The sequence below is a fragment of the Phascolarctos cinereus genome, unplaced genomic scaffold (genome assembly GCF_003287225.1).
Source record: "Phascolarctos cinereus isolate Bilbo 61053 unplaced genomic scaffold, phaCin_HiC Scaffold_4;HRSCAF=312, whole genome shotgun sequence".
Classification (NCBI taxonomy): Eukaryota; Metazoa; Chordata; class Mammalia; order Diprotodontia; family Phascolarctidae; genus Phascolarctos; species Phascolarctos cinereus.
The window spans coordinates 726,369,324-726,487,455 of record NW_027555847.1 but is presented as its reverse complement, the minus strand read 5'-3'; the positions used below and the strand labels follow the sequence as shown (position 1 = coordinate 726,487,455).

Genomic DNA, 118,132 nt, shown 5'->3' with positions numbered 1-118,132 from the left:
CCATTCCTACCGCTCTGGTCTTCTTACATTTTCCCTGCCTCTCCAACCCAACTCTACTGACGCCCGCTATAGTTCTCCCCCACTTCCCTCAACACTCCATCTCCCAACTCTCTGTCATTTCAGTCATTTTCTTTCGTGCCTGCAATGGACCCCTTCTTTGCCTCCACCTCCTGGTTTTCTCTTCTTTCTGCAAGACTTAGCTCAAATCTCTCCAGAGAGTTCTTTGCCAGCCTCCTCCAGGCCCCTATTGCTAGTATATTCTCTTTGGGATTACCTCCCCTTTGACATTGTATGTACACAATTGCTTACATGTTTGTCTTTTCCATTAGAATGTGAGCTCCTAACTATTCATCACTTGGTCCTTTCTTGCTTTTGTAGTCTTCTCACACTGCTCTTGTTCACACACTTAGTGATAAAACAATGCTCTCAACCTATTACCTCTTTGAGAAAATGGGGACAACAAAAGCCCCTACCTTGTACAGTTGTTGTAAGGATCAAAAGACTTTATAAAGTACATTGCACATCTTGAAACAAAATATAAATGTAAACTATTATAATCCCCCTCAATGTTGGTTCCCTGAGGTTTATTTATGAGAATGGAGGTAATTAAGCCCAGTACCAGGCAGGTGGCAGTATGGGACTGTCCCTGGGTAGCAGTGATGGGATGTGGGATAGAGGGATGAATACAGCTGGCAATCAGCCCATATGCCTATTTCTGCAGCTGACACCTCCCACCCAAAGTGTTCATCTGCACAAATGGGGAATCTTAGCCAACAAGCCTGGACAAGATGCCTTCACTTCAACAGTCCAGTCTGTCCCATCCATTGGACCTTTCTTCACTAGATTCAGGGCTCTTAGTGACACTGAGAAAAGCCTAGATCTGGCATAGATTTGCATCAGTTCCCTCCCCCAATCCACTCCCTATACCAACCTTATGTAGACAGAGAATAAGAGGTTAATTGAAGACTCCAACTCCAGAATGTATTCTTCAGGAAATAGAGTCCTAGTGGGTTTTCACACAGCAGAACATGAGCCTGGTGAGAAGAGGGACTGTATTCCTCACAAGCATAAATATGGATGCCTTCCCCATGGACATTTTTTCTTTTTTTAGCATTTAGAAGCAAGAGGCAGCACCAGATCTCAAACTATCCTACAAGGCTGTCGTCCTTGTCATTTCATTGTTTTAATCAAATATTTGAATAAAGACCAAGGTCTAGGTCTTTGACCACTTGGCATCAAATATGGACCAGGTACTAGTGTGGTAGCATCAATACTGAGAATGCTAGGGAGTGTTGTTTCTGTTTATGTCTTAATCTGACCAGGTCCCATATATTTAGTGATTCAATGCACTAAGATTTGAGTGAGGCACACACACACACACACACACACACACACACACACACACACACACACATACATACATCTGTTACATCAACTTCACGTATACCACCCATATTTCCTATCAGAGAGCTATCTATTACAATAAAGGATTTTTAAATAAAAGAAAAAGGAGTGAAAAAATAATGAAAATCAATCCTTAAAAGTTTGAATTTATGGGTAATACTACATATTAATGGATTCACAACTTTTCAAAGTTGAGGGAAGTGTTTTCTAATATTTCTTCTTTAGGACCAAGTTTGGTAATTATAACTGTTACAGTTTCTTTCTTTCACCACAGTAATATTCCATTACATTTATGGTTGAGTTTTATTAATCATTCACCAATCGATGAGCATAAACTTTATTTTGAATTCTTTGCTATTGCAAAGAGAGATAAATTGTTTTACTTTTTATACATGTAAATGTAAACTATATGTCAAAATAGTAGTTGGGTAGTTTGAAAGAAAGTGAGGTAGAGCTGAGTATCATGTGATTCTAAAAAGTAAAATGATGTAGGAATAGGTAAGAAGAGTAATTATACAAATGAGATGTGAGAGGAAGAGCTGATGCAAAGGAATTAGATGGTGGAGGAGGGTGGGTAGTTAAAGAGGGAACAATACATACACATCTAGAAGGGTATAAAAGTCTTCTAAATTCAGAAAGAAATAAGAGGGCAAAGGAATAAGGAGGAGATAAGGATAAGGGAGGGATAGGGAATAGAATAAAGGGAGTTAAGAAGGATGTGTAGATTAATGGGAAAGGGATAAAGAGGGAACTATATTTATACATACATATGTATAAAAATCTACTAAATTAAAAAAAGAAATAAAAGGGTAAGGAGATGGGGTGGAGGGAGAGGATAAGGGAGGGATTCTTGCAGGGGGGGTAGGTTAAGGAGTGAAGAGGGACAGGAAAAGGGTGAGAATAGTGAGGAAAATAGGAAGGAGGAAAGGGAAAAGATGTGAAGGAACCAGATTCAGTGGTATTAGACCTTAAACCATATTGTTAGGTGACAGCATTGTTGAAGTGTAAAATGGAGACTTTTGATTATTTTAAATTAATTTTTTTCCTGTCTAAATAAAACCTATGTAGCCAAGAATAGAGAGAATGAAGAAAATTAGGGGAAAACTCTGTAGACAGTCTCCCAGATAGAGTGTGATTTGGTGGGAATATTGTGCTATAGGAAATGATGAGCTGGTGGATTTAGAAAAATATGGAAAGACTGGACTTAAGGAAGAGAAACAGATGACAAGTTGAAATAAGCATAATACTGTCTTAAGTGCTTGCATCTGGATGTGTATATATGTTTATGGATATCTATGTGTATGTGAATATATACATATATGCATATATGTGTGCATATATGTATATATGTACTATATATATGTGTGTGTGTGTGTGTATATATATATATATATATATACATACACATGGTAGCCTTGTGGGGGGATGGGGAAAAATAAAGTAAAAAGTGAACAGCAGGGACAAAAGAAAACATAAGGAAGCAAAGAAAAGATGGGCAGCTTTGAAAATAATGTGTAGTATTCAATATATAGATTTTCTTGAAATGGAAATTTATTGTCTTATATTGAATCTCATTTATGTTCTGCTGTGTACATGGCAATGTTTTTCTTTTCTTATTTTGTATATGTTTAAAATAATTTAAAAACTTTAAAAAAAAAGGAAAGAAAAATGCTTGTTTCCTCCCTTCCCAAACGGGTATTTTCTCTTGCCTCAACTCGCTCCTCCTTCTTACTGCCCTATTTCTCTGGCACCTCCAAAAGGTCCTCTCAGTCCACCAAAACCTTCTGCAATACTCATGGCACCTCATAACACAGCTCCTTTTCAGGCCCTTCTCATAATACCTCACCCTCAGCACTCCTCTCCAGCCCAACCGGACGCCTGGATCACCTGAACACACACTGTTCTTTCCCATCGCTGGTCCACCGTCGCAGGCGTTCCTGTGGAATCCCTACCTGGCCTGTGGTCCAAACTTTCCTCTCCCCTTTCCCTCCAGCGCCCAAAGCTCTTTTCTGCTATGCTTTCACTCCCCGCAGGAGCCCTCAGAACCAGCCCTCGGACAGCTCCGGCCAATCAGGGATGCTGGCAGGATTGGAGGCGGGGCCTGCGAAGCCTGGTCTCAGCTCCGCCCCCTCGGCCCAAGTCTATAACCCCACCTCTGCTAGGCTAAACCTCCGCCCAACTCCACGCCTGCTCCCAAAACCCTGCCCCTAGCCTTTCCCACCCTTGCCTTAAGGGGAAACTGGGGCCACAGGGAGTCAAACAGTTATCCCAAAGTTAATAGGGCGGTGGTCTGAACCCAGCATCTGCCCTCTTCACCTCCTGCCTCTGTCAGGAGACTCTGCAAGGGACAGGGAAAAATCTCTCCCTTCGGAGAGAGGAGCAAGCTTAGATTGGACACTAAGTTCTTTTAGGATCTTAATTAGAAGGAAAGTGTGACAGTGTGGCTCAGGGACAGATCAGTCCCACCCCTGCCAGAGAGGGGTAACCTAAAAGTCAGTATACTTCCTTCACCAGTATTAAAAGGGCATGCCTGCTCACCTATGGAGCCCTCACGGATGCTCCAGAGAAAAACAGAACAAGTTTCTTAGGACCTGAGGCTATGGGCCTGGAGGCTGTAAATCCTAAGGCCCTAGCATTGTAAATCTGAGCTGGAAATGACCTCGGAGGCCATTGAGACTATACCTTGCTTATGAAGAGGAGGAAACCCAGGCTTATGGAGGTTGTGCTTTATCTACATGGGAAGACTATAGTTTATCCCAGTCACTTAAAAAAAAATCACAGTTGTTGGGTTAGAGACTTCTTTAAATTATTCAAGTGGGTACAGACTTTTTTGGTCATTGGATTCAATCCAGAAGATGTGGTGATGAAAGTTGGCATGGACCAACCAGCAGACTGTTATATGATTTCTCTCAGTGGGGTAAAAGTTTCCGTTAGAAAAAGGCTTGACACCAAAAATTCAGTATCAAGAAAATTTATTACAGAGAGAAGTCCAGAGGATTTATACGTTTCTGGCCAGAAGCGGGCTCCACCCTTCTTCAGGAGGGGTGGGCCCTGAGTGCAAGGGCAAGTGTGCTTTTATGCCGTTGAATTTGGCACGAAACCTCCCAGGCCTGGATTGGTCCATCCCTTCCCAGGTTACACCTTTCCTTACATGTTTCCCCTTGATATGCTCAAGTATGTTCCCCCTCCCTTGGTCATATGTCCCATGACTTGTTAATGAGGCCCTAATTTTATGCAGGGTGTGTCAGATAATAGTAATGAAGCTCATTAAGCACACTAACATTTTTCAGTTGTCCTCAGGTTGACCCTAACTGGTCTGAGCTGGCTCGACCTTTGTCTTGATTTTGGGGTCTTTATGGAACCCTCAACTTACTTTTTATTGGCTAAGCCCGAGCCCACCTGCAGTGTACTACTTCCTAGAGCTGTTCTTTAAATCTCTGCATTATTCCACCTGTGGAAATGTAAGCCCTTAACATTTCCAACCTGACTGCATCTGGCTTGATGGGACAGGGCAACTGTGAGTTCCTCCTGCAGTCACTGCCTGTGTGCCCCTTTGCACTCCCACTATCTGTGTAACCTTGTCCTCCCATTGCCCATATGCCCCCCTGCACACCCACTGCAGGCTTAGCTATCTCTCTCATCCGGTGGCTGAGGATCCACCACCCTCTTTAGTTGAAGGAAGCCAAGTACTGTTTCAGACCCTGGCAGCAAACTCTCATCTCTGAACATTTTCACAGGTTGTCCTGTGTGCCTGGAAAGCTCTTCCTCCTCATCTCTGTGTCCTGGCTTCCTTCAAGTTCCAGATAAAATTCCCTTTATAGGAAATCTTTCCCAATCGTGTCTTCTCTTCCCATTTACACTGTATGTAGCTTGCTTGTATGGAGTTGTCTGCAAATTGTCTCCATGTGAGCTCCTCAAGGGCAGGGACTGTTGTTTGTCCCTCTTTGTAGCTCCAGTAGCACAGTGCCTGGTACATAGTATATACCCTTAATAAATGCATATTGACTGACTGAATGCTGGCCAAGGAGCGGGCTGGAGGCCCAGCCAAAGGACTATTCCACACACGACCACCCCAGAGCCCACTGCACAGAGGTCCTTGTAAGCTTCTAGCTCCTGCTGGAGGGGACTGTACCAAAAGCTGCCAACCTCGAGTCAGAGAAAAGCAGTTGATGTCTCTTTTAGGGCTTGGAGATCTCCCCTTGGTGGTCAACCCTAAGTAGTCCTTCTGAACTTGAGAGTGGAAAATTGCTCCTTCTCCTGTGTTATGACTATTCTGCTATGTTGTTTGGGGTCCTTCCTTTTGCCTTCTGAGCCTCTGCCACATGTTAGGATTGCCTTTTCTGCCTACCCAGATTCCCGCAGTGGGAATCTACACTTGTGTGCAGCCCACTGGGACCCAAGCCTCTGCTTGTCTGTCACTAGCTCTCCCACCCCCACCCTCAACTCTGAAGTCACCTGCTGCAGGGAGCAGTTGGACCAAGAAATTTGAGGAGCCTGCCAAGTTCATGTCCTGCAATCCTGGATCTGTGAACAGGAAACTTCTGTCTCTAAGAATTCCTTGTTACTTAGGGAATCCTATTGATTGCTCCAGGCTATTTTCTCCCTAAATCCATTCCATTCTCACAGACAGGGTCTAGTAAAGTGGCAGAGAAGAAAACAAAGAAGGAAATAAACATTTATTAAGCACCTACAAAATGCTGGCACTGTGCTAATTACATTGTCTCATTTGATTTCTCATAGCAATCTTGAGAGATAGGTGCTATTATTTTCTCCATTTTACATTTGGGGAAACAGGCGGATGTTAAGTTACTTACCCAGGGACACACAGTTAAGTGAGTGTCTGAGGCTGTATTTGAACTCAGGTCTTTGTTTCTCCAGATCCAATGCTGTATCCACTGCACCACCTAGCTAGCTACAAAAAGGAACAGATATTGATTTCTTTTTTATGAAGAAGAGAAAATATTTTCTTAGGAACCAGTGAAATCTGGTTTAGAGAAAAAAAAATCTCCAAGGGTTTTGCTTGCTTGTTTTAAAGAAAAATGCCTTATTAACTGTACTTTTTGTTTGTCTTGCCGGTGTTTGCTCTTTTCTCCCCTGAGCTTCCTCCTGGGCTCCCCTTTGCTTCAGTCTCTCCACTGGGAATTTGGCTGCACATTTCACAGGAGAAATGAAAGCTGTTCAATGAGAACTCCGTTCTCCTAGCCTCCTGATCTCTCAGCATCCAGATACCTTCTGCCACTTTTTCTTCCTTCATCCCTGGCATGCTAGCAGAGATAGCCCTTTTCTTTGCAAAGGCAAACCTTTCTACATGCACGATTTAATCCATTTCATCCCATCTTCTCTAGCAGATTGCTTCTTCTATCATCTTTGTGTGGGACAGCAACCACCCAAATCAAGAGTTTGGAGTCTGAATCAGAGATCAGAAAAGGTCTTTATTCTTTCTCATGAGAAAGGGCACAGCCCTTGTCGCTCAAGCAGCGGCAGCTAGGGAGTGCCCCCGCTGTCTGTGAGAAGTAAAGTTTTATAGCCCTAACACATGCCCCCTCCCACTCTCTTATGTCTTTCCCCCACTGGCTGGGTACTCAAGGTGTACAATCTAAACGCAGCAACTAATACCCAATAGAAGCAAACATACCCATGTTTGGGAACTAGATGTATGCATGTGCCAGGAAGCAGGAGCAACCAGGAACTGCCTGTGCTGACTTGGATTTTTGAGAAAGGGGAAACTCAGCTCAGGGCTTTCTAGAAAAGTAAAACTTAGGCTGCATTTAGCACAGTGCCTGGCACATAGTAAGTGCTTAATGAATGTTTGTAGATTAATTGATTGTCTCACCATGGCTTTCACTTCCTTTATTTAGACAGCTAGACCAAGTGCAAGACTTTAAATATATTGCTATTAAATTTCATCTTCTACAGTTATTCATTGCAATGTTCTAAACCGTTAAGATGTTTCTAGATGAGTCCACTGGCATCATTTTGAAGATATTTTTCTAGGTAAAGAACTTCAAATCTTCTGCATACATGATATGGAAAAAGCCAAAAATTATAAGCTAATCATTAGTTTAAAGTGACCAACTGGTTCAGAAGAATGAATCTGAGATGAGGATTTCTGGATGACATTAGTTCCTGCAATTTCATCAGATGGAGGAGCTCCCTGGTGAGGAAACTCCTTCTACTGATGCAAAATAGCAGCTGTCATATTATAAAAAATCATACTCTTTGAAAATAATGAGGCATATAAAGGCTGAATAAGTTACCCAGAATCACATGTGTCCAAAGGGCATATGTGAATCAAAGTATTCCTGATTGGGAGATCCATTCTAACATTACTACAAGGCACTGCCTCTCTAGATCACATCTTAAATTATAAGATAGGAGAACACTTAGAGCTGGAGTGCACCTAAATGAGAACTAGTAGAACTATGCTTGCCTTGCTATTGGGAGATTTGATAAATGCATTTCTGAAATTAAAGGGGTAGATAAGGGAGAAAACTGCTTGTGTATACTTAACATGACATACACCGAAATTAAAGGTTAGTTTTACTAAATAAGAGTTGTTTATTGTAAAAAAAAAAAAAGAATTAGGGAAGGCATAATGATGGCCTTCCAAGGTCTGAATGGATGTCATATAGAAGAATGATAGCATTGGGTCTAGCTAGCCAAAAAGATATAAGTAGGAGCAAAGAGTGGAAGCTAAAGAGAAGCTGCTGCTGTAGAATATCAAGTGCAGCACTTGTGAGCAGAAGTAGGGCTATAGCTGATTGGGCGTTTGAGTCAATTCTGGCAAAAATGAGATGAGCCCATAAGAATGTAGAGTCATGAGGCTACCTAACACCAAGTAGCATAGGTCAGAAAACCAGAGTAGGTTAAAACTTCCATGGAGATCAGTATTAGGATCAAGCTTATAAGTGACCATTACATGCATACTCCTGGTTATATAGGGAGAAAATTTCAAGAACAAAATTAATAATGATAAAAAGAATCTAGTTTTGTTTTACTAAAGATGAAGCATAACTTTTGTAGTCCCTCCTATCCTAGACAAAGGATACTGTTACTGCATTTTATTTTATTTTTGCTAGGCAATGGGGTTAAGTGATTTGCCCAGGGTCACATAGCTAGTAAGTGTTAAGAATTTGAGGCTGGATTTGAACTCAGGTCCTCCTGACTCCAGGGCCAGTGCTCTATCCACTACACCACCTAGCTGTCCCCTCTTACTACATTTTAAAAGGGAATAGAATCATAGAAAGAGTGAGTTTAGCTATATGAAAAAAAAAAGTAAACTCTCAAAGTAAGAGTGACTATGTGAGGGACAGAAAGGACTAAGAGAACTTTCCTGATAGATTGAGTAATTTACCTGTTACGAAAATGTCTAAAGACCATTTTGAAAGAACTAAATTTACATAAGCCTGTGAAGATAACCTGTGGAGAATTTTCAAGACACTTTGATTTGGAGAGAGTTGGCAGACGAGACTGTTATTCCATAATTTAAAAAAAAATTCAGCAGCTTCCATTAATGGCCAGGGTGATTTCATCCAGAATTTTTATCATCACAGACATAATTGTCAGAGATATATTTTTTGAAACATTTCTTCATATAATTTGTTATACTCTCAGTAAAATGTATAGTCAATAGAATTTGTGTCTGTCTAACTCTATGATTCCAGGGACTGGTGAATGAGATCATTAAAAATTTATAGGAAAAAAAAGTGTCTCCAATTCATTTATAAAATTGTATGAGGGTTCAGAGTTGATTGATTAACGGAAAATAGTGCATCACTAATAATTTGTGAGGAAATATGATACCATTGATTACTCAAGAACTCAGAATGAGAATTAATGAGAAAATTACTCATTAGCAGGTAGAGAGATCATGAGGACTGGTCACTGACTTGGCTGTCAACTAGTGAAAGACATTTTATAGCCTAATCAGCCCCACCTAGTATAATAAAGAACAGTTTTTCAACAACTATAAATGACACAAAATAGAATAAAGTGCTTTTGGAGGTGATAGGTTATTCCATGACTGGAAGTACACTAGTAAGGTTCAAAAGGGGTTCATTTCCAGATACATAAATAACTAACAGATGGTACCTAAGGTCCATTTCAACACCCAGACTTAGTGAAAGAAATAGATATTATGACATTCACATGGAAACTTACAAATATTGGCAATTAACAACACAATCTTTAAGGATCAATGCATATTTTAAAGGATCTCTTTAATTAGAGAATTTGATTTGGGAAGGATTTAATTATCCATCTTGTCCCGTTGTGCCCCAAATACTTACTCACTACACCATAGCTAAAAAGTGACCACCCATTCAATATTACCTGCCAAGGATGAGGCACTACATAATCTTCGTTTCCATTGATCTTTTATCTGATTTTCTCATAAATATCTCCTGAAGAGCCCAAGCCACAGCATAGACAGTATTGTAGATGGTGTAACTCAAACCAGACATAGTCATATCAAAAAAGCACAGAGGCAAAGTCTCCAAAGAAGCATTTGGTGAACATATCTCTTGCTCTGGGTTTTCTGGTCGACCTGGGCAGCTAAAAGCCGACAGCCAGAATCCCTTAAGTAAAATTTCATCTGGGTATTTGGAAGGTGTAACTGTCTTAAGAAAAGTCTTAAACCTAGGAATTTCACTCGTCATATATGAAAACATGAGAGCTCCATGGAAAGTATGACCATTAGCATAAAGGGGTCTCATGGTTATGTCCTAGTGAGATGTAGCAATCCACACATTCTGTGTTAGTAATAAAGGAACTTGTGGGTATCTCAGAATCATTAATAACTCTGTGTCACCATGGATGACAGTCACCTTGGTTGATGATGCTAAGATCCTGGGCATGAAAGTCTCATGTGATTTCATCTGTTTTCTCTCACTGACAGGGATCTTCTCTATGAAAGACACACAAATACCTTTCTTTACCATTTCCCTTCTCACTTCCAACAGGAATTCCTCACCTCCCATGTCATCTGAGGCAATCAGTCCTATCCAGTTCCATTTAAAATGTGCCATTAAGCGGACAACACCTTGGTGAAGAGAAGAGTCTTTGGGGGGCCATCTGATAGAGGCAAGGAAACTGGACCTTGTCATTAAGAATTGAATCAAATGGACCATAGCTGATCTGGATGAGAAAGAAGCATGGGTCAGTCTGTCCCATGGTTAAGCTGGGAGAATTGAAGCAAAATGCAAAATCTCAAATAAGTGTTTCTGTTCACACACACACACACAAAAACATGCAGACTTCAGTGCACAGTTTATTATAAGAGATGTTTTCAACTCTGAAAGTCTCTATATTTCTCTTTTTCTCTCTCTTTCTCCTCAAAAAGACAATTATTTAGTGAAGACAGGGTTCTGAAATTCTGAGGTTAGTTCTACTTCAGCCAATTTTTCTTTCCTGTGCTTTCCAAAGGAACCAGGATATATATCTTTGTTTGACTGCTGGCCCTCAATAGATTTCCAGATTAAACCTGTCACATGTTATTGATAGTGGGGCAATGTTTTCCTTTTTTTAAATAAAATAAAGTCACATGAATGGTATTGTTTTCTTTTGTTGTGTTTACATTAGATGATATATAATACAGCTATACATGTTTTACTGGATTTAAATGTTCAAATAAGAAAATCTAATTGTTTTCTAATGAAACAGGAATATGGAGTTCTGGCTCTATGAAAGCAGGACACTGAGAGTGAGAAAGGAGCTTAATGAAATCCAAAACAACTAATACCAAAGTATTCCCACTATAATGTAGGTGAGTAGTAGGCATTTAACCTATGATTGAAGATTTCCAATGAATATGACCTTACTACTTGGAAAGACATCCCATTCTTCTTCATGTACAAGTGAAGGCTTGTTAGGAAACAAAAGATCTTTCTTCCCTGTAACCTATATTTTCTTTTTTTTTTTGTAACTTTCAATAATTATTAATTTTCCTGCACCGTAGAGTACAAATGTAATCCCTTTTCCATATGACAAACTCTCAAATACCGGAAAACAGCCACCATTGTCTTTTGAGCATTTGCTGTTCTAGCCTACAATTTCTTTTCCTATTCCTTCACCCGGTCCTCATAAGCCATTGACTTATGACCCTTCACTATCCAAGTTTCTCTCCCCTGGACACTCCATTTTATCAATGGCCTTCATAAAGTGTGGATCAACAAGCCAAACACAATACTCAAGATGAGGTCTGTGGGCAGAGTACAGAGATAAATCACATCCTTATTCCTGGAAGCTACCCATTTTTAATGCAGCTCAAGATTACGTTAGCTTTTATGGCTTTCAAATCAGCAAACTGGCCCATATTGAATGAAAGAAGGAATGAACATATAGAATATTAATTGCTTACCCTGTTTCAGGCGTTGTGCTAAGTGTAGCGATACTAATACAAAAATCAATATAGTCTTTCCTTCCAATTGTCTATGTTTATATTGAAGAAGACAACACATATAGAAGAGTATTGACCAGGAAGGAATGTTTTGTTCTGAGAAGTCACTGGGATGGTAAGTGGAGACATGGAGAAATTTATTGTCATGTCCTTTCCATTAGTGGTAGTACAGATTTGACTACTATATCCTGATCAAAAGGTAGAAAACAATGAGTGTTAAAAGGGAATAGAAGCATTCAAGAATTAATAGTGTCAAGGAGGGACATATAAGATCTAGTTTGGGCTACATGTGAAGAAGTATTGCCTAGAAGAATTCTATAATTTGCCATTTATGGTTGGAGTTGGGGGCTATAGCAAAGAGTCATGGGATAAATATAACTGGTGAACAATGTAATTGGTCTTGATGACTATGATAATGATTTTGCAATCCACTAAAATATGATTTTTTAAAAGAAAAACTGCCACCTAATCCTGCCTGCCCCATTCAGTACTGGAAAAGTTAACTTTTAAAAAATTCAAGTAAAAGGTTTCAGAATTGTAATATTGAATTTTTTTAGGTTCAGAACAACACTGTAGACTGGGAGATCCATTTAGATCCTGCCTCTGTCATCCACTGTGTTAGCTGTAATCCTAATCTTATTTGCTTATTTGATGATAATACCATCTGTGCCTTTATCAAAGGCACAAATACCTTAGAACAGATATCTCAGATAATAATAACTTCGTATTGTTCAAACTACACTGCAATCATGCAATACCACTGCTAGGCCTGTATCCCAAAGAAAAAGAGAAAAAGACCTATTTGTACAAAAAAATATTGTAGCAGCAACTTTTTGTTGTAGATAAGAACTGGAAATTAAGATGCCCATCAATTGGGGAATGATTGAACAAGTTGTGGTATATGATTGTAATGAAATATTATTGTGCTATGAGATGACAAGTAAAATGATTTCAGGGGAAAAAAGTTAGAGAGGCTTATCTGTACTGACATGAATGAAATGAAATGAAATCAGGAGAACATTGTATACAGTAAGAGCAATATCATATGATGAAGAACTATGAATGATTTGGCTGTTCTTAAGAATACAACGATCCAAGAAAATCACAAAGGGCTCATGATGAAAAATGCTATCTGCCTCCAGAGAAAGAACTGATGTTTCAATACAGACTGAAATATGTTGTTTTCCTTCCTTCCTTCCTTCCTTCGTTCCTTCCTTCCTTCCATTCTTCCTTCGTTCCTTCCTTCCTTCCATTCTTCCTTCGTTCCTTCCTTTCTTCCTTCCTTTCTTCCTTTTTACTTTCTTCTTTCATTCATTCCTTTCTTTCTTTCTGAGCTTTTTGCACAAAATGACTAATATGGAAATGTTTTATATAATTACACATGTGTGACCTATATCAGATTGCTTACTGTGTCAGGGAGGGGAAGGGGAAGGGGAAAGGAATGGAATTTGGAACTCAAAGCTTTAAAAATGTTAAAATTATTGGCACATGTAACTAGGGGAAAATAATACGTGCGTGCGTGCGTGCGTGCGTGTGTGTGTGTGTGTGTGTGTGTGTGTGTGTGTAAAATGGGTGCATGCATACACACAAAATTTTTAAAAAATTCTCTCAGAATTGGCTGGAAAATAATTTTAAAATTAACTTGAATATGGAAATCAACTACTTTGATGTGAAAAATTAAAGCTCAATCTCAGAATAAGAAAGTGAAGTTAAACCAGATGCTCAAAAGGCTTGAAAAGAAAAAAATATCAAACATATCCAATTTACATGCAAGTCAAAATATCACCCTCGTTATGTCATTGATCCTCTTCTAGAACGAATGACGAGCAACAGCAAGTGTGCTTCATGAAGTCTCTAAACAGAGAGGACTTCCAGAGTAAGTATTGTGAATTAAACCTTGTCAGACACATTTCTTAAATACGCGCCTCACTACAATTATGGTGTTTGCTTTAATCTTATACTTCCCATGGTGTCTGTGTTTGTGAAGTGGAGGGAGCTAGGTTCTTAGGCGAGTGTTTTGTATTAACTATCTTTACCATGTTATCAGAGAGTAGTGGTCACTGCCCTTTGGGGATCCAGGCTGCCAATTCAGACAGGAATTTGAGATTACTGCTATTTCTCCTTCTCCTCCTTTTCCGTTTTTTCTTAATTTTATTTTTAATTTATGGAATAAAGTAAGCATTTCTATAATCTAGTGCAAAAAAAAGATGATGATACATGAAACTGAAAATCTACTATGCACAACTTGCTACTCCTTTCAAATACACAACAAATTTATCATGTAAATATCTTTTTTTCTTCCCTATCCCCTGTCCTAGAGATGGCTACCATTAGAGACAAATAGGGGTGTGTGTGTGTGTGTGTGTGTGTGTTTACAGTTATTTTATACATACTCCTGTTTATCAGTTCTTTCTCTGGATGTAGATAGTGTCTTTCTTCATATGTCCTTTATATCTAATTTGGATATTTGTAATAGACAAAATAACTTTTTCTCAAAGTCCTCCTTAAAACAATATTGCTCTTAACTGTATATGACGTTTTCTTGGTTCTGTTCATTGCACTCTTCATTATTTTGTGCAAGTTTTTCCATGTTTTTCTAAAATCATTGAGCTCATCATTTCTTATAGCATAGTACTAGCTCATCACAATCATATATCACAACTTGTTCAGCCATTCCCCAATGGATGAGTATCCCTGAAATATCCAGTTCTTTGCCACCACAAAGAGAGTTGCTATAAACACTTTAGAATATATAGGTTCTTTTTCTTTTTCCCTAATCATCTTTGGAAGTAGACCAAGTGGAGGCAGTTTTGTGGCGCAGTGGAGGACCTGAGTTCAAATCTGGCCTCAAACCAAACACTTGACACATACTAGCTGTGTGACCCTGGGCAAGTCACTTAACCCCAATTGCCTAAAAACAAAAAAAAAGGAAGTAGACCAAGTAGTAGTGTTGCTGGATCAAAGGGTACAGGTAGTTTAATAACTCTTTGGACATGATTCTATAATTCCAAATTGCTCTCAATAATGGTTGGATCATTTTAGAATCCCACAAACAGTGAATTAGTGTCCCAATTTTTCCTCATCCCCTCCAACATTTGTTGCTGTACTCTTCAATCATTTTAGCCTATCTGGTGGGTGTAAAATGGTATCTCAAGGTTGTTCTAATCTGCATTTCTCTAATCAATAATGATTTAGAGAATTTTTATATGAGTCTAAATTATTTTGATTTCTTCAATGGAAATCTTCCTATTCATAATTTTTGAATATTTATCAATTGGTGAATGACTAGTATTCTTATGGATTTGACAGACTTCTTTATATAGTTTAGATATGAGACCTATATTGGATAAACTGTCTATAATTTTTCCCCAAGTTTTCTGCTTTCCTTCTAATCTTAGCTATATTAGTTTAATTTATACAAAAACTTTATAATTTAATATATTCAGATTTATCCATTTTACATCTAATTTTGCTCTCTCTACCTCTTGTTTATTAAAAAAGTCACCTATCAGTAAGTCTGATAAGTAATATGTTCCATGTTCTTCAATTTTCTTGTAATATATTCTTTATATCTAGGTTGTGTATCTATTAAGGCAAGGAACAATGCCTAGTTTCTGTGCTACTGATTTCTAGTTTTCTGAATAATTTTTATAAAATAATACATTTAAATATTTTATATTAAATAATTAATTTCATATTTTAACATATTTTATTACTTTTTGAAGAAGCTGTGACTACTGTTTGTTCTGCATGGTTTTCATTTTTGATTTCTTGAATTATGCTTCCAGAAAGACAGACTTTTAAAAGCCTACTGTTTTTTTCAGTGATGCTACTTGACTCCACTTTAAAACTAGTATCACTCTGCTGTCATTGAACGGCCAATAATTGCCTCAACTCAAGCCCCAGTGACTCATTGCTTTGGTTCTGATGTCTTAGAAAGAAGGTAAGTAGCAATTACTTTATGCTCTGGCCAAAAACTCGGAGGCTTTTCCCTTCCCAGATCATAACTCCAAGTTTTTCCATATTTTTCCAAGTCCACCAACCCATCATTTCCTACACCACAATGTTCCCACCTTATACTGTCTAATCGTTTAAATCATTGATAAGTATGGCTGACATGCAGTGTAGTTTCTCCATTTTTCTCTTCTGATTGATTCTACTTTAGCCTTAACTTTTTGTCCAAGATCTCGATTACCACCCCGGCTCCTTTTTCCCTAACAAATTCTACTCCCTGATCTTTATTTTATGTTTGTGCGTATCTCTTATTTTCTATACCTCCTGACTTCTCTACTTTGCTTCTACCCACTACCTTGCCCTCCTGTTACTTAGCCTAGCCCCCCCAAGGATCCTTCCCTTATCCTCCCATTCCCATTAATCTAGACATGCTTCCATAACCCCCTTTCTCCAATTCTCTCACCCTCCTCTCTAAAGATTCCTCCCTTATCCTCTCACTTCCCTATCCCCTTAGCAAAAGTAGGTGTCCATAGCTATCAACTCTTCTCCCCCATCTAATTCCTCTGTTTTGGCTGTTCCTCTCTCACCCATTTGTATAAGATAGCTACTCTTTTTAACTGTTCCTAAACTGCTTTACTTTTAAAAATCATATTATACTCAGGTCTACCCCAGTCTTTCTTGTGAAGTACCCAATTACTCCAACAATCTTAGATTTTTGTTTTACATTTTACATAGGTAAATGGTAGACAGTCTGTCCTTATTGAATCCCTTGTAATTAGTCTTTGGTATATATCTTATATTTCTTTTGACTCTTGTGTGTCAAATCTTCTATTAAGTTCAGGTTTAAAAAACAAAAGCCTGGCAATTCATTAAATATCCATTTTTTTTCCTTCTGGATTATGCTTAGCTTTTCTAGGCATCATATTTTTGTTCAGGAGCCCAGTTCTTTTGCTCTTCAATATATAGTGTTCTAAGGTCTGCCATCTTTTAGTATCACCTCTCCTAGGTCCTGGTCAATTCTGATTATGGCACCATCATATTTAAATTGTTTTTCCCCTTGTTGCTCGCAATATTTTAATCTATGATATTCCTGTGGTTTTTCCTTGTAGAATCTCTTTCAGATGATGATTGGTGGATGTTTCTATTTCTACTTTCTCCTTTTCTGATGCTTCAGCACAATTATCTTTAATTATTTCTTGTATGATCATATCAGGATTCTTTTTTTTTCTCATAGCTTTCAGGAAATCCAATAATCTTTATGTTTTCTCTACTTGATCTATTCCCCAGATCAGTTGTTTTTCTTATGAGATGTTTCACATTCTCTTCTTTTTTTTCATTCTTTATATTTTATTTTATTATTTCTTGGTCTCTTATAACTTTGCTAGCTTCCCCTGCCCAATTCTGATTTTCAAGGAGTGGTTTTCTTAAGTTTCTGGATTTCTTTTTCTAATTGGTTGACTTTCTTTTCATAATCTTCTTGTTTATCTTGTAATTTTATTATTTTTATGTGTTTTTTTCCCTCAGTCTCTCTCATTTGATTTTTAAAGTCTTTTTAAAGTTCTTCTATGAATTCTTTTTGGACAGGTGACCATTTGATGTTACTCTTTGGGGTAAAAGAGGGTTTCTTTGCTTAAATATCCTCCTCTGAAGATGAAACCTGGCCTTCTCTATCCCCATGGTAATTCTCTATGGATTGGATTCTTTCTCCTTTGCCTATGCAATTTTAAAATTTGTAGCAGCTTGGTTTTTGTAATCATCTCCAGCCCATGGGAGGTGTATGGGAGATGGTGCCTATGGCCTCAGATCCTCCTTCAGTTCTCTCCTCTGGCCTGCAAATAAACCAAGACCTTCACCCTCCTGTAAGTGCCCACATCCCGTGGTGTTCCTGCCCCACTGCTTCTGCCCTCACCAAATGTTTGCACTCACCTCTCCCCTTCTGCATCTCTGCAGGCCAGCTGGGTCTGTCATTCTTTGTCAATAGGGGTTCTTCTATCTTCCCTGGCTCAGATACCCAACTCCCCTCTCTGTCTTGGGAGTAAAATTTCCTGTGGCTGGGGCCAAGGCAGCATTCCAACCGAGCTAATCCTAGGGCTTTCCACTTGTTGTTAAAGTGAACCTAGCCTGGAGGTGTTTGCTTTTCAAGGGGACCAAAGCTCATCCTGGAGTTTTTCTTCAGATCTTCTCTGCTTGTCCCAGGAGGACCATTATTCTGCCTCAACTCTCATTTATTTTTACCACTTTATGTTCACTCTGAGATGAACATAATTATTATTATAATATTATCTCATTTGTGGGAAAAAGCTGAAGAGCCTGGAATTTTCTAACCTACTGCACCATCTTCCTAGAATCCTCTCCAGGTTAAAAAGTTCAATGAAGAAAATGAAGCTTTTACCATGGAGGGGGAAAGGAGGGAGGTGAGAGGGAATGAATGAATCTTATTCTCATTGGATTTTGCTTAAGGAGGAAATAACATACCCCTTCAATTAGGTATGGAAATCTATGATACCCTACAGGAAAATGGGGGGAACGGGATAAGAAAGGGGGATTATAGAAGGGAGGGCAGATTGGGGGAGGAATAACCAGAAGCAAACACTTTTGAGGAGGAACAGGGTCAAAGGAGAGAATGGGGGGGTGGGATGGGATGAATGGAAATATAGTTAGTTTTTCACAACATGGCTATTATGGAAATGTTTTGCATGACTCCACACGTATAACCTGTATTGAGTTGCTTGCCTTCTAAAGGAGAGCTGATGGAGAGGAAGGAAGAGAGAGAATTTGGAACCCAAACTTTTGAAAACAAATGTTAAAAATTATTTTCACGCACAACTGAGAAATACTATATACAGGCAAGGTGGTATAGAAATTTATCCTGCCATACAGGAACATAGAAGGGGAAAGGGATAAGAGAAGGGGAGCGTGATAGAAGGGAGGCAGATCAGGGGGAAGAGGTGTTCAGAATGCATGCCATCTTGGAGTGGGGGGGAGGGGAGAGATGGGGCAAAAATGTGGAACTCAAGATCTTGTGGAAGTGAATGTCGAAAACTAAAAATAAATTAATTAATTTAAATAAATAAATAAATGTACTTTACCTGTTAAAATATGAACCTTTTTAAACATCATTGTATTGCCAGGTTACAAACACTGTAACACTACTAATGTTGACCCTGTTCTTGACCTCACTTACATGTACACATGCTTTCTATTGCTTTACCTAGTAACATGACCTCAGGCCTGTGAGGTTCTTTCAGCTTAAGGCTAAGGATAACAGTGTTCTGTATATCCTAAACACTGGCATAAATACACAATATTGAACTACAACCTTTCAACCACTAGAAAAAAAACATTTGAAGACGCAAAAATTGCAAAATTTTGAGTGTTTTTACATTGATCTTTTGTAAATGCAATTAGCAGTATGTTTTGTATGTATGATTTGATAAATCCTTGAATTACATTAAAAAAAGGGATACCATAGACTATGAAATAATATCAATATTAGACACATATGAACCGAGAGGTACCGCATCCAGATTCCTGGGGGAGAAGTTAAGTGAGTTACAGGATGACATAGACAGCAAAACTATACTAATGGTTGACCTCAACCTTCCCCTCTCTGAACTAGATAAATCTAACTACAAAGTCAAAAAGAAAGAAGTTAAGTAGATGAATAGGATTTAGAAAAGTTAGATACAATAGACCTCTGAAGAAAACTGAAGGGGGATAGCAAAGAATATATATTTTTCTCAGCAGTACATGGCACCTACACAAAAATTGATCAAGTATTAGGGCATAAAAGCCTCACAATCAAATGCCAAAAGAAAAAAAAAGTAAATGAATCTTTTTCAGATCTTAATGAAATGGATAAATATTTACAAAAATTGACCAGATTAACAGAAGAGAAAATTAAAAAAAAACTTAAGTAATCTTATTTTAGAAAAAGAAATTGAATGAGGCATCAATAAACTCCCTAAAAAAAAAATCTTCAGGGCTAGCTGGATTTACAAATGAATTCTACCGAACATTTAAAAAAATTAGCTCCAATATTAAACTATTTGGAAAAATAGAATAAGTAGGAGTTGTACAATATTCCTTTTATGACACAAATTTGGTGCTGATACCTAAACCAGGAAGCACCAAAACAGAGAAAGAAAATTACAGAATAATTTCACTGCTGAATATTGATGAGAAATTATAAATTAAATATTAGAAAAAGATATCACAGAAATAATACACTATGACTAGGTGGAATTTATACCAGGAATGCAGGGATGGTTCAATATTAGGAAAACTATCAGCATAATTGGCCAAATCAGTAACAACACTAACAGACATCATATCATTATCTACATAGATGCAGAAAAAGCTTTTGACAAAATACAGCACCTCTTTCTATTAAAACATTAGAGAGCATAAGATTAAATGGAGTTTTCCTTAAAATGGTAAGTAGCATCTACCTAAAGCCATTAGCAAGCATTATATGTAATGGGTATAAGCTTAGAATCATTTCCAGTAAAATCAGGAGGTCCATTATCACCACTATTATTCAATATGGTACTAGAAATGTTAGTGTTAACAATAAGAGAAGAAAAAGAAATTAGACTAGGCAATGAGGAAGCAAAGCTATACTGTTTGCAGATGCTATGATGACATATCTAGAGAATCCTAGAGAACTAAAAAAACCTATTCAAAATAATAAGCAGCTTTAGCAAAGTTGCAAGATATAAAATAAACTCACATGAATCATCAACATTTCTATATGTTATTAACAAAGTCACATAACAAAGGTGATAACAAAGTTATTAACAAAGTTATTAACAACAAAGTTATTAACAAAAGAGGCAAGAGATAGAAAGAGAAATTTCATTTAAAATATCTGTAAACAATATAAAATATTTGGAAACCTACCTGCCATACCCAGCAACACTATGAACACAATTACAAAACACTTTTCACACAAATAAAGACATCTAAATAATTGAAAAAATATCAGTTGCTCATGAGTAGGTTGAGCTAACGTAATAAAAATGACAATTCTATTTAAATTAATTTATTCAGTGTCATACCAATCCAACTACCAAATTATTATTTTATAGAGCTAGAAAAAATAATAACATCTGGAAAAAGAAAAGGTCATAAATATCAAGGGAATCAATGAAAAGAAATGCAAGGGAAGGTGGCCTAGCTGTTCCAGATCTTAAACTGTATTATAAAGCAGCAATGATCAAAACCATGTCATACTGGTTAAGAAGTAGAGTGGTGGACCAGTGGAATAGTTCAGGTACACAAGACAAAGTAGTCAATGAATATGGTAATCTACAAGAACTCCAGCTTCTTGGATAAGAGCTCAATATTTGACAAAAACTTCTGGGAAAACTGGAAAATAGTGTGGCAGAAACTTGATTCCAAACTTGTTATTCTGATAGTAAAGACAAAAATTTCGAGCAAGTTTTCATTATTTATCCTTGTTATTGGCAGAGTAAATTTAAAATTGTGTTAAGACCAGCTTTATAGGAGATTTTTATTTAGCAGAGAAGATTACTACAAGTGAAATGAACCAGAGAAGCCAGTCAGCTGGAAATTGCTCTGAGGCTATACCCAAACCAGGCTGCTGCATCACATGTTTCCAGAAAAGCAGATGTCTGTATGACACTTCTATGAAATAGACAATATTATTTTTTGTTGTTTATTGTTTCCCTTGGTATATTTAATTCATAAGATTATTTTACTAAAGGGCACTGCTTGCTTTTATTTTATCAAAGTATCACTCAATCTCTCTCTCTTTTCCTCTCACATTGTTTTCCCTTATATACATCGTAATAAGGAAGCCCTGCTAATGAGTTTATCATATCTGTTAGTGACTCATTGAGACTATGTCTCTCAATAGAAACAAAGGGGGAATAAGAGAAGTTATTATTAAGTAACTAAATATTGAGGATATCCAAAATTTTTCCATCCCTCATTTGGAGATTAGGTCAAAGCTTAGTTCTCTGAAGGGCAGGTTGGATAATGAGATGAAATCTTGGAGTTGTTGCCACATCCAACTAAAAAACTTAAGAAAGAATTTAATCTAAGGTTAATTTTGACCCATTGTATTCAACTCAGTCAAGACTGAGCAGAAGTGGACTTCCTTTTTCTCTTTTTTAATTAATTCATTTTTAGTTTTCCACATTCAATTCCATAAACTTGAGTTTTACACTTTCTCCTCTCTCTCCCCACCTCCCACTCTAAGATAGCATGCAGTCTCATATAGGCTTTACATATATATTCCTATTAAATATATTTTCACATTAGTCATGTGTAAGAAGAATTAGAACCAATAGGAGGAACCAAAAGAAAGAGGAAACAAAACAAAACAGAAGAAAAAGAAAGAGCAAATAGTGTGCTTTGATCTGCATTCTGACTCCATAGTTCTTTCTCTGGATGTGGATAGCATTTTCCATCATGAGACTTTTGGAGACGTCTTAGATCCTTGCATTGTTGAGAAGAGCTAAGCCTATCAAAGTTAGTCATTGCACAATGTGGCTGTTACTGTGTACAATGTTCTTCTGGTTCTGCTCACTTCACTCAGCATCAGTCCATACAAGTCCTTCCAGATTTTTGGAAATCTGCTTGCTCATCATTTCTTATAGCACAAGAGTATTCCATTACATTCATATACTACAACTTATTCAGCTAATCCTCAACTGATGGGCATCCCCTCAATTTCCAATTTTTTGCCACCACAGAAAGAGCTTCTATAAATATTTTTGTACATGTGAGTCCTTTTCCCATTTTTATGATTTCTTTGAGATACAGCCCTAGAAGTGCTATTGCTGGGTCAAAGGGTTGCATATTTTTATAACCCTTTGGGCATAGTTCCAAATTGCTCTCCAGAATGGTTGGAACAGTTCACGACTCTACCAACAATGCATTAGTGTTCCAATTTTCCCACATCACCAACATTTATCATTTTCCTCTTTTGTCACCTTAGTTAATCTGACAGGTGTAATGTGGTACCTCAGAGTCATTTTGATTTACATTTCTCTAATCAATAGTGATTTAGAGCATTTTTTCAAATGACTATAGATAGCTTTAATTTCTTCATCTGAGAACTACCTGTTCATATCCTTTGACCATTTATCAATTGGTGAATGATGTGTATTCTTATAAATTTGACTTAATTCTCTAAATATTTTAGAAATTAGGCCCTTATCAAAGACACTGGTTGTAAAAATTCTTTCCCAGTTTTCTGCTTCCCTCCCAATCTTGGTTGCATTGGCTTTGTGCAAAAACTTTTCAATTTAATATAAACAAAATTATCCATTTTGCATTTCATAATATTCTCTATCTCTTGTTCAATCACAAATTCTTCTGTTCTCCATAAATCTGATAAGTAAACTATTCCTTGCTCTCCCAGTTTGCTTATAGTATCAGCCTTTATATGTAAATCATATATACCCTTTAACTTAATTTTGGTATATGTTGTAAGGTGTTGGATTATGCATAGTTTCTTCCATACTCTTTTCCTGTTTCCCCAGCAGTTTTTGTCAAATAGTAAGTTTTTATCCCTGAAGCTGGGGTCTTTGGGTTTCTCAAATAGTAGATTACAATAAGCATTGACTACTGTGTCTGGTGTACACAACCTATTCCATTGATCCATCACTCTATTTTTTAGAATTAGTACCAAGTAGTTTTGATGATTGCTGCTTTATAATACAATTTAAGATCTGGAACAGCTAGGCCACCTTCCCTAGAATTTAGATCTGACTTTATTTGTGTGAAAAGTGTTTTGTAATTGTGTTCATATAGTTCCTGGGTTTGTTTCAGCAGATGAACTCCTAAATATTTATAATATCTACAATAACTTTAAATGGAATTTCTCTTTCTATCTCTTCCTGTTGAATTTTGTTGGTAAGGTATAGACATGCTGATGACTTATGTGGGTTTATTTTATATCCTGCAAATTTGCTAAAGTTGTTTATTATTTCAAGTTATTTTTTACTAGGATTCTCTAAATATATCATCATATCATTTGCAAACAGTGATATATTTGTTTCTCCTTTGCCTATTCTAATACTTTCAATTTGTTTTTCTCCTCTTATTGCTAAAGATAACATTTCTAGTATCATATTGAACAATGGTGATAATGGGCATCCTTGTTTCACCCCAGATCTTATTGGAAATGTTTCTAGCTTACCCCTACTACATATAATGCTTACTGAAGGTTTTAGGTAGATGTTACTTATCATGTTAAGGAAGACTTCATTTATTCCTATGTTCTCTAGTGTTTTTAATAGGAATGGGTGTTGTATTTTGTCAAAAGATTTTTCTTTATCTATTGAGACAATCATGTGGTTTTTGTTAGTTTGGTTGTTGATATGATCAATTATGCTGCTAGTTTTCCTAATATTGAACCAACCCTGCATTCTGGGTATAAATCCTACCTAGTCATAGTGTATTATTCATGTGATAAGTTTCTGTAATCTATTAGCTAATATTTAATTTAAAATGTTTGCATCTAATCCTTAGGGAAATGCCTTAGGGAAATTGGTCTATAATTTTCTTTCTCTGTTTTGGCTTCCCAGTTTGGGTATCAGCACCATATTTGTATCATAAAAAGAATTCGGTAAGACTCCTTCTTAGCCTATTTTCCCAAATAGTCTATATAGTATTGGAATTAATTGTTCTTTAAATGTTTGATACAATTCCCTTGTAAATCCATCTGACTACGGAGACTTTTTTCATTGATGGCTTGTTCAATTTCTTTTTCTGAGATAGGATTATTTAATTCCTCTTCTCTTAATCTGGGCAACTTATATTTTTGTAAATATTCATCCATTTCACTAACATTGTCAAATTTATTGGCATACAGTTGTGCAAAATAATTTCTAATTATTGTTTTAATATCCACTTCATTGGTGGTGAATTCATACTTTCATTTTTGATACTAGTAGTTTGGTTTTCTTTTTTTCTTTTTTTTTAAATCAAATTAACCAAAGGTTCATCTGTTTTATTGTATTTGTTTCATAAAACTAGCTCTTCATTTTATTTATTTATATAATTTATTTATTTATATAATTTACTTAATTTCAATTTTATTCATCTCTCCTTTGGTTTTCAGTATTTCTAGTTTGGTAGTTAATTGGAGATTTTTAATTTGTTTTTTTTCTAGCTTTTTAGTTGCATGCCCAATTCGTTGATTTCTTCTTTCTCTATTTTATTCATGTAAGCATTTAGAGATATAAAGCTTCCCCTAAGAACTGCTTTGGTTGCATCCCATAAGTTTTGGTATGTTGTCTCATTATTGTCATTCTATGGGAAGAAATTATTGATTGTTTCTATGATTTGTTGTTTGACCCACTCATTCTTTAGGATTAGATTATTTAGTTTTCAATTAATTTTAGTCTATCTTTCCATGATCCTTTATTACATATAATTGTTTTATTGCGTCATGATCTGAAAAGGATGCATTTAATTTTTCTGCCTGTCTGCATTAGATTGTGGATCATGACCTAGTACATGGTCACTTTTCGTATAAGTTCCATGTACTGCTGGGGGAAAAAAAAGTATTTTCCTTTCCATCTTCATTCAATTTTCTTCAGCAGTCTATTATATCTAACTTTTCTAAAATTCTATTGACTTCCTGGGCTTCTTCGTTTTTATTTTTTTTTTGTTAGATTTATCTAGTTCTGAGAAAGGGAGGTTGAGGTCCCCTACTAGTACAGTTTTGCTGTCTATTTTTTCCTGTAACTCCCTTAACTTCTTGGCTAAGATTTTGGATGCTATATCACTTGGTGCATATAAATTTAGTAATCATATTACTTCCTTGTCTATGTGCCTTTTAGGAGGATGTAATTTCCTTCCTTATCTCTTTTAATAAGATCCATTTTTCCTGTTGTTCTTTCTGAGATCAGAATTGCTACCTCTGCTTTTTTTTTTTACTTCAGCTGAAGCATAATGTATTCCACTCCAGGCTTTTACATTTACCTTGTGTTTATTATTCTGTTTCAAATGTTTCTTGTAAACATATTGTACGATTATGGCTTTTAATCCGTTCTGCTATTTGCTTCTGTTTTATGGGAAAGTTCATCCCATTCACATTTATACTTATGATTACTATCTGTGTGTTTCTCTCCATTCTAATTCCCCCTCTCCCATTTATGCTCTTCTTTCTCCTTTTCTCACCTTCCCTCCTCACTAGAATTTTGCTTTTGACCACCGCCTCCCTCAATCTATCCTCCCTTCTGTCATCCCTTCCTTTCCTTTTCCCCTTAGTACTTCTTCCCTCCCTTCTATCCCCCCTTCTCTTTTCTTTGCCATTTCCCCTCCTACTGTGTATATGGCAAGTTAGATTTCTATGCCTAACTGAGCATGTTATTCCCTCCTTGAGCCAAATCCAATGAGAGAAAAGTTCAAACATTTCTCATCTCCCTCCCTTCTTTTCCTCTACTGTAATATGTCTTTCTGCCTTTTCATTTGATACTATTTACCCTTTTCTGACTTCTCCTTTCCTCTTCTCCCATTACAGTTCTTTTTCACCACTTCGTTAGTTTTTTTTTATCATCATGTGCAAGTTAACTTAAATGCACCCCTTCTGTTTATGTATATCCCTTATAAATGTCATAATAAAGATACAGTTCTCAATAGTTATAAGTATCATCTTCCCATGTAGGGATCTAAACAAGTTGCCCTTATCAAATAAAATGTTTTTTTTTCTTTCCAGTTTACCTTTTCATGCCTCTCTTGATTCTTGCATTTGAAGATATTTTTTTTTGTTCAGCTCTGGTCTTTTCATCAAGAGAGTTTGCAAGTCCCCCACTTCATTGAATGTTAATTTCCTCCCCTGAAAGATTATGGTGAGTTTTGCTGGGTAGTTGGTCCTTGGTTGTAATCCAAGCTCCTTTGCCTTACAAAATATCATATTCCAACCCCTCCAATCTTTTAATGTAGAGGCTGCAAGGTCTTGCATGATCCTGACTGTGGTTCCATGATATTTGAATTGTTTCCTTCTGACAGCTTGCAGTATTTTCTCCTTCATCTGATAATTCTGGAATTTGGATACAATATTCCTTGGTGTTTTCAATTTGGGATCTCTTTCAGGAGGTAATTGATGTATTCTTTCAATGACTATTTTACCTTCTAGTTCTAGAGCCTCAGGGTAGTTTTCCTTGATGATCTCCTGAAAGATGCTGTCCAGACTCTATTTTTGGATCATGGCTTTCAGGTAGATCAATAATTCTAAAGTTATGTCTCCTGGACCTATTTTCCAGGTCAGTTATTTTTCCAGAGAGATGCTTTACAATTTCATCTATTTTTCAATTCTTTTGATTTTATTTTACTGATTCTTGACATCTCATAGAGTCATTAGCTTCCAATTGCCCAATTCTATTTTTAATGAATTGTTTTCTTCAGTTAGCTTTTTTTTATCCCCTTTTCCATTTGGCTTATTTTACTTTTTAGGAAGTTGTTTTCTTCATTGTACTTTTTTTTCCCTTTTGTCAACTGTATTTTTAAAGGAATTGTTCAATTTTTCTTCTACTTCCTCTATTTGACTTTTAAAATCCTTGTGGAGCTCTTCCAAGAAGGCTTCTTGGGCTTGAGACCAATTCATATTCCCCTCTAAGGTTTAAGATTTTGGCACATTGACAATGTTGTCCTCTCCTTAATTTGCATTTTGATCTTCTCTGTCACCAAGTTACTTCTCTCTGGTCATTGTTATTCCATGTTGCTTTTTGATCATGTTATTTGCCCCTTCTCTAGTTTTTAAAGTTGATCTCTTCTTCTGGGGCACAGGTGGCACTATCCCAGGCTTCTTAAACTGGGGGCTAGGGGCCTGGCTACTGATTTCCTGAGGTGGGGCTAGCTACTGGCTTGCTGCGACTCCTCCCTTCCTGTACTGTTTCCCTTCAGCCACGGCAAGACGGACCTTTCCTGTTAATCCCCCTAGCCTCATATGCTAAAAGATGTTTTATCTAGTCTTTCTGTTGACTCTACAATTTCAGTATTTTTCCTGTGGCAATATTCTCTGGGTTTTTCAAGGTCAATAAGGGAGGGTGAGGGCAACTTACTGCTTACTCCACCAACTTGGCTACCAGAGGTCAAAATAGGTGACTTTCAAATATTCAGCATGTGGGCTAATAGCTTCAGGAGCAGCACTGCTGCTGCCGCTGCTGCCACTGCTACTACTGTTGATTCAGTCACTCCCAAGGTCTGTCCCTAGTTTGCTGGTGCAGGGGCTGTATTTGCATGCTTTGCAGCCCTGGGCTCTAGTGAGCTTCTCTCTCACCTAGTTCCAACAGGCCCCTCCTGCTGACTTTCTAAGTTGTCTCTGTCATCTATGGGCTGAGAAGACTGGAAATTGACACTGCTGATGGTGATTCAGTATCCCAAGGCCTCTTTCAGCTTTGCTTAGGTCAGGTCTGTGCTGCACCCTGTGAGCTGGACACTCCTTTTCAGTCCAGTGTGACAGACTTTTCCTGTTTAACTTCCAGGCTGTCTTGGGCTGGAAATCTGCCTCACTCTGTCTCTTTGTGGGTTCTGCCACTCTAGAATTTGTTTAGAATCAGTTTTTAGAGGTATTTGAAGAAATATGTGGGAGAGCCCGAGGGATTCCTTGCTTTCAGTCCAGTATCTGGGCTCCAACCTCTGGACCCCCTTTTTTCTAAATAATCCTAGGCTGGAGTAGTCTGGATAAGAGATAAATCTTTTTGTGCAAGATTGAGTGATCAGAGTCATATTCCCCGAGGCTCTCATTAAAATAAGCCCACCTGTAACTATCATATTAATTCTCTCATTAATTGTTAATCAATGAGAGTTCATTGACACTGTCAGGAACACCCACTTTTCCAAGGGTATGTAAGTGTTGAATGGATTCAATGAGGGGTTTTTGATGTTTAAGAGTGCCACTGACCCTGTTTTCAATTATATATTAGCAATGATTAACAAAATGATAAATTGGCCAGAAACTATCTCTTGAACTTTTTGCACATCATAAGTGGAATAGATTAGGCATTCATTATACTATAGTGAATCTAGTGTTTAAAAAACCCAAAGCTCCAAGATTTGAGACAAGAATCCACTATTTGCCAAATTTTCTGGGAAAGGTGGAAAGCAGTTTGACAGAAACTAGGTATAGTTTCTCACACAGTATACCAAGATAATGTCAAAATGGGTACATGATTTAGACATAAAGTTTGATGTCACAAGCAAATTAAGGTAGTATATAATATTTTACCTATCAGGTCTATGAATAAGGGGAGAATTTATGACCAAACAAGAGATAGAATGTATTACATGATGTAAAATTTTGATTAAATTAAACTTTAAAGTTTTTACACAAACAAAACCAAAGCAGCCAGGATTGGAAGGAAAACAAACAAACAAGCAAAAAAAAAAACCTAAGAAAAAAAATTTACAGACAGTTGCTCTAGTAAAGGCCTACTTTCCCAAATATACAGGAACCCTGCCCACTTCTATTGGCATTAGTATAAACTTTGCCACCTGACTGGAAGAAAGTTTGAGTGAAATAATTCATTCCAAGTGGATGCTTCCCTGTGCCCTGATATTTTGGGGATTCTAGCAACCCCAATCCTCATCATTGCTACACTGCTTTAGTCCAGAAGTGCCATATGCAAATGAAATCGCAGTCTTACTTGGTTTTGAATTGCATTCGCCATTGGACAGCAAATTTCTAATCAGACATAAATGACGATAAACAAATTGCCTGAAAAAGTAACCAAACACATCTCTATGTTTTGAGAAAGTGGTTCTCTTACCTATCAGGAATTTCTGGGGAGAGTAGCTGAGCTGAATAATGTAACTGCAAAAGAGGCTTCTGGACAAGCAAAGTATCTTATCTTTGAGGCACAGCCAGGATCAGATTCCTCTGCCTTTTGGAAGGTGCTTGTAGGAGTGGTATGTACCAAGATTAACAAAAGCTGTGCAATTGTAAAAGATTCAAGAATCATGAATTTATAGCAGTTTATCCAGCTTTATGAAGGTATCACAAGTCAAGCAGCAGGGGTGCTGGCACAAGGCCCTGCTACTTCCGAAGGAACTGCCAAAAGCTTGTCATCTGTGTCTTCCTGTGAGCCAGCATTTGGATGGGAAGAGTGAAGCAGCTGACGGATGTGAAGGAATGTTGTATTTGCATGGATGGGCCAGCTGACCTCATTCTGCCGTGTACCCACAGTTTTTGTCAGAAGTGCATTGATAAATGGAGGGATCAACACAGGAACTGTCCTATCTGCTGCCTACAGATGAGTGGGGTCAATGATTCTTGGGTTGTATCTGATGCACCTACAGAAGACAACATGGCTAACTATATACTTAATATGGCTGATGAGGCAGGCCAGCCCACATGCCACAAAATTGGGGACTTTTCTTGGTAACTTGGACTGCAAATCCCATTTGGGGATGGAGTAGAGTATAGGGGTATCAAAGTCATGAATACATGAAAATTGATTCCTCCCTTCACCCCATCTCTATTTTTGACACTTTTCCCCACCATTTATTATATTCCTTTTGATAAATTTCATGAATCTTTGTTTTCTTTTAATTAAAATCTAAATTACTGTTTTAAATTTTTGTAAAAGAGCCAGTCTTACATTGGTAGGTATCCCAATAGATTCAGAGTGTTCACTGAGAATGCTTTGGCTGCTGGTTAGAGAAGCATCATTTGGAGAAATTTCTGAAAACTGGGTTAGAGTAGGCATGTTTGGTTCTGATCAATCATGAGTGTTTGGCAGTCATAGCTTTCTGACACACAAACTGAACCCAGTTTGAAACAACTGAAAACAGAAATAAATCCAAGTACTCATTACTACTAATTAGTCATTTTACTGGAATTTAAGGGGTTGCTATTGCCCTCTGCTGGTTAATTATGACTCCATTAATGATCTCTGAATGAAGTTACCACAAATGCTTCCTAATTGAGCAGTTCGTGATTCAGAGATGATAGATGATGAAACCTATATGGAATAAGAAATCTAGAGGTTCTGAAATTATTTTTGCTAACAAATATTTGGCAGGTGGGGGGAACTCATTGGAGGCTGCTTGATGGTTTCTAACATCCCTTGTGCAAAATCCTGGGGTTTAATAGGGACATTTTTCTTAATAGAAAAGCTCCAAATTCTACACTTTTTTTTTTTCCAAATTCTATACTTTCAAACTCTACATACTGGAAGCAAATCTTTACTAAATGATACATTATTCAGTATTGACCATGGTGCTTTTTAGTTTCATGATTTGGTAACATCTTCCTGAGTTTTCAGAATGCTCACACTTGGTGGTTAAAAGAACAAGAAACTACTGGTCTTGTTTCTCTTCCATAAGTGTATGGCCTTCCTGAAACAGAGAGGAAGTTCAGGCTGCTTGGATCAGAATATTCACACACAAAGGAATAAGAATGCAGTCTTAGGGGCAGCTAGGTGACTCAGTGGATAGAGCACTGGCCCTGGAGTCAGGAGGACCTGAGTTCAAATCTGGCCTCAGACACATAACACTCATTAGCTGTGTGACTCTGGAAAGTCACTTAACCCCAACCACCTCATAAAAAGAGAGTGCAGTGCTAGGCAGTGTCCTAACTGCATTTCAGCCTCCTTTGTGAAAGAGGAAAATATTCACAAAGAAAATAATTTGGTTAATCTTGACTCTTATCATTCAGCCCTCATGAAACAGTTTAATTTAAAAACAAATGTATTGAACCCTCCAATGAAGCCATTCTGACCTTTTTACTTAAAGTTACAAGTATATGAATTACTGTAAGCACTGGGGCAGATGATTTATGTTGCTATTTCAGGAAGTGGCTGCAGGATTGTGTGTGTAAATAGAAGGTTCTTCAATTTTTTTTTTACCAAGCATGTAAATAAAAAAAATAGAGAGAGAGAAAACTGAGTCAAATTTATAAGTATATTAATCATTGTCCAATAGATAAATAGTTAAAAGTTATAAATAGGCAATTTTCAGAAGAAGAAATTAAAGTTATCTATAGTCATATTAAAATTCTCTATATCACTATTGATTAGAGGAATACAAATTAAAACAACACAAGTATTTCTTCACATTTATCAGATTGGTTAAAATGATAGAAGAGGAAAAGGACAAATGCTGGAGGGGTATGGACAGATTGGGACATTCATGCACTGTTGGAGTTGTGAACTGATCTAACTATTCTGGAGAGCAATTTGGAACTATGCCGAAAGGCCTATAAAACTGTGCTTACTCTTGACCAAGAAATAAGACTATCAGGTCTGTATCCCAAAGAGACCAAAGAAGAGAGAAAAGCTATTAGTACAAAAATGTTCATAACAGCTCTTTCTCTGTTGCAGGCACATCTATAATCTATATTAAATTGCTTGCCTTCTCATGGTAGAAGGATAGGAGGGAGAGAAAGGAAGGAAAGAATCTGTAACTCAAAATTTTTTTTAAAAAGCTAATATTAATGTTTCTTCTGCATATCATTTAGAAAAATTAAATGATAAAAAGGATAGGTCCAAGCACATGTCTCTTGGTTCTCCAATGGAAACTTTCATCCCAGTTGACATTAAATAATTTATGACTTTATTGTGGGTCTAGCCTTCAAATCTGTTCCATATTCACTGAACTATTTCATTTACTAACTCACACACATATATTTTCCTCTAGAATAATGTTGTAAACTTTACCAAATTTTTTCCACTAAAACCTATTTTAAAAAACTTCTTTTAACATCATTTGCATGATTAATGAGTTTAGTATCTTTGTCAAAAAAGGATATGAGATTAGTCAGGCACGACCTCTTACTGATGAAGTTATGCTTTGTAATCACTACTTCCTTCTCTAAATGTTTACTAACCATTGTTTTAATAATACCCAACTATATGCCAACAAATTTGACAATCTTAGTGAAATGGATACATATTTACAAAAATATAAATTACACAGATTAACTGAAGAGGAAATAAAATACTTACATAACCCCATCTCAGAAAAAGAAATTGAACAAGCCATTGATGAACTCCCTAGGAAAAAATCTCCAGGGCCACATGGATTTACATGTGAATTCTATCAAACATTTAAAGAACAATTAATTCCAATACTATATAGACTATTTGGGAAAATAGGTGAAGAAGGAGTCTTACCAAATTCTTTTTATGATACAAATATGGTGTTGATACCTAAACCAGGAAGAGTCAAAACAGAGAAAGAAAATTATAGACCAATTCCTCTAATGAATATAGATGTAAAAATTTTAAACAAAATACTAGCAAGTACATTGCAGCAACTTAATCACAAGAATAATACACTATGACCAGGTAGGATTAATACCAGGAATGCAGGGTTGGTTCAATATTAGGAAAACTATCAGCATCATTGAGCATATCAACACCAAAACCAACAGAAACCACATGATCATCTCAATAGATGCAGAAAAAGCTTTTGATAAAATACAACACCCATTCCTATTAAAAACACTAGAAAGCATAGGTATAAATGGAGTCTTCCTTAAAATAATAAATAGCATATATCTAAAACCTTCAGCAAGCATTATATGTAATGGGGACAGGCTAGAAGCATTTCCAATAAGATCGGGGGTGAAACAAGGATGTCCATTATCACCACTGTTATTCAATATTGTACTGGAAACGTTAGCTTTAGCAATAAGAGAAGAAAAAGAAATTGAAGGCATTAGAATAGGCAAAGAAGAAACAAAGCTATCACTCTTTCAGATGACATGATGATATACTTAGAGAATCCTAGAGAATCAAGTAAAAAACTACTTGAAATAATAAACAACTTTAGCAAAGTTGCAGGCTATAAAATAACCCACATAAATCATCAGCATTTCTATATATTACCAACAAAGCCCAACAGCAAGAGATAGAAAGAGAAATCCCATTTAAACTTACTGTGGTAGTTATAAAATATTTAGGAGTCTAACTCCTGAAACAAACCCAGGAACTCTATGAACACAATTACAAAACACTTTTCACACAAATAAAATCAGATCTAAATAATTGGAAAAACATCAGTTGCTCATGGGTAGGCCGAGCTAATATAATAAAAATGACAATCCTACCTAAGCTAATTTACTTATTCAGTGCCATACCAATCAAACTACCAAAAATTATTTTATAGAGTTAGAAAAAATAATAAGAAGATTCATTTGGAAAAACAAAAGGTCCAGAATATCAAAGGAACTAATGAAAAGAAATGCAGGGGAAGGTGGCCTAGCAATTCCAGATCTTAAATTGTATTATAAAGCAGCAATCATCAAAACTGCTTGGTACTGGCTAAGAAATAGGGAGGTGGATCAGTGGAATAGGTTAAATATGCAAGACACAGTAGTCAATGACTATAGTAATCTATTATTTGATAAACCCAAAGACCCCAGCTTCTGGGATAAGAACCCACTCTTTGAAAAAAACTGCTGGGAAAACTGGAAAAGAGTATGGCAGAAACTAGGCATAGACCCAAATCTCACACCATATACCAAAATAAAGTCAAAATGGGTTCATGACTTAGATATAAAGGCTGATACCATAAGTAAACTGGGAGAACAAGGAATAGTTTACCTATCAGATCTATGGAGAACAGAAGAATTCATGACCAAACAGGAGATAGAGAACATTATGAAAAGCAAAATGGATAATTTTGATTACATTAAATTGAAAAGTTTTTGCACAAACAAAGCCAATGCAACTAAGATTAGAAGGAAGGTAGAAAATTGGGAAAGAATTTTTACAACCAGTCTCTCTGATAAAGGCCTCATTTCTAAAATATATAGAGAATTAAGACAAATTTATAAGAATACAAGCCATTCCCCAATTGATAAATGGTCAAAGGATATGAACAGACAGTTCTCAGATGAAGAAATTAAATAGTCATATGAAAAAATGCTCTAAATCGTTATTGATTAGAGAAATGCAAATCAAAACAACTCTGAGGTACCACATCACACCTATCAGATTGGCCAACATGACAAAACAGGAAAATGATAAATGTTGGAGAAGATGTGGGAAAATTGGAACACTAATACATTGTTGGTGGAGTTGTGAAATGATCCAACCATTTTGGAGAACAATTTGGAACTATGCCCAAAGGGCTACAAAAAGTGCATACCCTTTGATCCAGCAATAGCACTTCTAGGGCTATATCCCAAAGAGATCAAACAAATGGGAAAAGGACCCATATGTACAAAAATATACATAGCAGCTCTTTTTGTGGTGGCAAAGAATTGGAAATTGAGGGAATGCCCATCAATTGGGGAATGGCTGAGCAAGTTGTGGTATATGAATGTAATGGAATACTATTGTGCTATAAGAAATGATGAACAGGCTGGCTTCAGAAAAACCTGGAAAGACTTGTATGGTCTGATGCTGAGTGAAGTGAGCAGAACCAAGAGGACTTTGTACACAGTAACAGCCACATTATGCAATGACTAAGATTGTTAAACTGAACCCTTCTCAGCATTACAAGTATCTAAGTCATCTCCAGAGACCTTGGGATGGAAAATGCTGTCCACATCCAAAGAAAGAACTATGGAAGTCGAATCGCTATCATTTATTTTTACCTTCTGTTGAGTTTTGTTTCATCTTTCTGATGTCTCCTCCTATTGGTTTTAATTTTTACTTACAACTTCACTAACGTGAAAATATGTTTAATACATATGTAAATGTAAAGCCTATATCAGATTGTGTTCCATCTTGGGGACAGTGGGGGCGAGGATGGGGGAGAAAAATTTTCAACTCAAAAGCATATGGAAGGGATTGTTGATAAATCAAAATAAATTAATAAAATTTTTTAAAAATGAAAAAAAAATCTGCTTTCAATGCCACCAGGAAGGTCAATGGTCCAAGAAGTGCCCCTCCAGGACACCCCCCTTGGAGGAAGTCCCTGGGATGGACACCTTGTCCAAGATGTGATCAGGAGAGATATTGGAAGAAAAATTGCCCCCAAGGTAGGAGAAGTGGTAGAGCAGCTCCCCAGTACCTTGCCCTCCAGTCATCTCAAGACTGCAGAGGACAGGGTTGCCTGGGTCCTGGCAACACTCTCACTTTCTCTATCTCTCTCCCCAAGCCCTGGGCAGAAATCAAGACTGAAGTTAAGGTTACCCACTTTATCATGTCTATATTCTTTGCTTTAACCAATTCATGTGGCCCTATTTGCCCCTTAACCCATCTGGTCATGGGTATTGAAGGGAAAATTAATGGTTGTCTCCAGACATACCCCTTCCCTTGCCTATTTGAGAATCTGTTGTTTAAACACTCCTCCCTTATGCTCTCCTCTTGCTTTGCCCTCTTGTTGGGAAGGGACCTGATGGTTTAGTTGGGGAGCCAATTCTCTCAAGTTAAGCCTCCCCTATCCCTTTTCCCTCTGTGTGCCAGACCTCCCCATGTTCCCCCAGAAGTGTCGGAGACAGTTTGGGATCAGGGAACTCCTGGGAGAGCTATTCTTGCCACCCCTTCTGTTGTTCACTTCTGAGACCTTTCACCCAGGAGGCTTCTTTGGCCGCTGCCTCAGGAGTGCTTAATTTCTTGGCAACTTGAGACTATAGGGTCTCTTTGAACAAAGTCCAGATAGCATACCAATCTGTAAAAGCCACAAACTCCCTATTCCAGTCACTAAGAAACAACTTTGAACTGTTCTAGGCATGGCTGGATTCTGTGGACTTAGGATCCCTAATAATAATTTTATTGTTAATCCCTTTTATGATGCTCCTCTGGGTCCTGACTCACTCCCTCTAGAAAGAGACCCCGATCAGGCTAAAGCTTTTGTGATTTTAAAATCTAAATTGACCACCACTACCCTAACCTAGTCCTTGGGTACTGACCCTAGTCGGGTTGCTCATTTTTCAAAATAATTAGACTTTGTAGCTGCTGGATGGTCTGCATGCCTTTAAGCAGTGGCTGCTACAGCCATTCTAATTGAGGAAGCCTCTAAACTTATACTTGGCCTCCAAAAGTGGGAAGATAACTCCCTAGTTAAACTGGGAAACTCATTGGACCACTCATACCCACAGTGCAACTCTCATCTCTCACCACATGCATCTTTGCAAAAGTTCGCCTCCCTAATACGACTTTGGAGTTTATGCCAATCCATTTATGGTTGCCACTTCTCTAAGGGCCATTCTCTATGTGGACACCTTGCTTACCCACAGGGGAATATTCCCTTACTTGGGAGACAAACTCCAAAGCCACTAGACAAGCTAACACCCCTGTTGTGGGAGGGCTTGTAAGAGTTTCTGTTGATCTTTTGACCTGCACCACCGGTGCAGATACCACTAGTGACAAGAATCTTGGGGAGGAGGTGCAACAAAGTGCCAACACATGGCAAGGCCCCAGAACTACTGTCTTGGTCACCCAAAGTTTGACACCCTACAAAGACTTTGGGGTGTGAACCCTTGGATTTTTAGCACTCCTTTTCTCCATTTTAAATGCCACACAGTCCATTCTCTAATTTAAGGGCAAAACATGGATTTTGGGGAAATGTCCTCTGGTCTCTTAAAAAGAGAGCAGAGTATCTTATGCCCTGGTATAACTTACAAAATGAACGTATTCTCTCTAACCTTACAGAGACTATTCACCAATTGGTAAACATGATAGGTTATGGTCTCCCAGAAATCTAGCATTCTTTGGATTCCTTGGTAAAAGTGGTTCTAGATAATAGAATAGCTCTAGACTACTTGCTTGCCTTCAGTGGGGGTGCATGTGTTTTATCAAACACATCAACAACTCTGGGCAGGTAGAGCTCTGCTCTGAACATATTTTGGAAAAGGCTAGTTGGGTGCAAGAATTCACAATAACTTCAGTGCTCCAAAATCATCCTTTTCATGGGAGTCCTGGCTTGCTTCTATACTGGCTCCTATCCTTATTCCCCTACTGCTCATATTTCTCTTGTGTTTGTTTGGTCCTTGTTTACTAAATATTCTTGCCAGATTCCTTTCTTCTAGGGTCAGAGCCACATCCAGATGACCACTCAGGCTGTATACCTAACCTCTGACCAAGTCTGAGGTCTCTAACCCACTGAATCTGGCATCAGCTGGGTTTTGAAGTCTGACCCTTTGGAACAAGACCCCAGAGAGGCAGGGACAGCTCTATGCCCCTTGCCAGCAGGAAACAGTTAACCTCCATTTGACTCAGTTCCCTTAAATCTAAAGTGGAGCAAATAATAGCTCCTGTCTCTCAGTTGTTTGTTTGTTTTTTTGAAAATTAAATGAGATAATATTAGGCAAAAATACTCAGCACAATGCATGGTACATAGGACCAGAGACAGCATGGAATGATGTCTTGACTCCTGGGTGAACTGGATTTAAATGAAGCAGAATTGTAAAAGTCACTGGCCTCACTCTCTCTTTCAGAGTTATCAAAGTCCAGCAGCAGGACAAACATCAGGATAACTCGCAATGGCTGGGGATGCAGTGGCATCTTTGAAGTCCAACCAAGCTCTAAAGGCTCCACAGAGTCTGCTTCAGTCACCTGCGTGTCAGTTGGAACAAGTTCTCTTCATGTGTCCATTATGACAGAAATCTTCATATGCTTGGAGTAGACATCCCTCTATCTCACTGACGGGTTTGATACCTGTCTGTTACCCTCAATCTGGTGTAACCCATCTGCCAAGACGGTTACACTACAGCATGGCCCCTGTGCATGCTACAGCTTCTTGGAGCTAGAGATGAGAGTAGGGGAGAAAGGTGGACACCAAAGGTGAGCCATGGAAAGGCTTCAGCAAGCCCTCACCCTAGAGGTGCTAGTCTTCCCCAAACATCCAATATACTCCCTGGCACATAATAAGCACTACATAAATGCTTATTCTGTTTCCATTCCCCACCCATCTTGATCTTCTGAGTAAAGTAGGAGCCATGGTGGTCTTCTGAGAAATGGAATGAGGGTGGATTTGAGGCACTGAGGATGGAGCGAAAAGGTTGGAAGAATGACTGTGGAGAAGGTGATACTCACCCAGACAGACATGTGAAGGTTGCAGTTATATCTGTGAGGACTTGGGTGGGAAGGCTCTAGGGAACTGTCCTTTGGGTGATAAGGGTGGCTTCTGGGTCCAGCTTGAGCTCACCAACCCTGTACATGTCAGCAGGTTCTTCCTGTCTTTGGAAGAGAGAAGCTCTCTGGTATGACTGGGTGTGGCCCTGGGGGAGAGTGCTCTACCTCACCTTCTGCCCTTGGCCTGAGCCACTCTCAGCTGGGTAGGAAGCCCCTTCAGCACTCCCTGGTAGAGCTCACTCCCCTGGTCACTAAGACCTCAAAAGTTCTCCTTCATTCCTGGTTTTACTCCCTCAGGGAGTTTATGGAACCCATGATTGGCTGGCTCTTTTGGAATCCATCACTCAGTAAGCATTGATCAGGCACCTATTATGTGCTGGGCTCTAGGGTAGGCACTGGAGATGCTCAAAGGTGTCACTGTTTCAGTCCCTGCCTAACACCACTCCTGTTTCTCCAGCCCTGGCTTCCTTCACTTGTACTCTTGGTGCCCCTCAGATTTTCTCAGGGAGGCCTGACTCAGAGACCATCATGGTGAGCACAAGCCAGAGCTTCAAGCACAGCCAGGAGTCAGTCCATCCTTGGCATGGGTCAGCTCCTGAGAAAGGCACCCATGTCCCTGAAAAGTCATAGCAGCTACTAGACCACAAAGGGGATAGGAAGGTATGCAGGAGTTCAGTTCCTCAATGAACTTCATGCACAAGATAGATTCAAGCAATAGCATTATTGTCTGCCTTAGCTTTCCTCACCAGCCTTCAATCTGTCCAGGCTTTATTCCTCCTGAGATTGCTGGCCCAGTACTGGGCCTCCCTTTGTGTCTATCCTGCACTTGTGCAAGTTTCTCTGGGAAAGACAGCACCCCTTTGCAGAGATTCAGGGAAAGATCTTGGACAAGGTAGCTGAATGAGTGAAGACCATGAGAATGAGACCAGCCTTAACACCCTAAGCCCTTCATTCAGGGGTATAAGGAAGCTCTATTCGAAAGCACGGATCCTCCCATTGCAGTGAGAGAAGTCATGCTACTCTGGTAGATATGAATTGCTCCCTTCCCCAGCACCACACCCAGATCTTGCCTATAATTATCATCTCTTTGCTGAAGACCCAAGACCTTCTCAAGGTTTGGAGCAGGTCCTGGGAGGACCAAATCTTTCCCATCAGAATGTTAGTTCTGAGAGCTGGTTCATCCAGCCAGATTTTTTTTGAGTGTGTGCTGACAAAAGATGGAGTCTGCATCTTGAGGATCAGCCCAGATAATATGGAGAAACTCAGCACCAACCAGGTAACCTGCCATCTCCCTACTTCCTTCTAGCCCAATTATCTACTTCCTTCCCTCACACACCCTCTGAATGCTAACTCTGGTAGGTCTTTGCCTTGCCAGAAACTGTTTGAATGGTATCTGATGAGAGGTAGAGACTGCATCCCAAGAAAGAATCCTGCTAATATGAAGAAGCTCAGCACCATATCTCCAACCTCCTTTCTCTTGCCCAGATCCCCCTTCCTCCCCAGAGCTCTGTATCTGTCGGGATAGGACCATTCAGCACAATCTGTCTCCATCACTGCGCTCCTCATGACCTCTCTCCTATGTTAACTTTTTCTGTGAAATGGGCCAGGATCTGTAGGAGAAAGGAGGCCTCTCTCCCTGGCTCTTTTGGGAGACATTTCCATAGTGAAGGGAGGTGGAAGGAAAAGAAGGAGGAAGGGAATAAGAATTTATTAAAAACCCACTATGTGCCAGAAAAGTGTTTGAGAAGACATTCTAGTGAAAGTCAAAATACCATTAAAAGCCTGTTGGTCTTTCAGAGACCAAGACTCAAGAGGAAAGAGGAAATCTAGGAAACCCTGAGATGCCAGTATGTCCAAAAAGCAAATCTATTTTGTGGGAAGAGAGGGAGCATTGAAGGCAGAGGCTGTGTGCTGGGCATGGGTGGGGGTTTGGTGCCTGAGAACAGAGTGAAGACCTTTAAGATTTTTTCTTTGTTTTCTCTGCCACGAACAGTGACCTTGGGACTAAAAATCATGGAACATAAATAGCCAAAGGAGAGTTAATATTTAAGACAACCAAGGAGAGAGCAAGAGATCCCTTAGCTGCCCTGGATTAATTCAATTAATTAATTCAATTAATTCAATTTTTCTGACCCATTGAGAACAATATCCTTAGGTACTAAAGAATAAGTGGAGCCCACCCCACACACCCTGCCTCCACTGGGCCTTTGGGAGCCAGGCCCCATGGGTGAGGATGGAGGCAGAGCAGAGCAGAGGAGGCTTTTTTAGGGAGCAGACTGGAGGAAGGCAAGAGAGGATTAGCACGCTACAGATGGCTTCATATTTGAGCTATAGAGTTGGCCAGAGGATGTTGGGGCTCAAAAATTAACTTCAACCAGCTTAAAGAGTCACTCAGCTTCATCAAGATTCTCCAGCTGGTAGTTATTTTTAAAATTTTTATTTTAATTTTTAAATTTTTTTTATTGCTACTTGTGGAGGTTTTAAGGGCAAAACAAGTTTCCAAGTTGCCTGCCCAAGTCATGGTCCTAAAATGAGACAGTTGAAGCTTCCTTTGCCTATCCATTCAGGTTGAATCAGGTTTCACTTAGTGCAACACTGGAGCTTCTGTAATATCACTTGGAGCACTTACATTCTTCTAAGAGATTTTCCTTCTTCTTCCCATTTCTATGTTACATTTGCTGCATTGGTCTTCCTATACTGCATTGCTGCACTTGTACTTTATATTTTTTATATGAACCTGTGGTTGGGAATGTTGCTTCTGCATATCACTCATTAGGGTGTGGATAAGTCTCCAAAACCCCTTGAGTACCTGCTGGGGTACTGACTGCTGTAGGCTGTTGACAAGGAAATGTGGGGAGTGGGAGATGTAATTAGGGGTAGAAACTGTCTTGGGGAAATTAGGCATTTCAACTAGGTTGTAAACCCTGCATTACCCACCCAATGGGGAAACAGAGGAGGGAACCGCAATTCGGGCCTAGGAATAGAAAGTCTTGCTCTCCCTTCTGTAAAGAACACCTGGTCTTGCTAGGCCATCAATATTTTTTTTTCTGGTTCACCAATGGCTTTTTGGAACTTTTGTTGCTTACAAATAGGCGCTTGTCTGAGATGCAAACATCCTGAGTAGAGGGCGACCACCACTGAAGGACAGGAAGATGCATCCTGTTGATTTCAATGGTCCTGTGTATCCTCAGTGGACATCCCAGCCCATGGACTGTTCAAGATCCTAGGACCAAGTTAATGAGTGAGGCCATTGCTGAACCAGCAACAAAGAGAGGAAAGGGAAAGTAGGCATGAGGCAACCAAGCCACTCTGTGCACTGACCAAGATAAGAAAAGAGAACTATTAAATATTGCCTTGGTGGTTGGGACCAAGGTTAGAAAAGAGGACTATACTAGGGGGCAGCTAGGTGGCACAGTAGTTACAGCACCAGCCCTGAAGTCAGGAGGACTTGAGTTCAAATCCAGCCTCAGACCAAACACTTGACACTTACTAGCTGTGTGACCCTGGCCAAGTCACTTAACCTCAACTGCCAAAAAAAAAAAAGAAAAGAAAAGAAAAGAAAAAGAAAAAAAGAAAAGAGGACTATTAAGCACTACCTTGGTGGGGCATCTTATTGGGGTCCAGACACTTAGTAAGTCTTAGACAAAAACGTAAGATGGGGATTAAGAATTTAAAGATGCCAGGGAAACTAGGGGAAATAAGGAGACCCCTGTGGACATTCTTCCAGATAGTTCCTTACGGAAGATGTGGAAATACTATATCTTCCCTGAGAAAAAGGAATAAATTCAGCCATAAAGGAGAAGCAGAGACTTCCACTGAAGCCTCAAACCAACATCAGTGAGAGATCTTCACATTAATTATCTAATCTGGGATTCATAGAGGACGGTCCACAAACGTTCATAAGCCATATGTTCATTGGCTTGTTCTGCTGAGGGTATAAGAAATTGTGCATCAGACATACAAAAAAAAACTTCACTGGCAAAAGCTTTTTTGTCTGTCTCTATTTTGTAAACTAACTTTTTTTAAACTGGGAAAGGAATGGGAATCTTTCTGAGAAGTTTTGTAAGTCTTCAGGGTGACAGTCTCTCTCTGCCTCCTGAAACTGGACAAGTAAAAATAACACAAGAGACATAGATATGCAGGGAATCTAGGTCCACAGAGAATTTATAGCATCATAAACCAATGAGAGACTAATCAGAGATTAAAATATAATTTCTTTACTGTGAATTTCCAAATTGTAGGCTGAGAGCTTTTGCAAATGCTAAAATATCTAAGTAAATTTTGGGGATACATTCTGTAAAAATATGTCTTAAGGAAAAATAAGAAGTTAGGAAGAGATAAACAGATTTCAAACAGGTACGGGCTGTCTTTCTCTAGGTGCTTCCTTTCCTCCATTCAAATTTTAAAAAAGATATAGAAATAGTAGGCAGGATTTAATTTTAGATCCACTCAAACCACCTGACACAGAAATTATCATCATTAATTTTGTTAATCAATTACTTCCTGAATTCAAATTGTGTTTGTATGTTTTCTGCCCTAATTGGTACAAGAAGAGCATAGGGGAGCCAAGACATTTTGGGAAAAAAAATAATGACTTTTCTAATTTATTTTATGCTAGACTTTGTTGTTCAGTGATTTCAGTCATGTTTGACTCTATTTGGGGATTTCCTAGCAAAGTTACTGGAGCGGTGTGCCATTTCCTTCTCTAGCTCATTTTACAGTTGAAGAAACTGAGGCAAACAGGGTGAAGTGACTTGCCCAGGGTCACAGGGCTAATAAGTGTCTGAGGCCAGATTGGAACTCAGGAAGGTGAGCTTTCATGACTCCAGGCCTGGCACTTGATCCATTACCCAGGTTCCCATGCTAGACTTTACAACAATGCTAAGAAGTATTTTTTACAAGCACTGCCCAGGGTGGCATGAGAAATGCCTCTTCTGTTCCTAGCCAATATTTGACATAAGTACAGTATAACTAAGAATTATAGGGGCAGCTAGGTGGTGCAGTGGATACAGCACTGGCCCTGAAGTCAGGAGGACCTGAGTTCAAATCCAGCCTCAGACCAAACACTTGACACTTACTAGCTGTGTGACCCTGGGCAAATCACTTAACCCCAACTGCCTAAAAGATATATGTAGAGAGAGAGGGTGGAGCCAAGATGGTAGAGTAAAAGCAGTGACTTGCTTGAGCTCACCCCCAAACCCCAAACTTTTTTTGTAAAAAAAAAAGGCTCTAAACAAATTCTACAGCAGCAAAACTCACAAAAAGAGAGAGTGAAACAAATTTCCAGGCCAAGATAACCTGGATGGGTGATTAGAAAGGTCTGCTGTGCCCGACTGGGAGAGGAGCATAGTTCGGTGAGGGCACATAGGCAAAACAGGCCTCAGCGAACATGGAGCAGCATTCAGATAACTGAATCACAGGCAGCTATGGTTGTTTTTGGGCTTCTCAACCCACAAATGCCAAAGACAACTTAGAAAGTCAGGAGGAAAAGTCTGAGACTGCAGTGAGAGAGAAGACCCCAGTCTGATGCAGCCCCGGGGCGATGATAGCTCCCAAAGCTTCTGGCCTATGGACTGAGAGAGAGTCTAGTAGCTGATCAGAGGGGGATTGCAGGGATCTTTTGCTGGTGCTGAGGCAGGATTCTCTTGCTTTGCCTGTGCTCAGATCTGGATCACAGTTCCAGGTGGTAATCCTGGGATGAGGAGGAGTGCTGGCATGGTGGAGCTTGTAGAAATGGTACAGACCAAATTCTCCTCCCAGTTCCAAGGCAGAAAAGAATGCTTGTGGTCACTCATAGACCACAACAAAGGCCAGGAAAGGAGTAAACACCTAGCCCTTGATCATACCATCTAGAGAAAACTGAAAATTTACAAGTCCCTAGAAGTATCTCTGAAAACACCTGCACAAAACCACTGAAGCTTGGGACAGTACATTCTCCACATTGGAAGCAGACTCCTACCATAACAAAGAGTTTGTAACTCAAGCAATTGGCTAAGATCAAGAGCAAACTTCATTAAAAAAAAGTCAGACCAAAGAATATTTCTTTGGTGACAAAGAAGATCAAAACATACAACCAGAAGAAGACAACAAAGTCAAAGGTTCTACATCCAAGCCTCCAAGAAAAATATGCATCAGTTCCAGGCCATGGAAGAGCTCAAAAAGGACTTTGAGAAGCAAGTAAGAGAAGTAGAGGAGAAAGTGGGAAGAGGAATGAGAGTGATGCAAGGAAATCATGAAAAACTAGTAAACAGCTTGTTAAAGGAGACACACACAAAAAAATGCTGAAGAAAATAACACCTTAAAAAATAGCCTAACCCAAATGGCAAAAGAGGTCCAAAAAGCCAATAAGGAGAAAAATGTCTTAAAAGGCAGAATTCGCCAAATGGAAAAGGAAGTCCAAAAGCTCACTGAAGAAAATACTTCCTTAAAAATTAGAATGGAGCAACTGGAAGCTAGTGACTTCATGCTAAATCAAGACATTGTAAACCAAAACCAAAAAATGAAAAAAAAAATAGAAGACAATATGAAATATCTTATTGGCAAAACAACTGACCTGGAAAATAGATCCAGGAGAGATAACTTAAAAATTATTGGACTACCTGAAAGTCATAATCAAAAAAAGAGCCTGGACATTATCTTTCAAGAAATTATCAAGGAAAATTTCCCTGATGTTCTAGAACCAGAGGGTAAAAGAGAAATGGAAAGAATCCACCAATCACCTCCTGAAAGAGATCCCCAAAGAAAAACTCCTAGGAATATTGTAGCCAAATTCCTGAGTTCCCAGGTCAAGGAGAAAATATTCCAAGCAGCCAGAAAGAAACAATTCAACTATTGTGGAAACACAACCAGGATAACACAAGATTTAGCAGTGTCTACATTAAGGGACCTCAGGGCTTGGAATATGATATTCCAGAGGGCAAAAGAGATAGGATTACAATCAAGAATCACCTACCCACCAAAACTGAGTATAATCCTTCAGGGGACAAAATGGACATTCCGTGAAATAAAGGACTTTCAAGCATTCTTGATAAAAAGTCCAAAGTTGAACAGAAAATTGAACTTTCAAATACAAGACTCAAGAGAAACGTGAAGAGGTAAACAGGAAAGAGAAATCATAAGAGACTTATTAAGGTTGAACTGTTTACATTCCTTCATGGAAAGATGATATTTGTAACTCATGAGACCTTTGTCAGTATTAGGGTAGTGGGAGGGGGAAAATTATATGTATATATAGATAGATAGATAGATAGACAGATAGATACATAGATAGATAGATAGAGGGCACAGGGTGAGTTGAAGATGAAGGGGTGATATCTGGAGAATAAAATTAAGGGGTGAGAGATGATTATACTAGGAGAAGGAGAGAGAGGTAGAATGGGGTACATTATCTCACATAAAATAGACAAGAAAAGGCTTTTACAGTGAAGGGGAAGTGGGGAAGGTGAGAGGGAATGAGTGAATCTTATTCTCATTGGATTTGGCTTAAGGAGGGAATAACATACACACTCAATTGGGTATGGAAATCTATCTTACCCTATAGGAAAATAGCAGGGTGGGGGGAAGGGACAAGAGAGCAGGTATACATTAGAGGGGAGGACAGATTGGGGAAGTGGGTAATCAGAAGCAAACACTTCTGAGTAGGGACAGGGTCAAAAGAGAGAATAGAATGAATGAGGGCAGGATATGATTAAGGGAAATATACTTAGTTTTCCACAGCATGACTACTATGGACGTGTTTTGCATGACTACACATGTATAGCTTATATCGAAATGTTTGCCTTCTCAATGAGGGTAGGTGGGGAGTGAGAAAGGGAGAAAATTTGGAACCCAAAGTTTTAAAAACAAATGTTTAAAAAATTGTTTTCATATGCAATGGCAAATAAGATATACAGGCAATGGGGTATACAAATCTGTCCAGCACTATAGGAAAATTGAAGGGGAAAGGGATAAGAGAAGGGGGGCAGAGATAGAAGGCAGGGCAGATTAGGAGAAGGGGTATTCAGAATGCACACCATTTTGGGGTGAGGGGAGGGATGAGATGGGGAGAAAATTTGTAACTCAAAATATTGTGGAAGTGAATGTTGAAAACTAAAAATAAATAAATAAATATAAAAAAAGGTTAATCACCAAAAGAGAGAGAGAGAGAGAGAGAGAGAGAGAGAGAGAGAGAGAGAGAGAGAGAGAGAGAGAGAACTACAGCATTGGACTTCTTTGTAAAATATAATTGGATCAAGAATGCTCTATACTGGTCTTGTATGTGATCAGCATGGAGTGTCAGAAACTAATGGTTGAAAGTATTTAAGTCACATTGAATTAGATATCTGATTGGCAATAAATTTTTAGCTTTTCTTAGATTAAAAAGATATTATAACAGGTATACCACTAGATTATAAACTAAGGAACTGAAGAAAGATTATGATCAGATTGTTTAAACCCTGTTGACAATTTAAAAGGGTTTAAGAGCATGCTGTCATTTTATTACTGCTAATTCTGAATCAAGTAATGTACTATTATTTGTTATGTAGAATGCTACAGGCTGTCAGATATTCAATTGGATATGTTTTACTTATTTTAATTTATGCAATAAAACAAGCATTTTCATACTATAGTACAATAAAAAGACGATTATACATGAAACTGCAAATCTACCATGCACAACTTGCTATTCCTGTCACATATTCAACAAAATATCACGTTTCTTTTTTTCCCTTTTTTCTTCCCTCCCCCTCTCACCTCTTCCTAAAGAAGACTACCATTAGACACAAATAGCTATACACACATACATAAAATTATTCTACATATACTTCTATTTATCAGTTCTTTCTATGGATGCAGATAACATCTTTTTCATATGTCCTTTATAGTTAATTTGGTTATTTATAATAGTTAAAATAACTTATTTGCTCAGCCATCCTCAAAACAATATTGCTGTTACTATATACAATGTTGTCTTGATTCTGCTCATTTCATTCATCATTATTTCATGAAAACTTTTTCATGTTTTTTCTAAGATATTTGAGCTCATCATTTCTTATAGTGCAGTAGCATTCTGTCCATCATAAATCACAATGTATTCAGTCATTTCCCAAATGATGGGCATCCCTGCAATTTCCAGTTCTTTGCCATCACAGAGGGAGATGCTATAAGCATTTTAGAACATATAGGTTCTTTTCTTTTTCCCCTAATCATCTTTGAAGGTAGACCAAGTTGTGGTATTTCTGGGTCAAAGGATGTAGGTAGTTTAATAACTCTTTTGACATAATTCCAGATTGCTCTCCAGAATGGTTGGATCAGTTCACAATTCCAACAACAATGAATTGGTGTCCCAATTTTTCCACACCATTTTCAATATTTGTCACTTTCCCCTTCTATCATTTTAGCAACAGATAATTTCTTACTTCAGTACAGTAAATTAAAATTGCATTGTTATTTAACTTGTTAACTTCACAAGTTCCATAGCTCTCCCTTGTGTGCATAGGAGTGTAATTGTGCAGAAGTTTGTTTGCTGAAGATTTATTTGTTATCAAACATTATTTGAGCATCACTTCTGCAAATTATTAAAGTGTTATTATAACCTGGGTTGAATAGAAGATACAATTAAAAGTTAGCCATAGCCAGTATTCTTCTGTGGTTTTGCATCACCCATCAGGTATTCTCTGTACATAAAAACTCATGGTACCTAAAATGTTGTCAATGAAGAGTATAAACCCAAACTTCATTCAATTGGAGTTCTACCTTCCCAAACTTGATTCAATTCTATCTTAACCTAAATTGTAGAGTTAATTTCAAAGAGGTATTTGATACCATTAAGGCAGCTGGTTGGCACAGTAAGTAGAGTGCCAGGCCTGGAGTCAGGAAGATTCATCTTCCTAAATTCAAACCTGGCCTCAGACACTTATTAGTTGCATGGCCCTGGGCAAGTCACTTAACCTTCTTTGCCTTAGTTTCCTCATCAGTAAAATTAGCTGCAGAAGGTAATGGCCAACCACTCCAGTATCTTTGCCAAGCAAATGCCAAATGGAATCATGAAGAATCAGACATGACTAATTAACTAAACGACAACATCTGAAACATTTCAGAAGACTCCATTCCGGCAGTTACACACTAAACACTACTTTGTTACATGGCGAATAACTTACATCGAAACATGTAGTTATTATTTTATAGGGATTTATAACATGGGGAATGTATTAAAATAGCACCAAAGTAGTTAGGCAGAATTAGATATCTTTAGCCACCCTTTCTGGAAGGAGGACAAAAATTAAACCTAGTGTTTTAGTAGGATGGGTCTTCCTTAGACATTTTAAATGATTTGATGGAGTTCGTATATTATGTCATCTCATATACAGTAAGACGTATTTGTCCCTGTATCTGTGTCTTAATCTGGAAAAAGGATGAGATATTGGTCGTAAGGGATCATTATCTAAAATGTTTTCACAAACTTTATAGGTTTAATGTTAATGTAAACTGTTACTGTTAGCGTTCAGATAGCAGTGCAAATGTCAGCAAAAATCACAAATGAAGTTAAGTGCTTCTCAATCAGTTTCTCAATCAGAGGTTTAACAGTTTCTGGACTCCTCATTTTCTGAAATAAGTTCAATGATAATCATGTACCTTCAATGTACCCTTAAGACTAAAAATTTAAATTGCTTTGGATAACAATTGAGAGCATCTACAATTTGGTGACATTTTTATTTTAGTGCTATAGTATATTTTATCTTTTGCCGGACTTTAACAATGTGAAGCTTAGAAAAAGCTGCTTAAAAATAAAAATATTTTTAAAATTTATGTAATAAAACAAGCATTTCCATAACATAGTATAATAAAAATAATGGTTGGATATGAAATTGCAAATGTGTACAACGTGCTATTCCTTTCAAATATACAACAAAATTGTCATGTAAATTACTTTTTCTCTTTCCCTCCCCTCCATGCCTAGAGATGATTTCCATTATATATAAAGAGGTATACATAGTATACGTATATATTATATATAGGCAAAATTATTCTATACATACTTCTATTTTTAAGTTCTTTCTCTGGATGCAAAAAACATCTTCATATGTATGTCATTTATAGTTGATTTGTAGTTAATAATCAAAATGACATCCTTAAAACAATAGGTCTGTTACTGTATACCATGTTGTTCTGGTTCTGCTCATTTCACTGTTCACTATGTTGTGCAAGTATTGCCATGTTTTTCTAAGATCATTGAGTTCATGATTTCTAATCTTGTCCTCTCCTTGCCTGGGAGCTACCATCCTTTCAACTGAAAAGGTTTGTGACCTGGCATTGAAAGATCCACTTGTAAGGCAGTGTCCCATGAGGTTTAGGCACTTTTAGAGAGGCACCACAGCCCAAACCTCTTACAATTAGAACTCTATGTCATTTAATATAATCCAAATTATCCATTTTATACCTAAATTTGCTCTCTGTCTCTTTTTTATCCACAAATTGTTCACCTATCCATATGATAAGTAATATGTTCCACATTCAACTTTTCTTGTAATATCTCTCTTTATATCTAGGTCATGTATACATTTTGACTTTGTCTTAGTAAATGGTGTAAGATATTGGTCTATGACTAGTTTCTGCCATACTGCTTTCCAGTTTTCCCAACATTTTTTTTTAAGAAATAATGAACTCATCCTAAAATTGTAAGTTCTTGCATTTGTCAAATATAAAGTTGTTATGTGTATTTGCTGCTGGAAATTGTATGCCTATTATATTTCAGCAATCTACCTTTCTGTTTCTTAGCCAGTGCCAGATGGTTTTGATAATGATTGTCTTATAAGGTAGTTCGAGATTCCTTTGCATATGTTTTTATTATTTCCTTTGATATTCTTGACTTTTTGTTCTTCCAAATCAGTTGTCATTATTTTTTTCTAATTCAATCAAAAGTGGGTTTTTTTTCTGCAATTTAATTGGAATAGTGTTGAAAATATAAATCAGCTTAGGTAAAATTGTCATTTTGATTGTATTGGCCCAGCCTACTCATGAACAATTAATGTTTCTCTAAGTATTTAAATCTGATTTCATTTGTATAAAACATCTTTTTAGAATTTTGTTTATATAGTTCCTGGATTTGTTTTTTGTGGTGGTACTCCCAGGTATTTTATATTATTTGGAGCTATTTTAAATGAGGTATATTTTACTATCTCTTCTTGCAGTTTTGTTTATAATATATAGGAATGTTGGTGATTTATGTGGATTTAGTTTACATTCTGCTATTTTGCTAAAATTATTAACTGTTTCGACTAACTTTTTTTAGTTGAATCTTTGGGATTTTCCAAGTATATCAGCATATCATCTGCAAAAAGAAATAGTTTTATTGCCTCTTTCCCTATTCTTATTCCTTTTATTTCTTTTCCTTCTCTTATTGCTATTGCTAGGATTTCCAGTACAGTATTGAATAATCACAGGTGCAAGCACATAACCCTGAGTTCTCTAATGGAGACTTTCTTCCAAGTTGCCATTAAATCATCAATGTGTACAGCTTGAGTCTAGCCTTTAAACCTGTTCCAAATTCATTGAACTATTCAGTAACTAACTCACAAATTAAAAATTTTCCATAATAATAATATGATTAATTTTGGCAAATATTTGGCTAAAATCTAAGAAAATGTTATATCCAACATCCCCATGATTAACGCATTTGAAAACTTGTCAAAAAAAGGAAATAAGGTTAGTCAGACATGACCTCTTACTGATGAAGCTACTCTTTGTAATTACTACCTCCTTCTCTAGAAGTTTACTAACCACCCCTTTAATAATGTTGATTGATTGATATATTTATATATTCTTTGTTAAATTAATTTCTTAAATTTGATTTTAAATCAATTTTTTAAGTTAATAATTTCAGCTAATCTTCTAGAGGAACAAGATACTGGCAGGCTAGAACTCTGGCTGAAATTGAATTAGATAAGTTTTGATAGGGATAAAGATAAATTCTTGGTTTGGGATTCAAAATGCCAACTTCACAAGAGTGTGATAATGAACATATGGCTGGAAAAAAAAATTTTCTGAAATGCATTTTGTGATTTTGGTGAACTTTAGTGGATAGGCTAGTAATTTGTGGCATTAAACTAATAGAATTAAACTAATGGAATCTTGAGATAGCTAGGTGACACAGTGGACAGAGCACTGGCCCTGGAGTCAGGAGGACCTGAGTCCAAATCCAGCCTCAGACACATAACACTTATTAGCTGTGTGACTCTGGGCAAGTCACTAAACCCCAATTGCCTTGCCGAAAACAAAAAATAGAATCTCAAACTTCAATAAAAGCACTAAAATACAGTAGCATTCTTTTAAGCATGGTTCTTTCTCCCCTCCTCAAACCCATTTTATACTTAAGGACAATAGATTCAAAATTAGTCATTGGTAAAAATCGCTTTCACAACCAAGTTAGCTTCTGTGTGTGGCATACACAGTGGGAAATTTTCCTGCTTATTGCAGGACACAGTGCCTTAGGTATCAGGATCAATTTATTGCTGAAATGAATTAAGTAGGTCTCTCATGAAAGGTTCTTCAGTGAAATTAGCTATAGATGCTAAGGGGTCTAAGATTATTATTTTGACTATTTGGATCTCACAAAGTCATAACTTTGTTGAATATGTGTCTTTTATTCAATCATCTAATATTAGGAAATTATTAAAAAAAAAACTAATGGATGAAACAAAATCATCTGATATCAGGAAAGAATAAAAACTAAGAGACATAATAAAACAAAAAAGATGAGCTGTGCATTCATGGTCACATGAAAATGAAGTAGGGAAATAAGGCAAGTGAGGCAGGCAATTGCTGCTACCTATTATCCTATCTGGAGGCCCATATTAATTCTGAGAGAGAGAGAGAGAGGGGGGGGGGGGAGAGAGAGAGAGACAGAGGGAGGGTTGGCTCATTGGTTTGAAAATTTCTTATCCACACAGTTCTGGCTCAGCATCTGTTAAAAGTATTTGCGTCACCACGAAGGAAGCTGACTGAAAATAGAGGATAGTTACCTTCTGTTCTTTGAAGTAGAAAATGAAGGGGCTACCTCATAACTCAATTCCGGAAGCAGGTTCACCAGCCAATGTGTGGATTGGCAAAAGGCAAAAGATATTGCTCATATTCTAAGGACTGTGCCACCATTGGCCAATGCCATCCATTACCCACAGATCTAAGCATGTTCCTCCTCCATTTGAATGTTTCCAATGTTCCAGAATTCCCCCTGTTTATATCTTTATTCATATCTTCTATTTTGGTAATGGCAATGGAAGTCCATCCCATCCTCTGAAGATACACACACACACACACACACAACTAAAACAAAAACAAACAAACAAAAATCTCCCTCTCTGAAGCCCTCACTGGATTCTACCAGTCATGGCCCTTTAGTATCACTTTGTTTGCCCCCTTTAACCTTGAATATAAAATGGAATCTTTCTGTTATTTTTTTTCTGTATATTATCCAATTATTGGGCTTTGTTAGGAAATGATTGCATCTTTTCCAAACTTTGTTTCTGGATCCTCTCACTGTTCTCAGCATTTATCTTTCCACACAGGAAGTACCTAAAATGTTTGTTGAAATTAACTAAGTCAATAGGGATGAATCCCCTAAATCTCTGACTTTTCAAGAAATTTTCTGCCCATTGAAGAAGAGAACACTGTGTTATCATAGGGATTTAAAGTATAAGGTGAGGGTCCTTTCTAAGGCTAACTTGATCCTTTGATTCCTTCTCCTTTTTCTTCCAGGACTTGTTCCATCACTCATCAATACATCAGTTAGTCAACAAGAACTTAAGTGCTTATTATGGGTCTGACATTGTGCTAAGTTCTGGGGATACAAATACAAGTAAAAATATATTTCCTCTCTTGAAGGAGCTTGAATTCTTTTTTTCCCACTTTTTAAAATAATCTTTAGTTTTTTCCTCAATTACATATCAAAGCAATTTTTAACATTTTTAAAAAGTTTTGAGTTCCAAATTCTAGCCCTCCTTTGACTCTTACTTTCCTTCCCTGAGATAGTAAGCAATCCAATATAGGTTACACATGTGCAGTCATGTAAAACATTCCATATAAGTCAATTTGTATGAGAAGATTCAAGCAAACAAATAAAATGGAAGACAGAGAGAAAGGAAAAAAAAGAGAAAGAAAAAAAGAAGGAATGAGAGAGATATTATGCTTCAGTTTGTATTCAGATGATATCGTTTCTTTATCTAGAGTGGATAGCATATTTCACCCTGAGTCCTTTGGGATTGTCCTGGATCATTGTATTGCTGGGAATAGCTAAGTCATTCACAGTTCTTCATAGCAAAATATTGCTGTTACTGTATACAATGTTCTTCTGGTTCTGCTCACTTCATTTTGTATCAACTCATGCAAGTCTGTCCATGTTTTTTTTTTCTGAAATCATCCTGCTTGTCATCTCTCATAGAACAATATTCCATTATCATCATATACCACAACTTGTTTATCCATACTCCAACTAATAGACATCCCCTCAATTTCCAATTCATAGCCATTGCAAAAAGAGCCACTATAAAACTTTTTGTACAAATAAATTCTTTTCCATTCTTTTTCCTTTGGGATACAGACCTAGTAGTGGTATTACTTTATCAAAGGGCATGCACAGTTTGATAGCCTTTGGGCATGGTTCTAAATTGCCCACCGGAATGGTTTAATCAGTTCACAACTCCACCAACAGTACATTAATATACCAGTTTTTTGACATCCCCTCCAACATTTATCATTTTTCTTTTTTGTCATTTTACCCATCAGAAAGGTGTGAGGTGTTAAGTCAAAGTTGTTTTAACTTGAATTGCTCTAATCAATGGTGATTTAGAGCATTTTTCATAAGATGACAAATAGCTTTGATTTTCTTTTGTCTGAAAGCTGCCTGCCCACATCCTCTGACTACTTATCAATTGAAAAGTGATTTGTAGTCTTATAAATTTGATTAGGTTCTCTATATATTTAAAAAATGAGGCCTTTATGAGAGATACTTCTGGTAAAATTTTCCCCAACTTTCTGCTTCCTTTCTAAACTTGGTTGCTTTGGTTTTGTTTATATGAAAAATTAATTGTATATAATCAAAATTATAGATTTTACATTTTGTAATGCTCTCTGTCTCTTGTTTGCTCCTAAGCTCTTCCATTATCCATAGATATGACAGGTAAACTATTCCATGCTCCCCTAATTTGCTTGTGGTCTAAATTATGTCTAATTTATGTCTAAATTATGTACCTATTTTGACCTTCTCTTGATATGCAGTGTGAGCTATAGGTCTATACCTCATTTCACCATACTGTTCTCCAGTTTTCCCAGAAGTTGTTTTTTTTTTTTGGTCAAATAATATATTTTTCTCCAAAGCTTGAATTTTGGGGTTAATCATATACTAGACATGTTTTCTCACTGTTGTCATTCTCTTAAATGAAATTATCAATAGTTACTGATTTGTTCTTTGATCCACTTTTTATTATTAGATTATTTAGTTTCCAATTAATTTTAATCTATCTTTCCACTGCCTTTTATTGAATGTATTTTTTATTGCATTAAGATCTGAGATATTGATAAATCAAAATAAACTAATTTTTAAAAAGAGACACACTCTGAGAACCTATGAGCTGAAGGCACACTTGTAGAGGCACATATCGTGTATGACCAGGGCAACTCATGTCTCTGACACTGCAGGATTGCTAATGTACTCAGATAATGTTACATGCTGACTGCTTGCTAAGCATAACCTTTCTGCTTTCTACTTATAAAGGTTTGTTGACTGATAAAAAAAAAAAAGAAGAAGATTGGCCAACATGACAAAACAGGAAAATGATAAGTGTTGGAGAAGATGTGGGAAAATTGGAACATTAATACATTATTGGTGGAGTTGTGAAATAATCCAACCATTTTGGAGAGCAATTTGGAACTATGCCCAAAGGGCTACAAAATGTGCATGCTTTTTGACCCAGTAATAGGACTTATAGGGCTGTATCCCAAAGAAATCATACAAATGGGAAAAGGGCCCACACGTACAAAAATATTTATAGTGCCTCTTTTTGTGGTGGCAAAGAATCAGAAATTGAGAAGATGCCCATCAGTTAGGGAATGGCTGAACAAGTAGTGGTATATGAATGTCATGGAATATTATTGTGCTATAAGAAATGATGAGCAGGCAGACTTCAGAAAAATCTGGAAAGACTTGTATGGACTGATGCTGAGTGAAGTGAGCAGAACCAGGAGAATATTGTACATAGTAACAGCCACGTTGCACAATGACTAACATTGATAGACTTAGCCCTTCTCAGCAATACAAGGATCTAAGACATCTCCAAATGCCTTATGATGGAAAATGCTATCCCACATCCAAAGAAAGAACTATGGAATTTGAATGCAGATCGAATCATAGTATTTGCTATTTTTTTTCTTCTGTTGCGTTTTGTTTCCTCTTTCTGGTGGTTCCTCCTATTGGTTCTAATTCTTACTTACAACATCACCAATGTGGAGGTATGTTTAATTGGAATGTGTAGGTATAGCCTGTATTAGATTGTGTCCCCTCTTGAGGAGGGGGATGGAGAGGGAGGGGGAGAAAAATTTAAAACTCAAAAGCATATGGAAGTAATTGTTGATAATTCAAAATATATTAATTTTAAAAAAGAAAAAAGAGTACTCCCACCCTTGGAATTCTTGATTCTATAGTATGGCTCTTGGCATTCTGAGGCTTCTTTTAGCTCTAATGCTTGGCCATTCTGAGTCCTGCTATAAGAGTTAGAAAAGTGGGAACTCTAGGACCAGAATAATCTCTTTCCCACTCCTCTCTAGCAGTTGAAATTTATTATACAATACAATACAATACAATACAATGTATAATAGTACATTTATTCCATATATGCATTCATGTTTTGTCACTTCCTCTGCTTCTTCCTCATTGCATTATAATAGAAAAAAATCTCAACATAAACATGTAGCCGAGCAAAATAAATCCCCACATCGGGCCAGTGTGTGCCTCTGCATTTCAAGCGCATCCCCTCTGGCAGAAATTGAGCACTGTGTTTCATCTTCCATCTTCTGGACTTGTGCTCGATCATTGCATTGATCGGAGTAATAGGATATTTCAAAGATGTTTTCTCTAGAATGTTGTAACGTCACATAAATGGTTCTCATTCTGCAATACTTCGATAAAAAAAGATCTGAGATGGATGCATTTAATAGTTCTGCTTTTCTGTATTTTATCATTAGATTTTTATGCCCTAACACATGTATTCCTTCTCCTTTGATGATTTTAACTCCACATCCTAGAATGCACAGTTATATCATTGATGTCTTATGCTTAATGACCTCTGAGGCACCTTATAACTCTGGTTATCTCAGAAATAAAATATTTGTAATGAGTCTTCATGGACAAATGCATGTCCACTTGCATTCTGAGTGGATGAGGCATGCTTGTGCACTTCTCTGGGAGGCAGTAATAAGTAGCAGAAAGAGTACTAACTTTGGAGAGGGGATTCGTGAGCATTGTATATATTATAATAAGTTGTCAGAATAGATTACACTGAGTCCTGAGTATAAGACCTGGCTTACATTGCACCTGGTACAGTAATCTTGTCCTATAACAGGGAATTTCTCATGCGGTTTAATCATCGCAGGTCTTTTGCTGAATCCAGGACACAGAAATTACTTTCCTAGGAAGGCACTTCTGTACTGTAGCCCCTGCTGGGAACAAGAGAAAAACAGTCCAAAACACAATTTTGGATCTATGTTTTTCCTTTGGATGCAGAGACTCAGCTGGTGATGGCCCAGGCAGTCAGGTCCCCAGAGTTTTTCCTCAACCAAGACTTCTCTGTGGAGGCTGGAGTAGGAGGAGTGGTCCTTGTCAGTATCTAAAAATAAGGTTCCTGTGAGACAGAGTTTGGTCTAAAACCTGGTGAAACTATAAAAACTTCCATGGGTCTTGCACCATTGTTCTTGTCTTGGACAAGGACCTGACCAATGTCCCATTGTACTTGCTTAGGTGTGACAGGCAGTCCAGAGCCTGGGCATCTACAGAAAGACAGATCATTTCTGATGATGGAAAGATCCTCATCAATCCATAATTAAGGCAGCTGAACTTTGCTCTAGCCTGTGTGGCCCCTTGGTTTCCCCAGGCTTAGAACTTTGGTTAATTTTCCAGATGTTGTCTCATATTCAGAAAAGTATTTCTCAACTCCTTTCTTCCATTCTCATATGTCTGCTGCTACAGCTTCCAGTCTCTGGGCACAGGACAGAGAATCTTCCTTGCTTCCACCAGATTAATCCCATTGTTTCCTGAGATGGAGACCTGGTGATTGGGATCTTTTTAGCCTTGTTCTCTGTTGAAGTGAACAGTATAACAGGAGAGGAACTGTTTGAAAGTCCACCTCACAAAACCTGTAAGCCTTATCAGTAAGTGCCTCTATCTGTCTGGGGTCATTTTCACTTCGATGATTAAAAAGATGTCCTTAGAGATGGAGCAGAAAGGCAGGCCCATGAGGGAGGACACAATAGGTACTTTCCCCATCTTCTTGTCTCTGATTTTTTTTACATTCTCATCACTTTCCCCTCTGTTCGATTAACTTTCAAAGTTGAACAGAGAAAACTTCTCTCCTCTATTTCCTCCTCCCAAATCCCTTTGAAATAGCTCATATCTGGAGAGCTCAGTACTAAACAGCTCAGCATTTCATCCCTCTGCCTCCTTTGTCCTGACTATGTTTTATTACTTAATCAGTGGACGTGAACCCCAGGGCCCCTGGAATTAGGTTAATACCCCCAAGCAGCAGAGATTCTTGAGGCCTGTGCCTCTTTTCCATCTTTTTGCAGAGTTATTGCTCTTGAGTCTGCCATTATTGGGCAAGAAAAATCCTGCCCCATTCACAGGAATAAAAGTTCCCATATTTCCTCACTACATTTGCCTCTCTGTTAACAAGTGAGCATATTTTGGGGAGTTATGGCATCTCCTTCTTCAATGAAAATGTTATATTCCTCCTACCTTCCCTTCCACTGGAACATATACTGTTAGGTCTTCTCCCTCTTGTAGGTGTTTGAATTTATCAATTTTTCTTGATTCTTCTTGGAACTAGTTACATTTTCATGAGCATACCTGGCTAAGGAACCGTAACAAAGCTGACTAGACCAGCCTGAGACAGAGCCTGAACTGAGGGATTGGAACATTGAGTTTATTGGGAAGAGAGAGTTATGCTCAGGCTAGTTATAACAAATACTAATTGAGATTTCTAAATTTCTTTATAGATCTGTGCTATTGCTCAGTGATGTCTGGAGTGTTCTGATTTTCTCCAAGTGATACAAGGGAGCTTTTTTGTTTCTCCACATCAGTTTTGCTCAACTGGAGGCATCCAAGAGAAATAGAACTGCATTCCCTTTCAAAAATTTTGACAAGCTGTAGTGACATTTGTGCTGGTGGCCAGGATTCAGTTTTGCACTTTGTCCTATTTCAATTCCCTTTGCAGAAACCCTGGTTTACATAACAGAAACTCTGTGTGTAACAGTGCAAAATCACAGAAAAGCCTCTGTAAGTCTGCACTATGGTAATGGGAATCAGACAAAAATACAATTCCAGGAAAATGTACCTTTTTGATAGCTGAGAAGAAACACGTTAGCAGATTACTCTGCCTTCTGGTTGTGAGAGACAGACTATGAGATACAATGGATGGTACTTTGGCAGATGAGCATTGTGACCTTTTCTCTACCTTCTTGTAGGCAAAGACTTTTTTATCTTACCTTCTGTCACTTTGTTAATCCCTCTGAATTCTCTTATTTCCCATTATACCTTTCTCTCCTTTTATAAGTATTTATGTCTCTATTTTTGTCTAAAGGACAAAATTATTAAATCATTTTGACCATTTCTTCCCTTTTTAATGTTTTAATATGCTTCTTCTTATATTGGTTGCTTTATTATCTACCAACCAGCAGAACTGGTGGTTTGACTTAGAGGAAAAAGAAGGTTCAACCATCCTTTGGTGAAACTTTAAACAAAAATCTTGTTCTAAGTCAAATGCCCTTTTAAACTCTATGCAGTCTTTACCTTTTATCTTAAGTATGGCACTCCTTGATGTGAGTATAGACTGTCCTTTTCTCCCTGATTCTAATTTAATGGAAAATGAATAAAGAAGGAAAGAATGGATACAGAGTCTTAAATTCTCGAAAACCTAGCAAATGACTTCTCAAGACAGAATTGAAAATTCTATGGCTACTATCATGTTAAGTGCAGTAGCCAGGGGTTGGTATTCTATCTTCCTCACATTCTGCCTCCATTAATATAGGCCCAGATTGTATGAGAGGTGGTAACTGTTGGAGAAATCTTACTAGATTGTACATAATTTTAAAACATTGCCAAGAAAAATAGAGGTATTTGTTCTTTGCTACTGGCTTCCTGGTTGGAGACTTGGAACTAAGTCAAAATCTTTGAAATGACTTTGGTTTTCTATTCTTCTCAGGCCCTACACAAGAGGAAAAGAAAATGAGGGGGGAGAGAAGGTTGAGTCAGGAACTCAGATTTCACTGGTGATATCAAACAGGACCTGAGTAAGATGCTGGGAGCACAAATGTGCAGTACATCCTATTCCCACATTCGTGTGAGCTTGTTTGTAGCATTTCCTCTTCTTGGAATGACCTCTTCACCAAATAACCATTTAGCAAAATCATCCTCACTTTTCATGGGCCATGATGCCCTCAACTGAAGCCTTCTCTTATTCCTTCAGCAAGATGGGGCCTCCCTTTGCTCAGTTTTCTTTGATTTCAGTGCCATTAAACTTTAACATATCCCCTGCCACCTTGTATTATTCTTATTGGTGTATCTATTTTTTCTCCCACTGTACCATAGGCCTTCTAGGGTCAAGGACCATCCATATTGTCTATAGGATCTTGTCCTTACTACGTGCTCAATACCTATTTATGGAATGAGTAAATTACTCAAGCAGGCAGAGTCACATAAAATTTTAAAGACAACAGTCTTCATCATCTCAGAAATCAAACATGGGGAAGAATATAGGAATAAGACACATGGATGAGGCTATTTTTTAATACAAATGAGATGAGGTAAACAACTGTTGGAGTTCTTAGTTTTGATTAACATGGCTGATGAATTCTTTTTTTTCTGAAAAGTATTCTTTGTTTAAAAGCTTTGATAATATTCTATGGCACTTGCACCTCCAGGTGGCTGCACAAAAATTACCAGCAGGCCCTGGCTCTAGTGTTTGCTATAGAGGAGATTAACAGGGATCCTAATCTATTGCCCAATATTTCCCTGGGATTCCACCTCTACAACACCTACCACAGTGATGAGAGAACCTTGGAGAGCTCTCTGCAGTGGCTGTCTGGACAGGGCCAGTTCATCCCTAGCTACAGCTGCTGGGAGCAGGACAAGTCTGTGGCTGTTATTGGAGGAGCCACATCAGCTCTCTCTGCTTGACCTCTACAAGTTTCCACAGGTGAGTGATATTGGACCTCATATATTCTATGCCTTTATTGACTAAAATAATAATGATTATAATAAAGGTAATAATATAACAGTAGCAATAGCAATAACTAGCATTTATGAAGACTTTTATGGCTTTAAAAAGTGTTTTTAATATGTATTTCTTTTGATTCTCAGAAAAAATCCACAAAGTAGGGGCTATTATTTCCCCCATTTGCAGAGGAAGATACTGCTACTGAGAGAAATTGATTTGCATGGTCAAGATCATTCAGCTAAAAGTTTCTGTGGCAGGATTTCATCTCGGGTCTTGACACAAGTTTAACCCTCAAACTGCTAAATCATGCAGCTGCCTTCATCATCAAGGAAGATGAACCTCTCTCGGAACATCACCCAAATTGTAAGCCTAGATTGGTATTGGAGTCATTTAGCTTCCAGCCCATGAAAGGATCTGAGGGGAAACCTAGATATAATTGCCCATTACACAGATGAGGTCACTGAAGACTGGATGAGTTCGAATGTTCACTCAACATTATACAATTCACTGGTGCAAGAGTTGGAACTAGAATTTCCATGCCTGGACTTCCAGTTGAAGGATCAATTAGACTATTACATTTCACTCTATGTGCTTCACCTTTCAAAACATTTAGTCCATTAATGTTAGTCCTAAATTTATTAAGAAGAGTGTTGTTTACAGAAGGAAGGCTGAGGGAAACAAATTTCTAGCCCAGGACAACCTGGAGAGTTGATTGGAAAGGTATATTGTGCCAGGGTGGGAGAGGAACGCAGTTCAGTGTGGGTATGCAGGCAAAACAGGCCTCAGTAAACCTGGAGCAGGCCTCAGAGGACTGAATCACAGGCAGCTGTGGTGGTTTCCAGACTTCTCAACCCACAAATGCCAAAGACAACTTAGAAGGTCAGCAGGAAAAGTCTGTGACTGCAGTGAGAGAGAAGATGGGTACCAGCCCCACTCCCCTCACACAGCCACAGGGCAGTGGTTGCTTCCAGAACTTCCAACCCACAGAATGAGGGGGAATTGAGTGGCTGATCAGAGGGGGATTATAGGAATCTCTTTACTCGTGCTTAGTCAGGATCCTCTTGCTTTGCCTCTGCTTGAATCTTGGTCACAGTTCTGAATGACAATCCTGTGGTAATGAGGAGTGCTGATGTGGTGGAGCTTGCAGTGGCAGTGCAGAGGGAATCTTCCTCACCATTCCAAGGCAGAAAACACTGCTTGTGGTCACTCATAGACCAGACCACAGGCCAGAAAAGGAGTAAACACCTTGCCCCTTATCATACCACCTTGGAAGAACTGAAAATTTACAGGTCCCTAAAAGTATCTCTGAAAACAGCTGCAAAAACCCCCCCAAAGCTTGGGACAGTACATTCTCCACACTGGAAGCAGACCCCTAACTTAACAAAGAGTTTATAACTCAAGTAAGTGGCTGAGATCATGAGCAAACTTCACCCAAAAAAAGTCAGACCAAAGAATATTTCTTTGGTGACAAAGAAGATCAAAACATACAACCAGAAGACAACAAAGTCAAAGCTCATACATCCAAAGCCTCCAAGAAAAATATGAATTGGTCCCAGGCCATGGAAGAGCTCAAAAAGGATTTTGAGAGGCAAATAAAAGAAGTAGAGGGAAAACTGTGAAGAGAAATGAGAGAGCTGCAAGAAAATCATGAAAAACAAGTCAACAGCTTGCTAAAGGAGACCCAAAAAAATACTGAAGAAAATAACACTTTAAAAATAGCCTAACCCCTTCCTTGGCCCTCGGCAGTTGTGAGTATCTCTCCCGTGGCACGACCTCTCAGGCCAGATGCTGCCCCTCATCCCACCACCGCCACCGCCATGCCCTGAAAAATTGAGGAAATAAAAGACTTCCTGCTGACAGCTAGGTGAAAAGATGCCAAATCTGTCAAGATCAAGAAAAACAAGGACAATGTGAAGTTTAAGGTTCACTGCGGCAGGTACCTGTACACACTGGTCATCACAGACAAAGAGAAGGCAGAGAAACTTAAACAGTCCCTGCCTCCTGGTTTGGCTGTGAAGGAGCTGAAGTGAAGGAATCATTCAATGTTCTACCTGTATTAAAATGTAGGGGGAAAAAAGAAAAAAAATAGCCTAACCCAAATGGCAAGAGAAGTCCAAAAAACCGATGAGGAGAAGAATGCCTTAAAAAGCAAAATTCACCAAATGGAAAGAGAAGTCCAAAATCTTACTGAAGAAAATACTTCCTTAAATATTAGAATGGAACAATTGGAAGCTAGTGACTTTATGAGAAATCAAGACACTGTAAAACAAAGCCAAATGAATGAAAAAATAGAAAACAATGTGAAATATCTCATTGGAAAAACAACTAATCTGGAAAATAGATCCAGGAGAGATCATTTAAAAATTATTGGATTGCCTGAAAGCCGTGATCAAAAAGAGCCTAGACGTCATTGATCAGGAAATCGAAAGAATCCACCAATCACCTCCTGACGGAGATCCCCAAAGGAAAACTCCTAGGAATATTGTAGCCCAATTCCAGAGTTCGCAGGTCAAGGAGAAAATATTGCAAGCAGCCAGAAACAATTCAAGTATTGTGGAAACATAATCAGGATAACATAAGATTTAGCAGCTTCTACATTAAGGGACTGCAGAACATGGACTATAATATTCCAGAGGACAAAGAGATAGGATTACAACCAAGAACTATCTACCCAGAAAAAGTGAGTACAATTTTTCGGGGGGGGGAAATGGACATTCAGTGAAATAGAAGACTTTAAAGCATTCTTGATGAAAAGACCAGAGCTGAACAGAAAATTTGACTTTCAGTTACAAGACTCAAGTGAAACATGAAGAGGTAAACAGGAAAGAGAAATCATAAGGGACTTATTAAAGTTGAACTGTTTATATTCCTGCATGGAAAGATGATATTTATAACTCATGAGAGCTTTGTCAATGTTAGGGTACTTGAAGGGAAAAATTATATGTTTGTGTGTATATATGTATGTATGTACAGACAGATGGAGAGAGAGAGAGAGAGAGAGAGAGAGAGAGAGAGAGAGAGAGAGAGAGAGAGAGAGAGAGAGGGCATAGGGTGAGTTGAAGGTGAAGGGGGGAATATCTGGAGGATAAAATTAAGGGGTGATAAAGAATTATACTATGAGGAGAAAGGGAGCAGTAGAATGGGGTAAATTATCTCACATAAAACAGACAAGAAAAGGCTTTTACAGTGGAGGGGAAGTGGAAGAAGGTGAGAGGGAATGAGTGAATCTTATTCTCATTGGATTTGGCTTAAGGAAGGAATAACAGACACATTCAATTGGGTATGGAAATCTATCTTACCCTACAGGAAAATAGGGGGGAAGGGGACAAGAAAGCAGGAAGATGACGACAGAAGAGAGGGCAGGTTGGGGGAGGGGGTAATCAGAAGCAAACACTTCTAAGGATGGACTAGATCAAAAGAGAATAGAATAAAGGGGGAGATAGGATCAAGGGAAATATACTTTGTTTTTTACAACAGGACTACTATGGAAGTGTTTTGCATGACTACACACATATAGCCTATATTGAATTGCTTGCCTTCTCAATGAGGGTGGTTGAGGAGGGAGGAAGGAAGAAAATTTGGAACCCAAAGTTTTAAAAACAAATGTTAAAAAATTCTTTTCACATGGAACTGGAAATAAGATATACAGGCAATGGGGTATAGAAATATATCCTGCCCTACAGGAAAGTTGAGGGGGAAGGGAAAAGAAAAAGGAGTGGGGAGATAGAAGGGAGGGCAGATTAAGGGAAAGGGTATTCAGAATACATGCCATCTTGGGGTGGGGGAGGGACAAGATGGAGAGAAAATTTGGAACTCAAAATCTTGTGGAAGTAAATGTAGAAAACTAAAAACAAGTACATTAACATGTAATTGGGGGGGAAAAGTTTTTTGCAGCAATTGTAACAGTACTACTATTTATAAGTGAAACCATCAACTCACCTCAAACATAAACAATTATAAATGAATAAAAGAATAATATTTGACCTTAGATAAAATAGCATTCATGTTTACAAACGTCCTCATTTTGGGAAATGATAAGCATTTTTTTTTCACTTTCCAATCTGTTTGAGATAAAATCTCAACTGGCATCGTGGATTAATTTCAAAGCAACTAACATTCTCGATGTCTGCTACAGCCTCCCTCTCAGTTTGGAAAAAAATAATAACCTGTGCCCTACGGCCCAGTTTTCTGTTGAGTGACTCCTTGCCCCAGACCACCATTTCTTATACAATCAATCTGACTCTTGTTAACCATCTGACTTAATATGTAATGCACAAATATCCTCTGAGTAAGGATCTATGAGCAGGAATTGGAAACATCATAATTGCAACATTTTTATATCTCATGTCTTTTAAGTAACTACGAATTGCTATTTCTAAGTGTTTTTTAAACTTATTAATTCTTAAGTGATAATGGAAAATGAAAGAGATAACAAAAAATTTAAGAATGATAAATGTTCTAATTTTCAAAAAAAAGAAAAGATTATGGAATCTTAAATCGCTATGCTAGTGATCCTGACTTTGATTCCTGGGGAAAATTCAAGAATGGAGCATTAAGCAGATAGTGTATATATCTAGAAAAGAAATCAATGATTATGACATGGCTTCATTAAGCATAGGTCAAATCAAAAATATTCTTATTTCATTTTTTGGACAGCATTGCTATTCTTGCAGAGGAAAGTGATCCTATAGTACATATTATTATAGTATACATCACATTAAAATATCAAATGCACATTTCTTAGAAAATGAAATTTTCCATTTCTCTTCTAGCTAAAATAGAGGCAGAGACTAATTAAATGGTTTTAGAAAAGACTTAAGTACCAACAAATTTCCTAGGAGATTTGTATATTCAATTGTCATTTTACAATCTATGCTTTTCCCCTAAATATGATTTGTATAAGATCAGAATGTATCCTAGTGTAAATTTTTCATCAAGGATGAATTATGTATTTTTCCCTTTCAAAAGAAAAACAGTTTTATAGAGGGAAATGATATGCAAACCAATGGAACATGAAAATGAAGAGTTAAAAATGATATGTAAAGAGTATATACAAATTTTGTCATGAATAGTTTTAATTGTCACTAACAAACACTGAAAAGTCTTAGCCTTGGAATAAATATGAAAAATAAAGTTTACTTAAGTTTCAAGAGAAGGCAAGAAAAAAAATTAACTCAAGCTTGTCAAAAATGTTTAATAAAATCATATGATGCTATTCTTAAGTAGACAGTGGGAAGATGGATAATATACAAGATAGAAGAGACTATGCAGACTTAGCAGCAATAATGGTTGGTTGAACTCACAGCATAGTTTTTTTGTGGTCCAAAGTTAACGTAACAGAAAGTAACCAGTGAAATATCTGAGAAATCTGTTCTTAGCACTCCGCTGTTTAAAATTTTTATTCATGATTCTCATAAAGATGGAGGTGGTATTCTCATCAAATAGGCAAATGAGATAAAGATCGGTCTTACAATTAACACAATAGATGGCAGAGACAGGGTCCAAATGGACCTGAAGGTCTACACTGCTGTGCTGAACCTAAAAAAAAATTGAACTGGTATGAACTTAAAGCATTTTATTGGAGATATATATACATATGCATACACACACACACACACACACATACATACACATATACATATACATATATATAATTTTTCTGGTACCAAATGGGGCAGGTATTGTTAAAAAAAATCTCAGATTTTAGTGCATTACAATCTCAATATTGTAGTCATCCAGACTAATTACACTACTGGCCAGGTGTATTTATCCGATGGATATTTTTGTAGCCTCCATCTCCAAAAATAAATTGCAAATTATAAAACTCTCCTAGGTGATACATCTTCATATCTAACCCAAACAAGATCCTAAATGTACCTTGCCAACTCTATTAAATTTTGGATACTTCTCTTCCCTTCCTAACACTCACTGCTTTTCACCTCTAGCTTAGGAGACAATTATCAAATTTATACTACTATTCATGGAAAGAACATGACAATAAATTGCTTTATATATCCAACATCCCAGTGACTTCTCAGGCAAAAAATATTTCTTCCTGGGCAATACTTCACTGTATGTATTGTCTTCTCCAAAATAAATATAATCTATTGGAAGGAAGAAGTGTATTGGTTTTTATTATTAGTATTTCTACATTTAACACAATACCTGGAAAAGGGTAAGCACTTAATAAAGATTTGTTTGCATCTATATATTCATTCATCTTTTCATTCAATGTGGGTCATTTGGAATCCACAAATCCTAACATAATCCCCAGCTGCATTTTAAAAGGGTAGATATCAAGAATAAAGAAGTGATTTACCCCTGCATTTTGCACTGAGACTTCATCTTGAGTATCGTGTTTGGTTTGGGGATCCACACTTTGAGGAGGTTATTGATAACTCAGAGAGGGGCGAGTTGAATGGTCAAGGGTCTTGAATTTATGTCATATGAGAATTGGTTGAAGGAACTGAAAAAAAAAACTGTAGACTAGAGAGGTAAATGCTCAAAGGGACAATGATGCCTATTTTCCAATATTTGAAAATCTGTCATGAGAAGATGGCACATTGAATAGAGTACCATGCCTGCAGTCAGTCATACCCAAATTCAAATCTGGCCTCAGACACTTACTATCTGTGTGACCCTGGGCAAATCCCTTAACCATGTTTGCCTCAGTTTCCTCATCTGTAAAAATAATCTAGATAGGCAGCAAGGTGGCACATGTACAGAGCACCAGCCCGGGAGTTAGGAGGACGTAAGTTCAAATCTGGCCTTAGACACTTGACAGTTACTAGCTGTGTGACCCTAGGCAAGTCACTTAACCTCATTGCCTGGCCACAAAAAAATGAACTAGAAAGTGAAATGGCAAACCACTACAGTATCTCTGCCATAAAAACCTAAAAAGGAGTCACAAAGAGTCAAATAACCGAAACAACTAGACAAAAACAGCAACATGTGCTAGAGGAATTATATTTGTTCTATGTGGTGTAGGAAGGTGGCACTAATATCAAATGTTGGAAGGTATAAAAAAGTGAAATTTATGTTATATGAAAGGAAGATATTTTATTTCCTAGAAGTTACATCTATATCAATTATACCTGAAGAAGAATGGGTTATCTTTACAGGTAGTAAGGTTATATTTCTTTGGGGTTTTCAATCATAGATTGGTGCCTGCTTTTCAGCTACATGATGGTGGGAATTCCTTTTGGGTATTGGGTCATTTAGATTCCACTAGTCTCCATTTATACTCTCAGATTACTTTTTTTTTAAACAACTAGAAATCTACATTCCAGTTTCAGTGAGGAAACAATTAGATTTTCTTATTTGAAATACATTTAGATACAGTAAAAACATGGATAGTTGAATTTTATTTTGTCCAAAGCCAAGAACACACATAATACCATTAATGAGTTTTCTTTTGTTTGAAAAAGAAAACCATTCAGGGCAACTAGTTTCTGCAGTGGATAGAGCCCTGGCCCTGAAGTCAGGAGGACCTGAGTTCAAATCCATCCTCAGACCAAACACTTGACAGTTACTAACTGTGTGACCCTGGGCAAGTCACTTAACCTCAATTGCCTAAAAAGAAAGAAAGAAAGAAAGAAAGAAAGAAAGAAAGAAAGAAAGAAAGAAAGAAAGAAAGAAAGAAAAAGAAAACCATTGCCCACCTTCAATGATATATAACAGGTTTAATCTAGAAATTTTTTGGGGACCAACAAGAAAACAAAGAGGTAAGAATATAGTCTGGTTCCTTTGGGAATCACAGGGAAGACACACTGGTTGCAATAGAGGTACCAACAGAATTTCAGAACTCTGTCGTCACTAAATCATCCTTTTTTGTGGGGTCAGAACAAAAAATAGAGAGAATTTCAAAACTGAAAATGCAATCTATAATGAACCATGCACTGAAATCTACATGACTGCTTTTTTAAAAAAATCAATATAAAGGCCCATTTGAGAATTTGAATTTTGCTTCAATTCTCTCAGCATCACCATAAGTCAAACTGGTCCTCATTTCTTTCTCATCTAGATCATCTATGGTCCATTTGATTCCATTCTTAGTGACAAGGTCCAGTTTCCTTCCCTCTATCAGATGGTCCCCAAGGACTCTTCTCTTCACCAAGGTGTTGTCTGCTTAATGGTATATTTTGCATGGAATTGGATAGGTCTGATTGCCTCAGATGATATGAGAGGCAAGGAGTTCTTCTGGGAAATTAGAGGGGAAATGGTAAAGAATGGCATTTGTGTGTCATTCACAGAGAAGATCCCTGTCAGTGAGAGAAGACATATGGAATCACACCCCCCCTTCGTACCCAGGATCTTAGCATCATCGACCAAGGTGACTGTCGTCCACGGTGACACAGAGTCATTAATGATTCTGAGATACCCACAAGTTCCTCTTTTCCCGACATGGAAGGTGTGGATCGCCACTTCTCACTGGGATGTCACCAGGAGACCCTTCTATGGTGACGGTTATAATGTCCATGGGACTCTCACATTTTCATACTTGGCAACTGAAATTCCTGGGTTTAAGACTTTTCTTAAGACAGTCACACCTTCTAAATACCCAGGTAACATTTTACTTAAGGGATTCTGGCTCTCAGCTTTTAGATGTCCAGATCAACCAGAAAATCCAAAGCAAGAGATATGTTCACCAAATGTATCCTTGGAAACTTTGCCTTTGCGCTCCTTTGATATAGCCACATCTGGGTTGAGTTATGTTATCTACAATACTGTCTATGCTGTGGCTTGGGCTCTCCATGAAATGCTTATGAGAAAATCACAGCAAAAGCTAATGGAATACGAAGACTATTTAGAACCTCCTTCTTGGAAGGCAATACTGAATCTGTGGCCACTTCTAAGCTATGGTATAATGAGGATACATTTTGGGTGTGGGGGGACACGATGGATAATGAAGTCCCTTTCAACTCTCACATCCTTTGATTGTATCATATTCTGAGTTCTTAAGCAAACAAGAGCATGTTATGACAGTTCCTCAAATATTACTAATGATGCATAGTTTCTTGTCAATCAGTTCTGAACTCTCATCCCAGTTATCCAATTAACTGCAAATATTTTTAAATTTTTTATTAATTTATTTTAATTAATCAACAACCACTTTCATAAGATTTTGAGTTTAAAATTTTTCTCCCCCTCCCCAAGATGGCACACAATCTGATATAGGTTATGCATATACATTTCTATTAAACATATTTTCACATAAGTCATGTTGTAAGAAGGAATTAGAACCAATAGAAGGAACCACAAGAAAGAGGAAACAAAACAAAACAGAAGGAAAAAAATTACAAATAGTATGATTTGATCTGCATTCAAACTCCATAATTCTTTTTTTGGATGTGGACATTATCTTCCGTCATGAATCCTTTGGAGCTGTCTCAGATCCTTGTATTGTTGAGAAGGGCTAAGTCTATCAACATTAGTCATTGCATGATGTGGCTGTTAATGTGCACAACATTCTCCTGGTCCTGCTGACTTCACTCAGCATCAGTCCACACAAGTCTTTCCAAGTTTTTCTGAAGTCCACCTGCTCATCATTTCTTATACTGCAATAGTATTTCATTAAATTCATATACCACACCTTGTTCAGCCATTCCCTTATTGATGGGCATCCACTCAATTTCTAATTCTTTGCCACCACAAAAAGAGATGCTATAAACAATTTTGCATATGTGGGTCCTTTTCCCATTTGTATGATCTCTTTGGGATACAGACCTAGAAATTCTATTGTTGGGTCAAAGGGCATGTACATTTTATAGCCCTTTGGGCATACTTCAAAAATGCTCTCCAAAATGGTTGAATCATTTCACAACTCCACCAACAATGCATTAGGGTTCCAGTTTTCCCACATTTCCTCCAAAATTTATCATTAACCTATTTTGTCACTTTGGCCAATCTGATAGGGGTGATGTGGTACCTCAGAGTTGTTTTGATTTGCATTCCTCTAATCAATAATGATTTAGAGCATTTTTTCATATGACCATAGATAGTTTTAATTTCTTCACCTGAGAACTGCCTGTTCATATCCTTTGACCATTTATCAATTGGGGAATGACTTGAACTCCTATAAATGTGACTTAGTTCCCTACATATTTTAGAAATGAGGCCGTTATAAGAGACACTGGTTGTAAAAATTCTGTCCCAGTTTTTTGCTTGGCTCATAATCTTGGTCACATTGGAAAACTTTTCAATTTAATGTAATCAACATTACCCATTTTGCATTTCATAATGTTTTTTATCTTCTATTTGGATATAAATTCTTCTGTTCTCTATAAATCTGACAGGGAAACTATTCCTTGCTCTCTCAGTTTGCTTATAGTACCAGCCTTTATATCTAAATCATAAACCCATTTTGACTTTATTTTGGTATATGTTGTGAGATTTTGATCAATGCCTAGTTTCTGCCATACTTTTTTTTTCCAGTTTTCCCAGCAGTTTTTGTTAAAGAATGAGTTCTTATCCCAGAAGCTGAGGTCTTCGGGTTTATCAAATAGCAGGTTACTATAGTCATTGACTGCTGTGTCTTGCATACCTAACCTATTCCACTGATCCACTACTCTATCTCTTAACCATACCAATAGTTTTGATGATTGCTGCTTTATAACACAATTGAAGATCTGGAATGGCTAGGCCACCTTCCCCTGCATTTCTTTTCATTAGTTCCCTTGATATTCTGGATCTTTTGTTCTTCCAAATGAATCTTGTTATTATTTTTTCTATCTCTATAAAATATTTTTGGAAGTTTCATTGCTATGCCACTGAATAAGTAAATTAGCTTAGGTAGAATTGTCATTTTATTGTATTAGCTCAGCCTACCCATGAGCAACTGATGTTTTTGCAATTATCTAGACCTGACTTTATTTGTGTGTTTCATCCATGTTTCACCCCCAATCATATTGGAAATGCTTCTAGCTTGTCTCTGTTACATATGATGCTTGCTGAAGGTTTTTGATAAATGCTATCTATCATTTTAAGGAAGACCATTTATTCCTATGCTCTCTAGTGTTTTTAATAAGAACAGGTGTTGTATTTTGTCAAAAGCTTTTTCTGCATCTATTGAGATGATCATGTGGTTTCTGTTAGTTTTGGTGTTGATATGATCAAATATGCTGACAGTTTTCCTAATATTGAAACAGTCTTACATTCCTGGTATAAATCCTACCTGGTCATGGTGTATTATTCTTGTGATAAGTTACTATAATCTATTTGCTAATGTTTTATTTAATTTGTTTATTTGCATCTATATTAATTAGGGAAATTGGTCTATAATTTTCTTTCTCTGTTTTGACTCTTTCCAGTTTAGGTATCAACTCCATATTATATCATAAAAAGAATTTGGTGAGACTCCTTCTTTGCCTATTTTCCCAAATAGTCTATATGGTATTGGAATTAATTGTTCTTTAAATGTTTGAAAAATTCCCATATAAATCCATGTGGCCCTGGAGATTTTTTCCTATGGAGTTCATCAATGGCTTGTTCAATTTCTTTTTCTCAGGTGGGATTATTTCAATATTTTACTTCCTCTTGTGTTAATCTGGGCAACTTATATTTTTGTAAATATTCATCTATTTTACTAATATTGTCAAATTCATTGGCATACAGTTGGGCAAAATAGTTCCTAATTATAGTTTTAATTTCCTCTTCCTTGGTGGTGGATTCTCCCTTTTCATTTTTGATACCGGTAATTTGGTTTTCTTCTTTTTGTTTTAATTAAATTGACCAAAGGTTTACCTATTTTATTGTTTTTTTTTTCATAAAACCAGATCTTTGTTTTATGTATTAGTTCAATAGTTTTCTTAATTTCAATTTTTATTAATTTCTCCTATGGTTTTCAGTATTTATAATTTGGTATTTAATTGCAGATTTTTAAGTTGTTCTTTTTCTAGTCCTTTTTTAGTTGCATTACCAATTCATTGATTTCCTCTTTCTCTATTTTATTCATATAAGCATTTAGAGATATAAAACTCCCCCTAAGAACTGCTTTTGCTGCATCCCAAAAGTTTGGTATGTTGTCTCATTATTGTCATTGTCTTGAATGAAGTTATTGATTGTTTCTATGATTTGTTGTTTTTCCCATTCATTCTTTAGGATTAGATTATTTAGTTTCCAATGAATTTTTAGTCTATCTTTTCATGGCCCTTTATTACATAAAATTTTTATTGCATCATGATCTGAAAAGGATGCATTTAGTATTTCTGCCTTTCTGCATTGGATTGTGAGGTTTTTGTGCCCTAGTACATGCCATGTACTGCCAAGAAAAAAGTATATTCCTTTCTATTCTCATTAAAATTTCTCCAGAGGTCTACCATATCCAACTTTTCAAAAATTCTATTCACCTTCTTAATGTATTTCTTGTTTATTTTGTGGTTAGATTAATATAGTTCAGAGTGGGGGAGGTTGAGATCCCTTGGAGTTGCAGCAGGCTGGTAACAGTGTTAGAGAAAAGAAAGGAGCATGTGGAAGAGAGGTTGTAAAGGTCAAATAAACAGGCCTTGACAACATATTTAATATGGGGAATGGTGAGAGATATTGAAGACCAAGTATAACCCCTAGGGTGTGAGCTTGAGGGTCTGGAAAGATGGTGTTGCATTCTACAATGACAGGGAAGGTAAGAAGGGGTTGGTGAGTTAATGAGCTCTGTTTTGGACATGCTAATTTTTAAATGTCTACTGGATATCCTGGGGGGGGGGGAAGCCTCAAAAGCATTTGAAAATGTGAGATTGGAGAACTACAGTATTGAAAAGTATTTCGTGGAGTGCAAGTGGGTCAATGTGATACAGAGATGAGATGTGATAGCCATGAAAGCTAGAGAATATTAAACATTAACTGAGGCACAGAGTCTGTGAATAAGAAAGATATTTTCCTGTATCTGAAGGCTTGTATTCAGTTTTGGCAGCCTCAGTTTGTAAAGGATGTTAGCAGCTAGTAAATGTCTACTAGAACACTGACAGGTGAAGGGAATTCTGTCTCCATATGACATGATGATCAGTTGAAAGATTGGGGAAACCTTAGCCTGGTGAAGAGAACATTCAAAGGAGTTGGTCATGAAGGACTTTCATGTGGAAGTAAGATTAAACTTACTCATTTTTCCCAAGAGGGGAAAAACAGGAACAGAGAGTGGTAGGTGTATGGAAGTGTACATATGTATGATTTCTGGACAAGCATGGATCCAACTGTAGCTGGCCCAAAAGCTGCATGGTCCGTGGGTAGTAGGATCCATTTTCTTGCAGGGCTTATAGCACAGCACCTAGCACAATTTGTTTCATCTAGTATGTGTTTTAGAAATGTTGACTGATTCAAGCAGAGACTGGATGGCAGATTTTTTTTTTTTGGTGTTTTGCAATGGGAAGTATTTTAGGTATGTGTTAGAAAAGAAAGTCACAGATGGCTATCATTTCTATAGAAATCTTAGAGTGTATATACACATATACATGTATGCGCACACACACACACACACACTCTTCACACACATATGTGTGTGTATGCTTATTGGTCAATGATATAGTCAGTTTTCATTTTCTTCATACCTCCTACAATCAATTCCTCCAAGAGGAATTGGGCCTACACAGACTCCTATCCTGTAGAGGGAAAACAGAAATATATGGAGATGCATATGTCTCAGGTCTTTCTCTGATCACTGGGGATCACCTTGACTTAATGTGAGTGCTGTTCAACAAGGAGCATCTTTTCTATTTAGAAGGATGGCAATGTGACCACAACACTGAGTGATAGAATGGGCACCCTCTTCAGTTTTTGAGCACCGTAAGTGAAGCCCTGTTCTGGGGAATGACAGTGTGTAATCAGTCAGTAAATATTTAGGTGCCTTCTATGTGCTAGACACTTTACTAAAGGGAATCCTTGTTCTTGAGGAGCTAACCATCTAATGGGAAAGGTAACTAAGAAAACTAATGTGTGGCAGTTTTATATAGGATAAATAGGAAATAATTAGCAGAGGAAAGATAGCTTTTAAAATGAATTGGGAAAGGCTTCCTTTAGAAGATAGGATTTTGGCTGAGATTCGAAGGAAAGCAGAGAAGCTAAGAAATGAAGAGGGAGAAAACTCGAGGAAGGGAGAACAGCCAGAGAAAATGTCTGCCTAGGAGCCAAGAGATAGAGTGTCTTGTTCATGCAACAGAAAGAAGGCCAGTGTCACTGAATTAAAGAGTAGGTGAGGAGGAGTTGTGCGAAGTACAAGATGAGTGGAAAATGGGTGGGTGGCTGGGACTTAGTATGTGAAGTGCTTTGAATGCCGCACAGAAAATTTTGTATTTTGCCTTGATAGAGAGCCACTAGAGTTTATGAAGTATGGGAATTACAGGTTCAGATCTGCACTTTAGAAGAATGATTTTGGTGACCAACTTGAGGTTTGACTGGAATGAAGAGAGGCTAGTGACAGAGCCACCAGTGGGCTATTGCAATAAGCCATGTGTGATGTAATGAGATTGTGGCTACATTAGAGGAGAGGAGGAGGCATATTTGAGAGATGTTGCAGAAATGCAGTTAGTAGGCATTGGTAACATATTAGATAAAGGGTATGAGAGATAGTGAGGAGTCAAGGATAAAACTGAGGTTATGAACCTGGGGGATATAAGCAACTTTCTGGGTTCCAGAGGTTCATTGCTATGTATCCCTAGAGAAAGCCAGATTTTAATCACATCCCCAGAGAAAAATACAAAACTTCATAAGACTATAAAACAAGCCTAGTGTCTCCCACATAAGGGAGTCCTTCCCTCAAGCACCACCCAGTGATGAGGATTTCTCTTCCCTTTTAGCTGCACTCCTACCTGAAGAACGCCCAATTTAACAACAGTGCTGGTGACCAGGTGTTTGTGGAATGGAATAGACGCTCTGAGGCTCGATGCACCATTATGAATTACGTGTTCTTTCCTAATGAGACTGATGCTCTGGTGAATGTGGGGCAATTTGTCCCCAAAGCTCCACTTCATCAAGATTTCACAATTTGTGCAGATGCCGTAGTGTGGGGCTGGTGGGATTCAAGGGTCACAGATGGTTTAAATGCCAACTTTACACTTCTAATCACAAGAACAATTCTTATCCTATTTGGTTTACTCTACATTGTGTGTGTGTGTGTGTGTGTGTGTGTGTGTGTGTGTGTAATTTTATGAACAGAAGAAATATAATGACTAAAAGTAAGATTACAGATCTAGATAACAAAGAGAACTCACTCACAGGCCATTTAGTCCACCGCCCTCCATTTTATAATTGAGGAAACTGATGCTTAGGGAGGTATATATAATGCATGCATATACATGTGTTTTTGTTTATGTGTAAGCACACATGTATGTACTGTAGACAGATAGATAGATATGATTTTTGATCATCCAAAACTAACATTTTCTACATCCCACTCCAGCTCTTCCTTCCTCCCAACTGAGAATGAAAAAAGACCAAAACCCCAGGTATAGTCAGTGAAAACAAATTTCCACATTGGCTATTTATAAAAATATGTCTTGTTTTGTATTCTGGGTCCTTCACCTCTCTATCAGGAAGTAGGTAATGCATTTCACCTTTAATCCTCTGGATTTGTGATTGGTTTTTACACTAATCAGAGTTCTTAATTCTTTCAAAGTTGTTTTTTTATCATATCATTGTTTTTGTAGAATTCGTTTCCCTTGTTTTGTTCACTTCAGTCAGCATCAGTATGAATCAACATGTTTCACTGGTTTCTCTGAAACACTCCCCATCATCATTTCTTGCAACACAATAGTATTTCATAATATATACATATACCTACACAAATATAAACATATACACACATGTACATGTATGTCTGTGTATAATAATTCATTCAGCCACTCTTCAATTTATGGGCACTATCTTAGATTCTCATTGCCACTTAAAAAGAGATTTTTTTATACATTCTTAGTTACAGTTATTTTGCTTAGGCCTTATCCCTCTTTTAATCTACCTTCTCTCTAATTTCTCATTCTCTCTTATTATATTCTTCCATTTTCTTTTTTTCTTTATTTTTAGTTTTCAACACTCAGATCCATAAGATTTTGAGTTCCAAATTTTCTTCCCATCTCTTCCCTCCGCCCAACTCCAGGATGGCATAGAATTTGATATTGGCTCTACATACACATTCATAATAAACCTATTTTCACATTAGTCATGTTGTAAAGAAGAATTAGAACCAAAGGTGGAAACCATGAGAAAGAAGAAATCAACAAAAAAAGAGAGAAAGAGAGCAAATAATATGCTTCATTCTGCATTCAGATTCCACAGTTCTTTTTTCTAGACGTGGACAGCATTTTCCATCATGAGTCCTTTGGAATTGTCTTGTATCCTTGCATTGATAAGGGTTAGTCTATCAAAGTTAGTCATCACACGTTGTGGCTGTTACTGTGTGCAATCCTCTCCTGGTTCTACTGACTTCACTCAGAACATTTCACATAAGTCTTTCTAGGTTTTTTTTTCTGAAATCTTCCTGCTCATCATTTCTTATAGCACAATATTATTCCATTACATTCATGTACCACAACTTGTTTAGCCATTCCCCAGCCGATGAACATCCAATCAATTTCCAATTCTTTGACACCACAAAAAGAGCTGCTTTAAATATTTTATACATGTGGGTCCTTATCACATTTGAATTATCTCTTTGTGGGTCAAATGTAAGCACAGTTTCATGGTCCTTTGGGCACAGTTCCAAATTGCTCTCCAAAATGGTTGGATCATTTCACAACTCCACCAACAATGCATCAGTGTTCCAATTTTCCCACATCTCTTCCAACATTTATAATTTTCCTGTTTTGTCATGTTAATCAATTTGATAGGTGTGATGTGGTACCTCAGAGTTGTTTTGATTTTCACTTCTCTAATCAATGGTAATAGAGCATTTTTCATAAGAGTACAGATAGCTTTAATTTCTTCATCTGAAAACTGCCTGTTCATATGCTTTGACCATTTATCAATTGGGAATGATTTGCATTCCTATAAATTTGACTCATTTCTCTGTATATTTTAGAAATGAGGCCTTCATCAGAGATACTGGTTGTAAAAATTCTTTCCTAGTTTTCTCCTTGCCTCCTAATCTTGGTTACATTGGCTTTGTTTGTGAAAAAACTTTTCAATTTATTGTAATCAAAATTTTCCATGTTGAAGTTCATAATATTCTATATCTTTTGTTTGCTCATAAATTCTTCCATTCTCCATAAATCCAACAGGTAAACCATTCCTTGCTCTCCCAGTCTGATTATAGTATTTAGCTTTCATATCTACATCATGGACCCATTTTGACTTTATTTTGGTAAACAGTGTAAGATATTGGTCTATGCCTAGTTTCTGCCGTATGATTTTCCAGTTTTCCTAGCTGTTCTTGAGTTTTTATCACAGAATATGGAGTCTTTGGATTTATCAAACAGTAGATTACTATAGGCATTGTCTTCTGTATCTTGTGTACTTAATCTACTCCATTGATCCACCACTCCATTTCTTAGTTAGTACCAAGTAGTTTTGATGATTTCTGCTTTATATTACAATTTAAGATCTGGTATGGCTACAGCAACTTCCCTAGCATTTCTTTTCATTAATTCCTTTGGTATTCTGGACATTTTGTTCCTCCAGATTAATTTTTCAAATTATTTTTTCTAACTCTATAAAATGATGTTTGGTAGTTGGATTGGTATGGCACTGAATAAGTATATTAATTTAGGTAGAACTGTTATTGTTATTATATTGGCTCGGCCTACTCATGAGCAACTGATGTATCTCCAATTATTTAGATTTGACTTTATTTGTGTGAAAAACATTTTGCAATTGTGTTCATATAGTTCTTGGGTTAATCTTGGCAGGTAGACTCCCAAATATTTTACAATGTCTACAGTAACTTTAAATGGAATTTCTCTTTCTCTCTCTTGCTGTTGGGCTTTTTTAATAACATACAGAAATTTCAATGATTTATGTGGGTTTACTTTATATCCTGCAAGTTTGCTAAAGTTGTGTACTATTTCAAGAAGTTTTTTTTCACTTGATTCTCTTTTTCTAAGTATATCATCATATCATCTGCAAAGAGTGACAGCTTTGTTTCTCTTGTGCCTATTCTAATTTCTTCAATTTCTTTTTCTTCTATTATTGCTAAAGCTAACAAACATTTCTAGTATTATATTGAATAACAGTAGTGATAATGGACATCCTTGTTTCACTCCCCATCTCATTGGAAGTGGTTCTAGCTTATCTTCATTGCATATAATGCTTGCTGATGGTTTTTGATAGATGCTGTCTATCATTCTAAGGAAGACTCCACTTATTCCTATGCTCTTTAGTGATTTTAATAGGAATGAGTGTTGTATTTTGTCAAATTTTTTTTCTGCTTCTATTGAGATAGTCATATAATTTCTGTTAGTTTTGTTGTTGATATGGTCAACTATGCTGATAGTTTTCCTAATATTGACCCAACCCTGCATTCCTGGTATAAATCCTTTTTGGTCATAATATATTATTCAGTGATATGTTGCTATAATCTCTTTTCTAATATTTTATTTAAAATTTTTATATCTATGTTCATTAGGAAAATTGATCTATAATGTTCTTTCTCTGTTTTGACTAGTCCCAGTTTAGGTAACAGCACCACATTTGTATCATAAAAAGAATTTGGTAGGATTCTTTCTTCACTTATTTTCCCAAATAGTCTACATAGTTTTGGAATTAATTGTTCTTTAAATGTTTGATAGAATTCACTTGTAAATCTACTAGCCCTGGAGATTTTTTTTTTCTAAAAAGTTCATTGATGTCTTGTTCAATTTTTTTTTTTTTTTTTGAAGTGGGATTGTTTATGTATTTCATTTCTTTTTCTATTAATTTAAGAAATTTATATTTTTGTAAATATTCATCCATTTCACTAAGATTGTCAAATTTAATGGTACATTTGGGCAAAATATCTCCCAATTATTGTTTTAATTTCCTCTTCATTGGTGGTGAATTCACTCTTTTCACTTTTGATACTGGTAATCTGATTTTTATTATTTTTTTTAAATCAAATCAACCAAAAGTTCATCTGTTTCATTTTTTTCATAAAACCAGCTTTTCATTTTTATTTATTGGTTCAATAGTTTTCTTAATTTCAATTTTCTTAATCTCTCCGTTGGTTTTCAATATTTCCAAATTAGTATTTAATTGGGGATTTTTAATTTGTTCTTTTTCTAGCTTTTTCAGTTGCATGCCCAATTCACTGATGTCCTCTTTCTCTATTTTATTCATGTAAGCATTTAGAGACATGAAACTTCCCCTAAGAACCACTTTAGCTGCATGACATAAGTTTTGGTATGCTGTCTCATTATTGTCATGCTCTTAGATGAAGTTAGTTATTGTTTCTACGATTTGTTGTTTGACTCACTCATTCTTTAGGATTAGATTATTTAGTTTCAAAATGATTTTTGGTCTATTGTTCCATGATCATTTATTGCATATAATTTTATTGCATCATGATCTAAAAAGAATGCATTTAATATTTCTGCTTTTCTGCATTGGATTGTGAGGTTTTTATTCCCTAGTACATGATTAATTTTTGTGTAGGTGCCATGTACTGCCAAGAAAATGTTATATTCCTTTCTATCTCCATTCAATTTTCTTCAGAGTTCTACCATATCTAAATTTTCTAAAATTATATTCACTCCTTAACTTCTTTATTGTTTACTTTGTGGTTAGATTTATCTAGTTCAGAGAGGGGGAGGTTGAGGTCCCACACTAGTATAGTTTTGCTCTTTATTTCTTCCTGTAACTCGCTTAACTTGCTTTGTAAGAATCTGTGTGATATACCACTTGGTACATATATGTTTAGTAATGATATTACTTCATTGTCTATGATGCCTTTTAGCAGATAGTTTCCTTCCTTATCTCTTTTAATTAGGTCTATTTTTGCTTTTGCTGTCTGAGATAAGGATTACTACCCCTGTTTTGTTTTGTTTTGTTTACTTCAGCCAAAGCATAATATATTCTACTCCAGCCTTTTACCTTTACCCTATGGGTATCCCTCTGTTTCAAATGTGTTTCTTGTAAACAACAAATAGTAGGATTATGGCTTTTCATCCATTTTGCTATCTGTTTCCATTTTATAGGGAGTTCATCCCATTCACACTTATTATGATTATTATCTGTATATTTCTCTCCATCTCATCCCCCTATGTTTATGTTTTTTTCTCCTTCCTTTTCCACTTCACTAGATTTTTGCTTTTGACCAGTGCCTCCCTCAATCTGCCCTCCCTTCTATCAACCCATTCCTTTTTCTTTCTCTTTTCTCTTACTACTTTTTCCCTCCCTTCTCCCCACTCGATTTTCATTCCCCCTTGCCCTCCTACTGCAAGGGGGAAGTTAGATGTCTATATATGAATACAGAAATATATATTCCCTTCTTGAGCCAAATCTGATGAAAATAAGGTTCAATGCTCATCTCTCTCCCTTATTTCTCTCTACTGTAATATGTCTTTGTGCCTTCCCATGTGATCTAATTTACCATTTTCTGCATCTTTCTGTCTTATTCTCCCATTAAAATCCCTTTTCGACACTTAATTAGTTTTTTTAACATCACATCAAAGTCAGCTTATACCCACACTCTCTGTCTATGTGTGTGTATACATACATACACATACACACACACACATATATATATATATATATATTCTAAATGTCATAATAAAGATACAGTTCTCAAGAGTTATTAGTATCTTCCCACATAGGGAGGTAAACAGTTTGCCCTTAATGAATATCATGTTTTTATTTTCCCTTTCTGCTTTACCTTTTTATGCCTTCTTTGAGTCTTGTATTTGAAGACCAAATTTTCTGTTCAGCTCTGGTCTTTTCTTCAGGAAAATCTGGAAGTTCCCTATTTCATTGAATATCCATCTCTTCCCCAGAAAGATTATGTTCAATTTCACTGGGTAGTTGATCCTTGGTTGTAATCCAAGCTCGTTTGTCTTGTGAAATATCAACTTCCAAGCCCTCCAATCTTTTAATGCAGAATCTGCAAGGTCCTGCATAATCCTGACTGTGGTTCCACGATATTTGAATTGTTTCTTTCTGGCTGCTTGCAGTATTTTCTCTTTGACCTAATACTTCTGGAATTTGGCTACAATATTCCTTGGCATTTTCAATTTGGGATCTTTTTCAGGAGGTGGTTGGTGGATTCTTTCAATGACTATTTTGCCCTCTGGTTCTAAGACCTCTGGGTAATTTTCATTGATGATTTCTTGAAAAATGTTGTCCAAGCTCTCTTTTTGACCATGGATTTCAGGTAGACCAATAACTTTTAAATTGTCTCTCCTGGATCTATTTTCCAGGTCAGTTGTTTTTCCACTGAGGTATTTTATGTTTTCTTCTATTTTTTTCGTTCTGTTGTTTCTGTCTGACTGATTTTGATGTCTCATAGAGTCATTAGCTTCCAATTGCCCAATTCTAATTTTTAATGAATTATTTTCTTCAAGTAGCTTTTGTACCTCCTTTTCCATTTGGCCAGTTCTACTTTTTAGGGAGTTCTTTTCTTCAGTTTACTTTTTTTCCATTTTGTTGACTGCATTTTTAAAATAATTGTTCAATTTTTCTTTTATCTTTTTTATTTGACTTTTAAAATCCTTCATGAGCTCTCCAAGAAGGCTTTTTGGTCTTGAGACCAGTTCATACTCCACTTTAAGGTTTCAGATATGGGTATAGTGACATTTTTGTCCTCTCCTGAATTTGTGTTTTGATCTTCTCTGTCCCCATAGTAAGAATCTATGGTCTTTGTTTTTCTTTGCTGCCTTTTGTTCATGTTGTTTGCATTTTTTCTGATTTTTAAAGTTGTTGCGGCTCAGAGGGCACTGTTATGGGCTTCTTGTGCTGGGTGCTAGGTGCCTGGTTACTGGTTTTGTGTGCTGGGGCATCAGGTGATGGCAGGTGGAGACTATAAGTGTCCAGTAGCTTACCAATGCTGAGCTGGAGCTTGTGGTGGTGGTTGGTGTGTGCATTGTGTTGATGCTTGCCTGCTCCACTATCTTGGGCCTTAGAACTTCTTACTGGTTTGTTGAGGTTGACCTTCCCACTGGCTTGCTGGAATACCTTCTCTCTCTCTCTCTCTCTCTCTCTCTCTCTCTCTCTCTCTCTCTCTCTCTCTCTCTCTCTCTCTCTTTCTCTCTCTCTCTCTCCTTCATTGCTTGAAGCACTACAGAATTCGATGTAGATCAATGTCACTGGCTATGTAGTTAATTACAAAAAAAAAGCAATATTAACATATATTTAAATACTTTAACAATGTTGAAAGCTCATAAACAGTCACTAATAAATGTCAATGGCAACTGCTGACTTCTCAGCTCTGGAATACTTTCCCACCACTCACCTCTCTTAGTATATTTAAAGTATCTTCTCAAAAAGGTGTTGGGTTTTTTTTTTTTTGGCAAGAAGAGCTTCCTTAATCAGTCTTCCAGGGAAATCTTTTTAGTATTTAATCTATGTGTTTAGTCTCCTTCTAAGCATTACAGATGATAGCTTCTCCAAAATAACGGTAAAACCACAACTCTCAACAGGAATCTTCTCTCTCTTAAAAATATATGAAGGGAAGGGGAAAGGGAAGAGCTACTTATTAAGCATCTAATGTGCACCAGGTGGTTTCTAAATATTATATCATTTCATCTTCCCTTCAGCCCTGTGAGGTAAGTACTACTGTTAATCCCATTTGAAAATGTGGTAAACCAAGGCAGACAGAGATTATGTGACTTGCCCAGGGGCAAACAGTTAATATATAATACTGCATTTTAATTCATGTCTTCCTGACTCCAGGTTAAGCAATCTAACTACACTACCACTTAGCCTTCTGTGGGAATGTCTACTGAAACAGGGTACGTAGCAAATAAGCTTCTTTTTCTGCCCCAAACCTCATCTCTCAGTTAAAGATGTGCATTCCACTCCCCTATTACTGTCTTAGGTGCCACGTGGAGTATGCAGTGACAGTTGTCATGCTGGATTCAGGAAGATCCCTTTGGAGGAGCAAGCTGCCTGCTGCTTTGACTGTTCCCCATGCCCAGAAGGGGAGATCTCCAGTCAGAGGGGTGAGTTTCTGCAGGAAACTTATGTCTATTGATATGGAAAAACCAACAGGTTATTCTTGTACAGTCACCTAAAATCCACAGGAAAATCATTGTCTGAGCAAGAGGTTATATAATACCAAAGAAGACCAGAGGAATATCCTGAAATAAGTACCCATGGCATGGCACCTTAGATCCCAACATATGATGAGAAGTGTAATCTATAGAAAAAATATTTGTCATCTTATTTCTTTGATGAACTGAAATCCTTTGTCTTGTCTGGATACAATGGTTTGTAGTGGTGATGTAGGTGGGGGGTGGGGTGGGGTGTGTGTGTGTGTGTGTGTGTGTGTGTGTGTGTGTGTGTACATGTACCAGTATAGTGTGTGTGTGTGTGTGTATGTATGCATATATGCATTATGTACTTATGTATGTATATGTATACTGATTTTATGTATATATTGTATTGGGCTATAACCAAAGTTGTACACAGGGTGTTAGGGCTGTTGGGTACAAGATTCTACTGGAGATTGTGCCTAAAATAATACTGGGGGATATAATTCCAGGGGGAAAAAGAGGTCAAGTAAGGCAGGAAATCAAAGGTAGGGAGTGAAACAAGGCTTTCTGGGTATCTCAGGTGTAAAGTTAAGGTTGAGTGATTTAAAATGATATTTTGGTTTGGGGATCAATCTGCAAAGGTCATTAGGACAAATTGCTTTTACGTTCAAATACAGGACAGCTATCCCCTTGCTCCAATTGGGATCTTAGTTCTCTTAGTACTATTCCTTCCTCCATCATAACAACACCTGGGACTGTCATATGAGAGTCCAAGATTACCTGGAAGAATAGATTTGTGCTGGAGGAGATCAAATTATGTGGGCATTGAGGATTAGCATAAGGCAGCTTAAAATCAGGCACAAGATGCCTGATAGCTGCAGAAATAAGGAAGCGAGTGTGAAGCAGTTAAATCGTCCCTGTACTTTTTCTGAATTAAAATAAGGGGCATAACCTGGCAGTCTTTGTGGATTACAGCTACCCCCAGCAGATTGTTTTTTTTTTCTTTCCTTCTCCCTTATCCCCATCTCTGTCTCTGTGTCTTCCTCTGTTTTACTGTCTGTCTCTGTACCCATCTCTGTGTCCATTCCTCTCCATCTCTGTCTATCTCTATTTGTCTCTTAATCTCTAGTTCATCTTTTTATTTCCCTCCCTCTCTCTTCATGCATCTGTCTCTTTCTCTTTCTCTCTCCTTCTACTTCTTTGTGTCTCTTCCCCTTCCTTCCCATTTCCTACCTTAGCCACTGCCATGCACGATCCACTCCAAAATTGAACTCTGAATAAACTTTGCATGCTGCTTTAAGTGTGCTTCTTTCCAAATGGGTTTGTCCCTCTGCAAGTAAGCAAATCTCTATAATAAGGCAAGGAGAAAGTAATACTTTCTCTCCAACGACTTCAGTTCCATGAATTGACACAGGTTTCAGAACTTTGAAACTTCTGCCCACAGATAAATCAGCCTGAATACCCAGTTATATCTGGAAACAATAAGGCTTTGCTAATGGTTGCTCAGCAATGCAACACATTGATCCTGATTTGCAATTGACTTAATGATAAAGTTTGCATTACAATTTTACTTTACTGATTGTTTGTTATCTGATTGCCTAAAGCAAGAATTGCACGCTCTCCAATCCATAAAAGGAAGCTTAGTCCCTTTGCTAGTGGTATCTCCTAGAGTTGGTGAGGTCTTTCAGCACCACAAGCACCTGTTTGTGGATCACATTGTGCTATTTACATCTAACTCTAGAACTCTACAGAGCTTTCTAGGAGAGATGTATAGCCTTTCAAAAAGAGTTTGGCTTCACTGTCTACACATTGCATACAGTTTGGAAAGCCTGTGTATTTCCCAGGATATGACATTCATTTAGAAATACAGCCTACACAGATTGTTCATCAATATGCATATCTGGGACAGACAATATGGTGCATGGATTGGGCCCAGAGTTGAACAGGAAAGGAAGAGCAGCCTGTAATATAGGTGGGAAATTTTAGATTTTCTTTCTGACCCCAGAAATGAAGATTGATTTTTTAAAAATACATGTTTCATTTTCCCCGGTTACATGTAGAAACAATTTTCACACTCTTTGGCTTTTTTTAAGCTTTGAATTTTAAATTCTATCCCACCTTCCCTTCCCTTTATCCTCCCTGAGAAGGTAAGCTATCTGACATAAGTTGTACATGTGTGATCATGTAAAACATTTCTTTATTAGTCATTTTGTGCATGAAGATTTTAAGAAAGAGAGAAAGAATTAAAGAAAAGATGAAAGAAAGAAAGGAAAGAGAAAGAAGGAAGGGAGGGAGAGAGGAAAGAAGGAATGAGGGAGGAAGGAGGGAGGAAGAGAAAGAAAGAACCAAAGAAAGAAATAGAAAAATAGTTGGGCACATGACAGCAGAAAAGAGGAGAAAAAAGAAAGTAGGACAGCATACTCAGCCCTGGTCCAAAACCTTGGGATAGTTGTCCCATCTAGATGTCAGCTATTTCTGGGTCCATATCATATGAACCTTGAGGTACCTGGAAGGTTCTGTCATCCACTAAGATGCAGGGGCTTTCTTAAGATGATGCAGGAGTACACACCCAAGTTTGACAGCTGTGGGAGTAGTAAGAAGGACCTGGTAGGGGCCCTTAGAAGACATATGGATTGACAATTGTGAGAAAACTCCTTGTATCAATTTTTGTATCTGAGTTTCTGGTCATCATAATATAGGTCCGTGGTCCAGGATCTCTAAACAACACATAGAGATGGTCCAGTTTCCCTTCCATACAGGCCTAGATTCAAACAATACAATGAAGTTTTCACACAATTCCCCTAATTGTTCCCAGCTAATTACTTGAGTTTTAAATTCTTTGTTAAGGTAGGGGTCTGCTTCCAGTGTGGATAATGTACTGTCCCAAGCTTTGGGGATTTTGTGCAGATGTTTTCAGAGGCACTTCTAGGGAACTGTAAATTTTCAGTTCTTCCAAGGTTATACTATCAAAGGTGATATATTTACTCCTTTCCTGGCCTGTGCTCTGGTCTATGCATGATCACAATAACTCTTTTCTGCCTTGCAACTGTGAGGAGGATTCTCTTTGCACCATCACCACAAGCTCCACCACGCCAACACTCCTCCTAACACCCAGGACCACCACCCAGAACTGTGACCCAGATCCAAGCAATGACAAAGCAAGAGAATCCTTCTCAATGCCAGCAAAGAGATCCCTGAAATTCCCCTCTGATCTGCTACTTGATCTCACCCCCGCCACTGTCTGTGGGACAAGAGCTCCAGAAGCAGCCACCGTCCTGGAGCTGCACTAGGGCCAGGGCTTGACCACCTTCCTCTCTCAACAAGGTCCAACAGACCTTTCCTACTGACCTGCTAAGTTGTCTTTGGTGTTTGTGGGTTGAGACATCTGGAAATCACCACAGCTGCTGGTGATTCAGTCCCCTAAGGCCTCCTCCAGGTTTGCTGAGGCCTGGTCTTTCCCTGCATGGCCCACACTGAACTGTGCTCTTCATTGTCCTAGAACAAGGAAACTATTAATCTTTTTTTTTTTATTTTAGCCTATACATAGTGGCAACTTTTCTAAAAAAAGATAGCAGTTATCATGGACTTCTTTTACTGTTAACAATCAACTATTATTACCATGAATAATATCATAGATATTACAAATTTAAGTTTAATTAAAATTAACATTAAAAATATAAATAAAAATGGTGTTTACACCAACCTACAAATTACTAATCACTTTTACACATGAATTAAGATGTCATTTTCTCATTAATATTATGTCAATCATATTTCTTTTCATTTCAAATGTGTAAAAAACATGCTTAGCATAATTTTGGGATTGACCTGTATGGTCTTATAAGTGAGAAAGGTAAACGGTTTCATGAAATATAAATTAACTTAGTGGGTATCTTTTTCAATTAATTTATTTTGATTTATCAACAATCACTTCCATGTACTTTTGAGTTTCAAATTTTTCTTCCCCTTCCTCCCCCACAACCCTCCCCAAGACTGCACACAATCTGATACAGTCTATACATATACATTCCTATTAAACATATTTTCACATTAGTGATGTTGTAAGCAAGAATTAGAATCAATATTCAATATTAGGAAAACTATCAACATCATTGAACATTTCAATAACAAAACCAACAGAAACCACATGATCATCTCAATAGATGCAGAAAAAACTTTTGATAAAATACAACACCCATTCCTATTAAAAACACGAGAAAGCATAGGTATAAATGGAGTCTTCCTTAAAATAATAAATAGCATATATCTAAAACCTTCAGCAAGCATTATATGTAATGGGGACAGGCTAGAAGCATTTCCAATAAGATCGGGGGTGAAATAAGGATGTCCATTATTACCACTGTTATTCAATATTGTACTGGAAACCTTAGCTTTAGCAATAAGAGAAGAAAAAGAAATTGAAGGCATTAGAATAGGCAAAGAAGAAACAAAGCTATCACTCTTTCCAGATGACATGGTGATATACTTAGAGAATCCTAGAGAATCAAGTAAAAAACTACTTGAAATAATAAACAACTTTAGCAAAGTTGCAGGCTATAAAATAAACCCACATAAATCATCAGCATTTCTATATTTACCAACAAAGCCCAACAGCAAGAGATAGAAAGAGAAATCCATTTAAACTTACTGTAGACATTATAAAATATTTAGGAGTCTACCTCCCAAAACAAACCCAGGAACTCTATGAACACAATTACAAAACACTTTTCACACAAATAAAATCAGATCTAAATAATTGGAAAAACATCAGTTGCTCATGGGTAGGCCAAGCTAATATAATAAAAATGACAATCCTACCTAAGCTAATTTACTTATTCAGTGCCATACCAATCAAACTACCAAAAATTATTTTATAGAGTTAAAAAAATAATAACAGGATTCATTTGGAAAACAAAAGGTCCAGAATATCAAAGGAACTAATGAAAAGAAATGCAGGGAAGGTGGCCTAGCAATTCCAGATCTTAAATTGTATTATAAAGCAGCAATCATCAAAACTGCTTGGTACTGGCTAAGAAATAGGGAGGTGGATCAGTGGAATAGGTTAAATATGCAAGACACAGTAGTCAATGACTATAGTAATCTATTATTTGATAAACCCAAAGACCCCAGCTTCTGGGATAAGAACCCACTCTTGAAAAAAACTGCTGGGAAAACTGGAAAAGAGTATGGCAGAAACTAGGCATAGACCCAAATCTCACACCATATACCAAAATAAAGTCAAAATGGGTTCATGACTTAGATATAAAGGCTGATACCATAAGTAAACTGGGAGAACAAGGAATAGTTTACCTATTGGATCTATGGAAAACAGAAGAATTCATGACCAAACAGGAGACAGAGAACGTTATGAAAAGCAAAACCGATCATTTCGATTACATTAAATTGAAAAGGTTTTGCACAAACAAAGCCAAAGCAACTAAGATTAGAAGGAAGGTAGAAAATTGGGAAAGAATTTTTACAACCAGTCTCTCTGATAAAGGCCTCATTTCTAAAATATATAGAGAATTAAGACAGGTTTATAAGAACACAAGCCATTCCCCAATTGATAAATGGTCAAAGGATATGAACAAACGGTTCTCAGATGAAAAAATTAAAGCCATTGATAGTCATATGAAAAAATGCTCTAAATCGTTATTGATTAGAGAAATGCAAATCAAAACAACTCTGAGGTACCACATCACACCTATCAGATTGCACAACATGACAAAACAGGAAAATGATAAATGTTGGAGAAGATGTGGGAAAGTTGAAACACTAATACATTGTTGGTAGAGTTGTGAAATGATCCAACCATTTTGGAGAACAGTTTGGAACTATGCCCAAAGGGCTACAAAAATGTGCATACCCTTTGATCCAGCAATAGCACTTCTAGGGCGATATCCCAAAGAGATCAAACAAATGGGAAAAGGACCCACACATACAAAAATATTCATAGCAGCTCTTTTTGTGGTGGCAAAGAATTGGAAATTAAGAGGATGCCCATCAATTGGGGAATGGCTGAGCAAGTTGTGGTATATGAATGTAATGGAACACTATTGTGCTGTAAGAAATGATGAACGGGCTGACTTCAGAAAAACCTGGAAAGACTTATATGGTGTGATGCTGAGTGAAGTGAGCAGAACCGAGAGGACTTTGTACATAATAACAGCCACGTTATGAGATGACTAATATTGTTAAACTGAACTCTTCTCAGCATTACAAGGATCTAACACATCTCCAGAGGCCTCAGGATGGAAAATGCTGTCCACATCCAAAGAAAGAACTATGGTAGTCGAATGGCTCTCACTTATTTTTACCTTCAGTTGAGTTTTGTTTCATCTTTCTGATGGTCCCTCCTATTGGTTTTAATTTTTACTTACAACTTCACTAATGTGAAAATATGTTTAATAGGAATGTAAATACAAAGCCTATATCAGATTGTGTGCTGCCTTGGGGAGGGTGGGGGGTGGAAGGGGGAGAAAAATTTTCAACTCAAAAGCATATGGAAGGGATTGTTGATAAATCAAAATAAATTAATAAAATTTTTTTAAAAAAGTAAAAAATCATCTCATTTCTTGGATGAACCAAAACAACTTAGTCTTTTCCCAAATACAATGGTTGGTGCCTAGAGGGTGTCTATGGATATAGATATCAATATAATTATAGTTACTGTACTAGGGTGGAACCAAAATTGTCCAGATGATGGGGTTGGGATCTGGACCCCAGAAAGGAAAAACCTTGGACTTTCCCACATGGCCAAATCACTGGAGTTTGTCTATAATCACATCAGCTGGCCTTTCATTGTGGCTATGCCCAATCTCCAAATTCTCTGTTACCCTTCACCTAGGCTAGCCCTACCTCCCTATGGCCCCTGGCCACTTCCCACCTTAATCTTAGCTAGGCCCCATTCTCCTTTGGCCACATGGTCCAGGTCCCTGGCATTCTATTACCTCACAGTCCCTGCAGACTACTTGGCTACTCCTAGATTTCTCTCACAGTCTTCCTGTATATAAGGTCCACCTTGTCTCCATTAAGGTGCTCAAATTCTTATAGTCTAGTCAATAGCTCACTAATGTTCAGACTTCTTAAGAATCTGCCAAATATGATGGATGTTCTAATAAACCTTGTCTTTGGCTGAAAGAAGGCTTGGGTCAAATTCTTTCAGGCAGGGCTCACATGTTGTGATTTTAGGGTCCCAGCAACCCTAAAACCGTAACCTCAACACAGGTGTTGAGGTTGAGGTTAAAACACAGCAGAGGAGGCAATAACAAGAAAAAGACTTCCAGTAAAGCAGTAAGTCAAAGGTGAAGATTGAAATGAGGAAGTCTAGGGGTCTGAGGGTATACAGTATGTTAAAATTGGATGATTTAAGGTGAGATTTTTGTTCTGGGATGAATCTGCCAAGGCCATTAGTACAGCTTTCGTGTTCAAATACAGGGAAACCAGCCATCCCCCTTTGATCCAATTGAGATGTTATGTTTTCTTAATTTTCTTCCTCCCTCCATCATCACAGCACTTGGTATGGTGATTTGAGAGTTCAAAAATACCTGGAAGATTTGATTTGTGCTGGAGGAGACCAAATCCTGTTGGTTTTGAGGGTTAGCTTAAGGAAGCCAAAATCGTGCAGGTGTCTGATATCAACATGTGTGGGACAGCGACCCTACCCCAAATTAAATTCAGAGACTTCTCAAGATGGAAAGCAAAGGTTACCTTTATTACAATCCTGCCAGATGGCTATCTGCTCCTTTGATGTGGGTAGGACAGAGAGACTGGTCATGCAAAAAGAGATGTCTTATAAACCCTAATGCAAACAAGTCCCCGCCCACCACTATCCCTTATTCCCCTTAACTGGGGGTTGAGCTTACATTCTAAATGTGAAATAGTTTCCTCATATCCCCTTAACTTGGAGGTGGGCTTACATTCTAAGCTCAAAAGTTTCTTCCTATCCCCTTAACTGGGAGGTGGGCCCACACTCCAGGTGGGGGGGCAGGGCTTATTCTCTCCATTACCTGCTTAAAAACAGGGTCTGAGTAGGGGAGGATTTTGAAAGTAATAATCAAGAATTATTGACCTTTTGAGGAGGCTTCACTTCTGAAAGTTCATCTCTCACAAGCAGAAATAAGGAAAAGTGGAGAGGAGCAGTTAAATCTTCCTTGCATTCATTTTTATGTTAAATTAGGGACATAACTCAAAAACCTTTGGCAATTATAGCTACCCCATGAAGTTGTTGTTTTTTTTCTCCTTTCTCCCTTTCTCTTTCTGTACCTCTGTACCTCTGTCTCTCTGTCTCTACCTCTGTGTGTGTGTGTGTGCTCTCATTTCCCTTCTCTTTCTTCATGCCTCCCTCTTTCTATCTCTCTCCTTCTCTCTCTGTCTCTGTCTCTCTCCCTCCTTCTTCCTCCCCACTCCCTACCTTAGCTACTGCCATGCATGATCCACTCCAAAACTTAACTATGACTGAACTTTGTATGTTGTTTTAACTGTCCTTTCCAACTGGGTTTGTCCATCCACAGCTAAGCAAATCTTTATGGCAGGGCAAGGAGAAAATAACAATTTGTCTCCCAATCCCAAAGACTACAATCCCAAGAATGAACATAGTTAGGTTTCAGAACTTCTGAACCTTTGCCCACAGACAAATCAGGCTGAATACCATTATATCTGGAAGCAAGGAGGCTTGGGTAAGGGATATACAACAAGGTAACTAACGATCAACTCACTCCACGAATCTGAAGGAGAGAGCAAGGCTGATGACTGTACAGGTCTGCCCCACTTAAATGCAATCACCACACAAGGCAAGACAGCAGGCTTATGACGTAATTGGTCCTCTTCCAGAATAAAGGACAAATAACAACAACTACAAAGGGTTCTGTGTAAGATCTGAACACAGAGAAGGACTTCCAGAAAAGGCGCTGTGAATAAATTCTTTGTCACACATATTTCTTACACGAGTGCCTCACTACTATTATGGTCTAAGTTTAAGCTTACTCCTCTCATGGATGCTGTGGGTATTTGTAGAAAGGAGTGAACCACATTGTTAGGAGAAGGTTCTGTAATAACTCTGTTATCTGAGAGTAGCAGTAGCTGCCTTTGGGGACCCAATCCTTCAGTTCAAAAAGAAGTTGGGAAATGCTTGTATTATTTCTTTTCTTCTCCTTCCTCCTCCTCCTCCTCCTCTTCTTCTTCCTCTACCTCTTGTTCTTTTCTTCTCCTTCCTCTTCTTCCTCTTTTTCTTCCTCCTCTTCCTCTTCTTCATTTTCTTCTTTTCAAAAAGCTGGAACAATTTACTTTTATCCTGCATAGTTCTGATTTGTGATATCTCTAAATATAGCTCTGAAAAACCTGGTTTTAAAAAGCTCATTGTGTTTTAAATGGAGCTACTTGACTATGCCTTTAAACCCAAATTATTCTGGCTTTTATTGAATGGCCAATAATAGGCTCAGCACACACGTCTGTGCTCATTGTTTAGATGGTGATGACTTAGAATGATTGTAAACAGCAACTGTTTTCCTTTCTATCCAAAATGCAGAGAGTCTTCCCCTCCCAGATTTATATCCTTGGGATGGTAAATTGAGTCATTGAATGGGCATGGACTCAAACTGACACCTGGGAAAGACCTTAATTTAGAATAGCCAAGGTCATCCACTACATCTTGCACCATCACCAGTCATCTTGACTTTAGTTTTGCTACTGGAATCCAATTACCCTGGAGGAGAGGGTGAGGCTGATTACATTGTGCAGATCTACCTCACTCAGATTCAATTCAGGTGCTAGGCAAAAAATTACATATGTGATGCCATTGATCCTCTTTGAGAAAGAAGGATGAACAACAATTCCAAAAATAAACCTAGTCAGATTTCAGAATTTCTGAACTTTTGCACCCAGAGAAATCAGTCTGAATACCCATTTATATGACGGAACAAGGAGGCTTTGGTAAGGGGTACTCAACAATAGAACGCATTGATCCTGCTTTGCAATTGACTTAACAATAAAGGGTATATTAGAATCCCAACACACTGCCTAAAGCAAGATGTGCAAGCTCTCCTTGATTCAAGTCTTTGTTGGGACCTGAAAAGAGAGAAGCATGTGGGAGGAAGAAGAATGTCTAGGAAAGAGACAGTCTGTCTCCTCCAACAAACAGTATTTGGAGTTGCGTTCACAGTGGCTGTTTCCTCCATTTTGACCAAAACCATCATAGTGGTTCTGGCTTTCAGGGTTACAAGGCCAGGGAGTAGGATCCAGATGCTGATACATCCTAAAGTGTCTAACTATGTTGTTCTCATCTGCTCAGAGATTCAAGGGATTTCCTGTGGCATCTGGTTGGGAACCTATCCTCCTTTTGCAGAGGCAGACACACACTCAGAATCTGGCCACATAATCCTTAGATTTGATGAGGGCTCTATCTTTGCTTTTCATTGTATCCTGGGCTACATAGGCTTTCTGGCCCTGGGAAGCTTTACTGTAGCTTTCTTGGCCAGGAACCTGCCTGATACCTTCAATGAAGCCAAATTTATCACTTTCAGCATTCTAGTGTTTTGCAGTGTCTGGGCGACTTTCCTTCCCACATATCACAGCACCAAAGGGAAGGCCATGGTGATTGTGGAGATCTTCTCCATCTTGGCCTCCAGTGCTGGGTTACTGGGCTGCCTTTTTATTCCCAAATGTTATGTGATCCTCCTGAAGCCAGATAGAAATACCCAGGAGCAGATCAAGAATAAATGGGATTCCAGAGGCAAGATTTCTTCTAGAGCACAGCCTTACACTTCCAGTTCTGAGAATAGCCTGCATTAGTTAGGCATAGCCATATTTATGAATTTTGTGGATATTTCAACCCAAATTCTTTATTGTGGCATTCTTTCTGGTTATGTTGTCAAATTCCACTTACATACATGTGCCGGATCCCCACAGTACTACCGATTTTGGTGGACACTACTACCAATGCACTGAATGATGTCTGGGCACTCCAGATTTTCAGAATGCTTGAAGTTTTCAAAGGTCAAGGAAGACCCTTGGACAATAGGGAAGTGGGAGGCCAAGAGTTATGTGAAACTGTCTCATTTTCCATACCCAGTGTCAGTTCCCATTAAGGATTCCTTCACCACAGGATTCAACCACAACTTAAATGATTAAACTCCTGGAACTCTGGTGTGGTATACATCACTCCACAGGGTATGACTTATTCTGTTCAACCAACTTCAAGGTATCTTCTTTATGGATCATCTGTTTCATCCAATAATGCAAAGGCCCAATGATTTGCTAAAAGTGATTAAGGAATTATTTATGCCAGTTTGCATTGGATTAATTCATTAATTCAGCCAAAATGTGCTTCCTTTTTTGTAATTAATTGGAAGTTTGGAGCAGACATCTTCTGTCAAGTTCATTCATAGTTGATCATCATATAATATTGCTATTACTGTGTATACTCTTCTGATTATGCTCACTTCATTTTCCATCAGTTCATCTAAGTATTTCCAGGTTTTTCTGAAAACATGCTATTCATCATTTATTATAGCACAATAATATTCCATCACAATCTTATGCCATAACTGGTTCAGCCATTCCTCAGTTTATAGTCACCCTATCAATTTCCAATTCTTGCCACCACAAAATACCTGCTATAGACCTACATATAGGTGTTTTCCTTTTTAAAAATTGTGATCTCTTTGGGATAGATGCCTAGTAGTGGTTGTAATGTTGTTTATTCTTCCCTTTTGAAGATGACCAATTACATCATTGAGTTGTTTCTCGACTCTTCAGTCCTTTTTTTTTTTTAATTGAAAGTCTTCTACTTCATTGAATATCCACCTTTTCCCCTGATGGATTATGCTCAGTTTTGCTGACTAGTTGATTCTTGGTTGTAATCCAAGCTCTTTTGCCTTCCAGAATATCATATTCCAATCTTCCAATCTTTTAATGTAAAAGCTGCTAAGCCCTGAGTGATTCTGACTATGGTTCTACCATTTTTAAATGGTTGTTTTGTTGTTTTAGGTTTTTTTGGGGGGGGAGGGGTGTTTGGGTTTTTTTTTTCTCCTGGCTGCTTGCAGTACTTTTTTCCTTTACCTGATAATTCTTCAATTTGGCTACAATATTCCCTGGTGTTTTCATTTTGGGATTTCTTTCAGGAGGTGATCAGTGGATTCTTTCCATGATTATTTTACCATCTGGTTCTAGGATATCAGGGCATTTTTTCTTGATAATTCTTGAAAGATGCTGTCCAGGCTCTTTTTTTGATCAAGGCCTTCAGGTAGCACAATAATTCTTATATTATCTCTCCTGGATTTATTTTCCAGGTCAGTTGTTTTTCCAGTGAGGTATTTTACATTTTCTTCTTTTTTTCATTCTTTTGATCTTGTTTGACTGATCCTTGATGTCTCATAGAGTCATTAACTTCCACTTGCCCAATTCTCATTTTTAAAGAATTGTTTTCTTTAGTTAGCTTTTGTTCCTCCTTTTCCATTTGGGCAATTTTGCTTTATTTTTTTTTTCAATTTTACTTTTTAAGGAGTTGTTTTTGTTGGCAGATTTTTCCCCATTTGGCCAATTGTATTTTTTAAAGAATTGTTTTCTTCAACTTTTGTCCTTCCTTTTCCAACTTGTTGACTCTCTCTTGCATACCTCTCATTTCTATTCCCAGTTTTTCTTCTGTCTCTCTTATTTGACTTTGAAAATCCTTCTTGAGCTCCTCCGAGAAGGCTATTTGGGCTTGAGGCCAGTGCATCTTCCCCTTTGAGCTTTCAGATGTAGGCATATTGACAATGTCGTCTTCTTCTGAGTTTGTGTTTTGATCTTCCCTGTCACCTTACTAATTTTCTGTGGTCAATGCTCATTTTTGCTTCTTGCTCATCTTGTTTTCTCATTTCCTGGCTTTTAAATTTGAGCTGTCATACACAAGCACAGGGGAGCACTATTCCAAGCTTCTTGTGCTGGAGGCCAGGGTCTTGGTCACTGGCTTTTCATGCTGGAGTCTCAGGTGCTTGAGCTGGAGAGTGTAGGCATTTGGCAACTTATCTAGCATTGAGTTGTGGTCCTAATGGTGGTGTCTGGTTTATGCTGAGGCTAGGTTAAGGTTTTTCTGCATTTCCCCAGGGCAACACAGATTCATTGGGAGATCCAACCACTAGAGGATGCCTACCGACATGGGGCTGCACTGAAGCATGTGATGGTTCCTCTAGCTGGAATCTGCTGGTTCCCCTTGCTATGCTAAAGCATGTGGAGGGCCCTGATGTTGGCACTGGCCTGCTCCACTGCACTGAGACTCAGGATCTTCCATTGGTTTGCTCAGGTGGGGCTTTCTGCTGGTTTTCTGGGTCTGTTCTTGTCATGGAATGTGCTCCCCTTTTACCCAAGTGAGACCCCGGTACTTACCTGGACCTTTGTTGCCAATCCCCCAAGTTTCCTGGGTTAAAAGTCTGCTCCACCCCCTCTTTCTGCTGACTCTGCTGTTCCAGGATTTTTCCTGGGGCACTCTTTGGTGGTTGTTCAGAGGTAAATATGGGAAAGCAATAGTAATTTACTGCTTATTTTGCCAATTGGCTCCCAGAAGTGGAAATGATCTCATATATTTTTGACAGAATTAGCTCAGACATGCAATCAGCTTTAGCCCTGCTATAGCTAAAACATCCTGAAATTCTCCAGCAGCCTTCCAAAGAGCATCTAATATATTCATGTGCCTTGAAGCTCAGCAGTAGCTTCTCTTTAACTTTCAGACAGTCCTTCTAGTTACGTTTTCTGGGCCATTCTTCTATATGACATCCATCCAGACCCTGGAAGATCCTGTGCCTTCCCTAATTCTTTCTTTTTCCAGGATAAACATTTAGTACTCAGTAGAGTTATCTTTGAATTTCAGGGTATCTGTCATATTAAGTATACATAAGCAATTTTCTTCCTAATCTATCCCTTTAACTTCAGAGCCCTATATTTCAAATCTTCAAATAGCAAGACAAATACACATTTACTAACTCTCATTTAGGTGCACTCTATCACTGACTAAGTGTCCCCTCATTTTTGTAATTTAAGATGTGATCTTAAGAAAGTCAATGTTTTGCAGTAATGTTAGAGTGGATCTCCCAATCAGGAAGACTTGGGTTCAAATCTGCCCTTTGGATACATATTACAAGATCCTGGGAAATTCACACAACCTTTAGCTGCCCCATGTTATCCTCCAATAGAATAATTAACTAACACATATGACAGCTGTTGCTCTATATTAGTAGAAGGAGTTTCTTCACCATGGAACTCCCCAATCTGATGAAATTACAGGAATCCAAAGTAATATCATTAAGAATTTTTCATTTCAGATGCAATTTTCTAAACCAGTTTGTCACATCAAACTAACAACTCGCTTCTAATTTTTTGGCTTTTTTTATTATTCTGTATGTAAATTTTTCCTTGATTTTTTTTTATAAATTTGGAGTTCTTTACTTAAAAAATGTCTTCAAAATGGTGTCAGAGGAATGAGTTAGAAAGACCTTGACAGATTAGAGCACTGTAATGAATAATTGAGAAAAAATGCGGTTGTGCTTGGTCTACATTTCAAAATAAAGGAAGGGAAAGGCATGGTGAGACTATCAATCAATCAATAAACATTTATTAAGCACTTACTGTGTGCACATAGAGTCAAGTATGACTGAAGGACTGAGCAACAAGAAGAAAATATTCAGGACACTCCGCTAAACACTGGAGATACAAAAAGAGGCAGAGGACAGTACCTATACAAAAGAACCCCCAATCTAACTGGGGAGACAAAACCAAAACCAATACATACAAATATGTCATATTCAAGATAAATGTGGGAAATAGGAAAGAACAGAGACAAGGCATTAGAATTAAGAGGGGTTGGGAAAAGTTCCTGTAGAAGTTGGGATTTTAGTTAAGACTTGAAAAAAACCAGGGAATCTAGTAAGTGGAGATAAAGGGGGAGACTATTCTAGGTATGAGGACAAGAGAAGATGGCTGGGACTGAGAAATGGAGTTTCTTGTTAGGGGAACAGCAAGGAGGCTAGTGTCACTGGATCAAAGAGGATGCGATGAGGACCAAAAATATAGTGAGCCTGGGCAGATGGGAAGGGACTTTATTAGTAAGGGCTTTGAACGCCAAACAAGGAATTTTGTGTCTAATCATCAAGGCAATAGGGATGCACTGGAATTTGTTAAGTAGAAGAAATGACATGTTCAGGTTGGTGCTTTGTGAAAATTATTTGAGTTGCTCAATGCAGGGTGAATTAGAGTGAAGAGAAACTTGATGCAAGCAGACCCACCAGGAGACTACTGCAATAATCCAGATCTGATGTGATAAGGGCCTGCACCAAGGCGATGGTGAAGAAATAGATTAAAGGCTGGTTTCAAAATGAATTTTTGGGTGCGAGAATCAAGAGAACCAATCCAATTAATATTGACTATCTCGTGCTGTCATGTGTATTATCCTCCAACTTGTTTTTCTTTTTTCTGTGAAAATTCATGGGAAAATAAATGGTATCAGCAATCTATTCTTTCATAAAATGCAGATGAATGCAATTGATCAGCATATCCCAATTCTAGGAAAGAAAATACTTCCAAACCCACTTGATCCTTCCCAACTTGACTGAAACTCACTCTTCTCCCTTTGCTAACTTGGAAAATCCATTATCTTTCCTCCAATTTGAAATCAGATTACTTAATCTTGTATCCTGGTTTATAACATGCTAATCATTTTCTTTTAACACATAAGAATATGTCTGCCCTATATATAGGGTCCAGTGCTAAGTTGATAAAGCCCAGTCTTGATTTGTTATGCAACTGACATGCATTGCTTAATAAGTCAATATACTTGGAAGCTTGAACCTTGAACCTTGACCTCAGTTACCTCAGATTTCATCCCTCTCAATATCAATGTTATAAGAAAGAAGGGAGATGTTGAAGGGATATAGCAAATCAATAGTCCTTGACAACATATTCAATATCAGAGGCAGGGTAAAAGATAGTGAAGACCAAGGATAACTTCTAGGTTGTGAGACAAAGGATTTGGGGGAATGGTGTTGCCCTTTACAGTAATAGGGAATGTAGGAGGTGGGAGGGCTTGAGTGAAAGTTAGTGAGTTTTGTTTCAGATATGTTGATTTTTAAATGTCTACTGGACATCGAGGTTGACATGCCTAAAAGACAACTGGGTGAGTGAGATTGGAGGACAACAATTCTACAAAAGACCTAGGGGAGTGGACTATGAGGTCAAGATGATACACAAATGTGATTGTCGTGAAAGCCAAAGGGACCCTGGACAACGTTCATGGAGGCACAGAGTCTGTGCATAAGGAAGAGATTCCCACGTCTGAAGTCTTATGTTCAGTTTTTGCAGCCTCATTTTAAGAAGGATATTTGTAGCTAGCATTTGGTATTTAAGCTGAAGAATGTCTACTGAAGATGGCCAAGTGAAAGTATTTCTTTCCTCATATGATATGATGATCAGTTGAAAGTTTAACCTGGTGAAGAGAGGAATCAAAGGAGTGGGGCAGGATAGGTTTATTCAAGAATGTGAAAGACTTTCTTGTGGAAGAAGGATCAAGCTTGTTCTGTTTCAGCAAAGAAGTGAGAAACAAATACAGAGTGGAAGGTGTCATGAAGTTTATATGTATATGGTGTAAGGGCAAATATGCATCCAATTGTAGTTATAAAAAAAAAAGTAATGGCCTGTAACTAATAGGATCTATCTTATTGCAGGCCTCCCAGCTTCCAGTTTGTTGCGCTTAGTAGGTGCTTAATAAATTTTGATTGATTGATTGATTCAAGCAGAAGCTATACGAGAACTTTTTATGCATTTTGGAAAGCGAATTCTTTTAGGTTTGAGTTTGAAAAGAAAGTCACCGAGAGTAATCATTTCCATACTAATCTCTGGAGCTTTTTTTAAATAAAGCTATTGGTCAATGATATGGTTAGTTTCCGCATCTCTCATATTTCCTACATTTGGTTCCTCCAAGAAAACCATTCACCTAGCTCCACACAATCATTCCTACCCTGCAGGGGGAACATGCAAATATATGGAGTTAGGTATGCATCAAGTTTGTCTCTGGGCACTGGTGATTGCATTGACTGGATGTGAGAACAATGCAGCAAGGATCATCTTTTCCTATTTAGAAGGATGCCAATTTGATCACAAAGCTAAGTGACAGAATGGGCCCCCCCTTCAGTTTTTGAGAACCACAAGTGAAGCTCAGTTCTGGGAAATTATAATGTATAATCAGTCTGTCAACAAGTATTAAGTAAGTTCCTATTATGTGCTTGGCACTATACTAGGCACTAGGTATACAGAGTCCTCCCTCTTGAGAAGCTAACAGTCTAATGGGGAAGGCAAAAAAAATCCAAATAATGTGTACAAACAATCTGTATATAGGATAAATAGAAAATAATTAACAAGGCAAAGGCACCAGAATTAAGATGGATTGGAAAAGGCTTCCTTTAGAAGGTGGGATTTTACTGTGACTTGAAGGAAGCCAGGGAAGCAAGAAAATGGAGATGAGGAGAATGAGAGAGAAGTCCAGGAATAAAGGACAGCTAGAGAAATTATCTGCAGGTACCAAGTGATGGAGAATCTTGTTCATGAGACAACAAGAAGGCCAGCATCACTGTATGAAAAAGTAGGTGGGGAAGGGCGGTATAAAATATAAGAGGAGTGGAGAGGTGAAGGAGGGAAGCTTAGTACAGGAACTGCTTTGAATGACATACAGAAGATTTTGTATGTTATCTTGAAGGAGACAGTCGTTAGAGTTTGGTAAGTATGGGAGTGACATGGTTAAACCTGCACTTTAGAATAACTACTTTGGTGGCTGAATGGAGGATTAACTGGAATGAGGAGAGATTTGTGTCAGATAGACCCACCAGTGGCCTACATGCATTTTAATACTACAGGTGGGAGGTCATGAGATTGTGGCAGTATCAGAGGAGAAAAGGAAGGCACATTTGACAGATGCTGTGAAGGTGACATCAACAGACATTGGCAATAGATTAGATTAAGTGTGTGAGAGATAGTGAGGAGTCAAGGGGAAAACTGAGGTTATGAACCTGGGGGATGTAAACAACACTGTGGGTTCCAGAGGTTCGTTTCTATGTGTCTCAGTAAAAAGCTATATTTTGTCCCACCTCCAAATAGGACTACAAAATTCCAGAAAAATACAAAATATACCAGTATCTCTCATATAAGGGAGCCCTTCCCTTGGGCACCACCCAGTGATGAAGATTTCTCTTCCCTTTCAGCTGCATTCCACCCTGAAGAACACCCAATTTAAGAACAGTGCTGGTGACCAGGTGTTTGTGGATGAAAATAGAAGCCCAGAGGCTCAACATGCCATTATGAATTATGTGTTCTTTCCTAATGAAACTGATGCTCTGGTGAAAGTAGGGCAGTTTGTCCCCAAGGCTCGACTTGGTCAAGATTTCACAATTTGTGAAGATGCCATAGTGTGGGGATTTGGAGATTCAAAGGTCAGAGACCATATATAGATATAGATATATAGACACACATACACATGTATATAATGTTTGTTGGTGTATGAATATACTTACACACCTATATGTGTGTATAGACATATAATTTTTTTCAATCAACAAAACCTAAGCTTTTCTCCATCTCACTTCAACTCTTCCTTCTTTCCAACTGAGAATAAAAGAAGAGAAAACCCTACGTATAGTGAAACAAAACAAATGTCCACATTAGTCATGGCTAAAAACATCATGTCTTATTTTGCATTCTGGGTTCTTCATCTCTCTATCAGGAAGAAGGTAACCTGTTTCATCATTAATCCTCTGGATTTGTCATTGGTTATTACACTGATCAGAGTTTCTAATTCGTTCAAAGTTGTTTGGTTTTGCCAAATCTTTGTTTTTATAGAATGAGTTCTCTTGGTTCTGCTCACTTCATTTGGCATTAGTTCATCCAAACCTCCCCTGGTTTCTCTGAAACAATCTCCTTCATCGGTTTGTACAACACAATAGTACTTCATAATACGTATACTTACCCACATTTGTGTACACATATACTATATACTATATGTGTGTGTGTATACATACACATATATTTCTCTCTGTATGTATAAAACATGTTTGGATATTCTTCAATTTATGGACACATCTCAAATTCCCATTTTTTTGCTACTTCAAAAAGACCTGCAAATATTTTTGTCTATCTCTTGTTACAGTTTATTTTGCTTAGGCCTTAGCCTTCCTTTAATTTGCCTTCTCTCTAATTCGTCATTCTCCCTCTTGATATATTCTTCCTTTTTCTGGGCCGTCCATGTAATAGCATAGTTGCAATGTCAGCCTCTCCCCACCCTATTCCTTGTTTGTACAGATATTTTCTTCTATACCCTTTTTATATGAGATAATTTTGTTTCACCTCCTATCCCTTTTTGTCTCATAAAGTCAATAGCTTCTATCTAGTTCATTCCCATTTTCAGTTTGTTTCCTGGGGAAGCTGTGTTCTTCTTGTGTTCTGTTTAACCCCTTTCCAATACATTCTTTGAAATCTCTCATTTGTTTTCCAAGTTTTCCTGTATCACTCTGATTTCTTTGATAAAAAAAAAACTCTTAAAAAAATCTTTTGCTTCAGTTTGTCTAGGAATTCTAATTGACTTTGTGCCCAAACTGTAATTTTCTTTAAAACCTTTTTAAAGGATGTTTTTAGTTCTCTTCTTCTGGACTTGTGTCTTAAAAATCCTCATTATGCTAACAGCTTTTTATATACTTTTATTTGTTTGATCATTCTTCCAGTCTACCTCCTTACTTTGGGTTTGCCCAACATTTCCAATAGCCTCTGGACACTTCTGGAGAGGAAGTCTGGAATGGTTCTCTTGCTATTTTGTTAGGGTATTGATTTTTGTCTTATTCTAGGATGTCATGGATAATTGAAAATGGTGATGTGGACATTTCAATGTTTTCAAAATGATGTGATTCTGGGTAAAGTCTGAGTGTTCTTCCTTACCCTCCTCACCTTCCTTCACTTTGAATTCTCCAAGTTTCTGACCTGGGTTTGGGCTTGAGCAAAACTAGAATGATTCAACCACTGCCAATCAGTTGGGAAGACGTGCTGATTCAGAATAACAGGACCAGAGGATTCTCTTGGGAACGGAATTCTTGCCCTGGTTATTCCTCTGCAGGCATAACACTGGGATGGAAACTAGAACTGTGACACTGCTCTGCACTTGGGATCTGAGCCAAAATGTTGCTGCTTGTATTGAAACTGCTCCTCTCTCAGTACACTGCACAGAGCCTGAGACCAATCCTTAGCCAGAAGGCCATCCATGGGCGCACATCCCCTTCTTAGTTCAGCCTGGATCTGCTTCCCAAGACTGGATATGAGTAACAACACTGCTACAAGGCCTGTTCCCATCAAGACGTCTCAGTATGAGTCTAGGACCTCCTCTTTCCCTGGTGCACAGTCTCATATGGCATTATCCTGGCCATAACCTTTTTCTAGTGTCTTTAAACCCCTGTGTCTATCAGCCCGTGTCAACCTGGTCTGGAAAAATGACAAATTTTTATTGGATTTATCCATCAGAATTTGTTCTGATGCAGGTACAGATTTGTTTGAGGAGCTGAAGCATACCACTTGTATTGCTAAGCAGCCTCATTTGCTGCAGCTTAAATTCATTTTGGTTCAGATTGGTTTAGAAATGACACAGAGTCTCAAGTTTGATTTATATAGAAGTATATAGTAAAATTATTGATTATTAAGATAGTAAAATAGGATTAGGATTAGTAAGTAGAATACGGTTAGTGTTAGTAAGTCCCAATATATAAAAATAGCATACATAAGTCTCGGTCAGTATCAAATCTTGTCACATTCAGGCATCACCATGAGGGGAACCATCCACATCTGGGTCTCATGGTCTGGGGAATCCCATTTTTCAGCCTCCAGAATCCCAGCATGAAAATCCCAGGCTACACATCTGCACCTCCAGCGAGACTCTGAAGGTGAAGTTGGGGCTACCTCTTTTTAGTAGTTCCTTCTAACTAAGAAGGCAGTTTGCCAGAATAAATGTGTGATCAGTGGGGAAGGAGCTGTTCTCAAAACTGTCCTTGAGAGTATTCTTGTTTATGAATATCCAGTTCCTGGAGGGGTGGCCAGCCCTTCCAGGGAGCAAACAGTCCTTCAACATCTAGCTAGGAATAAGATTAACATGAAAAAAGGTGGCCAAATTGCAGGCATATTGAGCGAGGTCAGAATATCTGTTTTTAATCCATTCATCACACCACTCTGCTCTATTGTTTTTTGCTGTTCTACCATCTTGTTTCTGATAGTAATACATACATTCTTAATATGTTCAATGTTATCCCCCCAACACTTTTACTTGTTCTGTTCCTTTTGAATAAGGTATACTAATCTGGCACTCCTTATAGGTACTTTGCTACCTTGCTTTCACTTCTCCAAGGTCTCATTTGAATGAGGTACTTTGACTCTGAAGCCAATGTCCTTTCCTAAATAACACAGAACCTTCTCTTTTCTCCTTTCTTCTTTCCACAATTTTCTGAGTGAAAAGGTACAGCAGCCTTTCAAGAAATGGCTTCCAAAATGTGGAGAGATTATCAATATAATAGATCAGGAAGGGATTTCAAAGTTCATGGGTCACCCACTGATTTTACAGATGAGTCAGCTGAGGTCCCAAAGTTTAAGCCTTTCCCAAGATCCTTTACAAATCCAATGCTCTGTGCATGATCCTACATTTTTTGTGACTGAAGACAGTGAATCTATTTAAGATCAATTCGTTTAATCTAATGGCACTGAAGCTTCTAGAGGTTCTGTTGCCTTGTTCTCAAAGCTCCATTGATTTAGATTTCACAGTGTGTGAGGTTGTGACGGTATGGTGATGGTGGAGTTTGAAATCAGAGACAATTAAAATGATCCCTTTGCCCTTCTAATGACAAGTATAATTCTTACCTTGCTAAATGTGGTCTACATGACATTTACTTATGAATAGAAAATATCCAGTGGATACTTTCAAAAATAAGATTACAGATACAGATTTTTGAAGAGACTGTAGAGGCCACAAAGTCCAATATTTTTAATTTTGCAGATAAAGAAACTGATGTCCATCAAAGTTGAGGGATTTGCCCTAAATCATTCAAGAAATAAATGTCTTACAGGACATTTAAACTCAGTTCCTCTCACTTTGGAATGAATGTTATTTCCATCATGCCACTGTATCATCATTTTTCTCTTTTCCCCTTGAAGTAGGCTTCTGAAGGAAAAAATAATAATTCAAGTATATGTTTGCTAAGCTTGGTGTGGTTATAATCAGAGTAATTATAATAATTGAGAACTTTAAATAGCCTCTAGTCTACCTTCTGCAATTGATAGATTAGGAAACTGAGCTTTAGAAATATAATATCTTGCCCAAGATGCCCCAAGATGCTTCCAAATTCAGTATTCTTTCCACTGTCCTACACCCATGTGAATGAGAGCAAAACATTCATTTAGATTGATACAGGGAAAGAAATTATATTGAGCCCTCTACAGTCTCTGTTCCTTTGGAGCTAAAAAATAATTTGACTTTTATATTTCCTAAAATTGGCTGAATTTTCTCAATCTTCCAGAATAGGCTGTTTTTCTGAAGGAGTTTTATATTAATTTTTACAGTTCCTTGAACTATTCCTTCAGTCTGCTGGTTTTCAACTCTAAAGTCCTTAAGAACTGGATGGAAACAGATTAAATGAATTTGAGGTCTGTCAAAAGCTCTTTCTCCAACACTTTGGGTAATTACCATCCACATTATATTTCACAATAATAGGATTCCAGACTGGAGAACACCTAGTCCAATTCACTTAATTTACTATTGATGAAGCTGAAGTCGCCAAAGTTCAAAAGTTAGTCAAAATAACATAACTAGTGCCAACTGTGTGGTTAGGGCCCAGATATTTCAACTGGTAAATATTTCAAAACTTTTTTTTTTTACTTTTGAATCAGGTATAAATCTCATAACCTTTAATATAGATAGCCAGGTTTCAGGGATTATGACCCTCACACGTAATTAGCCAACAATCACATCAGACTCCCAGTAATCAGCCTGCTACATGACTCATTGCCATATTAATTCACACTCCAAGGTTAAGGCAGTAAAGCCATATATTAGGATATTTTCTAATAAACAAATATAAATGAACAATTTATGCATTAATAAATTAACTCTGATTCTTCTTCCAAGAATCAACTTTTCCTCAGAAGTGTTTTCTCTCTCTCTCTCTGTCTCTCTCTCCTCTCTCTGTCTGTCACTGTTTTCGTCTCTGTCTCCGTCTCTGTCTCTCTGTCTCTGTCTCTGTCTGTCTGTCTCTCTCTCTCTCTCTCTCTCTCTCTCTCTCTCTCTCTCTCTCTCCTTCACCCCTTCCACCACCACAGATTTAAATGTAGGTCAATGTTACTTATCTAATTAATTAGCAGGAAAATAAGGAATATTTATACACACTTAAACACTTCAATAATATTGAAAGCTCATAGGCAGTCACCAACAAATGTCAACTGCAAATGCTGACTTCGCAGCTCTGATATAACTTTCCTACCACTAACCTCTCTTAGGATATTAATGTCTTTTTTCAAGAAGTTTCTTGGCAAAAAAGAGAGAGAGAAAGAGAGTTTCCTTAGTCAGTCTTTTAGAAAAAAGTCCTTTTAGTCTTGTATATGCGTGCTTAGTTTCTCTCCAGGCATGACAGTTGAGAGTTTCTCAAAATTAACAGAAAAACTACCACTTTCAACAGGAATGTCTTCCCTCTTACAGATGTATAACAGGAAGGGGAAAGGGAAGAGGCATTTATTAAGCACCTAATGTGTACCAGCTGGTTTATAAATATAATCTCATTTTATCCTGCCAAAATCTATGTGACATAGGTACTAGTTTTATTCCATTTTGTAGTTTAGTAAACTGAGCCAGACAGAGGTTAAGTGACTAGTCCAGGATCCTATAGCTAATATGTGAGGCTGGATTTGAATTCAGGTTTTCCTGAATCTAAACTAAGTACTCTATCTACACTGCCACTTAGCTTCTTTGGGAGTGGCTATCAAAGTGCTGTTACAGACAAAATAAGTTCCTTTTTCTGCTCAAAACTTCTGCAGTTCTCAGTTAATGATATGTGTTCCACTCTCCTATTACTGTCTTAGGTTCCCTCTGGAGTATGCAGTAACAGTTGTGGTCCTGGATTCAGGAAGATCCCTTTGGAGGAGCAGGCTGCCTGCTGCTTTGACTGTTCCCCATGCCCAGAAGGGGAGATCTCAAATCAAAGGGGTAAGTATCTGTAGGGAACTCCCTTCTCATGGCCATTGACATAGAAAAAAAAGTAACAACAGGTATTTTTGTACAGTCACCTACAACCCCCAGGAACTTCAGTGTCTTAGTAAGATATCATATGAGAAGAAGGAACACCAGAGGAATACCTTGAAATAAATATCTGTGGATAGTGACTCTGATCCCACTGCACAATACAAAATATAACTTATAGGAAAAAATAATGTATTTGTTGTCTTATTTCTTTGATGAACTGAAATTCCTTAACCTTTTCCTAGATATGCTGTGGACCAAAGTTGTCCACTGGGTGTAAGGTTATTGGATTCAAGATTCCTTTGAGGATTTATTCTAAAATAACACTGGAGGAGGTAATCTTAGGGAAAAGAATCCCAGCCAATCAAGAAATCAAAGGTGGAGATGGGAATGGGGCTGTCCAGGTGTCTGAGGGTATAGAGGGATATTAAGGTTGAGTGATTCAAGGTGAGATTTTTGTCTGGGATCAATCTGCAAAAGCCATTAGAAGAAATTGCTTTCAAGTTCAAGTACAGAGGAGGCACCCACTACATCCTTCCTTCCATAATAACAACACTCGGTACTGTGATGTAAGATTCCAAGAGTACTTAGAAGAGATTTGTTCTGGTGGACATCACATTATGTGAGGTTTGAGAGTTTGCTCAAGGGAGTTTAAAAGCATGTACCAGATGCCTGGTAGCTACAGAAACAAGGAAAGTGGAAGGGAGCACTTACATCTCCCCAGTATGCTTTCTGATCTAAAATCAGTGCCATAAACTGGGAGCCTTTGTGGATTACAGCTACCTTCTTTAGGGTGTTCTTTCTTTCTCCTTCTTTCTGCCTTTGTCCCTGCCTCTGTCTCTCTTTTTCTATTTCTTGCCCTCATTTGCCTCCCTCTCTTTCCTCATTCCTTTCTTTCTCTCCTCTCTCCTTTTATTTATTTGTCTCATTCTGTGTCTCTCTTTCTACTTGCTCCCTTCCTCAACAGCTGTCATGCATAATCCTCTCCAAAATTGAACTCTGACCATTTTTTGTATGGTGCTTTAACTATACTTCTTTTAGGTTTGTTCATCACAAATGAACTAATCTCTATGCCAGGGCGAGGAGAAAATAATACTTTCTCTCAAGAACTAAAATTCCAAGATTTCACATAGGTTTCCCAACCTCTGAAATTCTGCCCATAGAGAGATCCATCTGAATAGCCAGTTACATCTGGGAAAAAGGAGGTTTTGGTTAGGAGTACTCAACACATTGGTCCTACTTTGCAAATTACTCAATGAAAAAGTGAATATTATCATTCAGGGAGAACTACTCTTCTGGTGTGAGGGCTGCTTAGCCCTTTTCAGGGCTATTCATTGACATTTGGTGTCTACATCTCACCCAACTCTCACCTGTGTTTCCAAGAAGCTGTAGTACATAACAGTGGCTACACTTCAGTAAAACCATCTTGGCAGATGAGCTAAACCAGGCTGAGGGGAACTGATTGGCCTCAAACTCATTGGTGAATGGGAAGATGATGACCCCCAAGCATGTGAAGACTTCCTCTGTGGAATAGGTGAATATAAACTATTTGTTCCAACAGCCATGAAGGTGGCTGAAGCAAGCACTGTGGAGCACTCAGAGCTTGGTGAGACATCAAAGACACCAACGTAATCTGCTGCATCCTGAGCCACCCTTAGTCTTGACTTTTGTCTTGCCTCTGGACTCTGACTCTGGAAGGGAGAGTGAGGCTGATGACTTCTCACAATCTACCTCACTGAAATCCAATTTACTCTCAAGTCAAAAGACATCACCCATATCATTTTATTATTTCATGTGTTTATTATTTAACTACTCAACTATTTTACAGTTTTAATTTTACTATTCAACTATTTAACTATCTTCTACAAGTAAAATGGAGAGAAATTCAGTGTATGACTTTTTGTTCATAGATGATTGTGCACACAAGGCAGCCTCTGAGGGTGAGATGCAGCAAAGTATAGATCAAGTCTCTGCTGCTTGTGCGAATTTTGGTCTGACAACACTAAGAAGACAGCTTCTCTACCAACCAGCACCTTACCATCCATCCGTACAATCATCATTTGCAGCCAATGGATGAATTTTCAATTCTGTGGAAAAGTTTACTTATCCAGGATGTAAACACATAGATTATGAGTCTGACAGACACATTGCCAGAGCTACTTAATCATTTGGGAGGCCCCAAAAGAATGTGTGGAACAAATAAAAAACCAGTGAACCAAGATTAAAAGGAAAGCAGAAAGCTGGGAAACAATGTCGATAGCAAGTGTCTCTGATAAAGGCCTTATTTCTCAAATAAATAGAGAACTGAGTCAAATTTATAAAAATATAAGCCATTCTCCAATTGAAAAATGGTGAAAGTATATGAACAGGTAGTTTTCAGATGAAGAAATCAAACCTATCTATAGCCATATGAAGAAGTGTTCTAAGTCACTTTTTATTAGAGAAATTTAAATTAGGAGAACTTGGAGGCACCATCTCACACCTCTCAGATTGGCTAATAAAACAAAAAAGGAAAATGATAAATGCTGGAGATGATTTGTGAAAATTGGAATACTAACACACTGCTGCTGGAGTTATGAACTGATCTAACCCTTGTGCAGAGCAATTTGAAACTTTTCCCAAAGGGCAATCAAACCATGCATACCTTTTGATTAAGCTATACCATTGCAAGGTCTGTATCCCAAAGAGATCATAAAAAGGGGAAATGCCCCACGTGTGCAGAAGTATTTATAGCAGCTCTTTTTGTGGTTTCAAAAATTGGATATTGAGGGATATCCATCAATTGGGAAATGGTTGAACAGGCTGTAGTAAATGGATATAATGGAATACTATTGTGTAATAAGACAAGATGAGCAGGCAGATTTCCGAAAAATCTTAAAAGACATGGTTCAACTGATGCAAAGTGATATGAGCAGAACCAGGAGAACATTGTACCTAGTAATAGCAACATTGTGTGATGATCAACTACGAATGACTTAACTTTTCTCAGCAGTATAATGATCCAAGACAATTGCAAAGGACTCATGATGGAAAATGCTGTCCACATCTCAAGAAAGAACTGATGGAATCTGAATGCAAATCAAAGCATTTTATTTTCACCTTTTTTTTGTCATTTTCTTCCTTTGGGTCTGTTTTTTCTTTCAGAGCTGTGACTAATATGGAAATGCATTTCACATCATTGCACAAATATGCCTTATATCTAATGGTTTGCTGTTAAAGGAAGAGGGGAGGAGAGGGAGAAAGAAAAACTTGGAACTCCAAAATTTGGTTAAAAAATGAACGCTAAAAATTGTCTTTACATGTAATTGGAAAACACAAAACATCATTAAAAAAAAACAACAAAGAATGTATGGGAGAGAACAGGTATTAGGCTGCCTCCAAAACTGAAGGTCTTTAGAGCCATTGTGCTGATCTCATTGTTGTTGGCTGGTTAGTGTTGTCCTTTCTTCTCAAAGAGGACCAAAATGACATCACTATGTTAGAGTCAAGTTCTAGTGTGTCTGACTGCAGCTGATCAGAACAATATGAGCTTGGAATGCTCTACAATAAATTGGCCACAAAGAGTCCACTTGAACATGTGGGGTGGATTCTCTAACTCTGGGCATTTTATGTTTCTTTTGAGCTACTTCAATTCTATCTTACTCATAGAGCACCACACCTTCTTTGAAGAGGTCATGCCATGTTGGGCAATCTCATGCCAGTGTCTCCCATGTCATTCAATCAATTCCAAACTTCTTCAGGAAGAAGATATTCTATGCCTGTGACAACTGAACAGTCTGCTGGTGCCATTCCAGTAAATGGAATCACTTCCATTTGAATTGTCTTAAGAAGATTTTGAAGATCACTCAGCAAGATAAGGCAACAGTCACTGAGGTCTTTTCTTGAGCTGAAATGGTAAGCATTCAAACTGCCATGCATATAGAACAACCATGATGGGCTGGCTATGTTGTTTGAATTCCAAATGTACATTTGCCTAAAAGACTATTTTACAAACAGCTCACACAAGGCAAGCCCTCAAATGGCGATCAGAAGAAGCAATACAAGGACACTTTCAAAGACTCTCTGAAGGACTTTGGTATGAATTGTGAGACATGGGAAACAGTAACACAGGGCCACCTAGCTTGATGTACCCACATTAAAGAAGATTCTAGGAGCAAAGCAGAATTGCTGTAGTTCAAAAAAAATGTGAAAAGCACAAATTTATAGGCAAAAATTATCTCCATCCCACATGTTTATATAGTCCATTTGCACTAGAGCCTTCTGAGTTCATATGGGTCTTATCAGCCACCGTTGGACGCACTATATATTGACCTTGACATCACGATGTCATTTTGGTGCTCTGAGTATGAAGGACAACAAATGAACAGATGAATATATTATTGCTGCTCTGTCATTCAGTCACATAACTCTTTGTGACCCCCATGGAACAAAACATGTCAGGCCTTTCTACTCTCCTCTCTCTCCTGAAGTCTGTTCAACTTCATGTTCATTGCTTTCATGACACTATCTACCCATTTCATCACATGCTGTCCCCTTCTCCTTTTGCCTCCAATCTTTCCAATGAGTCCTGTTTTCTCATTATGTGGCCAAAGTATTTAAGCTTCGGCATCAGTATTTGACCTTCCAGTGTATAGTCTGACTTGATATTTTTAAGAATTTACTGATTTGCTCTCCTTTCTGTCCAAGAGACTCCCAAAAGTCTTCTCCAGCACCACAATTCAAAAGTTATTCTGTAGTGCTCAGCTTTCCTTATAGTCCAACTCTCACGGCCATGCATTGCTATTGGAATAATCATAGCTTTCACTATGCAGACTTTGTGGTAAGGTATTGTCTCTGCTTTTTAGTATGCTGTCCAGGTTTGCCATAGCTTTTCTTTCAAGGAGCAAGTGTCTATCATTCCAATTTCCAACTGTAATGAGCTTTGAGACTAAGAATATAAAATCTGATACTTCATTCCTTTCTTCTCTATTTGCCAGGAAATGTTGGGATCGGTTGCCATGATTTTTAAGGGATTTTTTAATGTTAAACTTCAAGCTAGCTTTTATATTCTTATCTTTTACCCTTATTAATTCTTCTTCACTTCACCAGAGTGGTATCATCTGCATATCTGAGATTGTTGCTATTTCTCCTAGCAACCTTAATTCTAGCTTTTGATTCACTTACGATGAAAAAGATGGAAATTAATATTGCCCGTGATTTCTGTTTTGGTGTTTAGTGATGCAATTGAGTTTATGCTATTTTGATTTTTATAATGGTTAGCATCTGCCTGAACTTGCTGTACTTAAAAAGGCCTTTGAATTGGTTTAAAGGCATGGTTGAAAGGGAATGATGTTATAACTTCTAGGACCCAGGACATTCGTTTGCTAACCAGCTTAAGGTAGGACCTCTGTTTGTTGCCCATAAAAAAAAAAGTTTAGGCTAAATCTCATCCCCCAAAGACAATGCTTTTGCACTTGTTTGTCCCTGTAAAATCAGAGGAGGCTTAATCCCTCATTGGAGGGAACAAACTGGGTGGTTTTGGTCTCCTAGCCAATATTACTCGAGTCAGTTCGGGCTCATTAAAGAAACGAACATACTTTAATTGTCAGAGGAGTGTGATCATCCATACCTGAAGCTAGACCCTCCTTTCTCAGCTGTGGTCAGTTCTGTCATTCACCAATTGGCTAGAACTCCTTTCTTGTGTCTCAATAAAGAGGGTTTTTTAATACTGAAACCTAAAACTGGTAATTGATTATTGTATGTGCAGAGGAGGAGATGAGGTGAAAGCCTTCTCCAAATGGGTTCTGCCCATTCAGAGCAATCCTAAGGGCTAGTTAAAAGGCACAGCCCACAGCAGCTGTAAGAGTAGATGGGGTGAACAGAAAGCCCCTTCTCAGGGTTCTCTGTTGATCCCCCTTATTTTGTAAACTTCCCTCAGAACTTGTTTGGATTATGGTTGGGTTCCTAAACAATGAACTTCACTTGCTGAGAATTTGAAAGTATATAGAAATAATCTCTAATGATTGGCTTTTATACCAGGACAAATTTTAAATTTGAGATTATGAACCCTGAACACCATGAACCCCATGAGCCCCAACTTGAAACTGAATCTTCTCTAAGAAAGAGCCGAATAAAATCGGGGTACATGTGTCCACAGTTTGATTTCTCAAGGTGGCTTGACATGCATTGCATGGGAGTTCAGTCCAAAACTGGACCCCCCCTAAGGGGGTCAGTTCAGAACTGGCTACTATGGTAAAAAATGACAATTCTACATAAATTAATTTGCTTATTCAGTGCCATACTAATCAAACTACTAAAACTTATTTTATAGAGCTAGAAAAAAATCATAATAAAATTCATCTGGAAGAACAAAAGATCTAGAATATGCAAGGAATTAATGAAAAGAAATGCAAGGGAAGGTGGCCTACCTGTACCAGATCTTAAATTATAAAGCAGCAATCATCAAAACTACTTGGTACTGGCTAAGAAATAGAGGGGTGGATCAGTGGAATAGGTTAGGTACACAAAACACAGTAATCAATGGCTATAATAATCTACTGTTTGATAAACGCAAAGACCCTAGTTTCTGGGATAAGAACTCAGAATGAGAAGAAAACAGCTGGGAAAACTGGAAAATACTATGGCGGAAACTAGGCATAGACCAACATCTTATACCATATACCAAGATAAAGTCAAAATGGGTACATGATTTAAACATAAAGGGTGATAATATAACTAATTAGGAGAGCAAGGAATAGTTTACCTGTCAGATCTATGGAGAATGGAAGACCCAACAAGAGATAGAGAACATTATGAAATGCAAAATGGATAATTTTGATTCCCTTAAATTAAAAAAGGTTTTGCACAAACCAAACTAATGCAACCAAGATTAGAAGGGAAGGAGAAAGGTGGGAAACAGTTTTTACAGCCAGTGTCCCTGACAGAGGATGCATTTCTAAAATATATAGAAAACTGATTCAAGTTGATAAGAATACAAGTCATTCCTCAATTGACAAATGGTGAAAGGATATGAACCAGCAGTTTTCAGACAAAGAAATCAAAGTTATCTGTAGTCATATGCAAAGGGAAAAAAATGCTTTAAATCACTCTTGATTAGAGAAATGCAAATTAAAATAACTGAGTACAACATCACACCTATCAAACTGGCTAACATGAAAAAGTAGGAAAATGATAAATGTTGGAGAAGATGTGAGGAAATTGAAACACTAATGGATTATTGGTGAAGTTGTGAACTGATCCAACCATTCTGGTGAGCAATTTGGAACTATACCTGGAATATACATATTTATAATATATAGTTCCATTTGGAACTATATTCAAAGGGCTATAAAATGTGCATACTCACATATCCAGAAGTACCACTACTAGGTCTGTATCCCAAAGAGATCACAACAAAGGGGAAAGGACCCACATGTACAAAAACATTTATAGCATCTATTTTTGTGGTAGGCAAGAATTGGAAATTGAGGAGATGTCCATCAATTGAGAAACGGCTGAACAAGTTGTGTATATGAATGTAATGCAGTAATATTATTCCATAAGAGATGTGGAGCAGGAAGACTTCAGAAAAACCTGGAAAGACTTACATGGACTGGTGCAGAGTGGAGTGAGCAGGAGAACATTGTACACAGTAAGAACCACAGTGTGTGTTGACCAACTTTGATAGACTTAGTTTTTCTCAGTAATTCAAGGATCTAAGGCAACTCCAAAAGACTCATGATGGAAAATGCTATGCATATTCTGAGGAAGAACTATGGAGTCTGAATGCAGATCGAAGCATACTGGTTTCTCTTTTTAGCTTTTGTTTTTTGCTTTCTCATGTATTTTCCCTTTTGTTCTGATTCTTCTTTCATAACATAACTAATATGGAAATATGTTTAGTATGATTTAAATGTATAGCCCGGGGTGGGGAAGCTGTGGTCTCAAGGCCACATGTGGCCTTCTAGTTCCTTAAGTGCAGCCCTTTGACTGAATCCAAATTTCCCAAAACAAATCCCCTTGATGAAAGGATTTGTTCTGTAAAACTTGGACTCAGTAAAAAGGCTGCACCCAAGGACCTAGGGGGGCAATCAATGTGGCCTCAATGTTATGGGTTCCTGACCCCTAGTATAGCCTATATCAGATTGCATTCCATCTTAGAACTAAAAATCTTATGAAAGTGAATGTTGAAAACTAGAAATAAATAAATAAATAATTGAAAAACACAACCATAATAAATCACAAAGGTAGCAGAAAAACAAAATAAATTCCTAGTTACCATCCTCCTCTAATCAAATGTGTTTGCAATAGTGAAGAGATTCAGTTTTTCTAAGTGAAGCAATGCCACAAATATACCCAATTAAATTAGCCTTGTCATGATAACAAAGTTTACCAAGCCTTTAAAAATTTATTCAATATTATTTTCTTCCTTTTGTCTTCTCCTAGAGTATAAACTCATCCTGCTATAAAATACATCACTGGAAATCAAGAAAATAAATACATTCTGGAATCCCACATAGATAGTAGGTACGTGATAGCTCATTCAAACCCCTAGAAAAAATGACCCTGGCCAACATCTGTAAATATCCAGGTTAACACATATCATAAGAGATGGCCAAATAATTTTAGATAAAACTTCCTCTTAAATATAGGCTAACCTGGGATTTTATAAATTCTTAATTATAGTACTTCAGAAGATTACAGCACATGGTCAGCAGGGCTGATAAAATAACATAACTGTTTTCAGACCTTTCTTAGCCTTCTTTTAACAGTAAAATTCTTAATTGAACATCCAAATCGTAAGAGAAGTTTCTTTTCTAACAACATCTGATACAATGGTTCACCAAGTTTCACAATACTGGAAAATTTTAAAGCATACTGCCATAAATGTTATCATGTATTTCAAACTTTAAACAAAATCCATTGCCTATCAGGTGGCCCCAGTTTAGGTGAATGCATTTCCACATTACCTAATACAGAAAATCATTCATCTCATTACCATTGAAATTATATACTTATCACATCTAAAAGCCCATGTACAGTTATCAAGTATGAAGCAATTACATCTAATTAAAGAAATAATAAAACCTGTTAACATTAATATAGATTTTTCCCTATTCCAGGCACTGTCTTAAATACTTTATAAACACGGGATTCCCACAACTACCTTGTGAGGTGGATCCTGAGGTAAATAGGCATAAGGTAACTTATTTGGGGTCACATAGCTAATAAATTTCTTAATTTCAAAGAGCAAATATCTTTTATATTGTTCTGCTTTAGTATAATTACCTGACAATTGAACACACTCAGACCAATTCTGATACCCAAAGGCATGAAAGAAAATCAAATAATTTTAACAATATTTCTAAAACAATGAATTATCAAATTAATGATAAACACTTTCTTTAACACATCACACATCAAATAACTGAGGTAACTTGGAAATAGGCTTCCAGATCCATACAGTATAATAATAATAGCTCATAATAATAAATTTCACTTAAAATGAGACCAGAATACCACCTATCACACCTATATCTATTTTTCCAAATAATATCATATAGAATCTCAATTTCTAAGTTTAATTAGTAAAGAAGAATGTAATGAGTGCCTTGTCTATGCCCCACTTAACCCGCCTTCCACTTGTC

General features: G+C 37.6%; 1 protein-coding gene and 2 pseudogenes across 1 annotated transcript; all 3 read left to right on the top strand.

The window, feature by feature from the left end:
* Positions 1-29,398: 29,398 nt before the first annotated feature.
* Positions 29,399-30,120, top strand: LOC110202578 (RING finger protein 141 pseudogene; annotated as a pseudogene).
* A 9,742-nt stretch (positions 30,121-39,862) lies between these two features.
* LOC110202577 (vomeronasal type-2 receptor 26-like) lies at positions 39,863-95,029 on the top strand. Its single transcript, XM_078151854.1, is given in 8 exon segments — positions 39,863-39,982; positions 57,869-58,101; positions 60,868-61,113; positions 61,115-61,142; positions 69,187-69,990; positions 75,947-76,174; positions 84,085-84,208; positions 94,233-95,029. Coding segments are annotated over 8 exon segments (2,580 nt in total).
* LOC110202538 (large ribosomal subunit protein eL38 pseudogene) lies at positions 62,981-63,249 on the top strand (annotated as a pseudogene).
* Positions 95,030-118,132: the final 23,103 nt, after the last annotated feature.